The following is a 144179-nucleotide window of genomic DNA, read 5'->3' on the forward strand; positions in this document are numbered from 1 at the left end:
GATTGGCAGCAGCGCTGTGAAAGTGACGACAATGCTGGCGAGAACAACAGACACCAGAAGCCGTGGTAGCAACTTAGCGCTGGACCTAGGGAGGATGACTAAAACAAACCAAAGCTGGGGGACATGGGTTTGCTGAAACCGGACAACCCATTTAATTGTATTAGTGTCCTCCAATGTTGCATTGCATCTGCATAGACAATGATGACAGATCTTTCCCTCCAGCCTTGCCATATGTGGTGAACCCATTCCCAAAGGTCTCATAACGCCCCTGGTATATGATTATACTATGTGTACTTGCCATAAAAGCAGCCCTGTCCGATCCTCTTGGCAGCCCAACCTAAGTTGATGTGAGTCCCATGATATTCAGGGCTCCTAGTCTCTGAAACCATAGGTGGGTCACACTGAACTTCACTCCTATAAGGTGGGTATCATATATCTGAGCTGGGTGGCAATGAGTGGACTCCTTGGCTTAAGCTAGAGCTGTCTGATACCCGATTATCTCCATTATTCCCCCGGAATAGTCCACCAGTCACCAATATGGCACATAAAACCACTACGTTATCACAGTACACAATAGAAACAGATCTGTCGGTGAAATTCAGCAGAAAACTAGAAACATTGCTCGCTGGGCTGGACACAGGATCAGACTTGCTTTGACGTTCAGATTTATATTGTAACGACGCTGTAAAATTTATTGAGAAATCAACATAAACTCTTGCAATAAATCAAAAATCCTGTAGTTTTCATCTGACCCAGCATCAGCAGAGCAATAATGTGTCACAGTGGATATCTGGTCAGATAATGTATAAAATCTGTACGGTAATTACATATGTGCGGTGTAAATAACAGTTATGCTCATTTGGCAGCCTAACGGTTGCTCTTGAGGTTGGCACAGGCCACGGCCAAGTGGAAGAGCGGGTATTACTGCTGGTAAGAAAGGAGATCTGAGGTCCCTGAAGTATGAAGAACATGTAGTTTATTCTCAATGTGTTTCGAAATTCTGACTTTCTCTTTGACAAAGCAGAGATTACCACCATGCACCGGATGCACTCATGGAAAGGATGAGATCTAGAGAGTATAAGCAAGGTTTTTTATACACACCAACGCATTTTGGTGCCAAACCGATTCTCAAGCCGAATCGGTGCCGAAACGCGTTGGTGTGAATAATGAACCTTTCTTATTCTCTCCAGATCTCATCCTTTCCTTGAGCACAGCCTGTACATTGTGATAATCTCCACTTTGCCAAAAAAGGAAGTCAGATAGACTTTGAAACGCGTTGAGGATAAACAACATATCCTTCAACCTTCAAAGCTCCTTTCTTATCAGCAGCGCAGCAATACTCATACTTCCACTGTATATTCTGAAATCTATGTTGGAGATTCCAACCATTGGAGCTACAGCAGGTGGATCTGTCTCTGAGCTTCTGTAAGAGTTGAGCCTTCTCATAAGTCAGCCAGGAGGGAAGCTTACCGCACCACATAAATGCCTTATCTGGATAATGCCCCATATGCACTTTGTCCTTTTTAGACTTTCTATTCTGGGTAATCTAACGGTGGTCCCCCTAATGGCACAGTTGACTTGTAAGAAGGGTTGAGGGGGTTTTTCAGTTTCGGGAAACTCCTGTCTCCTGGCAAAACCAAGCTGTTTTTTTTACTCACCCTCCTCAGGTCCAGAATTGAGTCTCCAGTGCTGCTCTCAATGTCCTTTATTGTCCGCAGTGCTAACGTCATGTTGATAGTCATAAAGCCAATCATTGAGATCTGACTCATGCCATGAGCCACTGATTGGCTGTAGTGCTGTGTATGCAACGTCAGCGCAGTGGCCAAGTCTGAGCTTGAGTAAAGCACAGTTTGGTTTTGCCAGAGGACAGGGGTTTTGCCACAGGATAGTTTTTTGTTGAAATGGTTGTGTGGCCACTTGGTAGTCACCATACCCATGTGATGGAGACATTTAGACAATTTGAATGCTGGTATGAACACAACCAAGGGTGGTTGGAAGTAATTCCATGGAAATTTATGACTTTGTGGTATTGAGAACCCGAAGAGGAACTGGAAAGAACAATATCCAATTCCTGGTGCAACCATGCGTGGGGCAGTCTGTGGAAAAGGTTATAGGACAGGTATAGGCCGGCAGCCAATTCAGACCCAACTCATGAACCAGTGGAGTGTCACAATGTTCCCCCACCCTGGTAGAGCACCACACAAAAAGAGTTAACCATAGTTACAGTATGTGCTGTAGGCATATATTTACATACTTGCAAATCACCGTCTTCTTCTGATCTTAGCGCCATTAAGGTCCTTTTTTGCACCAAATGACTGCCACCTAGGCTAGTTGGATCACACAGTGTCTTCAGTCTGGACCAAAAAGTTGTTTCCAGTCCATCTTCTATTAACTACCACGTTCAACCACCACTTTTTAAAGGGGAACCCTAGACCACGACTGGTGTACACAATGCCTTGAGCAACACCTTCTATATTTAGTTCTATGCTCTTCTTTACAATAAGTAATGAGATTCGTATATGGCAGAAAAAGGCTATAGACCAAGGTTTCCATAAGAACAAGAGGTGTGTTTGTGCCATTGAGTGTTTGCAACCATCAAGCGTTTGTGCCACCTTCTGAAGCGGGTTGTCCAGGAATACACCATTGATGATCTGTCCTTAAGATAGGTCATCAATATCAGATTGGTAACCACAGGATCGTCAAACAGTGGCTAGCCTCCCACCAAAGTACACAGTGTATTTAGTACTGCAGCTCAGCCGAAATTAGTAGGAGCTGAGCAGTAGTATCAGAGAACAACACAGTGCACGGAGATTTGCTGTTTCGGCTCCCGCGACCAAGGGATCTAATAACAGCTGATTAGTGTCAGTGCCCACCGATCTGGTACAGATGGTCTCTCTTAAGGCGTAGTCAATATAATTGCAGAATCTAAATGTCACAGACAACAATGATGTGCACAAGAATACAAGCAAGAGTTGTTGCAAGAATTATTTTGCATTGGTGCTCCATCAAACCTACTGTGCCTCTCTGTGAGTTTGTAACCATTAAGTATCAATGCCTCCTTGTGAAGAAACTAGAGATTTTTGTTAACTATCAAATAGAGCTATGCTGTTCACAAACAATTCATCCAGATAAAAGCATACACTGCTCAAGCCTTCCAAGTATAATTGAATGGAGAGGATGAGATGGTCGTATCAGTAGCAGCTTAGAAGAGGAGCCACAAGGGAATATCAATTCAACAATCAATTGTTACACTACCCTACGGGAAGCCCATAATGGCTGGAAACTTGCTTGAAGATGACCACTTGAGGACTAAAGACCAACAGACCCTCTAATGGGTCATCGTACTGCACCTCTACAAATATTTTCAACCATTCACAAACATAGGTCGCCAATTTAATGATATTAACACCTATGGCCACAATCCATTTGTCAAAACCTATAAGCGCCATCAGGGTTGGACTGGCCCACCAGAGAACTAGAAAATCCGCCGGTGGGCCCTGGCTTCTCCTTTAGGAGAGTTCATAGTGCACACTTGCAGCTGCTATGGGGCTCTTGAGTGGGGGAGAAAGGTGGGCCCTCAGAATCAAATCCTCTGGTGGACCCAATGTTCTGACATTGAGCACCATCAATAGAGACACATTATAGAAAAAGCTGCAAGGCAACATATTAAAATAACAAATTAATTATTTACATCAGAAAAATATAAAAAGACTTCACAGCATTAGATAAAATAGCGAGACACAATATGGCAAAGGATCAGAAGACGTGGAAGATACAAATGGAAAAACACCTAAACGTACCCTGCATAATCACTACATACCCAAAAGGCATGTCAAATTAAAGGTATAAATATAGATATCATGGGTATAAATGATCATAGCCAAGGAAAATGAGCTGAAGTAGTGGGAATTCTGGCATGGAGCAGATCCCTATATAGAGAGAATATCATGGACACCAAAAACTCCACCTGCTAATCACACAAGTACAGTCTACATCATAAATAAAACCATAATGAAAGGGTATATTATCGGCTAAGGATCAAGAAGTAAAATAGCGCCGATGAAGGGAACCAAAAACCCTCCACTTCTTGATGTAGAGTGCCAATACAATGAATACCAGGCAAAAAAAAATCAAGATGGCAGATAATCACTTGGTTAATTGTTGTTTGCGAGAAATATATATAGAAAAATGGCCTTTGGCTCGATCTCAAGCCTTGGCAACATGATGGATGAATGATCTGTAGGAAGATCGATCTTGTGCAAGCCTAGATAGGTCCACCACACGGTCTTCTCCACCGTTATCTTGATTGTATCAAGCCATCAGGTTGCTGGTCTTCCTCTTCACCTTGTTCCTTCTATTCTTCTGACCATGATGTCCTTCTCCAGTGATTGCTCTCGTCGTATGATGTGTCCATAGTAGGCAAGTCGTAGCTTGGTGATGCTTGCTTCAAGTGACATGTCTGGCTTGATTTGTACCAAAATTGATTTGTTTGTTGTTTTTGCCATCCATGGTATTGATAACATCCTTCTCCAACACCACATCTTAAAGGCATCAATTGTTCTTCTGTCCCGTTTCCTTATCGTCCAGGTTTCGCATCTGTATGTTACTACTAAAAAGACCAAACTATGTACAAGCCATGTCTTCGTCGCCAATGAAATGTTCCTCGATTTGAAGATCTTGTCCAGTGACTTCATTTGTTGATTTGTTGGAAGATTTAATGTGAGAAAAAACAGTTTTTGCTGATGGATTATCCTCTTGGGTACTGGCAGTTCCAGTTGACAGATGCCTGTGACATTTACCTCTTTGTCCCTTCCATAATCTGACCCTGATTAGAAACGCTGTTAAGATATTAAAAAAAAGTTAAAATGATAGAACTACTGTACTATAATTGATGACATATTTCATGATGATAGAGGCCGTGATGACTTTGTAGTAAAATCAATCCCATATCATGTATGACTCCAAGAGTTGGCACTGACCAAACCTCAAACTCTTCTTAGCAATGTAAAGTTCAGTTAAAATTGAGCATGACCGACGAGAGTTGTTGGGTTGTACAATCATGGGGGATGGATCATACAAGACTTATAGTAAATCTAGAGGTCGAAACTTTTGTTGTGTGATGCCCACACTCTTGTGTTGAGGATCATACGGCTCAAGAACCATCTTGTAGCCTTACGAAAAAGCCATTACTCTACAGATTCTCCACACAGTTGTATTATGAAAATGACCCAAGAATAATAGTATGTGACTTCCTCATTGATTTATACACATAACGTGTGTTATTTCTCCATATCTCGTACTCATCTCTCTTCCAGCGGTTGAGATACGCCTGCCTGTGAGCGATCAGTATCGGTATGCAAGCTCTATATGCCCAACTACAACACGCAGGCAAGCCGAGACCTGCACAAATTCAGAACATTCCTCAACTATTACTATGATCTGTATTATTAGCACCAGGGGCAAGACTCTCCTGAATGCCTGTCCCTACGATCTAAACGCAATAGTAGATGAGAAAGGGTTGTCTGATAACATCTTGTAGAATGAGTGGAACAGGAGTGGAGGGTGTTGCTGCACTTATAACCCATATACTGCCCCCAGGGATATAAACATATCTTAAGAGCACACTAAAAATAGACAGGCCATAGGCATTTACTACCATAACTAATAACGTATCCATGTCTAGAAATGACAGCACAGCCATCTTTCTATGGAACTGAAGTATAATATGACAGCCCTATTTATCAGGGGCTCAACAAGTCAAGTGTACTCTGTCAACATCAAGAATTTTAATAGGTTAAATATGACTTCAGATTCACCTGTTTTAGTCTAAAAAGTAATTAAGAGTGTGAAATGTGCTCAGGGGACCCCATAGTGAAAACCAAAATGGGGCCCTTATTGTTGGTGTTGCAACGGGTGGCAGGACTGACACCATGTGATTCATTCTGCCCATACGCCATCTAATTGGCCCCATTAATGGAAGCATATATATATATATATATATATATATATATATATATATATATATATATCGGCAGGACAGTACAGTGGAAGCACCTCCCCTTGAGAAAGAAAAAGCGAAACGCGCGTCGGGGCAGTGGGGGGAATCCCTATACTATGTACCATGGGTAAGCGTTAGTATTTATAATGACTTACACCTATATTTCTAACTGTATTTGGGGCATGATTGTGGACAATGTATGAAATATACATACACTACTGTTCAAAAGTTTGGGGTCATTCAGAAATGTCATTATTTTTGAAAGAAAAGCACATTTTTTTTCAATGAAGCTAACATTAAATGAATCAGAAATACAGTCTATACATTGTTAATGCGGTAAATGACTATTCTAGCTGCAAACGTCTTGTTTTTATTGCAATATCTACATAGGTGTATAGAGGCCCATTTCCAACAACCACCACTCCAGCGTTTTAAGGGTACATTGTGTTTGCTAACTGCATAAGAAGGCTAATGGATGCTTAGAAAACCCTTGAAATCCCTTGCACAAGTATGTTAGCCCAGCTCAAAACGGTTTGGCTGATTTGAGAAGCTATAAAATTGACCTTCCTTTGAGCTAGTTGAGAATCTGGAGCATTACATTTGTTTGTTCTATGAAACTCTCAAAATGGCCAGAAAAAGAGAACTTTCATGTGAAACTCGACAGTCTATTCTTGTTCTTAGAATGAAGAAGGCTATTCCATGCGAGAAATTGCCAAGAAACTGAAGATTTCCTACAACGGTGTGTACTACTACCTTCAGAGGAGTGCACAAACAAGCTCTTAGAGAGTAGAAAGAGAAGTGGGAGGCCCCGCTGCACAACTGAGCAACAGGATAAGTACATTAGAGTCTCTAGTTTGCGAAATCGACGCCTCACAGCTCCTCAACTAGCAGCTTCATTAAATAGTACACGCAAAACGCCAATGTCAACGTCTACAGTGAAGAGGCGACTCCAGGATGCTGGCCTTCAGGGCAAAGTGGCAAAGAAAAAGCCATATCCGAGACTGGCTAATAAAAGGAAAAGATTAATATGGGCAAAAGAACACAGACATTGGACAGAGGAAGATTGGAAAAAAGTTTTATAGACAGACGAATCAAGGTTTGAGGTGTTAGGATCACACAGAAGAACATTTGTGAGACGCAGAACAACTTAAAAGTTGCTGGAAGAGTGCCTGACGCCATCTGTCAAGCCTGGTGGAGGTAATGTGATGGTCTGGGTTTGCTTTGGTGCTGGTAAAGTGGGAGATTTGTACCAGGTAAATGGGATTTTGAATAAGGAAGGCTATCACTCCATTTTGCAACGCCATGCCATACCCTGTGGACAGCGCTTGATTGGAGCTGATTTCATCCTACAACAGGACAATGACCCAAAGCACACCTCCAAATTATGCATGAACTATTTAAGGAAGAAGCAGGCAGCTGGTATTCTATCTGTAATGGAGTGGCCAGCGCAGTCACCAGATCTCAACCCCATTGAGCTGTTGTGGGAGCAGCTTGACCGAATGGTGCGCAAAAAGTGCCCATCAAGCCAATCCAACTTGTGGAGGGGCTTCAGGAAGCATGGGGGGAATTTCTCAAGATTACCTCAGCAAATTAACAGCTAGAATTCCAAAGGTCTGCAATGCTGGAATTGCTGCAAAGGGAGCATTCTGTGACGAAAGCAAAGTTTGAAGGAGAAAATTATTCTTTCTAATAAAAATCATTATTTCTAACCTTGTCAATGTCTGGACTAGATTTTCTAATCATTTTGCAACTCATTTGATACATAAAAGTATGAGTTTTCATGGAAAACACAAAATTGTCTGGGCGACCCCAAACTTTTGAACGGTAGTGTATATGTATTGATAGGATGATATATGGTGTGTCATATTGATGGCTTACACTCCATCTTTGTTACACACTCTGCATTCTTGAATTTGCCATACTCATACTATATTTATACCCATGGACTATATAATATATGTATAGACTCCCCCATCTTTTTTACACCTGTATGAAACCTCATCTTTATATGTCATGTATTTTTAAAGTATTTCTATTAATAAAATTTATTATGTTTTATCCCAATTAGTGGTTTATGGCTACTCCACGATTTGCTTCTTTGTTCTAGAAAATATCTGCATTCTTGTATGAGCTTCTTTGCTCTTCTCCCCCGTGATCAGATAGTGTTTGTAAATTGTGTCTGAACATGGTGTGGTCGATCGGCTCACTCAGCTGCTCGAGGAGGTAGTCGCAGGAACGCTTTCCATTTAACTTTTCAACTGGTTTATTAAAAACACACTGCATAAACCAGTGCAACATTAAGTAAAATAAACAATGCCCTTCTGGCATAACGGGAAAAGCAAAATAGCATACAGTACAGTCTGTGTGGCTGTGGGGATCGGCCTGCTCAGGGGAACAAAACAAGGTTCAGTTCTCTTTAACATGAGCACAGCTCTAGAGCTCTTATCTCTAGACAGACTGAACATTGAATGAGTCCAAAGGCTGTGTATTTACCTTCTGAACCACACCCTGGGATGGAGATATGGTGAACAGCCTCCCACCCACTTATCAGCTGTTCACAGAAACCCAGCCCTTTATATGGCCGATTAACCTCTCCCAGCACACAGTGTGCTGGAACACTTTTCCAGGTTCATATCACTGAAGCTAACATCCTCAGTGACACATATCTCCCTTTCTGTATTTTACCAGTGACCTTCTCACAATGGGAAAGAAGAAAAGCTCACACAGGAGCAGGAATATTTGCTAGACCTGCAGTACAAAACAGCTGCGGTAAGTGCATGAAAAAGGAGGTTGAAACAGCCCTTTCAGCATGGATTTTTGGAGGAGAGACAAAGTAATAGAGAGTGCAACCAAAGATTCATAACTTTGCAAAGATTGATCAATAATGGAATAAAGAAAAAAGTTTAGTTACTCTTTAAATCATTGTTTGCTAAGGTTGAACATGTGCAAGGCATCTAGAACTAATTTATGAAGGTACATGAAGCTAGCCCTACTAGGAGGCACTGTGTCTGGCCCTGTTATATAGACTGTGGGGGACCTTGTCGTGGCAGATGGGCACATACAAATTGGTCGATTTGTGTGTTAAGAACCTCAAATCTACAGGTACAGTCTATATGGCAGTGATTCATATATTCAATGATAATGTAGACCTTAGTACACTCGGAGTGCTGCTGCATTTGTTTGCAGCTTGGGACCTGTTCACATTTTGCCAGAGATCACCGGTCAGTTTTGTTTTTGCAGGTAGTGACTGCCTCTATACAAGAATGGCGCAAAAGTAAAGGCCTTTAGTTAATATAACATCAGTGGTAAATGGCCAGTGATGGAAAATCAAAGCAAAACTGGCTTAGTTGCCCATAGCCACCCGTCCTGGCACAGCTTTCAGTTTTAAAGAGCCAAATTTAAAACATGCTTAGAAAGTGTGACATAAGATGACATAAGACTTAGATGCAAGAAAAAGCTTTATGCGTGCTGGAATTTGCAAGAATGGAGTCTGTTGTGAGAGTACAGCGAGACCTTCAGAATAAATTCTGTAAATGTGCTCGGCGTAGAAACTGCATTGGGTGAAGCAATACAAAATCATTTGGTGTCTGTTATGGAGAAAGTCCGAGAACCGTAAAGACTTCAGAAGAGACGGGTGAACAGGATTCGAGCCGTGTAGTCCTAGAAAGTTGACCAGGCTACAGGGGCTACATACAGTACAGACCAAAAGTTTGGACACACCTTCTCATTTAAAGATTTTTCTGTATTTTCATGACTATGAAAATTGTACATTCACACTGAAGGCATCAAAACTATGAATTAACACATGTGGAATTAAATACTTAACAAAAAAGTGTGAAACAACTGAAAATATGTCTTATATTCTAAGTTCTTCAAAGTAGCCACCTTTTGCTTTGATGACTGCTTTGCACACTCTTGGCATTCTCTTGATGAGCTTCAAGAGGTAGTCACTGGAAATGGTCTTCCAACAATCTTGAAGGAGTTCCCAGAGATGCTTAGCACCTGTTGGCCCTTTTGCCTTCACTCTGCGGTCCAGCTCACCCCAAACCATCTCGATTGGGTTCAGGTCTGGTGACTGTGGAGGCCAGGTCATCTGGCGTAGCACCCCATCACTCTCCCTCTTGGTCAAATAGCCCTTACACAGCCTGGAGGTGTGTTTGGGGTCATTGTCCTGTTAAAAAATAAATGATGGTCCAACTAAACGCAAACCTGATGAAATAACATGCCGCTGCAAGATACTGTGGTAGCCATGCTGGTTCAGTATGCCTTCAATTTTGAATAAATCCCCAACAGTGTCACCAGCAAGGCACCCCCACACCATCACACCTCCTCCTCCATGCTTCACGGTGGGAACCAGGCATGTAGAGTCCATCCGTTCACCTTTTCTGCGTCGCACAAAGACACGGTGGTTGGAACCAAAGATCTCAAATTTGGACTCATCAGACCAAAGCACAGATTTCCACTGGTCTAATGTCCATTGCTTGTGTTCTTTAGCCCAAACAAGTCTCTTCTGCTTGTTGCCTGTCCTTAGCAGTGGTTTCCTTGCAGCTATTTTACCATGAAGGCCTGCTGCACAAAGTCTCCTCTTAACAGTTGTTGAAGAGATGTGTCTGCTGCTAGAACTCTGTGTGGCATTGACCTGGTCTTTAATCTGAGCTGCTGTTAACCTGAGATTTCTGAGGCTGGTGACTCGTATAAACTTATCCTCAGAAGCAGAGGTGACTCTTGGTCTTCCTTTCCTGACCTTCATTTATTAAAGTAATGATGGCCACTCGTTTTTCTTTACTTAGAATTTGGATTATGGCAAGAAAAAAGCAGCTAACAGTCTATTCAGTAGGACTATCAGCTGTGTATCCACCAGACTTCTGCACAACACAACTGATGGTCCCAACCCCATTTATAAGGCAAGAAATCCCACTTACTAAACCTGACAGGACACACCTGTGAAGTGAAAACCATTTCCGGTGACTACCTCTTGAAGCTCATCAAGAGAATGCCAAGAGTGTGCAAAGCAGTCATCAAAGCAAAAGGTGGCTACTTTGAAGAACCTAGAATATAATACATATTTTCAGTTGTTTCACACTTTTTTGTTAAGTATATAATTCCACATGTGTTAATTCATAGTTTTGATGCCTGCAGTGTGAATGTACAATTTTCAAAGTCATGAAAATACAGAAAAATCTTTAAATGAGGTGTGTCCAAACTTTTGGTCTGTACTGTACATCTTCAGGAGACAACCTTGACTTTTGCATTGGCTCACACGGCCGATTGGAAGAGGAAGAAGTCACTGATATGCCGGTGTTCAGGGACGAGGCTTCCTTTCAACTCAGTGGGAAGGTTAATCGCCACACCGTTAAAATTTGGGGCTCAGAAAAGCCATGTGTCCTTATCGAGAGTATGAGGGACTTACCCAAAGTTAACGTGTTCTGTGCAAGGAGCAGGTTCAAAGTCTATGGTCCCTTCTTTTGTGTCGAGAATACTTTTACCTCCGACCTGGACCTATTAAAGGGAGTCTGAATCACTGTTCAAACCAGGTCCAGGCGCTCGGTGCACTAAGGCGTGGCCAAACAGTTCAGAGCACTCTCTCATCTATTTGTTTTCTCTCTATATCCACCCCTCCTCTATTTTGATTGACAGCTCCAGCTTCATAGAGCCAGAGTAGGGCAGAAGTAGATGGAAAACAAGTAGGTGGGAAGGTTCACTGAACTGTTTGGCCACACCATGGTGGACCGAGCTCCAGTACTTGGTTTGAACAGTCATTCTGTGCTGAAACATTCAGTTGTATCAACTGCGCTGGAAACGAGTCACCAATGTTGCACTATATTTTTGCCCCATCCTTTTTGAATCCCTCTTTATTTGGCTGAGCATTCCTCCCTTCTGTCTAAGGCTAGGTTCACACATACACCGTAATCTCTGCTGATCACTGCATTAGGGTTTGCATCAGAGTTCCCATAAAACAGTATTCTGACGGAAACCCAAACAGAGTCTTAATATATTTTGGGATCAACAAAGTCACCCTGGACTCAGTTTAGTCTCCATCCTAGCGGACCACTCTTTTATGGAGTTTCTAGCGCCAGCTGGATGTATACAGGACTATGGGGAGTACATTATACTATATGGAGGCCTATGGGGAGTACATTATACTATATGGAGGACTATGGGGAGTACATTATACTATATGGAGGACTATGGGGAGTAAATTATACTACATGGAGGCCTATGGGGAGTACATTATACTATATGGAGGACTATGGGGAGTACATTATACTATATGGAGGTCTATGGGGAGTACATTATACTATATGGAGGCTATTTAGAGGGTCATCATACAGTGTGGGGATTACAGTGAGGGCCATCATACAGTGTGGGAGATAATGTGGGGTCTTTGTATAGTGTGGGGGCCATCATACAGTGTGGGAGATAATGTGGGGTCTTTGTATAGTGTGAGGGCCATCATACAGTGTGGGAGATAATGTGGGGCCATCATACAGTGTTGAAGCCATCAGTTTGGGGGCTACTAAGGTGTCAGTATACTGTGTGGAGGGTACAATACAGTGAGGGAGCATTATACTGTGTATAGGAGAGCATCATACTGTGTATAGGGGAGCTGTACATGGGGGGAGACTCAGGACATTATTAAATGTTAAGTGGGCACTTATTGTTATAGGGAAACTCAGGTTATTATGACTGTCAGAGGGGCACACAGAGGGCACTATTACTTTTTAGGGGGCAAAATGAGGGCACTGTTTTCTAGGGCACTTGCACACGGCATTACTATATTCTAGAGGTTTTTCTATCTAGAGGGCGCACAGCAGGTGCAAGATGAGGTGTTTGTGCGGGTTGGGAATCGGAAATGTGAGAAGTCATATGTGTCTCTGTTGTAATCTCTGCAGACAAGTCCTGGCTGGAGAAGTTGTCATGTTGGTCTGGGCCAGATGGAAAAGAAAGAAAGAACATCAGCTGTAAGTCACTATCTGTACTGTAATCTCTTATATGTTCTGCAGGACTGGTATATACCACTATATGGACACCGTATGGGGGTAATATCAGTGTTCGTCTTTGTATGGAGATTTTTTTTTAGTAACAGCCCGGTCATCTGCTGAGGTTCTCCTACATCCACTATTAGGGTGCGCCACCGTAGCTGTAATCAGGGTTAACTTGTTAGGGGCCCACTCAGAATTTTCGCCCCCCCCCCCCCCCCTCAAGCAAAACGCTAGCTACGCCTCTGGGTACAAGGGATCCAATGAAAATCAGTGATTAAGGAAGTAGCTAGCTTCTTCTCCAGGTTGGATAGCTGACAGCATGAGACATTACTGCTTGGAAACAATGCTAAGACAATGGTGAGTACCTGTAGCAGTATCAATTTTGATGCTGAGACATCAACCAGACATCAAATGCAAAATCTACAACTATCACGGACCTTGGTCCTCTCATATTGGCCAAAGGGCCCTATTATAACCCCCCCAAAAAAGCTTGAGAGCCCAGTGCGACTGTAATCTTAAAGAGTAATTGTTGTATTCATTTTTATTTCATAAAATAGTTTGCATGAAAACAGATCACTGGCCTTTTCTTACTGACAACACCTGTAATCTGACCAGTATACTGTAATAATGTTGTATATATTTGTTCCTCCAACTTACTCTGCAGCGCCGTACAATAACTTCTTACACAAGTTTATTCCGGTGCGGACTTCTAAGTAGGACCACCGCTCACAGCTAACTTATAGCCATAATTACCGGTTTCTCCCGTCTCGGGCACTTCTGTAGCATTACAGGAAAGCCCCCGTCTTCTATTTATTGCTTCCTCCAGGGACATTTGTGATCTCTCAGGTGCTTATTATCCTAATATTTATCATAGTAGGTTTGTGCCAGCTCAGACTTGGAGGTAGGAATGAAACATCACCGCGCTGGTTAACCCTTTCTATACCACTCGGAGCAACACTATTTGAAAATAAGATAATGAGGAATATACTTGTCCATTGGCAATTGACACGTACAGCCAAAGTCAAAAGCGGAGATATAGAGCGGCCTCAGGAGCTGAGCCCAAACCATTCCCCCTGAAGACACCCATGCCTGCGAAACGGTGCTCCTATGAAGACAAGCTTATGGCTGGTGTTCGTAGGAGACCGTGATTTTTACTATACACTACAATACAATAGTATTGTACTATATTATTATTATTATAGGCAATCAGATGATCCTGTCCCCTAAGGGCTCATTCAGACGTCCATGCAAATCGGTCAGATATGGAATACTGGAGGCAGCTTTCCTGACCTGAGCATCAAAGCCTCATAGAAATATATGGAGCAGTCATTCTTAGGTCGGGAGACCCTCAGGCAGTCCTTTTATTGTGGTCCGATATCGGCCCGATTTGTAAGGACGTCTGAATAAGTCCTAAGGGGACAAAAAAATAAAGTAAAAAAAAAACAAAAAAACTTGAATCACTCCGCTTTTACCCCATTAAAAATAAAGCTAATACAAAAGATAAATATGTGGTATCATCTTTTAAAATATAAAAGTAATCTGATTGATACACAAACCGTTAAAAAAAAATAATCTAAACAACGGAATTGCGATTTTTCCGTCTCTGCAACTCCAATAATAACATGCAATGAGAAGCAAAAAAATTATTGTATATACCCATAATGATGTCAATATAAATGCATCATCACCATTCAGAAAACAAGCTTTTACACAACTCAATTGACAGAAAAATAAAAAAAATGTTACAGGGCTCGGAAAAAGGCAAAGCAAAAAAAATAAATAAATTTTTATCATTATAAAAATGTCAAAACTGGACAAGTTTGGTATTGCTGTAATTGTACCGACATTATGATACATGTTACAAGGTCATTTTTAACACTCAATGAACACTCAAAAAATAAGACGGAATTTCATTTTTTCATAATTTTACTGCACTTAGAATTTTCTTCCCCCATTTTACAGTACAAAAATGAATGGTGTCATTAAAAACTGCAACCAGCAATCCAGAAGTGCAGTAACAACTGCAGACGGCACTGGATGCCGCTGCTGTCTGTGGCAGTCTGTATTCTGTTTATGGATGACTCAGGCTGTAGTCTGCGTCTGTAGGAGGTTTACAGGATTTTTTCTCAGTGACTTCCCTATTCTTTATTATCTAGATTTTCCAGTGGGAAAAAGATTGGTTCTGATAACAGAGATCTAATCTTTGCAGCAAAAAAACAAAAACAAAATGTCAAGTCATTTCTCATTATATGGTACCTAAAAATTCAGACACCACCCAACAGTTAAAAGGACCCCCATAAAGAGAGTTTTCTTACTTCTGGGGCAGAGCTATTTTCATTTAAAGGAGCATTCTGGTAATTTGTTTTTATTTTCCTGTGTGCTAGCTATCATGTATATGCAATTAGTGCAGTAACATACTCAAGTGTGCCACTTTCTCCCGTTTCCAGCTGTGCTTCCGTCCGCCACTTTCTCCCATTCCCAGCTGTGCTTCCATCCGCCACTTTCTCCCGTTTCTAGCTGTGCTTCCGTCCGCTTTCTCCAGTTTTCAGCCATGCTCCGGTCCGCTGCGGCACTACATCACATTTATGACCTGCCCAATCACACCGTGGTTTGCGTGTGGAGCGGAGGTCACTTTTTAAATGTTTTCAATGTAAGTCTATGGGAATTCAGAACAAAGCTCTCTGGCCACTTTCTGAGTCCCCATAGACTTACGCTGAGACTGTAACCAGCGCTCCACACAGTGATCCTGCAAGTTACATATGTGGTAACGTGATGTCTGAGTGGACCGGAGAAGGGTCAAGAATACACCAATTATAACTACATACATGATAGCTAGTACACAGTAAACTATGATAAAAAAATCACTGGGAGTGCTCCTTTGAACCTAACTGCACAAACAAAACTACAGTAAGTAGCAATTGGAACCTGATTCGCAGAGAACACAGGCCAGGAGTCAGGAGAGATTGCTGATGGCCGAAGGATTGAACAAACTATTATTCGGCTGACAGCCATCTTTTGTATAAGAGTCCCCTTAAAGGGAGTCTATCAATAGGATCAACCCTCCTAAGCAGTCTATACGGCCATGCAGGTCATAGGAAGCTGATTAAAATGAGACCTTGATAGCTGTGATCCGATGTCTTATTCAAGAGAAATCCACGCTTTTCTTAATATGCAAATGAGCCGTGAAGATCTATGGGAGGGACATAGATCTCCCTGAGAATCTGCCTCATCTTAAATCAAAGTGGGCGTTACCAGTGTGAAACTTGTAGATCAGGAGAGCAAACTGAGTCATTGCATGTCTCACACTGGTCACACCCCCTTTCATTTAAAACACCCCCTAGAGGGAGATTTTTGAGATCTCTGACCCGCCCATAGATCTTAACAGCTTATTTACATATTAAGAAATACGTGGATTTCTCTGTAATAAGACATCGGATCGCAGATATCAAGGTATCATTTTACTATTTTACTCAGCTCCCTATGACCTACGTGCCCATATAGAGGGTTTAGGGGGATTGATCCTACTGACAGATTCCCTTTAAACACATCCATAGATATTCCCGAGGACTAGACTGAGAGCGCATAGAGTAGATGTGTTTTCCTTGCTGTCCTCTTGACCTCATACATACCTGGTTAATTATAATTGCAGCATTTGTAATGTAAGGAGCAGGTGCCCGGCACCTCCACGAGGAGAATGACCTCTGGGAAAAGCAAGGTGTTCAGACAGACTCTATAAGTGACTTACAATTAGCTCCGTGAATGTCTTTCAAGTGAGCCAGACCTGTGCAGTTGATATTCCGGGGAGGGTAATGGGATTCATAATGGAGTAATGGCTGCCTTCCTATTTTTTTTTTGCATGCGAAAACTTGATGAAACAATAATTGTAAAAACACACACACATGGAACAAACACTGATGAAAATCGGATCAAGAACAGTGCTAACACCTTTTCTTGTGTGCGAGAAAAATCACTGACGTCTGAATGAGACTGTAGGAAGAGTGGAAATGTGGTGGCGAATATGATGGACTTTTACAAATGGAGTTCAGAATTGATTTTTGGGTTAATTTGGTTTTGATATTTAGTATTTATTACTACTATCTACTCCTCCTTGGTCAGACCTCATTTGGAATACTGTGTCCAGTTCTAGGCACCACAAAAGACATTGAAAAACTGGAGGAAGTTCAGAGAAGAGCTACCAGGATAGTGAGTGGACTGCAAACTATGTCCTACGAGGAACGGTTAAAGGATCTGGGAATGTTTAGCTTGCAAAAAAAGAGGAGACTTAATAGCCATCTACAAATATCTGAAGGGGTGTCACAGTGTACAGGGATCATCCTTATTCTCATTTGAACATGGAAACACGAGAAGCAATGGAATGAAACTGAAAGGGAGAAGATACAGATTAGATATTAGAAAAAACTTTTTGACAGTGAGGGTGATCAATGAGTGGAACAGGCGGCCACGAGAGGTGGTGAATTCTCCTTCAATGGAAGTCTTCAATCAGAGGCTGGACAGACATCAGTCTGAGATGGTTTAGTAACTCCTGTATTGAGCAGGGGGTTAGACACGATGACCCTGGCGGACCCCTCCAACTCTAACATTCTATGATTATGTATCCCCTTTGATTATTTTTAGTGTTAAGGGAGTCTTTGTGGTGGGTAAGAGGCGACTGCTCTCCAATGGACAAGTTAGAGGACAAGTCTGATTTTGAACATGCAATGTCTCCCGATGTGGTGTTCAGTTCAGGGTATGTTCACACGACTTTTTGTCATGCAGAGATGAAACGTCCGCTTCTCAAAACCACCTGAAAATGCCTTTGAGCGTTTTTCAACCACTTTGGGTTTCCAAAAATGCCAAGAGATTAAAGTAAGTGAGCAGACCATTCTTCAGGCATTTTTCGCTCTGAAGACCCTCTGTACTTTACAATACAAGTCTATGATAAGGCTCGAAAGATGCCCGGGAGTTTTTTTGAGAGTTTTCTCAATGTTTTTGCTTAAACAGATCTTTTTGGCAGCCGGAAAAACATGCTTTGTGCACATATCCTACGGGTTCTTCTCTGTTGGGAACATAGCCTTAGATTCTAGATTACTGTGAACTGATGACGTTTCCGAGACCATACTTTATTTCTCTCCAAAACTGTTTTTCTAAAATGTCTGGGAACTGAAAGGTTAATATCATGTGTTATATTCACCATGAACTCCCCGGGGATTATTTTTCTGGAGAGTCACACCTGATGACTTCAGCATTGTATAATTCATTTTTGCACACTAATCCAATAAATGAATCTAAAGTCGTGAATACCTGAACGAATGAACACAAAATTTATATTGTCTTATATGCATTTTTACACAAGTAGTACTCCTAGTACATCGGGGGTTTTGGGGATGGAGGACCTCATCAACATCTGAGAAGATTGTATAATATCTGAAGAGGTGACTCCGGAGTAAAGCAGAACTCGCTGTCATTTATTTTGTATCATAGTAAAGCTACGTGCACACGTCTTTAAGACACCAGCAGACGCACTGAGCTTTCCGACGCGAAGCCGTTTCAGAAAAAAGCTGGCGGCCTTTATCCTGACGTGGTCTTCTCTGGTGGTTTTGCAGCAGCTCCACCCCGGCATCTTTGCTACATCCGGTCAAGTAAAGAGAACGGACGGCTTCCAAACAAAGGCGCTCGAAGAATGAACATGGTACTTCCGGTACTTGGAACTATTTTCGGAACTCTTCCGCTTGTATGAAAGAACTTACCATGATTACAGACATTGAAGAATTGCTATTTATGCCACTATTTAAAAGGGTTGTCCAGGCTTGGGGTTCAAGTTTTCAATCACTTTTTTTTGTGACTGCAGAATTGTGAATCATCACAGCGTGCCCAGTATGCACTGTCAAGATTCTCAGGTGTCGGGAGCGGGCAGTCATGTAACCACAAGTATGTGATTTGCATACTTCCGGACAAATTTCAACTAGACGTGGCTGGCCGCGCACGTCTAGTCGGCATATGACCACATGTATCAAATCACATACTTGCAATCTTGTGCCCCCGGTCCCAGTGAATCTTGACAGCGTGATTCACAATTCTAGTCACAAAGATTGGACAACCCTTTTAACGCACAAATGAAGAATCACCTTTTGTGAACCTTAAATAAGGACATGACCACATTATTTATTAATAAATTAATGGAAGATTTCCTTGACTTTAAGCAGAAGTCTATGACAAGCATAAGCCTCGCAGAGCTTGGGTATCGCTGCAGATAATTGTAGCACTCGAATGTATAAAATGTCAACCTGACATGAGCCGTCTTATTACGCTGATCCACGTTTAGGTAATTATCATAAACACAGGACTCACTTTAAGGATTAAACGAGATGTAGTTCTGTTCTGCAGTTGTCCTCATTTCACACTGAAGGATGCTGTGACATCTTCTAAGAAATCGTGATTAGTAAAGAGCTAAATAGTGCAAATAAGGTAACCTGGCAGTAGGGAAAAAAAAAGTATTTGCCCCCTTCTGAGGTTTCCTATATTTGTTTTAATAGTTTCTGATCTTTAAACAAAATGTAAGAGAAGAAAATGTTTGTTTTTTTCCGCACTAACAAATAAGTACACCCTCTGAACATAATGGAAAAAAATCCTTACCAGGTCCTAAAATTAGGTAAATTCAACCTCAGATGAACAACAAATTGTAAGTTACACCATGTCATTACTTTTTTTTTACCAATCTCCAAGCCAAAATGCAAAAGCAGTGTGTGAAAAATTAAGTACACCCCATGAATCAATAACTTGTACAACCAACCTTAGCAGCAATAACTTTGAGCAATCATTTTCTATCTGAGTTTCTATCGCTCATCGTCCTGGAGGAATTTTGGTCAATTCTTCTTCACAACTTGGATTGCATTCTAGAACACTTCAGCCTACAGAGGAGTTCATAGGCGACTCATTGACAGCAAGGTGCCCAGGTCCTGTGGCTGCAAAACAAGGCCAAATCCTCACTCCTTCAACATTATGCTTGACAATTGGTATAAGGTGTGTGTTGATATGCGCTTTGGTTTAAAGCATTATGTCCAAACATCTCCATTTTGGTCTCAACTGTCCAATTCAACTGGGTTTGTTCAGATGCAACTTTGCAAAATTTAGTCGTGATGCCATGGTTTTTTTACTTTCTCCTGGCAACCCTTCCAAAAAAAAAATCCACGTTTGTTCAGTCTTTTTCTAATTATACTCATGAACTTGAACATTTACCATGCTCAGGCCTTTAGAGTCTGAGCTGTAGCTCTAGAGTTTTTTGAAAATTTCTCTGCGCATAACACGGTCTGACCATGGAGTGACTTTGCAGGGACATCCACTCCTGAGAAGATTAACTTGTGAATAATCCAAATTGTTTGGAAATGGCTTTCTAGCCATTCCCAGGTTAACGGGCAGCAACAATTGCTTTCATAAAGTCATTACTGAGGTCTTTCTTCCTTGGCATTGAGTTGACACATGCCTGAATGCTCCAGTCCAGCAAAAATGCCCAAACTTCTGCTTTTATAAAGGTGATCAAACTTGCTGATGAACAATCAATCAAAAGCATTCAATTAGCAGTACCCTGTTAATTCTTATGGAATCAGTAAAAGTGTGCTTAATTTTTCATACATTCCTTCTGTAATTTGGCCTATTCCAATCGTGACATAGGTAACTCTAGACTTTTCTTGTGAAACCAGATAACCCCTTTAAACACCGACCCTGGCTCCTCATGGGGACATCCTCACCCTTTCCAGTAACACCACCCGTCGGCCCACGTTTGGGAAGGGTTTACATAAACCCAGTCCCCTTTTGAGGCAGGAGTCTAAAGACATTTGGCAATTTTGCCACATAAGGAGGCAGAGTATAAAAGAATATGGAAAAACTTGGTATCAGGATTCGGTCTGCTTCCCTAGTCCTGTATCTAAATACCCTTACCAAGTTACATTGGCCTGTTCACACCCACTTGGCACCCAGAACAGTTTCAACACCGGACTATGGATAATACCTCCTTCTATACGGGGCGATAATTGGCTAAATGAGTATTCCAAGGAACACTCGTTCCCAATCATTGGCATGTTGCAGAAAAAGTGAAAACTCATTTATTGGTTAATCTTTAGTGCATCCTAAAAATATTATTGTTTTTGGAAGCATATCTCTTGTGTAAACTGGTATTGCCTGCCAAAAATTTTCAAACTGTATGGGGACTGAACGATCCTTTACTAAAAGCTCAGTCCCTTGCAGTTTGCATTGGTCCATGTCAAAGGGCCTTTACGCAAACACCAATGGACTTTTTTTTTTATTTTATTGGCGCGCCTGTAAATGTGCCTTTAGTTGTCATGAGTTGCCTAGAGTCCTATGAACATTAATTTAATTCTTTTGGACAGAACCAAAGAAAATTTCTCACTTCCCATAAATATGTAATTTTTTTAACCTGGTGTAAATGCCGCTCTTCTGATTCCGGCGTTGTTTTTCTTTTGTTTCTGCACCTCTCCGTTCCTGAGATACGTCCCTCTCGTCCCTGTATATAAATCTAGTCTTTTAGCCAACTAGGCAAGGTCCACATGAACACGCCCACTTGGCTAAATAGAGTAGCTTCATATTTAGGAAAGAAAAGGCAATATCTCAGGAATGGAGAGGCGTAGAAACAAAAGAAAAACATCACCGGATTCAGGAGAACAGCAGCATTTACATCAGGATAATTTTATGTAATTTCTAGAATACTCATTTGGTGCGTTGAAGGTTCAGTTTTTCTTTTTCAAAAACTGATGGGGCAAATCCCATTATGATCTGTCTTCTGTAGGCTTTAGAGAGATAGCCTTCTCCCAATCTCCACAAGGAATATATAAAGTAGCACATTTCACTCCAGGCCATTTCTCCTTACTGAAACTTGTCAATATAATCTGAGTTAGCAGATTGCACAATAAGAAGATGCCACCAAGTGGTGACTACTTGTATTACAAGTTTGATGTGACAAGATGTGGGCACCTAAATGATGACTGGTACCCGGGTGCCAGAAAGGGTATCAATACTATTCGGTCACAAGTAGGCATTAATGTACACTTTTCCTTCCTCATCTTTCCTTGTGACTTTGAAGATCCTGAAATGAGTGGTGAAAAATAACTTTGAAAAAAAATACCTGTTGCCTTTCTTGGTCAGGCATTGTGAGCCATATAAACATTTTTCCCCCAAAAACTGGTAATCTTACACCATTCATTTAGGAATATCTCAGAGAAAAAGAAAGATAAGCAATGATACTGAGTGATAATATCAGGGCATTTATCAGATATGTCCCCTTTAAGGCCAGAATGGGTGAGGAGTGAGGTCAGAAATGATGTTACATCTTTACTATGATGTCAGAGTATGAGGTCACAAAGGCTAGCAGCCCTATAAATGTAGTTTCAGGATCCAAATCTGACAGACATGACATTTCTGTCCAAGTCAGCCAATGCTGGAGGCATTATGTGTCTGTCACCATTTAGGTGCCGTAGTGGATGATGACGACATGCCTCGGCGGTGTCAACACTCTGTATTTTTTACGCCGTTATATAGCTTAATAGGATACAAAAACAACATTATCCCTTGAACACAATGTAGAAATACTAGAATCTCCTCGTTGTGACTGACCTCACGATTTCCCATTTCAGAGCATGGCAAATCAGGTCATTCAGGAAGTCATGGCATATTTGGACAGATACTATTCATCAGTTTTAAATCAGCTGCTTTCATCTTCTAAAAAGTTGAGTTCAACCAATTATTGATCCCTATATACAGGTTGTTAAAGTAGTACAGACTAAGAAAAACATGGCTACCTCCATCCAAAAACCACACCACACTTGTCCATGTTTGACTTTTTGTTTTGTTTTTTCCAGGATTTTTTTTTTTTCTCTGAAGTCAGAAACTCTAAAATCCTCCTCAAAAACGGCTTCAAACACTCTTGGAAAACTCTTCCAAATCATCTCTATGGCAATTCCACAAATATTTTTGAGATTTTTTTTTGTCCCTGAAGAGCTTTAGAAAAACTCCTACGATTTAAAAAAAAAGTTCATGTTTTCTTTGAAATCTGATGGAAACCTCTATAAATTAGGCCCAGTTGGATCAAAGGACAGGAAATAAAAAACCTCCTCCAAAACCTACCCAAATAATGGAAAGTTTCCTGAAACAGTTTTTGCTTGAAAATATGTAGTTTTTGATCAGTCTTAGGGTATTGTTCATGTATAGGGTTTGATCAGTTTTAGGGAATGTAGAGTTTGATTAGTTTTAGGATATGTTCACAGTTAGTCTTTTTGCTACGTTTTTGGAGAGGAAACTTTCCAAAATCCTCTTTAAAAACGTGGGAGTTTCCTTTCCAAAAACATTCATTGTGAACACACCCCTAGTCCAAATTGTGACCATTTGGTGCCTCTTCTAAGAAGCTGAAACCTCCTGATCTAATCAGACGATTGCGTACTTGTATGGAAATCAATATTTTGGCATTCTGTTTTAGATCGGCGGGATCATTTTGTCACCTAGTCACCCATTCTTCTTAGACGTGCATAGCCCCTGCTGTCTCCAGCCTCTTTCCGTTTTCCACTCTGTGGCTCTATCTGATGACATTGACTTCTGGCTTAAAGACAAATATAAATCCGCGTGGATTTTGCGTTACTGAACCAATTATCCCTTGATTGTTGTGATTTTTAGGATGTTGTCCACTGTAATGTAGGTTGTGTCTGGCGAGTGGATATGCATTCCACAGCACACGGCAGTGAGAACCGCCAGGACTAGTACAGACCTGCTCATTATTAATAGTTGTGCAGTATTCTCAGCAAACAACGCTGACCTCGGTCACAGGATTCCCCGAATGCAGTTACCAACAACAGCCCCTTTAAAAAAATTCTCCCTTTGAACCTCCAACTCATAAATATAGGGGGACAAGCCTCACCCTAAAAGTTAGCAAACGTTAAATAGCCTTGATTTACAGCACAACATAGTCCAACCCCCAGAGTAGGAATTGTTCCTTCTCCACAAACAGTGCCACTCTTAGTTTCAGGCTGTGCCAGGTATTGCAGCTAATCACCCTTCTACAGCTTAGCTGCGACAGAATATTATACATAGTCAGTGGCCGAACTATTAGAAAAAAAGATGCAAGTCCAAGAGATCCCAGTGGAAAAACCCACTTTCAAGATATGAAAAACTTTTAAGGGTACTTCTATTTTTTTTTCCTATGTAACAATTCTTATCTTGTTAAGACAGCAACTCTTACTTGGGGGGCTGTCTCCCCTCCGACTAGTAACCAGTCATCATCCATCCCTTCGCAGCAGGGTTAAAGCAAATCTCTCTCCAGGTTTTTGCCACCTAATTTGAAAGTAGTATAATGTAGGGGCAAAGACCCCGATTCCAGCGATGTGTCACTTACCGGGCTGCTTGCTATAGTTTTGATAAAATCCCTGTTTTATCAGCAGGAGATTGTCACCAGAGGTCTAGTAAACCTGCTGCTATGTAGTCCAGCCACGCCCCCAACACTGATTGGCGGCTTTCTGTAGACATAGGCAGAAAGCTGCCAATCAGTGGTATGGGCGGGGTTATACAGAGCTCAGCATTCAGAGAAAACAGTGATTTTATCAAAACTACAGTAAGCAGCCAAATAAGGGATACATCGCTGGAATCAGAGTCTCTGCCCCTATATCATGCTAGCAAAAACCTGGCACTGTAAGTTAAAGGGAATTTAACGGAAACCAAGAGGTAAACTGGACTGGGAGACAGTGGACGGTCTTCATGCTAGAACATTTTTCATAAGTAATCCCTATGGAGCAGAGAATAAGCAGCTTTTATTATTTTTTATTTATATCCTCAGATAACCCCCTTAACTAAGTCTATGGAGAAGATGTATGGGAACTGTGCCATTAGCCAATTTCCATGGCGTGGATGGTAATGGGTTAAACAAGCACCCTCGATTTGAGAGATACGTTTGGTGATGCGGCAGGTTGTTCGGACAGGTTTGGACAGTTGTGAGCTCTACCTGTACACAGCGCTCGCTGACGCCTCCCGATTATCAAACATCTCTACGAGCCCTGGGATCACACGCAATAGATATTTCAGAGATCAATCTTCCATTGCACTTGAAGTCACATGCAGTGATGTTGAACAAGGCGGCTCCCAAGCCTGGGGGAAGATAATTACTGAACAGCTCACAGAGCTGACGCTGCAGAACTTCCTTCTAACGGAAAACAGCAAGAAATTCTAGTTATATAATATCGTGTAAAGCCATTAACCCTTTAAGGGAGCATAAGTGATAAGTTACCTCCTCTCCATAGGACGCCCATTCTGGTAATCAATCGAGGTCCCAGCAATCATCTCCCATCCCATGAGTAGATGATCATATGTTATACTAGGAGTACTTCTTTAAAGCAGACCTATCACAAGGTCAAAAGTGTGCAATTTTTGCCCTTATTTTATTCCCGCTGTTCCCCTGAGTATTCATTTTTGTTTTTTTTATTAATCTGCCATACGGTTGTAGAGATATGGTCATTTTTAGTGTTAATTTTTACAGCCTTCAATGAGGGGGTGTGGCAAAGCAGTCTAAAGACACACCCAAGAGGATCTGTGAGCCCCCTTGAAAAATACATTACTTACCGGTAATGGGATTTTCCAGAACCCATGACAGCACCACCTGAGAGAGGATCTACCCATCAAAGTCAGGAAACCTACAGAATAAAAGGAGGAACCTCTCCACTTGCATCAGTGGTTTTCAGAGCATGAGAGGACAACCCTTTAGTAGTTTAAACATCTATCAACAAAATAATTTATTTTATTTTATTTTTTTTTACTGCGACACCACATGAGTCCAACACCCACAAGGAACTGAATATGACCCACCAATTTACCTGTGAAGGGAAGTAATTTAAGGGTGCTGTCTTGGGTTCTGGAAAATACCATTACCGGTAATTAAAGTCTTTTCTGATCACCCATGACAGCACCCTAGAGAGAGTAGAAGAGAACCCTTAAACCCTAGGGAGGAACCACTGCTTGCGAAAGTTCAGCAGAAGACCCCAAGATTAACCAATGGTGCTTGTAGAAGGTGCAAGGTGAGGACCATGCCATGGCCTTACATATCTGCTCAATGGAGACATTCACTCTTTCCACGCAAGGGGGTCGAAAGAGCCCTAATTGAATGAGCCGTCAAGCCCCATGGAACAGCCAGATCATTTGCACAGTAGGCCAACTCAATAGCTCCCCTAATCCATCCCACGAAGATCTTCTCTCTGGACAAATTCAAGGATGTAGATGCCTTCTCCAAGGACAGGAAACCACTGATGCGATTGGAAAAGCTCCTCCTTGGATTCTGTAGGTTTCCTGTCCTTGTAAGGTGGATCCGCTCTCTCTTTCTCTGGGGTGCTGTCATGTGTGAGGGGAAAAGACCAGATTCCAACCACTAGGAACCTTGTAGAACAAAGTGACACTAGAAAAACCATTGTGTGTCATCTTTATTTGGCTTTCTCTGGGTGGACAGATTGTTGACCATTTATAAAAAAGAAAAAAAAAAGCAGTGTGGTGCCTTCAGGAACCAAGAACACTTTCTTCTAGTAAATAGCAGCGGGTTGAGAAATGTGTTGCACTCCCGGACTTCTTCTTATACTACTTCGCTTTCTACAACAATGGATAGTAGATGATTTATCTAATTCTGAACACCACCTTGTTCACTGTTTGAGTCTTCAGAGTCTATGGGGGGGGGTCTTGGAGACACCAGAGCAATACTCACACTCCTTCTTGCTAATTCACAGACTTGGGGTTCAATTGTGGAGAGCCACCAAAAAGACTTTTCAATTCAAGGACACAGTAGCTAAGTCCCCCTTATGGCATAACAGTGCTCTTCCCAAATTGTTACATTCCCAAGATGCTCAGTTTTGGTCGAACTTAGGGGTCAAGACACTGGCTCAGGTATATATCCAGGGTGTTCTTCTTTCCTTTGATCAAGGTCAACAGCTCTCTCAAGTCCCATGACATGCTTTCATTAGGTATCTGCAACCAAGACATGCTCTACATACCCAGTTCCCAGACATTGGAAACTGTCTCATATCCTCATAGCCCGATTGGGATTCTAAGGAGCCAAGGACCCAAGGGGTTGATCTTTTTATACACCCAGTTACAAAGCAGGAGATGCTCCTCATCGCCCTTGCTGGTTGAGGTCAAATGGAGGACAATAATACCTTCCCTATCAGAGAAGGATTGGAGTGAGGCCTTGACCATCCCACAATATGTTTCACCGGCAATTAACAACAAGCTAGTCCAAATGTATTTAGTCCATCAATGCTACCTCACTCCTAGCAGGTTATATAAAAAGAGTAAATCCACCACTGCAGATTGCCATAGGTGTGGGGAAAAGTCGGCAGATTTTATAGCATTGCCCTCCTATTGCAGACTTTTGGAAAGAGGTCATACCTATCCTCATCGAGATCATACAGCTCCCTGTCCACCTCTGCTCTAAGGTGGGTTTATTAGGAATTCTTGATGAGGAGACCTTCTCACTCTTCTCGGAGAAACATTGTTTTTGGCTAGCAAGGCTATCGTCATGAGATGGATGGATAGAAGACCCTGATGAATGTAAATATGGGTAAATACTGCAGCTTTCTATAAGAGGGTGGTATATAAAAATGGAAAAATGGACATTGTCCTCAAAAATCTGATTAGGTATGGAAGCCTTGATTGGATTCCCCTTTAACTCACATTAGTCCCCAGACGATGAGGAGGATTCTCTCATAATAAATTATGTGATATTTGGTGTCTGACATGGGTGTTTTATGGTTTTGGTTAAGCTATTTTCTATCTGGAAATCATCAGATCAAATTACGTGGCAAGAAGAGCTTCTGCATTGTAGGAATTTTCCATAAAATCGACGAGAAGTGTTACGGATCCGGGTGGTGGAACCTCTGTGCTGCGGTGCAAGGAGGTGCCAGAGGGGTGTGACTGAGTATCTATTCGGTCCGACCAAGGTCGCACGGCGGCTCAGTCGACTCCGTGAACCAGGGAGGAATCGAGCAGAGGGACCAGGAGCCACTCTGGGACCGACCTTGTATGAGAGCAGGTGACTCCCATGGGTCAGAAGGGAGGAACTGACCGGTACAGGTGAGCACGGCAGGCAGGCTGACGGGTGGTCCGGGTAGACAAGCAGGCTGATTCGGCTGATAGCCAGATGGGTGCTCCGGGTAAGCAGGCAGGCGGGCACAACAGGTAACTGGCAGGTGCTTCCAGGTAAGCGGGCTGGCGGGCAAGGCAGGTAACAGGCAGGTGCTTCCAGGTAAGCAGGCTGGTGGGCACGGCAGGTAACAGGCAGGTGCTCCCAGGTAAGCAGGTGGGCAGCGCCCATGGACAGACTGGCGGACTGGAGTGTAGACAGACTGTCGGGCTGGAAAGTAGTCAGACTGGCGGACAGGACTGACTTGAAGAGGACCTGAGGGCTGAAGCAAAGTAAGTATCACAGAGCAACAACCTTGCACGGGCACCTCCATATTGGAGGAGGTGCCTTTTATAGGGAAAGTCCTCCGGCCATTGGCCGGGGACTTTTTAGGATGGCGGGCGCGGCCCATTTAAGAGGGAGGGAGCGTGCACACGCGCCCTAAGCACAGAGCCAAGGAAGCAAAGTGCACCAGCAGCAGCTGCAGGGAGGCCGGAAGACACCGGAGCAGGACCGCGGCGGTAAAGGGGACGGCGTCTCTGCCTAGCAGGAGGCAGAGACGCCGATGCTACAGGAAGCAGAATGGATTTTGGCATCTTACCAGTTTTACAAATTTGCAATGTTACCCAAGAGTGTAGTATGGTAGAGTACTAAGGCCGTGAAAGAGCCAAATTCATATGCAAGTGAGAAAACTAGACCTCCCACCTTCTGTATTATGCATGGAGTCTGGTGATATGAACAAAAGGTGAAAATGCTTTAGGCCGGTCTATTGGATAAAGTAGTGAAAGGAGGTTTTTCAATCGAGCAAAGCAACTTAAAAGCAAAGATACTATTTTAATGAAGTCATAGTAAAGTAACAAGGGTCTAAAAAAATATATCCAACGCGTTTCAAGTCTAGCTGACTTTTAATTTTAGATATATCTACGATTAAGAGGCAGCTAGACTTGAAATGTGTCAGATATCTTCTTCTATGCCCATGCTAATATTTTAATTAAGTCATAATAAAGTCCCCAGAAAGGGGTACCTTATTCTGGCAATATTGTGCGAGTACCTCACTTATTCAGGATCAATCACCAGTGGGTCCGCTGTTAAAAGGAACCCTCCAGATAAAACTTACGTTGTGGGGTGGCGGAACATATTAAAGTAAATAAGGAATTTGTATTTCTTTTTTTTTCCTTTTACTAAAATAATAACTGCAGTAAAGTTATTTTCAGATATTCACACACTTACCAATATAAAAAAAACACAAGCAGCACAATTAAATATTTGGCTAATTTATAAAATAGGGAATTGATAATTCACTACAGGTTTATGATCTCTCTTGTGGGATTTTCTCTTTGTTCATAGCATTATATCTTCTGCACTAAAAGCCTAGACAGAACATCTCAGTGTAATATACCGGGTCACAAGGCTAACCTTTCACACACACATTAAATAACAAAATTCCTAAATATGCGTCCTTCATAAGGAAATTCTGCACGTTCCGTCTATAGCAGCTTCGTCACATTGACTACAGATATACATATCACGGTTATTTAGGTTCCTGGTTCATATAAACCTAATTCTTCACAATCACTCATCACTATGTTGGCAGAAGAAGCAAATCCTAACAGTACATTTTTAAGGACTGACCAAAAGCTTCGAATACATTTTTTATACCATCTCATTATGGTAGACCCAGAATCACTGCACCACTAGTCCTTTTGATGGACCCAAAATCACTGCACCACTAGTCATTTTGATGGACCCAGAATCACTGCACCCCCTTGTCATTTTGGTGGACCCAGAATCACTGTACCACTAGTCATTTTGATCCACCCAGAATCACTGCACCCCTAGTCATTTTGATGGATCCAGAATCACTGCACCCTTGTAATTTTAATGGACCCAGAATCACTGCACCCCTAGTCATTTTGGTGGACCCAGAATCACTGCACCCCTAGTCATTTTGATGGACCCAGAATCACTGCACCCCTAGTCATTTTGGTGCACCCAGAATCACTGCACCCCTAGGCATTTTGGTCAACCCAGAACCACTACACCCCTAGGCATTTAGTTCACACAAAATCATTGCACCTCCTGTCATTTTAGTGCATCTAGAATCACAGCACCCTAGTTATTTTGGTGCACCCAGAATCTAGTCAGTGCACCCTAGTCATTGTGCTTTCTTTGGAAAATTACTTAAAGGATTTTGGGGTAATTTTTTTGGGGTTGGGTTAAGACTCCTACGGCCACTAAATGTACAATTTGCATCTACTGACATCTATTATTATACCAGTTGACCTCTGGTGGCAGTGTGTATAAGAAGCGTGGCTCTCTAGTGGTAAAAACTTGTTTAGCGACAACTTTCTAAGACAGTTGACGACGATCCCCGGTCTGGCAGCTATCCAAGTAGAGCCGCTGGAGCTCAGTGCCATGAACCCTGGGAAACAGCTGGGATGTCAGATCTCTGTGGGGTCCTCGGGGGCTGAAAGTTCTCCTACGAAAGGACCATATTATACTTTGTAACATCCCAGAGTCTGGTCTACTGCCGAGGTCTCAGATTCATCTACAGTAATCTACATTTAGTTTCCCATGTGGTTTATGGTGGCTATAAAGATGTTTGTAGTCTCTTTCTCCGCCCTCTGCATGGCTCGGACTTCTTACATGTGCTTTCAACTCGTGAACAGTTTTAGTCTGAATCCGTCTCCAGATCAGAAGATTCCTGTTGCTGTAACATCCTCTGTGCCGCCTCGTCCAAAGCCTCCAGTCTCCCATCGGATGTTACTCCCATCGGCTGGATGATTTGTTCTCTGTACACAAAAAAAAAAAATGACATAAGACATATTAGGCAATTTTTTGTTTTTATCCCAATTTTTCTAAGAGCCATAGCTCTTTTTATTGTTTTGTTGACATACCCATATAAAAACTTTTTTTTACGCAGGACAACATGTAGTTTTGAACACCACTATTCACTTTACCGAATAATATGCTGAAAAAAATAAAAAAATTCCAAGGGGGTGAAAGGAAAAAAAAAATTATAAAAAGGTATTCTGCCATTATGGGGTTTTTTTTGCAATGTGGTCAACAACTGCAGGTCAGCATGATTGTGTTGTATTTTTTTCCCGTATTTTACAGCTTTTAAATAATTCAGAGTTTTATAAAATAAATAAATAATAATAATAAAAAAATATCTATATATATAGTATGTATGTGTATATTTATCCAATTATGTACACCTGTAAATATAAATAAATATATATAAAAATATATATAAATAAATACATATACCTACATATATATATTTTTTTTATTGGTACAAAAAAAAATTAAAAACACAATTTTTTTTTATTTTTGGGGGGGGGAGGCTGGATGACCGGAAATTCCCCCCCCCCTCCTACAATTTTTACCTTATGGGTTAAAATCCCCACACCCATAATCTCATAGGTCAGCGACTGACAGGACTATCTAAATGGTTAAACAGGTGTGATTGGAGCTGGCTCCAATAGCTGCTGTATAACACAGCCGACACTGGCAATGTATGAACCTGGCTCAACATCTAAGCTCGCTGCATACACATGCATTCGATATCTACCATACATTTGATGTCAAAAAAAGATTTAAAAAAAAGGGGTCTTCCCACCACCTTTAGGATCCTAATCCATTTAGGGAACAAGGGGTCCTGCATCAGATACAAATGGAGCAACTTCAGGTCCAAAACAATGCTATGTGAAACACATTGCTGAGCAATGTAAGCAGCGGTTCTATAATTTGGCCACTGGGTGGCGCTATGACATCTAAGCATACAGCTAATAGGATATCTTGGGTCAATCAAGTATCCAGTATAGGAAATTTGAAGGAAAATCTAAGAGATTAGACATCAGAAAGGAAAAAAAATACACCATTTCTTAAACATCTTTCATTTTACAATGAATTATTATGACTTCAAGAGAACTAGATTATGACACCTAATACTAGCACAACTGTCCCCTCCCAGCACCACCGTCCAGTCCCCTCCCAGTACCATTAGTAAAAAAATAAAATTAATCTGTTGCATCAAGCATAAAGAAAAGAAAAAAAAACAGTAGTCAAAGTGATGGATTTCTCACCGAGATAATTTGTCAAACATGCTAACCAGCTTCATAGCCTCATACTCTTTCTGCTCCTCCGTCATCCCGTCCATAGGATTAGGCTGCTTCTCTTCTACACGTCCGGTCACAGGGTTAATGCTGCATAGAGGTTTTTAAAAGTAAAATTCCATTTTAATTGATAAGAAGAAGTATACAGCAAACTTTCCTATTAAATGAGGTGGGAGTTACTATAACAAAAATTAATTATGTGATCTCTGATCCTCACTGATTTGCAAAAATGATTAATCCTCTATGACACCACTAAAGCAGTATGAGGAAATCTGGACTTCCCCATTAACAAACATGACAAAGAATAATGACTTCCTTATTTAAATTTTACTGTGATTGCCCAATTCTTATCCTACATCCACTGCATATATACACTCCAAATCCTCAACAGTAATATTTCAACACCAACAAGGAGAAGTCGTGGAATGATGGAAATCACCGGATGGAGACGTCACTGATCTGCAAAATACACAGTAACATAGTTTTTAAGGTTGAAGGAAGACTAAGTCCATCTAGTTCAACCCATAGCCTAACATGTTGATCCAGAGGAAGGCAAAAAAAAAAACATGTGACAAACATTAAGCTCCACATTGGGGAAAAAATTAATGACGATATCTTATAAGAAATAAGCAACAAATCTTTCATTTAATAATTAAGAATTAATTTTTCACCACAACTTGCTAAATACCATTATCATCCTGTTATCTATCATGCTAGTGGTGTTCCATGGGCACTAAACATTAAGCATAATCCAGCACATCATAACACAATATATCCATGCACTGGGAACACCATCCCTTCAAGAAGCTCGTGCGAAACGCGCGTTAAGGGGGACATTTTCGTGTGGCTGACCACTCTTTATTTGGTAAATATGTTTTAAAAGAATTCTAAAGAACCTATGAGGATCTATGAGAACCTGTGTGAAGGGATGGTGTTCCCTGTGCATGGATATATTGTGTTATGATGTGCTGGATTATGCTTAATGTTTAGTGCCCATGCAACACCACTAGCATGATAGATAACAGGATGATTATGGTATTTAGCAAGTTGTGGTGAAAAATTAATTCTTAATTATTAAATCAAAGATTCGTTGCTTATTTCTTATAAGATATCGTCATTATATGGCGACAGTATAATACCATTTTAGCATTTTGCACCTTAAAGACTTGTTTACTATTTATCCTGTTTACGAATAAAGATGTAATTAATTGTTTGGTCATGCCACTTGATGCCCATTACTGCAATATTTCTATGCCTTTTTTAGTTTTATGTTGTTTTTAATTGTGAATGAAATAAAGAGTTGTTAATGTTTAAGAAAACTCTATTTGTGTTTATTGGTTTTCTTTTTCAGTTACAGTTTTGCCCAGTGTTTTACAATTAAGCATATAATTATACATTTTATTTCCTCTGCCCAAGTGCATTACCTTACATTTATCCCCATTAAAGCTCATTTGCCATTTATCAGCCCAAGCTTCTAGTTTACATAGATCCTCCTGTAATATAAAATTGTCCTCCTCTGTATTGATTACCCTGCAGAGTTTAGTGTCATCTGCAAATATTGAAATATTACTCTGTATGCCCCCTACAAGGTCATTAATAAATATGTTAAAAAGAAGGGGGCCCAATACTGACCCCTGTGGTACCCCACTGTTAACTGTGACCCAGTCTGAGTGTTTTCCATTAATAACCACCCTTTGTTTACTATCACTGAGCCAATTCTTCACCAACATACATATATTTTCCCCTATCCCCATTGTTCTTATTTTATGTATCAACCTTTTGTGTGGAACCGTATCAAAAGCTTTTGAAAAGTCCATATACACAACATCCACTGGATTTCCTTGGTCCAGTCCAGAACTTGCCTCCTCATAAAAACTGATCAGATTAGTTTGACAGGAACGGTCCCTCGTAAACCCATGTTGATATTGGGTCATGAGGTTATTCTTCTTCAGATACTCTAGTATAGCATCTCTTAGGAAACCCTCCAGGATTTTACCCACAGTAGAGGTTAAGCTTTACTGGCCTATAATTTCCAAGTTCAGATTTTGTCCCCTTTTTGAATATTGGCACCACATTTGCTATAAGCCAGTCCTGTGGTACAGACCCTGTTATTATGGCATCTTTAAAGATTAAAAATAATGGTCTATCTATGACATTACTTAATTCCTGCAGTACTCACGGGTGATTTTTAGACGACGCCGTACTTCCTGCTGGGTTAAGCAAGAAACATTTAATGGAGAATTTTTGTCATCACTAATCATGTTTTCCGTCACGCGATTTTCTTGTGTAAATATGGTTAAAAAAAATAATTTAGCATATTGGCTTTTTCCTCATCCACCATTTCACCCAGACTATTTTTAAGGGGGGGCAACACTATCATTTTTTAGTTTTTTACTTTTTATGTAGTTAAAGAATATTTTGGGGTTATTTTTACTTTCTCTGGCAATGATTCTCTCTGCCTCAATCTTTGCTGCCTTGATTTGGTTTTTACAGAATTTATTTAATTTTCTATATTTATTTAATGCCTCATCACTACCTACTTGCTTTAGTTCTCTAAATGATTTCTTTTTGTCACTTATTGCGCCCCTTACAGCTCTATTTAGCCATAGCGGTTTCCTTCTATTTGTCGCATGTTTATTCCCAGAGGGTATACATTGTGCACAGCTCCTATTCAGGATGCTAATAAATGTCTCCCATTTGCTTTGTGTAGCTTTATGTCTCAGGATAGTGTCCCAGTTTATTGCACTAAGATCATCTCTCAACCGTTGGAAATTTGCCTTCCTGAAGTTTAGTGTCCTTGTAACCCCTCTACTACACATCTTATTAAAGGTTACATGAAAACTTATTATTTTGTGATCACTATTACCCAAGTGACCCCGAACTCGTATATTTGATATGTGGTCTGGCATGTTGGTTAATATTAGGTCTAGCAGTGCCCCCCTTCTTGTTGGGTCCTGAACCAGTTGTGAAAGGTAATGGTCTCTCATAGTTTTCAAAAACCTGTTACCTTTGCTTGAACTACAGGTTTCAGTCCCCCAATGTATTTCAGGGTAGTTGAAGTCCCCCATAATATTGCTGCTTCATCTATTTGCTTTACGAGGATATTCTCCGCTGCTTGCATTATTTTTGGAGACTTATAACAAACCCCTATCAGTAATTTATTATTTTTCCCCCTCCCTTTATCTCCACCCACAGGGACTCTACATTTTCATTTGATTCACATATATCCTCCCGCAAGATGGGTTTTAAGGATGATTTTACATATAAACACACACCCCCACCCCTCGCTTGTTTGTACGGTCATTTCTGAACAGACTATAGCCCTGTAAATTAACTGTCCAGTCATGGCTCTCGTCCAGCCATGTCTCAGATATCCCTACCATGTAATAAGTATTTTCCAACAAAATAAATTCTAATTCCTCCATTTTGTTGGTGAGGCTTCTGGCATTAGTGTACATGCATTTTATGTATCTCTCTGTACCTCTATTCCTTCTTACTTTATTGACTGTTCTAACCCCACCCCCAATTTCTTTATTTGTGCCCAGGTCACTATCTGCACTATCTACCCCACCTATAAAATGAATACCCTCCCCCCCCAATCCCTAGTTTAAACACTCCTCCAACCTTCTAGCCATTTTCTCCCCCAGCACAGCTGCACCCTCCCCATTGAGGTGCAGCCGGTCCCTAGCGTAGAGTCTGTAGCCAACTGAGAAGTCGGCCCAGTTCTCCAGGAACCCAAATCTCTCCTTCCTACACCAGTTCTTGAGCCACTTATTTATCTCCCGAATCTCCCGTTGCCTCTCTGGCATGGCACGTGGTACAGGTAGTATTTCCGAGAATACCACCTTGGAGGTCCTTGCTTTTAGCTTGCATCCTAATTCCCTGAAATCATCTTTAAGGACCTTCCACCTACCTCTAACTTTGTCATTTATGCCAATGTGCACCATGACAGCTGGGTCCTCACCAGCCCCTCCCAGTAATCTGTCAACCCAATCAGCGATGTGCTGGACTCGAGCGCCAGGTAGACAGCACACTGTTCGACGATCCCTGTCTTTGTGACAGATTGCCCTATCTGTTCCCCTAATAATCCCCCACTACCAGCACCTGCCTGGCCTGCCCTGCTCTCCTATTTCCCCCCTTACTGGAGCTGACACTCCTCCGGCTTTCAGGGGACATGCCTTGCTGCAGCAGTGCTACCCCTGTACCGACATCCCCCTCATCTGCCAACTTTGCAAACTTATTGGGGTGTGCCAGATCAGGACTAGCCTCCCTGGCACTCTTCCCTCTACCCCACTTTCTAACTGTCACCCAGCTAGATGCCTCACTGTCCTACAGCTCCCTACTACCAACCTCCCCCACATCTACCCCAGTGAGCAGCTGCTCAGTGAGCAGCAGACTCCTTTCCATATTGTCAATGGATCTCAGTGTCGCCAGCTGCTCATTTAGATCCAGTATCTGGGCTTCCAAAAGCACAATGTGCACACATCTCACGCAGCAGTATGCAACCTCGACCGGCTGTTCAAGGATTGCATACATGTGGCAAGATGTACACTGGATAGCATTGCCAATAATGGAGCTCATTTCCTAATGGGGATTGCACTAGACAGAAATGTTAGTTAAAAATAAATGTAAAGAATTACTAAAATACAGTCAGCAATTCAGTCCAAAGTCCTCCCTTCCAAACTCCCTGAATCCAAGTCACTGAACAACAAGTCACACACTTACTTCTGTTTGCACTTATGCTCCGATCACACTTGCTAAGGAAAAAGATTTAAAGAGGTTTTTTTTTTTGATGATGATGAATGATGAAAATTGGATACAAAATTTGCAGAACATCTGAATTTATTCAGTCTGGTGTGTGAACCACGTACAGAAATCCCGTCACTTACAGCCTCAGCTGCCATCAGTGAAGTTATTAATGGTTGTCTGAGGAAGGTTCTGCCACTGAATCATCAAGATCCACTGCTGGCAGCTCCTGTGTAATCACCGAGCAATGACGTCCCAGATGTGCTCGATGGGAGACAAGTCTGGAGACGCTGCAGACATGGTAGAACGTTTAGGCCACGCAGGCTGATCACAGGAGCACCAGCAACATGAGGCCTGGAACGGTCATGTTGAAAAACGTTTTCTGGAACATTTTGGGGACCTGGAATGAAGACAAGAGGGGTCCGGCTACCGCATATTATGCCACCCCACACCGTAATCCCAGGAACATGACCAGTGTGACATTCCCTCGTGATCATGCTCCAAGGGCTGCAGCGTCTCTGGACTTGTTTCCCATTGAACACATCTGGGATGTCATTGGTCGGTGATTACACAGGAGCTGCCAGCAGCTGATCTTGATGATTTGCCCAAGTGCATTCAGCTGCAGAACCTTCTTCAGGCGACCATAATAACCTCACTAATATCAGCTGAGGCTTTAAGTGCCAGGATCTCTGCAGGTAGCTCAGACTCCAGATGTTTGCAATTTTTGTCTCCACTTTTTCATCATTTGCATATAAGTAACTTGTCTCCATCCTGTGATATCCATAATTGCAGGACTTTTCCTTCTTGGTGTTGTAATTTCAGTGTTGAGGAGTGTATAAATATATGAATAGCACCCCACTAAGAGCACATGATAAATGAGGAGAACACATACTTAGGTTTGGCTTCTCTGTATTCTTCGGTGTCTGTGTCTTCATCCTCAGAATATCGTCCTTCTCCACGACCACCCGCCAGCAATCCCCGGGCAGCAAGCAGGCCGGCAGCGTTACCGTATCCAGTGTATTTTACAAAACGAGATACTGTAGGACAAGAGGTAAAACAGATCATGTTTGCATCAAAAGTACAGAATACGGTATAGCAAGGAGAGACAAAACCCAGATGACAAGTCCAGCGCCAATTGTCGCAACAGCTCCAAGTTTTTCACTTCAATTCAAGAATTTTAAATGGGTTGTGAGTTTCAAAGACTATTCCCCGATAAGATCAGGGACACAAAAAAATGAACTGAGGAATTACTCAACCTCTCAGGATCCAGCATCACCTTTTGCTGCTGCTCCAATCTTTGTTTATTGGCTGCAACAGTGATGTCACCAAACAGCGCTGCAGTTAAATCACTGAGCTCAGTGGTCTTGCTGTGGTTGATGGAAAAAGACTATGGGGTATTATTTTTTGAAACAGGACAACCCCTTAATTATTTTTACAGTAATAATGCATTTACTTCCTGATTATCACAGAAGAAGGGGGAGAGCTTTACAGTCACAAAAATCTGAACTGGGCCGTGACATCACCCCAGCCCTTCCCCCCTCCTCGGCGTGACATCACCCCAGCCCTTCCCCCTCCTCGGCACGACATCACCCCAGCCCTTCCCCCTCCTCGGCACGACATCTCCCCAGCCCTTCCCCCTCCTCGGCGCGACATCTCCCCAGCCCTTCCCCCTCCTCGGCGCGACATCACCCCAGCCCTTCCCCCCTCCTCGGCGTGACATCACCCCAGCCCTTCCCCCCTCCTCGGCGTGACATCACCCCAGCCCTTCCTCCTCCTCAGTGACATGTCCCCAGCCCTTCCCCCCTCCTCGGTGTGACATGTCCCCAGCCCTTCCTCCTCCTCAGTGACATGTCCCCAGCCCTTCCTCCTCCTCAGTGACATGTCCCCAGCCCTTCCTCCTCCTCAGTGACATGTCCCCAGCCCTTCCTCCTCCTCAGTGACATGTCCCCAGCCCTTCCTCCTCCTCAGTGACATGTCCCCAGCCCTTCCTCCTCCTCAGTGACATGTCCCCAGCCCTTCCTCCTCCTCAGTGACATGTCCCCAGCCCTTCCTCCTCCTCAGTGACATGTCCCCAGCCCTTCCTCCTCCTCAGTGACATGTCCCCAGCCCTTCCTCCTCCTCAGTGACATGTCCCCAGCCCTTCCTCCTCCTCAGTGACATGTCCCCAGCCCTTCCTCCTCCTCAGTGACATGTCCCCAGCCCTTCCTCCTCCTCAGTGACATGTCCCCAGCCCTTCCTCCTCCTCAGTGACATGTCCCCAGCCCTTCCTCCTCCTCAGTGACATGTCCCCAGCCCTTCCTCCTCCTCAGTGACATGTCCCCAGCCCTTCCTCCTCCTCAGTGACATGTCCCCAGCCCTTCCTCCTCCTCAGTGACATGTCCCCAGCCCTTCCTCCTCCTCAGTGACATGTCCCCAGCCCTTCCTCCTCCTCAGTGACATGTCCCCAGCCCTTCCTCCTCCTCAGTGACATGTCCCCAGCCCTTCCTCCTCCTCAGTGACATGTCCCCAGCCCTTCCTCCTCCTCAGTGACATGTCCCCAGCCCTTCCTCCTCCTCAGTGACATGTCCCCAGCCCTTCCTCCTCCTCAGTGACATGTCCCCAGCCCTTCCTCCTCCTCAGTGACATGTCCCCAGCCCTTCCTCCTCCTCAGTGACATGTCCCCAGCCCTTCCTCCTCCTCAGTGACATGTCCCCAGCCCTTCCTCCTCCTCAGTGACATGTCCCCAGCCCTTCCTCCTCCTCAGTGACATGTCCCCAGCCCTTCCTCCTCCTCAGTGACATGTCCCCAGCCCTTCCTCCTCCTCAGTGACATGTCCCCAGCCCTTCCTCCTCCTCAGTGACATGTCCCCAGCCCTTCCTCCTCCTCAGTGACATGTCCCCAGCCCTTCCTCCTCCTCAGTGACATGTCCCCAGCCCTTCCTCCTCCTCAGTGACATGTCCCCAGCCCTTCCTCCTCCTCAGTGACATGTCCCCAGCCCTTCCTCCTCCTCAGTGACATGTCCCCAGCCCTTCCTCCTCCTCAGTGACATGTCCCCAGCCCTTCCTCCTCCTCAGTGACATGTCCCCAGCCCTTCCTCCTCCTCAGTGACATGTCCCCAGCCCTTCCTCCTCCTCAGTGACATGTCCCCAGCCCTTCCCCTCCTCAGTGACATCTCCCGAGCCCTTCCTCCTCCTCAGTGACATGTCCCCAGCCCTTCCTCCTCCTCAGTGACATGTCCCCAGCCCTTCCTCCTCCTCAGTGACATGTCCCCAGCCCTTCCTCCTCCTCAGAGACATGTCCCCAGCCCTTCCTCCTCCTCAGTGACATGTCCCCAGCCCTTCCTCCTCCTCAGTGACATGTCCCCAGCCCTTCCCCTCCTCAGTGACATCTCCCCAGCCTTTCCCCTCCTCAGTGACATCCCCAGCCCTTCCCCTCCTCAGTGACATCTCACCAGCCCTTCCCCTCCTTAGTGGCATCTCCCCAGCCCTTCCTCCTCCTCAGTGACATGTCCCCAGCCCTTCCTCCTCCTCAGTGACATGTCCCCAGCCCTTCCTCCTCCTCAGTGACATGTCCCCAGCCCTTCCTCCTCCTCAGTGACATGTCCCCAGCCCTTCCTCCTCCTCAGTGACATGTCCCCAGCCCTTCCTCCTCCTCAGTGACATGTCCCCAGCCCTTCCCCTCCTCAGTGACATCTCCCCAGCCTTTCCCCTCCTCAGTGACATCCCCAGCCCTTCCCCTCCTCAGTGACATCTCACCAGCCCTTCCCCTCCTTAGTGGCATCTCCCCAGCCCTTCCTCCTCCTCAGTGACATGTCCCCAGCCCTTCCTCCTCCTCAGTGACATCTCCCCAGCCCTTCCCCTCCTCAGTGACATCTCCCCAGCCTTTCCCCTCCTCAGTGACATCCCCAGCCCTTCCCCTCCTCAGTGACATCTCACCAGCCCTTCCCCTCCTTAGTGGCATCTCCCCAGCCCTTCCTCCTCCTCAGTGACATGTCCCCAGCCCTTCCTCCTCCTCAGTGACATCTCCCCAGCCCTTCCTCCTCCTCAGTGACATCTCCCCAGCCCTTCCCCTCCTCAGTGACATCTCCCCAGCCTTTCCCCTCCTCAGTGACATCCCCAGCCCTTCCCCTCCTCAGTGACATCCCCAGCCCTTCCCCTCCTCAGTGACATCCCCAGCCCTTCCCCTCCTTAGTGGCATCACCAGCTTCTCCCATCAGTGTGATTAGAATGTAACACTTTGGTCATTACAAGGAGGAAGGGTCTTCTGCTACTTACTCACCATTTTCTTTACAAAGGACAAAAAGGAATTCAGCGGCACAATGTTTTACATCTGTGTCCACATGGGTCATCAGACGGACTAGCTTATTGCGCAGGGTATTTCCAACTTCCGGGCGGTTCTTTACATCTCTCAGAGGAGGTAAGACCTGAAAGTCAGACAGACATTCTGGTAAGCAACTTTGTAAATATGAGGAACTTCTTGAATTCTGCTTTGTAAGAAAGTTTCCCTTAAAATTGGCTAACCAGTGGTCAATGTAGGGACCCAATGTGCTCAGCTGTAATCTCTGATCCAGCAAGTATTTAATTCCCCTGCAGTGCCTCCACTGGCGAAATAAAGAATTACACAATAAATATTATATTAATGTTTTTTTTAGTTAATGCATGAACCTGTTGGGTCCATCAGAAATGCTCATGCTACTAGATGATGGTCTTGAATGGTGACCTCCTTTATTAGGGTTTTTGAAAATGTCCTTTTTTTAATGAAACCCCTTAATTTGTTACAGGATTTCACTCAATCACATGGGAAGTTGTTCTGGTTGAGTGATGATGTTGGGGGAGCAGCCGGTTACGGTCTCACCTTAGCCCGGAGAAATTTTCGAGTCTCTCGATGGACTCGTGAACTTTCCGTAAGGAGGTTCAAAACAGGAGTCAGCGTCTCTCGTAATTTGTGACCCTACAGAGACAAAAATGCAAATTATTATAAGGAAGCGGATTAAAATTTGGAATATCCACTATGAAATTAAAGTCTGTCAAACCCGCCGATATCGACAGATGGTCTAATTAGTATCGAGGCCTTGAATCTATCCCCTGATAGATGATGTCGGGGGGAGATTAGAATTGCCCAGGTGGAATTTAAACACAAGACACTTTTGAAAGAGGCTTTCTCCTCGCTCGTCTTTGAAAACAGATTGCCCTGTGAAGCCGAACATTCAAATTTATGGGAGAAGTCAAAAAGGATAGCGGACAACTAACATACAGTCATGGCCAAACAATTTTGGTTCTCAAGTCCTCAGACAGTTCTCTTCTCCTCTTTCTGTTCTCCATGCTTAGTGTGGCACACACAGACACACAATGCAAACATTGAGTCAACTTTTCCCCTTATTATCTAATTTCAGGTGTGATTTTCATATTGCCCACACCTGTTACTTGCCACAGGTGAGTATGAACAAGCATTACATGCTTGAAACAACGTTGATGGCACCTTTCCAAAATTGTGGATAAACAATTTGGGAGTTTTGCGTGAAATTATGTCCAATTTGCCTTTTTTTCCCCCTCTCTTTTTTGCGTTGTTCCAATACACACAAAAGAAATAAACAAGTGTGTAACAAAACATGTGTAATTGCATTAATTTTCTGTGAGAAGTACTTCATTTTCTGTAACAATTTCAAAGATGTCAACACTTTTGGCCATGACCATTTGTGTATGACCACCTTATTAGGGGGGAGAGTAAAAAAAAAGAATGAAGGGGGAGAGTGAGATAGAGAAATATTTGACATACCCTGTCCAGCCTCCTATCTAGGAACTGCAGCAGGACCTCCACAGTGTCCATATTCATTCCCATGTACTCCACAGAGCCAAGCTCCACCTTAGGGGTCAGCAGAACATCCAGACACATGAGAGGCAGGTTCACCAGAAGATTCACCGTGTGCCTGTACAAGAATACAGAGGTTATGCTGCCGGGACTTATAGGAAGTCCTCCTGCTTCCTCCGCCCACCCAACAATGATTGACAGCTCTTACTAAACATTATTGTACATTTTTATGCCACTGGAAATTTTGTTGATATTTACGGCACCGGTGACAAATCTCTTTTTATAAAAGTCCGGAATCTTACCCATGGAATTCCTCCGTCCTGTCTTCTCCGTCACTTTGTCTGAGTAAGCAGTGCCTGAGAATGGCCGCCAGGTGGCGATAGAGAGCTGCATCTTCCTGCGATTGTCGGGAAAATAAATAAGAGAAAGATGAGAAAAAAATAAAAGTGAAAGAACAGTAAACTACTACCCGAAACATTCACGATCATATCTGTCAATGTTAGAAGTATTTGTTTTATGCATTATTTCTATCGTGTCCAATTTCCCTTTAAATCAAGGATAATAGCGAGGTTTGGAAAGGGCAGCAGAAGGATTAAATTTCTAAATAACACATCAGATCAGGGATCTGAATATTGGAACATGGCAGGTGAAATAATGGTCTGTAGGTTAGAACGAAGAAGAGGTGCAAAGTATAGTTATGAAATCTGCCGCCCTGCAATAATGAGATGACTCTGCAGACCCTGTCCCAATCTATACAGAAAAGCTGACAAGTGAGCTTGTGAAATAATGAAATGTTAGTCCAACATGTAACTATGGTGTGAACATTTCTAAGACATAGGGGATGTCTCATGACAGATATTTTGCCTTTTGCCATATTATTTAGAAGGGTTTGTCTTCCATTTTGGGGAAAAAGTGATCCCGTGACACCCATAAAAAAAAAAGCTCACTAGGGGGCAGTGCAGCCTGTGAAGCATAATCCGGCCCATTGCGGGTAAAGTAGAAGAATTCCTCTTTTTACACGACTTCCGAGAAAAGAAACAAAACTGAAAACCTAAGTGGGAGCAAATAGAAGCTTTAAAAAAAAAAAAAAAATGTTTCCATTTCTCTAGTCAGCTTGACAAAACAGTGGCAATTTTGACAAGTTTTTATTTTCCTCTACATTTTTTCTATTTTAGCCATTTTATTATAATATTAAGAAGGGATTTCTGAATTTGCATTGATTTTTTTTAGTGCACAGATTTGCTATGCGTAAAAATATAAAAATCAGCCTCATTTCACCCCCTTGCCGCATTTTTGACATGGTACATTGCACGACTATAGCACGTGACTGTTGAACCCAGTGATTGGCTGCAGCGGTCCACATGCTGTAGTTGTAACATCACCACTAAGTCAAAAACGACTGAGCAGGAAAGGGGTAAGTAAAGATGATTTTTTTTATTTTTTTTTACATAGAACAAGTCTGCACTAAAATAATTTCAATCTGGAAAACCCCTTTAAGTTGTGCTCTATTTTTTTGGCCATTTACTTCCAGACGAGCAGCAAAATAATTGCATCCAATCCTTCTACAGAACATAAGTCACAAAGTCCAGCTGCCCCATCTGTAACCTAAAGAGAAAGCATTCACAAGTGTTCACATTTCCTACAGCGCCTCCACAGGCAAAATAGAGAATTACAATTTACTCCTTAAAAAGTGGACCAGCCAGCAGCCCTAATAATTTAGCAAATAAATGCACTCTCAATAAATAGTAGTCCTGGAGCACTTTTAATTTTTAATTTATTTTTAAAGGCCTCTGCACAGTGCTGTTGCTCTGCTATTCCTCCTGAAAATGTATGACAGCTAAGTGTTACCAGTTGTGGGGGGTGTCCCTACACACTGACACTGTCCAATCAGTGCCAGACTGTGAGAAGGAGAACAGTTGTCAATTTGTTCAGACATTTCCAGGAGGAATAATAGAGGAGCAGCAAAAAAAAAAAATTACTAAGATAGGATGTACTCCCACTAGGATGCAACTCCTGACATGACTAATTGTGGAGAACCCCTTTAATTAATAACAGCCTTAATGAATGATCCTACAATATTTCCGCTGATACATTTTCCTCGGCTCCTTCGTAATGTTTATATTCGGCGCTGCGAGGCTCTCGTTAATAAGACCGATTATAGCGGTAATTAATGTAAATTGCTCTGAGTAATTTCCAGTTAATTAAGTTTGAGAAGTGGCAGAATCCAGAACTATCCGGGCAGGGAAGGGCCACTGCCAGAAACAGGTCATCTACCAACATCTCTTAAAGGGAATTTGTCAGTCCCCAAACTACTTATATGTGCGTGTAGCTTTCTCAAAGACAAGTTCAGAAATACCTTTACATGACCAGTCCGTTCCTTCTTTACTGACAAATGAGTGTTTGAATTAATATGCAAATGAGGTTGAAGTGCTATGGTAGATCTGAAGCCTCTGTCACTCCAGCTCTATTCCCCGCCCAGCGCCGCCGCCTTTGCCTGAAGTCACTCAGAATAGAAGCTGCCAGTCAAGCAGAAGGCAGAGGCGCTGGGCAGAGAATAGAGCTGGAGTGACAGAGGCTTCAGATCTACCATAGCACTTCAACCTCATTTGCATATTAATTCAAACACTCATTTGTCAGTAAAGAAGGAACGGACTGGTCATGTAAAGGTATTTCTGAACTTCAGCCTCATTTGCATATCAATTCAACAGCTGATATCTCAGAAACGGACCATGTAAAGTTTTTGTCAGACTACTCTTTGAAAGAGCTACAAGAGCATGCAATAGATAGAGATATATACAGTGGTGGCCAAAAGTATTGGCACCCCTGCAATTCTGTCAGATAATACTCCGTTTCTTCCTGAAAATGATTGCAATCACAAATTCTTTGGTATTATTCTCTTCATTTAATTTGCTTGCAAGGAAAAAACACAAAAGAGAATGAAGCAAAAAATCAAATCATTGATCATTTCACACAAAACTCCAAAAAAGGGCCAGACAAAAGTATTGGCACCCTCAGCCTAATACTTGGTTGCACAACCTTTAGCCAAAATAACTGCGAACAACCGCTTCCGGTAACCATCAATGAGTTTCTTACAATGCTCTGCTGGAATTGTAGACCATTCTTCTTTGGCAAACTGCTCCAGGTCCCTGATATTTGAAGGGTGCCTTCTCCAAACTGCCATTTTGAGATCTCTCCACAGGTGTTCTATGGGATTCAGGTCTGGACTCATTGCTGGCCACCTTAGAAGTCTCCAGTGCTTTCTCTCAAACCATTTTATAGTGCTTTTGGAAGTGTGTTTTGGGTCATTGTCCTGCTGGAAGACCCATGACCTCTGAGGGAGACCCAGCTTTCTCACACTGGGCCCTACATTATGCTGCAAAATTTGTTGGTAGTCTTCAGACTTCATAATGCCATGCACACGGTCAAGCAGTCCAGTGCCAGAGGCAGCAAAGCAACCCCAAAACATCAGGGAACCTCCGCCATGTTTGACTGTAGGGACCGTGTTCTTTTCTTTGAATGCCTCTTTTTTTTTCCTGTATACTCTATGTTGATGCGTTTTCCCAAAAAGCTCTACTTTTGTCTCATCTGACCAGAGAACATTCTTCCAAAACGTTTTAGGCTTTCTCAGGTAAGTTTTGGCAAACTCCAGCCTGGCTTTTTTATGTCTCGGGGTAAGAAGTGGGGTCTTCCTGGGTATCCTACCATACAGTCCCCTTTCATTCAGACGTCGACGGATAGTACGGGTTGACACTGTTGTACCCTCGGACTGCAGGGCAGCTTGAACTTGTTTGGATGTTAGTAAAGGTTCTTTATCCACCATCCGCACAATCTTGCATTGAAATCTCTCGTCAATTTTTCTTTTCCATCCACATCTAGGGAGGTTAGCCACAGTGCCATGGGCTTTAAACTTCTTGATGACACTGCGCACGGAAGACACAGGAACATTCAGGTCTTTGGAGATGGACTTGTAGCCTTGAGATTGCTCATGCTTCCTCACAATTTGGTTTCTCAAGTCCTCAGACAGTTCTTTGGTCTTCTTTCTTTTCTCCATGCTCAATGTGGTACACACAAGGACACAGGACAGAGGTTGAGTCAACTTTAATCCATGTTAACTGGCTGCAAGTGTGATTTAGTTATTACCAACACCTGTTAGGTGCCACAGGTAAGTTACAGGTGCTGTTAATTACACGAATTAGAGAAGCATCACATGATTTTTCAAAGGGTGCCAATACTTTTGTCCACCCCCTTTTTTAGGTTTGGTGTGGAATTGTATCCAATTTGGCTTTAGGACAATTCTTTTTGTGTTTTTTCATTGAAGACAAATTAAATGAAGATAATAATACCAAAGAATTTGTGATTGCAATCATTTTCAGGAAGAAACTGAGTATTATCTGACAGAATTGCAGGGGTGCCAATACTTTTGGCCAGCAATGTATATATATCTATCTATATATACACACACACACACACACACACACACACATTGGGGTGAGAAATCATGGCACAGTGATGTCACAGTATAGGGAATATATATTCTATATTATAAGAACAAAGGAATAGACACATAAAAACATCAACACTGTGACAACAGTAAAACAAATAAAACCCCACATATACTGATGTCACAGGCAGGTGTACTATAAATGAGGATCTGTCACCCGGTCCTGTTCCCTTCCCTGAGCATTCTGTTTTTTCTTCTAAAATCTACCATACGGTTCCAGAGATGATATCCTTTTTTATTAGTGCTATTTTTTATGGTTTTTAGCCAGAGGGTGTCGCTCACAGGATCCTCAGGGGTGTATCTTTGGGCTGCTCTGTGAGTACTGCCCCATTGGTAAAGATTAGAAAAAGTAGCAGTAATTAAAAAATCCTATATTTCTGGAACCCATAAATAATAGCGCTAAATAAAAAGGCCTATGTCTCTGGGACTATATGGCGGATTTAAAAAGAAACAAAAAACCAAAACACTCAGGGGAGTATGGAGAATAAAATAAGAACAAAAACTGGTTACTTTTGACTTGGTGACAGGTCTTCTAAGTAGAAGGCAAAAAGTAATGCTGCAAAGAAATTATGCACTTAGCAGGAATAACCATATGGCACCATAGTAAAATTAAAGGAGTTGTCCACTTTCTGGAAAGTGGGCCCCAAACTGTGTAAAATACCTAAAACAACCAACTCAACAGGTACTCTCCATCCCTGGGTTTAGTGCCGACTTTTCGCAGCCGCTCCGATACCAGTGTTTTGACTGCAGTGGTTGACGTCAAGTCAAGAGTGCGCGTCACCACCCCTCTAGCCATTCAGTGAGCCCTGCAGTATGTGCCACGGAGCTCAGTGACAGGCTAGAACGTTGTCGAGGCCAAAACAGCAACACCGGAGCAGTCGTTAAGAGCCAGCGCTGGTCACAGGGAAAGCCAAACCTGTTGAGTTTGTTATTTTACATACATAGCTTGGGACCCAATCTCCTGAAAGTGGACAACCCCTCTAAGTATGGGGCTGCATACAGTTCCACCAGCCCTTTCCATTGACCACTGTCATCACTAACTGCATGTACATGCAAATGGACCTCCATGGTTGCGAGACCCCATAACTGCTGCCCTTGCTGCTCCCCTGGAGTATGAGTGAACAAGCATGAGTGGCCCCCTATTAGGAATAGGGATCGGTAGTGGTCCCATTTGAAAAATACCTCTCACCTCATCGACTTCCCTGCGGCTGATATCAAAGGTGATATTAAAGAGAGTCTTTAGGATTTCCATCACCCTTTCAGTTTCTTCTTTGCCCAACGGTGTCGCTAAGCGATCCGTTACCACCTCGTAGATGTCGGACCATTTCAAGGCCAGGGTGCTTTCCAGTGCATCAGTCAGGAGACTGACACCTCTCAACTCTCGGGCGAGCTGTCTCCTCACATCCACCCTCAGAGCAGTGAGAAGGAAGAGCAAGCGAAGGTCGAAGAACTTGCTCTCATGAGATGACCTGGTCTCATTATAAAGCTTCAGCCGGCGAGCCAAGCCACACACCAGACGCAGCTCGGTGGCCACTTCTTGGGCCTCGACACTGTTGTACACGATATTACAGAGACCCTTCAGAGCTTCCACTGCGCTCTCGCTGTCAGGTATACGAGGCACCTCCATCTCCTCAGAGTAGTCCAGGCCGGCATATCTGGCCAAGATCTGCATTGCGGAACGGCTGGTGAAAGGGGCTAATCCATATTTGTCTCTGGATAGGATGCGGATGGTTTCCAGGCAGGCCATCTGGCAGGAAGGTTGCAGATCCCGCTCCAGGTACTTGATCACCACTTCTCCGAGTTTCTAAGGGCAAGAGAAGAAAAGAGCTTTCCATTAAAGTGAAGCCTCCAGGTACTTCTAAGGTTGGAGGCAGTTGTAATAAAAAGGGGCATTAGAACTACACTCAGTAGCTCGTGAGTGCAAAATTCCCAAACGGACCCTTAACTATGACAAGTCTTTAATATTATTGGTCTTCTCATGAGGGGGCAAATGGACATTTTGGGCCCCGTTGCAACTGTAACCTCTGTACCCACTGTAGTTATGCTCCTGACTACTACGGCTTTACATTTTAAAAGGGGTATTCCTAGAGTTGGTGTGAAACGATTCACCAAACCCAATCCATCTGTGGACACTGAACAAGAGCCGTCAGAACTGTCTCTGACCATCCGGGCATCCATAGTTCCTCTTTTGATTAGCTGGCCTTATCGTTGCAGTGGTCGCGCCAAGTCAGCTAATCAAAAGAAGAGCCGTGATTTTCATGACTCCAATCCATCGTCATGGCCAATGGACCAGGTGCTTCAAATCGATTCGCACCAACTCTATCAGTAGGACATGCCATCACTTTATGATCCACGGGGCTCTGACCCATAAAAGCTGGAGAATGATGGGACCACTGTGCTGGTGTGGTACTTCATCACCTAAGTTTACCCTGCAAAGCGGCACCCCACCAGACAACCAAGGAACTGAAGCGGGTACCTTTCCCGTGAATAAGGTGGTGCACCATAAGTGGACAAGATGCTGAGAAAGACTGTAGAGTGAAACAGCTGTGGCTCCATTATCAGAATCAGAGGTGGGACACCACCGATAATAAAGTGATAGCAAATCTTAGGCCCCTTGGGGTTGTTTACCCCCCCCAGCTATGGCACCCACGGACACAACTCTTATCCACTTTACAGTAGGACTTAACAAGAGGACCACCAATTTTGGGACTTTACTATAAATTATGGTATTCGCACGATTCGTTTTGGCAGAACCTGTATACAATCAACAGTTCATAGTTTTTCCACGTCTCACCTGTCGCAGTTTAAGATCATGATCCTCCGAATAATCCGAGTCATGGTCAGAGTTTGACTTGGGGACACCGTCCCGGAATCGCTTTGTCCTGAACTATGGGTATTAATGGGGGTGAAAATGAAGATGGAAAACAAAGGGGGATTCAGGCGAAAGGGCAGCAACACTAATGATCAGGTAGCAAGTCTAAAATGGAGCTCTAGTTCTACTACTAAACCCCATCATTTTACAGGCGTCTGGGAATTAGGATACAGAAGCACGAAAGACATCAACTAAGTGATCAACCGTAAAGGAAGTGGAAATTAACAGCAAAATAGTCACATGAAGGGTTAAGTGCATCTTACATTTTATGAAAAGAAACAAGAATTAAAGTTCTATTAAGGATTCTAGATATTCTCATACAATAGACTTCTAGCCACCGTTCTACTGAATTAATTGCCAAATTGTATGACTTAAATATGCAAAAATATAGATTTGCGTAAAGTATAAAAAGGGACAATTATGTGACTGATAGAAGAGCCATCTCATTCATATGAATATCTTAACCTCGGCATCTTTCCACTGCGTGATTTGAGAGTGGAGAACAATGAAGTAGGATGGAGTAGGGAGTCAGTCGTGATAATAGACCACAAACGCAACATACGAGTGTCAAACTATCATCTAGATATTTTTTTTCTGCATGCTAAAATAATTTTTTTCATTTCATTCAGACTCTTTAGCCATCTTAATGTCATCACAGACAAGATTACGATTATTAATAACACAGTATCTACCATTCACAATATGTGATGTCACAGCTCACCTCCTCCTCTACAATGACTGATAACTAGTGTTGAGCATTCCGATACTGTAATATCGGGTATCGGCCGATATTCGCGGTATCGGAATTCCGATACTTTTACAATATCGGATACCGGAATCGGAAGTTCCCATAATGCCTGCGCTCTGCAGTGTCTGTGAAGGATGACAAGTTGGATGGCAGCGCGATCCAGCCTGTCATCAGAATGCCATCCCAGCGGGGGAGAATTCTCCTGATTGTTTAAAAGCCGGCGGGCGGTATAAAGCCGCCGGCTTTTAAACAATCACACAGCCCCATACTGCTTCCCCGCAGCCTCCCACCCCGATCCTCCGCACCCCTCGCCACCTCCCATCCCGATCGTAAGTTAGGACCGGGCGGGGAGCGCAGCTCCAAGGAGCGGGGAGTGAAGGACCCGGGCGGGGAAGCCGGCAGTGAAAAGACTTCACCGCCGGCTTTCCCGTTCTGTGCTGCGCTTTCCCGCCGGTTATTTCAAATGAACAGCTGAGGTATCAGGTGATGCCGATCAGCTGTTCATTTGAAGTCGCCGCGTTGCCCTCAGAGGGTTCATGTGAGTTCATGCTTGACTGCATGAACTCACATGAACTTTCCCACAGCCGCACAGGTCAGCCTCACCTCCCAGACCCGTCATGATTAGTGTGTGTGCGGGGTGTGTGCGCGGGGTGTGTGCGCGGGGTGTGTGCGCGATGTTTGTGCGATGTGTGCGGGTGTGTGCGGTGTGTGTGCGTGCAGGCAGACATAGGCCGATGTGACACTACTACTCCCATCGGCCTATGTCTGTCCCCCGTCCACTCCTGCCAGCAGGATCAGCTCGATGGGAGCAGTAGTTCCCATCAGACTGATCCTGCTATTTAAATTGCCCTACTGTGTCCCCAATAAATGTTAAATACATGTCATTGGTGGCCAGTGGTTACCTAAAAGAAATTAGTTCATACATTACCTGTCCCCGCCGATCGCCACCTAAAATAAAGTAAAAAATAAAAAACTACACCTATACTCACCAAGACACCTAATTCCCCGAAGCCATCGATCTCCTGTAATAAAATATAAAATAATAAACCACAACCTTATCCTTGCCCCTCCGTAGTAGTCCACGAGTGTCCCACGAAGATCTCCAGTTCAGAGCAGCCACATAGAATGTGACCGCTCTGAACCGCTGCCGCCGCTAGAATGACGGGGCCGTAAGGGTTCACCGGAGTTCAGGCAGCGCTGCTCCGGTTAGCTCCTTACGGCCCTGCTGTATCGTGAGAAATTCCCACGGTACAGCAGTGCCGTAAAGGAGGTCTCCGGAGCTGCGCTGCCTGAATGCACTCCGGTGACCTCAGTCAGTGGCTCCCGCTGCCGGGAGCGGACGTGTTCCCGGCAGCGTGAGCTTACAGCAGCCATGCACAGCTGTCACCATCTCCAGATGTGACAGCTGTGCATGGGAGATCAGCGCAGGAACGTGGACAGGTAACTATTATTTTTAGTAAACTAAGAATTAAATAAAATTGTGTGTTTTATTTCAAATAAATTATTTTTTTCTGGGTGTAGTGTGTTTTTTCTTTTTAACACTTTGTAGGTTAGTAATGGGGGTGTCTTATAGACGCCCATCATTACTAACCTGGGCTTCATGGCAGCTGGCGCTGACATGAACCCCACCACTATTACCCCCTGCCACCGCACCAGGGCAGCGTGGAAGAGCGAGGCTAAGTGCCAGAGTTGGCGCATCCTATGGATGCGCCATTTCTGGGGCGGCTGACGACTGGTGTTTCTAGCCTGGGAGGGGGCCAATATTCATGGCACCCTTCCTGGGCTATTAATATCAGCCCCCAGCTGTCTGCCTAGCCTTTGCTAGCTATTAAAATAGGGGGGACCCCACGTCATTTTTTTGGGGGGGGTCCCCCATTTTAATAGCTAGTAAAGGCTAGGTATTCAGCTGGGGGCTGATATTAGTAGCCTGGGAAGCTCCGTGGGTTTTACCCCCTTCCCAGGCTTCAAACATCTGCCCCAGCCGTCTGCTTAACCTCCGCTAGAGACTAAAATTATGGGGGATCCCACATATAGTGCAAAGCCCCACGTCAATTTTTTTTTAATTATTTCAGGAAATTCATGAAATAATTAAAAAAAAAATTATGTGGGGCTTCGCCCTATATTTGTGTCCAGTCAGGTACAGCAGGCAGGAACGGGCTGCCCCCAACCACCAGCTGCCTATTTGTACCTAGCCGGACACAACAATATAGGGAAGCCCTGTTTTTCTTAATTATTCCATGAATTTCATGAAATAATTAAAAAAAAAAATACGTGGGGCTTCGCCCTATTTTTGTGTCCAGCCAGGTACAACAAGGCAGCTGGGGGCTGGAATCCGCAGCGCAGGGAGGCCCAAGCTTTCTGGGCCCCACCCGCTGCAAATTGCAGTCCGCAGCCGCCCCGGAAAATGGCGCGTTCATAGAAGCGCCATATTCTGGCGCTGTACCCAACTCATCCAGGGCCCTGGTGCGGTGGCTCACTGGGTAATAAAGGGGTTAAGGCCAGCTTGGCATTATCAGCTGGCCCTAAGCCCGAAATTCATGGGGTCACGCCAATATTAGACATGACCACCATGAATTTCTAGTAAAGTATTTAAAAAAAACACAAACACCCAGAAAAAAGTCCTTTAATTGAAATAAAGACACAATTCTTTATTGTTCTAAATTAAACCATACTTACAGTCACGCCCATTCCAGCTGAAGCCAACGATCTCCTGCAATAAAAGTAAAATAATAAAGCAACCTCATCCTTACCTTTCCATGGTTCCCAGGACAGCTTCAGCTCTGCTACATCGACATGACAGGCTGGACCGCAGCAGAACGCTGCCATCCAGCCTGTCATCCCGCAGACACTGAGAAGCGCAGGCATACTTCCACTCCTCAGTGTCTGGCTGTGACGGCATCCAGATGAGCCGACAATGAACTCGGCTCACCTCATGTACGTCACTGACAGCGTGGGAGAATTCTCCTGCACTCAGCGCTTCAGCGTGAGAATTTTCCCACGCTGTCAGTGACGTGCATGAGGTGCGCCGAGTTCATTGGACATGACCTCACCTCATGCACGTCACTGACAGCGTGGGAAAATTCTCACGCTGAAGTGCTGAGTGCAGGAGAATTTTCCCACGCTGTCAGTGACGTACATGAGGTGAGCTGAGTTCATTGGACATGACCTCACCTCATGCACGTCACTGACAGCGTGGGAAAATTCTCACGCTGAAGCGCTGAGTGCAGGAGAATTCTCCCACGCTGTCAGTGACGTACATGAGGTGAGCCGAGTTCATTGTCGGCTCATCTGGATGCCGTCACAGCCAGACACTGAGGAGTGGAAGTATGCCTGCGCTTCTCAGTGTCTGCGGGATGACAGGCTGGATGGCAGCGTTCTGCTGCGGTCCAGCCTGTCATCTCGATGTAGCAGAGCTGAAGCTGTCCTGGGAACCATGGAAAGGTAAGGATGAGGTTGCTTTATTATTTTACTTTTATTGCAGGAGATCGTTGGCTTCAGCTGGAATGGGCGTGACTGTAAGTATGGTTTAATTTAGAACAATAAAGAATTGTGTGTTTATTTCAATTAAAGGACTTTTTTCTGGGTGTTTGTGTTTTTCTTAAATACTTTACTAGAAATTCATGGTGGTCATGTCTAATATTGGCGTGACCCCATGAATTTCGGGCTTAGGGCCAGCTGATAATGCCAAGCTGGCCTTAACCCCTTTATTACCCAGTGAGCCACCGCACCAGGGCCCTGGATGAGTTGGGTACAGCGCCAGAAGATGGCGCTTCTATGAACGCGCCATTTTCCGGGGCGGCTGCGGACTGCAATTTGCAGCGGGTGGGGCCCAGAAAGCTTGGGCCTCCCTGCGCTGCAGATTCCAGCCCCCAGCTGCCTAGTTGTACCTGGCTGGACACAAAAATAGGGCGAAGCTCCACGTTTTTTTTTTTAAATTCATGAAATTCATGGAATAATTAAGAAAAAAAGGGCTTCCCTATATTGTTGTGTCCGGCTAGGTACAAATAGGCAGCTGGTGGTTGGGGGCAGCCCGTTCCTGCCTGCTGTACCTGACTGGACACAAATATAGGGCGAAGCCCCACGTCAATTTTTTTTAATTATTTCATGAATTTCCTGAAATGATTTAAAAAAAAATTGACGTGGGGCTTCGCACTATATTTGTGTCCAGCCAGGTACAGCAGGCAGGAACGGGCTGCCCCCAACCACCAGCTGCCTATTTGTACCTGGTTGGACACAACAATATAGGGAAGCCCTTTTTTTCTTAATTATTTCATGAATTTCATGAAATAATTTAAAAAAAAAAATACGTGAAGCTTCTCCCTATTTTTGTGTCCAGCCAGGTACAACTAGGCAGCTGGGGGATGGAATCTGCAGCGCAGGGAGGCCCAAGCTTTCTGCCCCCCCCCCCCCCCGCTGAAAATTGCAGTCCGCAGCCACCCCGGAAAATGGCGCGTTCATAGAAGCTGGATGCTGTACCTGGCTGGCATACAAAAATATGGCGAAGCCCACGTCAAAAGTTTTGGGAAAAATTAATTAAAAAATAAATAATAATTTAGGGACTGCATCTTTATTAACTCCTCAAATGTCATTTAGTGTTAAAATAAAGGATTTATTTTCAAAAAAATTGACGTGGGGCTTCGCCCTATATTTGTGTCCAGCCAGGTACAGCAGGCAGGAACAGGCTGCCCCCAACCACCAGCTGCCTATTTGTACCTGGTTGGACACAACAATATAGGGAAGCCCTTTTTTAAAAAAATTATTTCATGAAATAATTAAAAAAAAATTGACGTGGGGCTTCGCACTATATTTGTGTCCAGCCAGGTACAGCAGGCAGGAATGGGCTGCCCCCAACCACCAGCTGCCTATTTGTACCTGGTTGGACACAACAATATAGGGAAGCCCTTTTTTTCTTAATTATTCCATGAATTTCATGAAATAATTTAAAAAAAAAATGCGTGGGGCTTCGCCCTATATTTGTGCCCAGCCAGATACAACTAGGCAGCTGGGGGCTGGAATCCGCAGCGCAGGGAGACCCAAGCTTTCTGGGCCACCCCCGCTGCAAATTGCAGTCCGCAGCCGCCCCAGAAAATGGCGCGTTCATAGAAGCGCCATCTTCTGGCGCTGTACCCAACTCATCCAGGGCCCTGGTGCGGTGGCTCACTGGGTAATAAAGGGGTTAAGGCCAGCTTGGCATTATCAGCTGGCCCTAAGCCCGAAATTCATGGGGTCACGCCAATATTAGACATGACCACCATGAATTTCTAGTAAAGTATTTAAAAAAACACAACACCCAGAAAAAAGTCCTTTAATTGAAATAAACACACAATTCTTTATTGTTCTAAATTAAACCATACTTACCATCACGCCCATTCCAGCTGAAGCCAACGATCTCCTGCAATAAAAGTAAAATAATAAAGCAACATCATCCTTACCTTTCCATGGCTCCCACGACAGCTTCAGCTCTGCTACATCGAGATGACAGGCTGGACCGCAGCAGAACGCTGCCATCCATCCTGTCATCCCGCAGACACTGAGAAGCGCAGGCATACTTCCACTCCTCAGTGTCTGGCTGTGACGGCATCCAGATGAGCCGAGGTCATGTCCAATGAACTCAGCTCACCTCATGTACGTCACTGACAGCGTGGGAAAATTCTCCTGCACTCAGCACTTCAGCGTGAGAATTTTCCCACGCTGTCAGTGACGTGCATGAGGTGAGCTGAGTTCATTGGACATGAACTCGGCTCATCTGGATGACGTCACAGAGAGACACTGAGGAGCGCAAGCATGCCTGCGCTTCTCAGTGTCTGCGGGATGACAGGCTGGATGGCAGCGTTCTGCTGCGGTCCAGCCTGTCATCTCGATGTAGCAGAGCTGAAGCTGTCGTGGGAACCATGGAAAGGTAAGGATGAGGTTGCTTTATTATTTTACTTTTATTGCAGGAGATCGTTGGCGTCAGCTGGAATGGGCGTGATGGTAAGTATGGTTTAATTTAGAACAATAAAGAATTGTGTCTTTATTTCAATTAAAGGACTTTATTCTGGGTGTTTGTGTTTTCTTTTAACTTTGACTATGGGGTTAGTAATGGGGGGTGTCTTATAGACGCCTCTCCATTACTAACCTGGGCTTGATGTCAGCTGGCATTATAAGCTGACATCAACCCCAACCCTATTACCCCCTGCCACCGCACCAGGGCAGCGTGGAAGAGCGAGGTTAAGTGCCAGAATTGGCGCATCCTATGGATGCGCCATTTCTGGGGCGGCTGACGGCTGGTGTTTCTAGCCTGGGAGGGGGCCAATATTCATGGCACCCTTCCTGGGCTATTAATATCAGCCCCCAGCTGTCTGCCTAGCCTGTGCTAGCTATTAAATTAGGGGGGACCCCACGTTATTTTTTGGGGGGGGTTCCCCCATTTTAATAGCTAGTAAAGGCTAGGTATTCAGCTGGGGGCTGATATTAGTAGCCTGGGAAGCTCCGTGGGTATTACCCCCTTCCCAGGCTTCAAACATTTGCCCCAGCTGTCTGCTTAACCTCCGCTAGAGCCTAAAATTAAGGGGAACCCCAAGCCAATTTTTTTTTAAATAAATCCTTTATTTTAACACTAAATGACAAGTACAGTAATCAACACTGTCACTGTACTTCATATATATGTGACTGACATGTTTCTATCTATCTAATCTATGTGTGATTCTCTATTCTTTCTATTCTAAATTGTCGGGTACAGATGCTGAATTGCCGGCCGGCTTTCTTAAAGAGACGGTGCATGAAAACACTATTATTTTTTTAAATAAATCCTTTACACTAAATGACAAGTACAGTAAGCAACACTGTCACTGTACTTCATATATATGTGACTGACATGTTTCTATCTATCTAATCTATGTGTGATGCTCTATTCTTTCTGTTGTAAATTGTCGGGTACCGGTGTATGCCGCTGATGAATTGCCGGCTTTTCATGTCATTCTACATTATTCTTAGTTGTTTTACTTCATGTAGAATTAACCTACAAGGAAAGAAAGGGTTTATTTTCATTCCGATATTTGTGTCCCATTGACTTGCATTGGTTTCCGGTATCGGAATCGGCGATATCCGATACTTTTTGGGTATCGGCCCGATCCAATCCGATACGATATTTCCTGATATCGGAAGGTATCGCTCAACACTACTGATAACTAGTGTTGAGCGATACCTTCCGATATCAGGAAATATCGTATCGGATTGGATCGGGCCGATACCCAAAAAGTATCGGATATCGCCGATTCCGATACCGGAAACCAATGCAAGTCAATGGGACACAAATATCGGAATGAAAATAAACCCTTTCTTTCCTTGTAGGTTAATTCTACATGAAGTAAAACAACTAAGAATAATGTAGAATGACATGAAAAGCCGGCAATTCATCAGCGGCATTCACCGGTACCCGACAATTTACAACAGAAAGAATAGAGCTTCACACATAGATTAGGTAGATAGAACCATGTCAGTCACATATATATGAAGTACTGTGACAGTGTTGCTTACTGTACTTGTCATTTAGTGTAAAGGATTTATTTTAAAAAATATTAGTGTTTTCGTGCACCGTCTCTTTAAGAAAGGCGGCCGGCAATTCAGCATCTGTACCCGACAATTTATAATAGACAGAATAGAGCTTCACACATAGATTAGATAGATAGAAACATGTCAGTCACATATATATGAAGTACTGTGACAGTGTTGCTTACTGTACTTGTCATTTAGTGTAAAGGATTTATTTTAAAAAATATTAGTGTTTTCGTGCACCGTCTCTTTAAGAAAGCCGGCCGGCAATTCAGCATCTGTACCCGACAATTTATAACAGACAGAATAGAGCTTCACACATAGATTAGATAGATAGAAACATGTCAGTCACATATATATGAAGTACAGTAATAGTGTTGATTACTGTACTTGTCATTTAGTGTTAAAATAAAGGATTTATTTAAAAAAAAAATGGCGTGGGGTTCCCCTTAATTTTAGGCTCTAGCGGAGGTTAAGCAGACAGCTGGGGCAAATGTTTGAAGCCTGGGAAGGCGGTAATACCCACGGAGCTTCCCAGGCTACTAATATCAGCCCCCAGCTGAATACCTAGCCTTTACTAGCTATTAAAATGGGGGAACACCCCCAAAAAAATAACGTGGGGTCCCCCCTAATTTAATAGCTAGCACAGGCTAGGCAGACAGCTGGGGGCTGATATTAATAGCCCAGGAAGGGAGCCATGAATATTGGCCCCCTCCCAGGCTAGAAACACCAGCCGTCAGCCGCCCCAGAAATGGCGCATCCACAGGATGCGCCAATTCTGGCACTTAGCCTCGCTCTTCCCACTGCCCTGTAGCGGTGGCAGTGGGGTAATAGGGCTGGGGTTGATGTCAGCTTATAATGCCAGATGACATCAAGCCCAGGTTAGTAATGGAGAGGCGTCTATAAGACACCCCCATTACTAACCCCATAGTCAAAGTAAAAGAAAAACACAAACACCCAGAATAAAGTCCTTTAATTGAAATAAACACACAATTCTTTATTGTTTTAAATTAAACCATACTTACCATCACGCCCATTCCAGCTGAAGCCAACGATCTCCTGCAATAAAAGAAAAATAATAAAGCAACATCATCCTTACCTTTCAATGGTTCCCAGGACAGCTCCAGCTCTGCTACATCGAGATGACAGGCTGGACCGCAGCAGAACGCTGCCATCCAGCCTGTCATCCCGCAGACACTGAGAAGCGCAGGCATGCTTGCGCTCCTCAGTGTCTATCTGTGACGTCATCCAGATGAGCCGAGTTCATGTCCAATGAACTCAGCTCACCTCATGCACGTCACTGACAGCGTGGGAAAATTCTCCTGCACTCAGCGCTTCAGCGTGAGAATTCTCCCACGCTGTCAGTGACATACATGAGGTGAGGTCATGTCCAATGAACTCAGCTCACCTCATGCACGTCACTGACAGCGTGGGAAAATTCTCACGCTGAAGTGCTGAGTGCAGGAGAATTTTCCCACGCTGTCAGTGACGTACATGAGGTGAGCTGAGTTCATTGGACATGACCTCGGCTCATCTGGATGCCGTCACAGCCAGACACTGAGGAGTGGAAGTATGCCTGCGCTTCTCAGTGTCTGCGGGATGACAGGATGGATGGCAGCGTTCTGCTGCGGTCCAGCCTGTCATCTCGATGTAGCAGAGCTGAAGCTGTCGTGGGAGCCATGGAAAGGTAAGGATGAGGTTGCTTTATTATTTTACTTTTATTGCAGGAGATCGTTGGCTTCAGCTGGAATGGGCGTGATGGTAAGTATGGTTTAATTTAGAACAATAAAGGATTGTGTCTTTATTTCAATTAAAGGACTTTATTCTGGGTGTTGTGTTTTTTTAAATACTTTACTAGAAATTCATGGTGGTCATGTCTAATATTGGCGTGACCCCATGAATTTCGGGCTTAGGGCCAGCTGATAATGCCAAGCTGGCCTTAACCCCTTTATTACCCAGTGAGCCACCGCACCAGGGCCCTGGATGAGTTGGGTACAGCGCCAGAAGATGGCGCTTCTATGAACGCGCCATTTTCCGGGGTGGCTGCGGACTGCAATTTGCAGCGGGGGTGGCCCAGAAAGCTTGGGTCTCCCTGCGCTGCGGATTCCAGCCCCCAGCTGCATAGTTGTACCTGGCTGGGCACAAAAATAGGGCGAAGCCCCACGTCAATTTTCTTTAAATTATTTCATGAAATAATTAAAAAAAATTGACGTGGGGCTTCGCACTATATTTGTATCCAGCCAGGTACAGCAAGCAGGAACGGGCTGCCCCCAACCACCAGCTGACTATTTGTACCTGGCCGGACACAACAATATAGGGAAGGCCTTTTTTTCTTAATTATTTCATGAATTTCATGAAATAATTAAAAAAAAAAATACGTGGGGCTTCGCCCTATTTTTGTGTCCAGCCAGGTACAACTAGGCAGCTGGGGGCTGGAATCTGCAGCGCAGGGAGGCCCAAGCTTTCTGGGCCCCCCCCGCTGCAAATTGCAGTCCGCAGCCACCCCGGAAAATGGCGCGTTCATAGAAGCGCCATCTTCTGGCGCTGTACCCAACTCATCCAGGGCCCTGGTGCGGTGGCTCACTGGGTAATAAAGGGGTTAGGGCCAGCTTGGCATTATCAGCTGGCCCCAAGCCCAAAATTCATGGGGTCACGCCAGTATTAGACATGACCGCCATGAATTTCTAGTAAAGTATTTAAAAAAAACACAACACCCAGAATAAAGTCCTTTAATTGAAATAAACACACAATTCTTTATTGTTCTAAATTAAACTATACTTACCATCACGCCCATTCCAGCTGAAGCCAACGATCTCCTGCAATAAAAGAAAAATAATAAACCAACCTCATCCTTACCTTTCCATGGTTCCCACGACAGCTTCAGCTCTGCTACATCGAGATGACAGGCTGGACCGCAGCAGAACGCTGTCATCCAGCCTGTCATCCCGCAGACACTGAGAAGAGCAGGCATGCTTGCGCTCCTCAGTGTCTGGCTGTGACGGCATCCAGATGAGCCAAGGTCATGTCCAATGAACTCAGCTCACTTCATGTACGTCACGGACAGCGTGGGAAAATTCTCACGCTGAAGTGCTGAGTGCAGGAGAATTCTCCCACGCTGTCAGTGACGTGCATGAGGTGAGCTCATGTCCAATGAACTCAGCTCACCTCATGCACCTCACTGACAGCGTGGGAAAATTCTCCTGCACTCAGCGCTTCAGCGTGAGAATTCTCCCACGCTGTAAGTGACGTGCATGAGGTGAGCAGAGTTCATTGGACATGACCTCGGCTCATCTTTATGCCGTCACAGAGAGACAATGTGGAGCGCAAGCAAGCCTGCTCTTCTCAGTGTCTGCGGGATGACAGGCTGGATGGCGGCGTTCTGCTTCGGTCCAGCCTGTCATCTCGATGTAGCAGAGCTGAAGCTGTCGTGGGAACCATGGAAAGGTAAGGATGAGGTTGCTTTATTATTTTATTTTTATTACAGGAGATCGTTGGCTTCAGCTGGAATGGGCGTGACGGTAAGTATGGTTTAATTTAGAACAATAAAGAATTGTGTCTTTATTTCAATTAAAGGACTTTATTCTGGGTGTTTGTGTTTTTTTTAACTTTGACTATGGGGTTAGTAATGGGGGTGTCTTATAGACGCCTCTCCATTACTAACCTGGGCTTGATGTCAGCTGGCATTATAAGCTGACATCAACCCCAGCCCTATTACCCCCTGCCACCGCACCAGGGCAGCGTGGAAGAGCGAGGCTAAGTGCCAGAATTGGCGCATCCTATGAATGCGCCATTTCTGGGGCGGCTGACGGCTGGTGTTTCTAGCCTGGGAGGGGGCCAATATTCATGGCTCCCTTCCTGGGCTATTAATATCAGCCCCCAGCTGTCTGCCTAGCCTTTGCTAGCTATTAAATTAGGGGGGACTCCACGTCATTTTTTTTTAATAGCTAGTAAAGGCTATGTATTCAGCTGGGGGCTGATATTAGTAGCCTGGGAAGCTCCGTGGGTATTACCCCCTTCCCAGGCTTCAAACATCTGCCCCAGCTGTCTGCTTAACCTCCGCTAGAGACTAAAATTAAGGGGAACCCCACGCCAATTTTTTTAATAATAAATCCTTTATTTTAATACTAAATGACAAGTACAGTAACCAACACTATCACTGTACTTCATATATATGTGACTGACATGTTTCTATCTATCTAATCTATGTGTGAAGCTCTATTCTGTCTGTTATAAATTGTCGGGTACAGATGCTGAATTGCCGGCCGGCTTTCTTAAAGAGACGGTGCATGAAAACACTATTATTTTTTTTAATAAATCCTTTACACTAAATGACAAGTACAGTAAGCAACACTGTCACTGTACTTCATATATATGTGACTGACATGTTTCTATCTATCTAATCTATGTGTGATTCTCTATTCCTTCTATTCTAAATTGTTGGGTACAGATGCTGAATTGCCGGCCGGCTTTTTTAAAGAGACGGTGCATGAAAACACTATTATTTTTTTTGATAAATCCTTTACACTAAATGACAAGTACAGTAATCAACACTGTCACTGTACTTCATATATATGTGACTGACATGTTTCTATCTATCTAATCTATGTGTGATTCTCTATTCCTTCTATTCTAAATTGTCGGGTACCGCTGCTGAATTGCCGGCCGGCTTTTTTAAAGAGACGGTGCATGAAAACACTATTATTTTTTTTGATAAATCCTTTATGCTAAATGACAAGTACAGTAAGCAGCACTTTCACTGTACTTCGTATATATGTGGCTGACATGTTTATATCTATCTAATCTATGTGTGATTCTCTATTCTTTCGGTTCTAAATTGTCGGGTACCGGTGTATGCCGCTGCTGAATTGCCGGCTTTTCGTGTTTCACTGTGAGCACAGTTCCCATCGATTTGGGCAATCACTGTAATGCCACAACCACCATGGCTGTGGCATTACAGTGAGTGGCAGACAATCCCTGCATGATTGGTGCTCTAAATAGCACCAGACATGCAGGACACGCTTTTGGTGCACGAACAGTTATCGAACATAACCTCGAACAGCCGAATTTTTTGCAAATCGTTCGGGTTCGTCGAACAACTCGAACACCACCCAAAACAGCTCGAATTTGAGATTGGCGAACAGTTCTAGTCGAACACCGCTCATCTCTAGAGATTATTTCAAAAAGGAGCCAGAATGGAACACATCGCTACATGGGGGGGGGGGGGGTGAACACATATCTTTAAAGGACCTAGAACGCTACAAAGGCCCATACAACTGCTCAACATGAAGGTGGTGGCCCAAGTCCAAATTTTGTACCGGGGCCCATCGGATTCTAGTTATGCCACTGTTCACCTGATTATTAGATGCTCTGGGAGACAGATCCCCTCCAATCTGATAGTGGGCACTAAAAGTCTTGTGGCAATAGATAAAAGGTTTACAGCCACGTGTCCTGTACCTAATACACAATAAAGAGGAATTTCTACTCCCGGTGAGTTGAGTTATTGCATTCTTCTATTTTAATGTTTTAGTGCTTCTCTGATTTATATCTGTACTCAGTCAGTCCTATTTAGAGCACGCATTGCCTCTTGATGACCTGTGAAGAATGGTTCCTTATAAAGAGATAGAATAGATTTGACTTGGACCAAACCTTCAGCTGACGCGCATTTTGCATTGCCGATGGATACGACTCCTATCCTACCCAACCCAAGGCATAACTGTGACGACACCACTTTGTGATCACGGAGAACTCGGCATCAGCCAGAAGAAAAACAATCCATGTCTGTTCAATTTCATAAGTGGCAGTCTTGTCGCTGTGGGTTACAATGGCCTGACGTCTAGGCACGTCTGTATAATCATATCCAACACTGCCGTGGAATATTTCACTGTGGAAATATATCATGTGGTCAACACTAGAATATCATTATATGATGGCCATCAGGAATCAAGGAGTTTAGGAGGATGGAGGACACAGGAGTCACATTGGCTGAGGCTCAGGGAGGGAAAAAAGGCAAGGTGGCAGGGGGAGAGTAATGGGGAGTCACTGGGAGATAAGGTTGTGATGGGGGAAATCAAAGTGAGTGATAGGAGTCAATTAGAAGATAATAGGACCGGATGTGCAGAAAGTGTCAAGAGGAGAGGCAGGAGTGTGATGCAACCTGGCGGAGGAAAGGGAAGACATTAGGTGGCAGGACTTTGTAGAAGAAACATGTGGTAGGAAGGAACAGGACATAGGCTGGAGGGAGGTGGTGAAGGGGAATAGCCAGCCTGTCAGAGGATCATCCGGAGGACTAGGAATGGGATGCAAAGAGGAGCCACTGGGTAATGCGGCACGGGGTGGAACGCAAAGAGGAGCCACTGGGTAATGCGGCACGGGGGGAGGAAGCAAAAAAGGAGCCACTAGGCAATGGTGCACAGTAGTGGATAGCAAAGAGGAGCCACTAGGTAATGGGGCACGAGGGTGGAAAGCAAAGAGGAGCCACTAGGTAATGGGGCACGGAGGTGGAAAGCAAAGAGGAGTCACTAGGTAAGGGGCACGGAGGTGGAAAGCAAAGAGGAGCCACTAGGTAATGGGGCACGGAGGTGGAAAGCAAAGAGGAGCCACAAGGTAATGGGGCACGGGGGGGGGGGAGCAAAGAGGAGCCACTAGGTAATGGGGCACGGGGGGGGGGGAGCAAAGAGGAGCCACTAGGTAATGGGGCACGGAGGTGGAAAGCAAAGAGGAGCCACTAGGTAATGGGGCACGGAGGTGGAAAGCAAAGAGGAGCCACTAGGTAATGGGGCAAGGGTGTGGAATGCAAAGAGGAGCCATTAGGTAATGGGGTACGGAAGTGGAAAGTAAAGAGGAGCCACTAGGCAATGGGGCACGGGGGTGAAAAGCAAAGAGGAGCCACTAAATAACAGAGCACAGTGGTGAAAAGCAGAAGGGTGCCTCTAGGTAATGGAGCACAGGGGTAGGAACCAAGAGGAGCCACTAAGTAATGGGGCATGTGGATGAAAAGCAAAATGGATCTTCTACGTAATGGGGCACTTCTGTATTCCTAAAGACAGGAAATCTTAACCCCTTAGTGACCACTAAACATCTTTTTACTGACCTGCCATATAAGAGACTAGCATTCCCCGACAGGTGACAATCCTGTAACTGTCACCTGTACACTATAGCTGACAACTTGCTGCATCAGCCACTATCAATGTTGGCACCAACCATGGACGTTTAACCCCTTAGATTCTGCTATCAATAATGACTACAGCATCTAAATAGGTAACAGAGTGCGGGGGCTCCCTCTTTACCCTCACTGGTACCCTAAGATCTTGATTGTGTCGTCCTGACGCTTGCCTTGGCAGTTCATAGCCAAATAATGGCCTTAGAGTCTGCCGACTATAGCAGCCTGTTCAGAAATTATCAAAATTTAGGGGGTAAAAATAACCTTTTTCATTCTTGTCATGCCACTTTCCATTACTTCCTGAAAAGAACCAGAAGGGTTAATGAACTACCTGAAAGCAATTTTGAGGGGTGCAATTTTTAAATTTGTATGACTTGTGTGGTTTCCAACATATAGAACCCCCAAAGTCACTTCAAAACTGAACAGGTCCCTATAAAAATAATTTTTTAAAATTCCTTGAAAAAATGAAAAATTACTGCTACATTTTTAAACCTTCTAAAATGCTAACAAAATAAAACAACACTTTACAAATGGTGCTGATGTAAAGCAGACATGAGGGAAATATTATTTATTAATGTTTTTTGTGTGGTCTGACTATTGGGACTAAAAGGAATAATCATTCAAATTTTGAAAATTGCAATTTGTCAAATTTCTGATATTTTTATAAATAAACACAAAACATATTAACCGAAATTTACCATTATTATAAAGTATAATGCGTCACAAAAAAAAAAACAACTCAAAATCAAATGGGATACAGTGGGTACGGAAAGTATTCAGACCCCTTTAAATTTTTCACTCTGTTTCATTGCAGTCATTTGGTAAATTCTAAAAAGTTCATTTTTTTTCTCATTAAAGCACACTCTGCACCCCATCTTGACTGAAAAAAATACAGAAATGTAGAATTTTTTGCAAATTTATTGAAAAAAAGAAAAACTGAAATATCATATTGTGATAAGTATTCAGAGCCTTTGCTCAGTATTGAGTAGAAGTCCCATTTTGAGCTAGTACAGCCATGAGTCTTCTTGGGAATGATGCAACAAGTTTTTCACACCTGGATTTGGGGATCCTCTGCCATTCTTTCTTGCAGATCCTCTCCAGTTCCGTTAGGTTGGATGGTGAACGTTGGTGGACAGCCATTTTCAGGTCTCTCCAGAGATGCTCAATCGGGTTTAGGTCAGGGCTCTGACTGGGCCAGTCAAGAATGGTCACAGAGTTGTCCTGAAGCCACACCTTTGTTATTTTAGCTGTGTGCTTAGGGTCATTGTCTTGTTGGAAGGTGAACCTTCAGCCAAGTCTGAGGTCCAGAGTACTCTGGAAGAGGTTTTCATCCAGGATATCTCTGTACTTGGCCACATTCATGTTTCCTTCAATTGCAACCAGTCGTCCTGTCCCTGAAGCTGAAAAACACCCCCATAGCATGATGCTGCCACCACCATGTTTCATTGTTGGGATTGTATTTGGCAGGTGATGAGCAGTGCCTGGTTTTCTCCACACATAGAACTTTTTGGTGATAATTCTAAGCTGTATCTTCATCTCATCAGGCCAGAGAATCTTATTTCTCATAGTCTGAGAGTTCTTCATGTGTTTTTGAGCAAACTCTATGCAGGCTTTCATATGTCTTGCACTGAGGAGAGGCTTCCATTGGGCCACTCTGCCATAAGGCCAGTCTGGTGGAGGGCTGCAGTGATAGTTGGATTTGTGGAACTTTCTCCCATCTCCTTACTGCATCTCTGGAGCTCAGCCACAGTGATCTTGGGTTCTTCTTTACCTCTCTCACCAAGGCTCTTCTCCCATGATTGCTCAGTTTGGCTGGACGGTCAGGTCTAGGAAGACTTGTGGTGGTCCCAAACGTCTTCCATTTAAGGATTATGGAGGCCACTGAGCTCTTAGGAACCTTGAGTAATGCAGAAATTCTTTTGTAACCTTGGTCAGATCTGTGCCTTGGCACAATTCTGTCTCTGAGCTCCTTGGACAGTTCCTTTGAGCTCATGATTCTCATTTGGTCTGACATGCACTGTGAGGTCTTATATAGACAGGTGTGTGCCTTTCCAAATAAAGTCCTATCAGTTTAATTAAACACAGCTGGACTCTAATGAAGGAGTAGAACCATCTCAAGGAGGATCACAAGGAGATGGACAAAAAGTGACTTAAATATGAGTGTCTGAGCAAAGGGTCTCAATACTTATGACCATGTAATATTTCAGTTTTTCTTTTTTAATATATTTGCAAAAATTTCTACATTTCTGTTTTTTTCAGTCAAGATTGGGTGCAGCGTGTACTTTAATGAGAAAAAAAAATGAACTTTTTAGAATTTACCAAATGGCTGCAATGAAACAAAGAGTGAAAAATTTAAAGGGGTCTGAATACTTTCCGTACCCACTATATGTTGAAGCATTCCAGAGTTATTACTACATAAAGTGACCCTGCAAACCCAAAAGAAAAAAACTTCAAAAAAGGTCCAATGTGAATAAAGCAAAATTTTATTGAGACAATAATTGTGAACAACAATACAGTTGGTAAGAGAGGGGATAAAAACAAGCACCCTGTCTCCCTATTGGCCCCCGCTGACTTTTAAACTGGGACGCAACACAATAAAGCCACCCCCAGACAAAGGCTGGATGCAAAAACGCGCGTCGGGGAGGGGGACGCCATTGCAGAGCAGAAAATTCACCTTTTGGCTGTGAGTATTACATATATAATTATGACAAAACATTTAACAGTATGTCATACCATATGGATATATATTCTATCAAGCAGCATGCTCACTACTCACAGCTTTATGTCAGTGTAATCTAGGTGCCTAGGATTTTTCTGTCCCTTACCTGCTCATACTTCAACAGCAGGAATATGGTGTAAGTGTACCATAAAGCACTAGCACCATGCTATTTATTGTTTCATCCTATTTGCGTGGACACGCTAGGCACGTAGCACTTTATACACTTGGCTGCTTACCATCTTTTTACATTCCTGCTGAGGCCCCCTTTTTGTGCTTGTTTTTATCCCCTCTCTTACCAACTGTATTGTCCTTCACAATTATTGTCTCAATAAAAATTTTGCTTTATTCACATTGGACCTTTTTCGAGGTTTTTTTCTATTGGGTTTGCTATTTCATTCGATGGTCCATTTCCATATGTGTCCGTAATCGGGTTATCATTTGCAAGCGGTACACACACGTTCCTTTAATGATATATAAATGTACCCGCTCTTCTGCCTCTTGTTTACATATTTTCATAAAGTGACACTGGACAGATTTTAAAAAAATTGGTCCGGTCACTAAGGAGTTAATTATATCCTGGAAAATCCTTATATATTAGATATTCACTTGGTTCGGTAACCCACAGAATACAATGGGTGGATGAATTTGAATATTATCTTCTTCAATTTACAAAAACTAAAGTAATGTATCCCAATAAATTAATCTAACTATCAAATCAGAAAAATTGCACACATCCATATTACCATATTTGGGTCGCAATGTCCGACCATAGCGCAGGTGTCCTGACCTGAAGTACCAGCGTCATAGGAGATACAGCATGAGGTTGTTAGGTGGAGGTCAGGACACTCACGGATGCGGTGGATATTGTGGCCTGAACACAAACCATAATAAACTATGATTGCAGGAATGCATGCTTTAACCAATCATCCAGATGTGTCTTTGCAACCAATTTTTTTGTCCTAAGAAGCCAAAAAAAAGTCGACAAATGCACTCGAGTCGCATATTAGTGTGCATCACGTGCCAATCAGCCAGGTGTATGCCGCATCTAGTGCGCACAACGCTATGGGAATGTGCAGTCTACTCCTAGACAATAGCATTATGTTACCTCTTCCAGCTCCTCTTGCTGCCATTCAAAGAAAAGGGAAAAATAGAGGGGAGGTGGATAATATAACAATGTGACAATAGACGAAAGATGTGGCACAATGTACTCAACCCATAGCAACCGGGACAAAGGCAGACAGAACAAGTCATAAATATGGACACACTTACTGCCACATTTACAAGTGCACCAGTCTTCACATTAGTCACCCAGATCCATACTCAAGTCAGTGGAGAAAAAGGAGAGGAGGGTGCAACCAAAAAAAGGAGAATCTGGAAAGACGTGTATGATGTTAAGGTAACCTCCTGTACAAAAACATTCTCACCTTTCTCTGTTCCCTCTGCTCAGAATTGAAGAAGAAACATTGGGAATTCTGGAAAAAAAAAAGAAAAGACACATTAATTCACTAACACACCAAAAAAATTGTAATGGAATTTGAAGGAAAAAAAAAATAGTCCACTTTATCGTTGCACTGACTCACTATAGAATTGACAAAAAATAATAAACATTCTGCTGAAATTGTAATTATGGGAAATCCTGCAAATTTGGCATTTCCTATAAATAGTCTCATATCAGATTAGATGTCATCTGCCCGATAATCTCCGGCTTCACTCACTCGCACTCTACAGCACAAATATGTGCACAAATGCAGAGACATAATTTCAACAACAGCAGCAGCAGCAACAACAACAGCGGCGGAAACAACAACAACAGCAGCAGCGGCAACAACAACAACAGCGGCAACAACAACAACAACAGCAGCGGCAACAACAGCAGCGGCAACAACAGCAGCGGCAACAACAGCAGCGGCAACAACAGCAGCGGCAACAACAGCAGCGGCAACAACAGCAGCGGCAACAACAGCAGCGGCAACAACAGCAGCGGCAACAACAACAACAGCAGCGGCAACAACAACAGCAGCAACGTACCACTGGCATAATTCGGAAATCGAAATGTAAAAGAATCTCATTAAACCATTCCTACAGTGTTTTGGGGTGAAAAAGGTGGCAAAATTATTTATCACATATCCGCAGACTAGAGAATGGGAGTCCCAAAGTCCCCCCTGAGTTGACGGAGCAGTAATGAGCCTATGAAACTAAAACTCCACTGACATCTACGCAACCGGCGAAACGTCCCTCTCTGTCCTTTCCATAGAAGTAAACGGCAACTGCTCCAGTAACTACTATGGAACTGATAAAGGTAGCCGCTCCATTCACACAGGGGACTTTGGGACCCTCTGCAAACATAGGATATGTGATAAATGTATTTAGAGGGAAACCCCTTTAACAGAACAAAAGATAGATGTAGAATAGAGAGATAGATTGATTGGATATTCTTCATATTAAACTTATCACCGTTCCAAAAGTGATGCTCCTGATTATTCACGTTTTTTTGTTTGTTTGTTTGTTTGTTTTTTTAAATCCACCATATGGTTCCAGAGATGTGGACCTTTTTATTTAGCCCTGATTTTTTTCGTCTTTGCCAAGGGGGCGCGGCTTGCAGATTCTCTGTGGGCATGTCTTCAGGCTGCTCTGCATAATTATCTGGTGAGCAACTTTGTAAAGACCCTAAAAATTTGAATTAAAAAAAAAAAGGCCCATATCTCAAAAAAAAAAAAAATTCCTAGTGGAGCAGCGGGAATAAATTAAAGAATAAAAAGTGGACAGTTAAGACCTGGCGACAAGTCCTTTTTAGTTAGAAGAATTTATTAATTGGTTCTCCCTTCTCAATCTCCTGTTTCAGGTCTGGTGAATTTGACAATTATAATAAAGTACCATGCTGGGTGATGAAATATCAGACTTAGGTGGTTACAAAATACTTGTTATACTATTTGAATGGATTTTTAGAATTATTTATATAAAAAAAAAAAAAAACTTAGGTACCTCAGTTATATCCATCACGTTTGGGTTACTGACAGAAAGGATGGATATGGATTTTGGCAATAAAATGGCTCCTTAAAGGGTTATTCTCATCTTCATAAATGGGTCTTGTCGGATAGTGCTCGTAGTTACAAGCAATTTTGTAATTTACTGCTCATCAAAATTTTCAGCAGTTCTAGCGATATTAATACTTTTTTGTTTACAGCCTGTTACTTTGGAAACCGACCACCGCTGCTAGACAGCAGAACATGCGCAGTGCTGACAAGCTCTTTTCTATTGAACTTGTAAGAGTTGTTTTAAAGCCGGCCAGGATCGCTGGACTGTGCCGTTCTCTCCTAACCCCGACCAGCTTCAGCACAGCGCTTACAAGTTAGGTTGCAGCAGTGGTCGGTCTCCTAGGCAACGAAATGTAAATAAAAGAAAAGTGTTAATATCTCAAGAACGGCAGCAAATTTTAACAAGCAGTAAATTGCAAAAGTGTTTGTTTTTACAAGCTCTATCTATAAAGATGGGAATAATCCCTTCAACTCCTAACAATACTTCAGCATAAGAGGTTCCCCCCCCCCAACGTCGGTATAAGCAGTTTTTCCCACATACATGAAAAATAAATCTGTTTTTATTGTATAATGTTTGATATGAAAAAAAACAAAAAAACAAAACAAAACTGTGAACCTCTTGGCAGACAGCGGCTGCACATACACTTTTGACACTTTAGGGGGTTCAGTGGATAAAGGTGAACCCAACATAATCGTTCCCACTAATACAACTGTATCGAGGGACTAGTTTCTGCCATAGCAACATACTAGGCCTCATTTATTAAAACTGGCTGACCATAGCAACCAATCAGAGCACAGCTTTAATTTGTTCAACAGCGGAGGTGAAATGAAAGCCGAGCCGTGATTGGTTGCTATGGACAACAAAGATTTCTGTTTAAATTTTAATTAGAAGGGGTCATATATAGGAAAAAAAAAATCTGTCAAATTGTCAAAGTCTGACACTACAGAAACATTTGCATTGTGTGTGTTTAATTTGCATTTTCTAGTTTTGCCCTGACGAACATTTCTACAGGTGCAACCACAATTTGTGGCCCTTTTGAGTCAATCCCATAGACTGACAAGGAGGCTACTTTCACAGGAGCGTATTTTGTGTTTGGTTGCAAAACGGACGGCACTAGAACCAATGCCTTGTAAGGTTTTCCCACCTAATCTTATAGTCGCCTCTATGACGGAAAAAAAGAAATACCAACAGGATTTAGTGTCATCCATGTTTCGGGTGCGATTCCCCCATAGATAAAAAATAAAATAATATTTTTATTTATTATATTTTAAGTATGTCAGCTGCATGGCATCTGCTTTTTAACAGTCTGATTTGGCTATAATACGACCCCATCACTACTTGGGATTTCACAATCTTTATGTCCCACGACCAGTTTCGCCGTGCAGAAAGTTAGTGAAAAGGTAATACAAAAGCAACATCCAATATGGCCACACTTCTGCAAAAACAGCTGCCACATGAAAAGGAAATCCTTTGAAGACTAATTTATCTACAGGGTAGAAATCCTCCTTAAATCACAAACAGCACGACATAAAATGTCACTAAAGACAAAGCTTCCTCCTACGGCTGCTGTAAATATTTCATGATGTGGAATTGTTCACCACAAGGTTACATTCGACCCATTTTCAGCATCACAGAAACATTCTGCCATTACCGGAAAAAAAAAAATAGTCAAAGTTTTGCACACGGTTTACCCAGGAGAGTCTTAGGTTAGGATAACTGAGGCATGATTTCCATGGTGGGGGCACACGCATTGGTAGTGGAGATTTTCCAATGCATGTGTTATTGCTGTGCATTGCAAAAGGGTCAAACCTGCTGCGCTCCGCCGCAAAAAGGGTCAAACCTGCTGCGCCCCGCCGCAAAAAGGGGTGAAACCTGCTGAGCCCCGCCGCAAAAAGGGGTGAAACCTGCTGAGCCCCGCCGCAAAAAGGGGTGAAACCTGCTGAGCCCCGCCGCAAAAAAGGGGTGAAACCTGCTGAGCCCCGCCGCAAAAAAGGGGTGAAACCTGCTGAGCCCCGCCGCAAAAAAGGGGTGAAACCTGCTGAGCACCGCCGCAAAAAGGGGTGAAACCTGCTGAGCCCCGCCGCAAAAAGGGGTGAAACCTGCTGAGCCCCGCCGCAAAAAGGGGTGAAACCTGCTGAGCCCCGCCGCAAAAAGGGGTGAAACCTGCTGAGCACCGCCGCAAAAAGGGGTGAAACCTGCTGAGCACCGCCGCAAAAAGGGGTGAAACCTGCTGAGCACCGCCGCAAAAAGGGGTGAAACCTGCTGAGCACCGCCGCAAAAAGGGGTGAAACCTGCTGAGCACCGCCGCAAAAAGGGGTGAAACCTGCTGAGCACCGCCGCAAAAAGGGGTGAAACCTGCTGAGCACCGCCGCAAAAAGGGGTGAAACCTGCTGAGCACCGCCGCAAAAAGGGGTGAAACCTGCTGAGCACCGCCGCAAAAAGGGGTGAAACCTGCTGAGCACCGCCGCAAAAAGGGGTGAAACCTGCTGAGCACCGCCGCAAAAAGGGGTGAAACCTGCTAAGCACCGCCGCAAAAAGGGGTGAAACCTGCTGAGCACCGCCGCAAAAAGGGGTGAAACCTGCTGAGCCCCGTCGCAAAAAGGGTGAAACCTGCTCCATTTTCTGATTTTCACACATTTTTCTTTCTGCTACTTGAGTTCAGCTTCATGCGCAAGGATTGTGTTGTAGATTAAAATGGTTTTACGGTGCAAAACCTGCACTGAAAAATCTATGACTGTTCCACCAAATGTGAACATGGCCTTAAGTGTTAGTGAAAGCAGTGGTGTAACGCATTTACCGAAACACAATACAACAGATATTGTGAAAAAATGGCCGAACTAGCGTAAAAATACATAAAGCTATGTAAGCAATATCCCTGGTCCATGACTAATAATACCAACAAATATAGTAGAGAACAAGATGTATGACAGACACAAAAATACCTCTCTGGCCCATAATAATCACTTATGGCGGTTAAAATGTAATTGGTTGCTATGGGTAATAGATATTTTTATGTGCCTACAACTATTTGGAATAATAGGATTAAAAATGAGCGGTATCACCTGGCTTCTAAATTCTATGGGAGAGCAAAACTTCAGCCAGCAAGTGTGGCACCCCAGGGGTCTGGTTTTCCACAGTAACAGCAATGTTATGTCTGAGAGCAGGTGGGAGGTCTCTTGGTCAGGGATCCTATGCATGCCACACCTCCTGCCCAGTCCTGGGAGGGGAAGAACTTCCCCTATATAAACCTAGGGCTGAGGCAGGGTGAGTGAGTAGAGAAGAAGCAGAGAAAAGAAGCAAATATAGGAAGAAACAACAGGAGCTCTGTGGGAGCAGTGTTACAAGGAGTCAGGGGCTGGCAGCTGCAGAGCTCGCCCTGACTGAGAAGTTATCACCGGACCCGGAGTCCGAGGCTGTGGGGACTAACTCCTATCCAGCAGCAGAAACCGACCGGCAGGGGATTGCAGGTCCTCTGGCCCAGAAACCCGAAGGCCCCGAGTCACCGGCCATACGGGTGAGCACCACACGGTACACTCAGGGACGTGGGCTACTTATACCCGCCTCTAGCAAGGTAGCCAGAAGAGTATCGTTAGTTTGGGAGGCCTACAACTCCGCCTGGCCAGGGGAGATCCCATCTGCTCAAGGACTGACCAGGCCCCAATCGCTAGCCAGTACTCCGGGAGGGTCTATCTTTGTCACCAGTAAAGACCCTGAACTACACAGTACCGTCTCCGAGTGGTTCCTGCTACCCCCATCATCCACGTCGGCTGCCCTGAGGCCATACCCCTCCCGTTGGGGGTTATACTATCACGCTGCACAATCCTACCACCGGCCTCAGCGGTCTGCCCTGCAGCAGCAGCTCCTTAGCTGTACTCAATGGGTGGCGTAGTCATCCAACATCTACTGCTAATACAGCGCCACTTAGTCTGACTCCCTGGGCACGGACCGGATCACCGCCACGAGACTACAACCCTCAACAGATCCGGCTCCGGGTAAGCTCCCGCGTGCGCAACGCAGCGCGACACAAGCCCAGGGGCGCGTCAACTTTTGGCGTAGTCGGCAGGATTTCGTGTCCGCAACCACCGGGTACTGCGTGCCTGAAAAAGACTGTGAAAACTTACCCGTGGTGAAGATTCCCGCCATCCGGCGCCATCTTCCGCTTTCTTCCCGCCATCGGTGGAGTTTTCCCGCCATCCGGCGCCATCTTCGGCCTTCTTCCCGCCATCCGTGGAGTTTTCCCGCCATTGGACGCCATCTTGAGGACGCCGCGCGGGAAGAAGAGGGGCGTGGACTCCGAAAACGCGCGAGAACTGAAGCCCCGCCTCACGTCCGGACGTTGCGTAAGGTCCTGGAAGGAGCCCAGCAGACGCCGACGTCACAGGAGCGCGACGGAAGGTCCTCAACCCTGACGATCCACTGCGGAGCCGCGGCCTACGGAAGAGGATCATCGCAAGGTAGGCCACGGTCCACTAGGGGGGAGAAGGATGTCGGATACGGAGGAGAGCTTCACCGCTCCAACCCCCGCCAGCGCCACCGCTGTTGCGGTCATGCCTTTCACCATGCCCTATATCCCGGGGGCAGCCTGGCTACCCCAGTACTCAGGGGAGTCACATACCCTGCAGGACTTTAGAGAAAAACTGGATAGCCTCTTCCAGGTGTACCCCCTCACAGAAGAGCAAAAAGTAAGCATCCTGGTGGCCCAATTAACCGGGGCAGCCCAAAGGGAGGTAAAGTCCTGGCCACCTGGGGGGAGGACTGTCGCAGGGATACTAACCCGGCTGAGGGACACCTTTGATACCCGCACCTCAGCCGAGATCAAGCTTAGATTCTATGGGTGCAAACAGCGGGCACATGAGAGTATAAGGGACTATGCCCTGAACCTACAAGAGGCCCTGAGAGCCATTAAGCAGACCGACCCTGACGGCGTGGGAGACGAGGACAGGCTGTTAACTGAACAATTTATAGAGGGTTTATATTGCAATGCCCACCGAACCCAGTTGCGGGCAATGGCCTTACAGGACCCTCATCTGGGATTTGCACAGTTCAAGGACAGAGCCATCCGGGTGCTCCGAGAACCGGCACCAGGTGGTGTTGTGACCCACAGACGCCCCACTACCACCTACCACCAGGAGGCGGCGCCCTTGTCGGCAGGGCCTGTGGGAGCTGATGCGCAGGCTTTGAACAATGACTCGGCTCCAGACCTGCACCATCAGGTCCAAGAGCTAGCTAAAAGCGTTGCTGCACTAACCCAAACTGTGCAGTCTTTACAGGTTTCCACTCCAGGGAAGATCCAGCTGGCATCCGGACCGGAGGACATCCTGTGGCGTCGACCAAGGAGGACCCCACCGGCCAGAGGAAGACCCAGCGACCGATACAACGAGGACGGACGACCCATCTGCCGCCGCTGTAATCAACCCGGACATATGGCAAGGTACTGTCCTTTAAACTGGCACAACCTAGGGTAGAGGGCCAACCCCTAGGAAAAAGATCATCAGGCCCATCAAACTGGCGCGACAAATATGTGGGAGGACGTCCAGTCTTGCCTGTGGTACTGGATGGCATTCCTATGAGTGCCCTACTGGACACCGGGTCACAGGTCACCACCATCCCGTACGTGCTCTTCAAGCAGTACTGGAATGACTCGGATATTACCCGCTACCCTGACGACGACTTGAGTATCATCGCCAGCAATGGTCAGCCCGTGCCACAGATCGGATTTAAAGAGGTGACCATTAAAATTGGTAGAGTTGAACTGGCAGCACAGGGACTGATCATTGTAGACATTGACAAACACGAGAGTCACCCAAAGATAACTCTAGGAACTAATGTAATTGAAAATTGTCTTGCAGAGGTGATTTTCCTTTTACAGCAGGTTGCCAAGAACGCCAGCTCCGGCGAGCAGCGAGTGCTCCAAAATGAGATCCGGGCACTGATGCGACGGCAACAGGTGGAACTCTCCGGCGGTGAGATTGGTAGCGTGAGAATGTGTGACCCTTTCCCTATTGCCATGCCCCCAAAAAGTGAAATGATGATTTGGTGCCGGGCAGCTATTGGTCTGAGAGGTAGAGATTACCAGGCAATGGTAGAACCAGTTTACTCAGACAGTAGGCCCACCATCTTGACAGCACGGGGGGTGGTTAATGTACGCCATGGGAGGGTGCCCGTTCGCATAATCAATATCGGGAAGAGGGAAGTGTACCTGCCCCGGTATGCCACGCTAGCCAAATTATATACCATTAACCAAAATGCTATACAATCTGTGGAACCCTTGCCTCCATCTCACCCGGAGGAAGGTAACGGCTCTAAGAAAACAATGGAGGACTGGTGTCAGCAACTACATTTGGGTACTGATTCCACTCCCTCACATCAGAAACAAGGAGTCTATCGGGTGGTTCAAGAGTACGAGAGAGTGTTTAGTAAACACCCGTTAGACTTCGGGCGAGTCAAGGGGGTAGAACACCACATCCCCACGGGAGACCATCCTCCCATAAAAGAGAGGTATCGACCCGTACCCCCTGCACACTACCAACACGCCAAGGGGATGCTTAGAGACATGAAGGAGGCTGGGGTGATCAGGGATAGCTGTAGCCCCTGGGCAGCTCCACTAGTCTTAGTCAAAAAGAAAGACAACACCATGAGGATGTGTGTAGATTACCGGAAAATCAACCGTATCACACACAAGGATGCGTACCCCTTACCAAGGATAGAGGAGTCTTTGGCTGCTTTAAGATCTGCTAACTTCTTCTCTACCTTGGATCTCACTAGTGGGTACTGGCAGGTTCCTGTAGCAGAGGCGGACCGGGAGAAGACCGCATTCACCACCCCGATGGGACTTAGCGAGTTTACCTGCATGCCGTTCGGACTCTGCAACGCATCAGGAACCTTCCAACGATTAATGGAGTGCTGTCTGGGCCATAGAAACTTCGAGACGGTCCTGTTGTACCTGGACGATGTCATCGTATATTCTAAGACTTATGAGGACCACCTGAAACACCTGGCGGAAGTGTTCGAAGCTCTGGCAAGCTACGGCCTAAAGGTGAAACCCTCCAAGTGTCACCTCCTGAAACCAAAGGTGCAGTACCTGGGACACGTGGTGAGCGCTGACGGAGTGGCTCCCGACCCTGATAAGATCACCGCAATTAAGGAATGGCCAAGTCACTCCAGTGTAAAGGAAGTGCGGCAGTTCCTCGGGTTGGTAGGCTACTACCGCAGGTTCATCCCCGGTTTCACCAAAAAGGCAGCTCCTATGCAGGACCTCCTGATAGGCCAGTCCCGGAAGGCCAAGAACCAGAAGCCGCCCTTCAGATGGGAGAAGTTGGAAGAGGAGTCCTTCCGCCAGCTGAAGATGGCCCTCACGGGGGATGAAATCCTGGCGTACCCGGATTACAGCCAGCCCTTTATCCTCTACACCGACGCAAGTAACATCGGGCTAGGAGCCGTGCTGTCCCAGATCCAGCAGGGGAAAGAACGAGTAATCGCTTACGTCAGCCGAAAACTGCGACCCACCGAGAGAAACCCTGAGAATTACAGCTCATTTAAGCTAGAGTTCCTGGCAGTGGTGTGGGCAGTCACCGAACGCTTTAAGCACTACCTCGCTTCTTCCCGGTTCGTCGTGTACACGGATAACAACCCGTTGACACACCTGGACACAGCAAGACTCGGTGCCCTAGAGCAGAGATGGATGGCCCGTCTGTCCAACTACGAGTTCACAATCAAATACCGGGCAGGACGCTCCAATACCAACGCGGACGCCCTGTCCAGGATGCCAAACCTACCGGACGTAGGAGAAGATCCAGAGGGACTGGAAGAAGTCGAACTCCCTGCGTTCCACCGGCATGGGACTATCCAGTATTCCCACCGGGTAAGGAGTAAGCAAGCCGCTACGTTTAACCCCTTGCCTCACTACAACTGGGAGGAAACGCAAGACAGTGACCCTGCCGTCCGACTGGTGAAGGAGATGCTGACTCGGCCAGAGGCTCGCCTTGACCCAGACGCTCCGGAGGAAGCCAAGCAACTGTGGGCTGAGAAGAGTCGACTGTTCCTTTATAAGGGGAAGTTGTGCCGCAGAATGGTTAACTCCCGGACGCATGAACTAATCTGGCAAGTAGTGGTGCCACGAAGAGACGCAGCCATGGTGATGGAGGCATACCACGACGGGGCTGGACACTTCGGATGGAAGAAGCTGGAGTTCCTGCTGCGCGAGCGGTTCCACTGGGTAGGCATGAGGGGAACCATCGAGAGGTGGTGCAGAGACTGTGGCCCGTGCAACCTAAGAAGGAAGGACCGTGCCAGCCAGAAGACTCCCCTGCAGTCCATCGTCACCCGGCAGCCGTTGGAACTGGTAGCCTTGGATCATGTAAAACTGACCCCAAGCAGAAGTGGCTACGTCTACGCACTAACCATCGTGGATCACTACTCCCGGTTCTTGGTTGTCGTCCCCGTCAAGGACTTAACAGCTCGAACAGCAGCGAGAGCCTTCCAGCAGCATTCCTGCCGTCCACACGGGTACCCGGACCAAGTGTTGACAGACCAGGGACCTGCCTTTGAAGCGGAGGTCTTCCAAGAATTCTGCACTCTGTATGGCTGCCGGAAGATAAGGACGACACCCTATCATCCGCAAACTAATGGACTTTGTGAGAAAATGAACCAGGTGGTAATGGATCTTCTGAAAACGTTGCCCCTGGAAGAACGCAGTCTGTGGCCTGAGAAGCTGCCCGATCTGGTGGACCTATACAACCACATCCCGGTAGGTTCCACCAACTGTACCCCGGCTTACCTAATGAGGGCGAGACCTGGTAAGTTACCTGTTGACCTGGAAATGGGAGTCCTGACACCTGAGGACACTTCACCAGAAGCAGACTGGGACACAGAGAGGCAGCAGCAGTACCGGAGAGTACAGGAGAGCGTGGAGCGAAGTCTCTGTCAGGCTAGGGAAAGACAAGAGAAAACTTACAACCAGTATGCTCCCGCTGTTCCCCTGGTACCCGGAGAGCAGGTCTTGAAGAGAAAAAGACGGCTCCACAAGTTGGACGACCAGTGGGAGAAGGACCCGTACACCGTACTGCCCTCAAGCCACGACAACCCAAAGGTCTGTACCATCAGTAAAGACGGAGGGGAAACCACAACCATTGTATCCCGGGATCACCTGAAGAAGTGTCCCGAACAGCTACGGAACCCTGAAGAGGAACAAGAAGACCCTCGACCCGTAGAGGAAAGGGAAGACATGGTTAATACTGTGCTCGGAGACTTCCCTCGGTCTTGGACTCAAGTCAATGGTGCAGTTGTGGTACCCGTACTCACCTTCCTCCAACCAGCATCCCAAGCACCTACGGAGCAACAGGTAGAGCTGGAAGAACAGCCGGTCCAGGAGGCAGAAGACTCCACACAAGCAGACCAGGAGGATCAACCCTCTGCTTGCAGTGAGCCTGCCATATCCCTAGTGAGCCAAAGGGCCCGTAGACCGCTGCCCAGTTTACCCTTAACAGCTCCTACACCCTGTAGTTCAGGGCCAGACAGTCAGCTCCGTAGGTCCACTAGGGCCACTAGGGGCCAGTTACCCGCACGTTGGAGGATTTGAAGTGTATAAATTGTTTTATTTGTGGTTACCTGTTTATTGTTGCTTGTGTATAATTATGTGTTTCTAGTTATTTTTAGGAGTCCTTGGTGGATTTACCGGGAATCCTTTGTACATAGTTGGAGCGTAACCCAGGACGGACTAAAGACTGTTAAGGACTCGGGGCAGGACAGACCCCTACCTGGTTACGTCTCCCTGTTTTGGTGAAATGGACACCTTGCTTTCTTCAAAGACTGCACCCGGTTACGGACATGCCGTGACCACCTTTATGTGTTTCCTTATTGTTATTGTTATATCTTGTTATGTTTTTCTAAAATATGTTTAGTCCCGGAGTACTAAATTTCACTAGGGGGGAATGTGGCACCCCAGGGGTCTGGTTTTCCACAGTAACAGCAATGTTATGTCTGAGAGCAGGTGGGAGGTCTCTTGGTCAGGGATCCTATGCATGCCACACCTCCTGCCCAGTCCTGGGAGGGGAAGAACTTCCCCTATATAAACCTAGGGCTGAGGCAGGGTGAGTGAGTAGAGAAGAAGCAGAGAAAAGAAGCAAATATAGGAAGAAACAACAGGAGCTCTGTGGGAGCAGTGTTACAAGGAGTCAGGGGCTGGCAGCTGCAGAGCTCGCCCTGACTGAGAAGTTATCACCGGACCCGGAGTCCGAGGCTGTGGGGACTAACTCCTATCCAGCAGCAGAAACCAACCGGCAGGGGATTGCAGGTCCTCTGGCCCAGAAACCCGAAGGCCCCGAGTCACCGGCCATACGGGTGAGCACCACACGGTACACTCAGGGACGTGGGCTACTTATACCCGCCTCTAGCAAGGTAGCCAGAAGAGTATCGTTAGTTTGGGAGGCCTACAACTCCGCCTGGCCAGGGGAGATCCCATCTGCTCAAGGACTGACCAGGCCCCAATCGCTAGCCAGTACTCCGGGAGGGTCTATCTTTGTCACCAGTAAAGACCCTGAACTACACAGTACCGTCTCCGAGTGGTTCCTGCTACCCCCATCATCCACGTCGGCTGCCCTGAGGCCATACCCCTCCCGTTGGGGGTTATACTATCACGCTGCACAATCCTACCACCGGCCTCAGCGGTCTGCCCTGCAGCAGCAGCTCCTTAGCTGTACTCAACGGGTGGCGTAGTCATCCAACATCTACTGCTAATACAGCGCCACTTAGTCTGACTCCCTGGGCACGGACCGGATCACCGCCACGAGACTACAACCCTCAACAGATCCGGCTCCGGGTAAGCTCCCGCGTGCGCAACGCAGCGCGACACAGGCCCAGGGGCGCGTCACAAGCATCGCCTGTTCTTGGAGCAGTGCAGAGATGCAGCAAGTACCCACCCATCGGCCAGTAAGGTAAGTGAGAAAAGCAGCTGCTTGCTACCTAGTCATCTCGTTCTCTGCTGCTAGTCCCTATGCAGAGAGCAGCAGTGGAGATGAGTTTGTGATTTGCTGTTGTGCTCTGCATAGGCATCAACAAAGACTATAGAGCATGAGCAAGACAGTATTGAATCATGTGCACTGCACTCTTGCTCTCTGCCTCTCCTCTCACTTGTAATTTTGTGAGAGGAGAAAACAGGGACCTGTTGGGACAGCTGCCCTAAATTTTCACAAAACATCCCCTGGGCCATCGGCCACAACAAGGTGACCAGGGTGGGGGCCATCGGCCACAACAAGGTGACCAGGGTGGGGGCCATCGGCCACAACAAGGTGACCAGGGTGGGGGCCATCGGTCACAACAAGGTGACCAGGGTGGGGGCCATCGGCCACAACAAGGTGACCAGGGTGGGGGCCATCTGCCATATGCACGGCCCATAGGCCCATATAACCAGCCGAGTTTGAGACCCCTGGGTTAGAGGGTGCAAAATGCAAGCCTTAGCCCAGGTGCTGCTAACCCAAAATACACTACGGTGGAGAATACCAGTGTGCACTAAAACATACATGTCAGGAGACTTATGGATACAGTATAGAAGGCTGCATCCACATTCCCCTCTAGTATCCAGGGTGGTGAGCCTTTACAGATAGTGGCTTTCCCTCTATAGGACTTGGCTTGCTAATGCATTACATGGCCAATTGTGAACCCATTGGCTTTTTACCAGAACGTCATTGGGAGTTGTCCAAACCAGATGCAAATCTATTTGTAGCTATCTAAATTTATCAAGGGTACAAAACAATATAATATCTTCCAGATAATAAATCTGACGTGCTAAACAGCAAAAAAAATCCCACATGGAATTTTATAAAAGCAAAAAACTGTGTATAGCCGAATCGAATGCACTTGTAAAGGCCGGGAATTCCTTATCCATCTCAATAGGCAAAGTGACCTGGAAATGTCTCATGTGATGGACTACGAAGACCCCAGTGGGAATTCTCCACTTGGACGGCACCATCAGCTCTGAGCATCATCCAATCACATTCTCTCCACCCACACGGTTTCTCTCTACGCCTAATTAACGTGGCGCACGGTACCAGTTCTCACGCTGGTCACATCCACATTAATCACACAGCAGAAAACCCATTAAAAAAGTGTAGGGTGCCTAGACGTGAATGATAAATGACTCTACTGGGGAAAAATATCTATTATTATTGCAACCTATTATTTTACAGTGGAACAAGGTTGTAAAAATCAGATCAATACTGAAGGTTAAACAAGGAGTGGCGGTACACTGCCATCCAGGAAACCAATAAATTTAGTGCCAAGGAAGGGAGCGGATCACGTGTGGGGTCGATAGCCGAATAGTGTGCACACCTATCTCCGCCAGTCCTATAAATGTTGACCAGAGCAGCACTGTACATGTATGACTGCTATTCAAATAGGGGTCCCCTCCATTGTTGTGCAGAATGGGGTCTCAGCAGTGGAACAACCAATATAGACGTGATCTATCCTAGAAACACCCCTTTAACCCTGCCGAGAAATCACCAGTGTTCCCAAATGTCAGCTTCCTGATTCCGTTTCCTTTAAATATTTGGGCTAAAAGTATCCGACTAGTTTAAATGCTCAGTAGTATTGGGTTTTCTCCAAAATAATAAGACGACTTTTTTTCTTCCTTCCAAGAAACAGCGCCACCCCTGTCAATAGGTATTGCCTGGTATTACAGCTTGTCCCTATTGAAGTGCATAACATCCGATGGATAAAAGCAGACCCTTTTGGCTATTCTTAAGTAACCCCATTATATCCTATTAAGCAATTACCAAGTTATCCTATTTAGCAAGGGTCGCTTCATCGGGGGAACATCCGCATAGCAAAATGTCCTATCACCCAATTAATACAAAATTTACTACTTGCCACATTACTCATGGCTCGTTATAATGATATAATGAGCACACCCCATGGAGGGCAAGTACAGTTATTTTGCAGAATAAAGGGTATTTTTAGGACAAAATGGAGAAGGAAAAAAAAAGCTTCATGTACTGTAGATGGGATTTGCATGCAATCCCTCCACCCCCAGATCTAGGGTTAGAAGCAGGCAATCCTCTGCTAAGTGCTTGCCACCTCCTCCTTGCATCCAGACATGATCCTTATTACTACCCTGGTACATGCCTTACCTCCTTATTATACTCCAGCAGTGCTTTCTGCACCAGCTCCTGCTCTCCAGTCTCCAGCTTGTCTAGGATGTGATCCAGATCCATGGCTGGGAGGGCAGAGTGTGTGCCTGCTGCTTGCCCTGTGTTTGCAGGAAGTGGACCAGGCTTTGCTTCTCTTCCTTCTGCTCAGCACTGACACAGTGACGTCACGCCAGGCGGGGATTGCCTGGGAGCTGAGCTGTCAATCATCCCTGCAGCTCACAACATCGCTGTGCAGCTTCCTGCATCACTATGGAGCAAATCCAATAATCTGTGTACGAGCCTCATATCTGTGTCATTCATTGCATGCACTGGCAATTGTGCTGACATTCTGCTTTAACATGGATTAGAAAAAAATACCTTAGCCTCCAGCAGCTAAAAAAAAAAAAAAGTGCACCTCCACCCCCAGCAGAAAAAAAAATTCTCTGTTGAAACTTACAAAGAGCATACAGTCAGGTTGGCTGTCTCAGTTGACCCCTTTAATGCCTCACTTGCTGCTAATATTTACTATGCTCACATATTTTAGCTTAGTGTCTGCCCACAGGTTTTCTTTTAAGTGTTTGCCAGCCACTAATGCCTCTTTGTTGTGTGTCCCTGATGTCCCTAAGTGCCATTCAGTGCCAAATGGTCCCCTTTTTTTATCTGGGTCTAAAAACCCCTTTAGTGCCTTCCCCTAAATAACAGTTTCATTGTCTATCCCACATGTCCCTTTTCATTGTTTACCCCATTTTTTATTTCTTTTATTTTACTCACTTATATAGCGCCATTAATTTCCAAAGCGCTTTACAGACATTATCATCACTGTCCCCATTGGGGCTCACAATCTACATTTCCTATCTGTATGTCTTTGGAGTGTGGGGGGAAACCGGAGAAAACTCACACAAACACAGGGAGAACATACAAGCCCCTTGCAGACTTGGTCCTTGGTGGGACCCCAGTGCTGCAAAGCTACAGCGCTATCAACTGAGCCACCGTGCTGCTCCCCATATGCCCCCCTTTCATTTTTTACCCAATACGCCTTCACTGATTGTGTGCCACATATGCCACCTTTCATTGTTTACCCAAATACCCCCTTTCAACATATACCCCATATAGCCCTTTACGCCATATGCCTCCATTGATTGTATACCCTATATTCCCTATTTCATTATATTATACCCCTTATGCTCCATTTGTTTACCCCATATGCTCCCTTTCTTTATCAACCCGATATACCCCCTTTCATTGTTTACCCCATATGCTCCCTTTTATTGTTTACCCTATAGAATACCCATATGCCCCTTTCCTTGTTTACCCCATATGCCTCATATGGGGTAGATAATGAAAGGGGACAGATGGGGTAAACAATGAAAGGAGGCATATCGGGTAGATAATGAAAGGGGGCATATGGGGTAGATAATGAAAGGGGCATATGGGGTAGATAATGAAAGGGGCATATGGGGTAAACAATGAAAGGGGCATATCGGGTAGATAATGAAAGGGGGTATATGGGGTAGATAATGAAAGGGGCATATGGGGTAAACAATTAAAGGGGCATATGGGGTAGATAATGAAAGGGGGCACACGGGGTATTCTACAGAAGTGGGCATATTGGCTAAACAATAAAAGTGGGCATATGAAGTATTCTACAGAAATTTTACACCATATACCCCATTATTGTCTGCCCCCAGTGCCCTATTCAATATCTGCCTCTAGATCAGGGGTCTCAAACTCGGCTGGGTATATGGGCCGCACACGGAAAAAAAATTAATTTGGGGGGCCTCATTCTTTGCATGACAAAGTGACATTTTTAGCGTTACCATATTTTTCTATACACCTTTTGAACTGGTCCTCATCTTGTACTGCTCCATCCTGGTCCTCATCTTGTAGTAATGCCGAATCCTGGTCCCCTTCTTGTAGTAATGCCCCATCCTGGTCCCCTTCTTGTAGTAATGCCCCATCCTGGTCCCCTTTTTGTAGTAATGCTCCATCCTGGTCCCCTTCTTGTAGTAATGCCCCATCCTGGTCCCCTTCTTGTAGTAATACTCCATCCTGGTCCCCTTCTTGTAGTAATGCTCCATCCTGGTCCGCTTCTTGTAGTAATGCCCCATCCTGGTCCCCTTCTTGTAGTAATGCCCCATCCTGTCCCCTTCTTGTAGTAATGCCCCATCCTGTCCCCTTCTTGTAGTAATGCCCCATCCTGTCCCCTTCTTGTAGTAATGCCCCATCCTGTCCCCTTCTTGTAGTAATGCCCCATCCTGGTCCCCATATTGTAGTAATGCCCCATCCTGTCCCCTTGTAGTAATGCCCCATCCTAGTCCTCATCTTGTAGTAATGTCCCATCCTGGTCCTCATCTTGTAGTAATGCCCCATCCTGGTCCTCATCTTGTAGTAACGTCCCATCCTGGTCCTCATCTTGTAGTAATGTCCCATCCTGGTCCTCATCTTGTAGTAATGTGACACCCCAGGGGTCTGGTTGCCACAGTGATAGAGATATTACGTCTGAGAGCAGGTGGGAGGTCTCTTGGTCAGGGATCCTATGCATGCCACACCTCCTGCCCAGTCCTGGGAGGGGAAGAACTTCCCCTATATAAACCTAGGGCTGAGGCAGGGTTAGTGAGTAGAGAAGAAGTAGAGACAGAGAAGCAGATATAGGAAAAGAACATCAGGAGCTCTGTGGGAGCAGTGCTACAAGGAGTCAGGGGCTGGCAGCTGCAGAGCTCGCCCTGACTGAGAAGTTATCACCGGACCCGGAGTCCGAGGCTGTGGGGACTAACTCCTATCCAGCAGCAGAAACCGACCGGCAGGGGATTGCAGGTCCTCTGGCCCAGAAACCCGAAGGCACGGTCACACGCGTGGGACCAGCACCGCCGTCGTGGAGCGGAAGCTACTAGAAGGCCCCGAGTCACCGGCCATACGGGTGAGCACCACACGGTACACTCAGGGACGTGGGCTACTTATACCCGCCTCTAGCAAGGTAGCCAGAAGAGTATCATTAGTTTGGGAGGCCTACAACTCCGCCTGGCCAGGGGAGATCCCATCTGCTCAAGGACTGACCAGGCCCCAATCGCTAGCCAGTACTCCGGGAGGGTCTATCTTTGTCACCAGTAAAGACCCTGAACTACACCGTACCGTCTCCGAGTGGTTCCTGCTACCCCCATCATCCACGTCGGCTGCCCTGAGGCCATACCCCTCCCGTTGGGGGTTATACTATCACGCTGCACAATCCTACCACCGGCCTCTGCGGTCTGCCCTGCAGCAGCAGCTCCTCAGCTGTACTCAACGGGTGGCGTAGTCGTCCAACATCTACCGCTAATACAGCGCCACTTAGTCTGACTCCCTGGGCACGGACCGGATCCCCGCCACGAGACTACAACCCTCAAGAGATCCGGCTCCGGGTAAGCTCCCGCGTGCGCAACGCAGCGCTACACAGGCCCAGGGGCGCGTCAGTAATGTCCCATCCTGGTCCTCATCTTGTAGTAATGTCCCATCCTGGTCTTCATGTTGTAGTAATTCACCATCCTGGTCCTCATCTTGTAGTAATGTGTCCCATCCTGGTCCTCATCTTGTAGTAATGTGTCCCATCCTGGTCCTCATCTTGTAGTAATGCCCCATCCAGGTCCCCACATTGTCGTAACGTCCCCCATCCAGGTCCCCATCTTATCGTAACGTCCCCCATCCAGGTCCCCATATTGCAGATATGTCCCCATCCAGGTCCCCATATTGCAGCTATGTCCCCATCCAGGTCCCCATATTGTGGATATGTCTCCTGTGCCGTTCTTCACATACACATAACAGAGAAAAAAAAAAGATTCTTCTCACCTGTTCTCCGTTCCCTCTGCGTCCTTTCTGCACATGCGGCCCGCAGGCACCATGGACCCCTTGACGATTGCGACCCAGTCCAGGAGCCGCGGACATCAGCGGCCTGCAGCTGACATCTGCGCATGGCAGTGACGTCATAAGGCGCTGCGCTGGGACGCAGATGTCAGCTGCTGGCCTCTGATAGGCCGGTGGCTGGCATTGGTATTGCTGTGTGCAGAGAGTCGGTCTCTGAGTGGCAATACACTGAACTAAAGCGCTGATGTCCACGGCTCCTGGACTGGGTCGCGATCATCAAGGGGTCTATGGTGCCTGCGGGCCGCATGAAGCAGCCGAAGGGGCCGCATGTGGCCCGCGGGCCGCGTGTTTGAGACCCCTGCTCTAGATTCTACAGCAGTGTACAGACCAAGTGTTTACCCCATGTATATCTTCATTGCTCGCTGCTATTGTCCCCTTCATGGTCTTCCACCTAAGTTCCCTTCAGTATCTACTTACATGTTCTTTAATATCTGCCGCTAAGAAAATGTTTTATGGCAACGTCTCAAGAAAAAATTATCAACACCTCTTTAAATAATGTGCAAAGTATTGTATGTCTTCAGAGACAAAATTTGAAAGAATCAAATAATCATTGTATAGAATTACCAGATGTCCCAATAGTCCCGCAAACAGAAGAGAAAGAGGCAGGATTTAGCAAATTCCTGCCCAATAGGGGATATTTTGGGGAAGTTTCTGGGGCCAGGGTTTAAATGTCCTGAATTCTCCAAGGTGGCTCTTTAGCATTTGCACCCATGTACCTCTTCATAATCTGCCTGACATTGCCCTAAACTTTTACTTCCACCTAAGTGAAATGTTGCTGCAATTTTCCCTTTGATTTAAAAAATTTAGCAATTTTTTGTTTAATGATCTAATCGAATGTGCCCATGGTCCCATCATATTGTGCTTGTATTGAAGATAGATAATCCCCTGAGTGTGACTTTAAAGTGCCCATCATCCGCAGCTGGGCAGGCACCTATAACACGAGCTGGCACTGACAGCAATGCTGCTGTACTATAAATAATAATGCTGCCATGAGTGCGGAGGTTTTATTTAGAGCAACGGGAGATAACATGTAGGATGGAGCAAATGTCAGTGTTTTATTGGAAGAAATATGCAAAGTATTTCTGAATCTAAAATATGTAATATACAAGTCTATGTATCATGCAGTGAGGCTGGGGTTCCCTGGGGATATGATTCTTCCATCTGTTCCGATCTTTATTATCATTGCACACAGGATATACCGGTGTTCTGTCGGGATTTCCTTGGGACTTCTATAGGGGTTCCCCACATTGTCTGGGCCAGAGGTCGCAATAAGCTAATTTCTTTTCACATTAGAGTTAATAACAGTGGCTGAGGTCATTGGGGCAGTCAGGCTATGAGCGTCTGCGCTGGTGACACCTAATGCTACTCAATGCCCAACTCTGACAATAAAGCACTGGTGCAAATGAATGACAAGCACCATGGCATGACTTGGATCATGTTAACCGTTCGAAATGCTTAGGCTGTGTACTTAACTTCATGATGTTACTCTGTTAAAACATGTTTTTACTCTACATTCAATAGAGAAGATTTTATACTTTATCCGTTAGGCTTGACGAAAGATACATATTTGGATTCTCATTAAACAAATATCCTGAATCTTCAGCATTTTCTTAAGTAGTTCCTTGAGGTCAGAGACTTCCAGGAGAGTGAGACTTGCATACTAGCCTTTTTTTAGAGTGTATATTTAGATGCATTATCCAAAGTAGGGTTGGATCATTGTGCTGCATGTTTGTACAATATCACACTTCAGAGGTCTTAACAATCCACAGTTTCTAGGAACTACAGGAAACATGCTACAAACTGAGCTGCTGACTATGAAAACACCACAATTATAGATGCTCCCACTGTAACACATGTAGTCCTACACACTGTGTATATCTGGGGTTTAATGTTCTTAAATTCCACACTTCAGAGTTCTTGGCCTTCTGCATTCTACTTTAGCAGTTGGAAACATGCTACAAACTGAGCTGCTGACTATGAGATCACCACAGTTATAAAAGCTCCTACTGTCACCAGCTGAAACACATGGAATCCTCCACACTACGTATATCTGGGGTGTGATTTTCTAAAATGCCACACTTCATAGGTCTTGACACCGTGCAGTCTCCTTCAGCAAGTGGAAGCGTGCTACATACTGAGCTGCTGACTATGAGAACACCACAATTATAGAAGTTCCCACTGTCACTGGCTGTAACACATGGAATCCTCCACACTGTGTATATTTGAGGTTTGATGTTCTTAAATGCCACACTTCAGAGGTCTTGGCACTCTGCAGTCTCCTTCAGCAGGAGGAAACATGCTACAACTGAGCTGCTGACTATAATAACACAACAATTATAGATGCTCCCACTGACACCGGCTATGACACATGGAATCCTCCACACTGTGTACATCTGGGGTTCGATGTTCTTAAATGCCACACTTCAGAGGTCTTGGCACTCTGCAGTCTCCTTCAGCATGTGGAAATATGCTACAAACTGACCTGCTGACTATGAGAACATCACAATTATAAAAGTTCCCACTGTCACTGGCTGTAACACATGGAGTCCTCCACACTGTGTATATCTGGGGTTTGATGTTCTTAAATGCCACACTTCAGAGGTCTTGGCACTCTGCAGTTTCCTTCAGCAACTGGAAACATGCTACAAACTGAGCTGCTGACTATGAGAACACCACAATTATAGAAGTTCCCACTGTCACTGGCTGTAATACATGGAGTCCTCCACACTGTGTGTATTTGGGGTTTGATGTTCTTAAATGGCACACTTCAGAGGTCTTGGCCCTCTGCAGTCTCCTTCAGCACTTGGAAACGTGCTAATCCCCGTATGTAGCTCCCTATATACAGCATGAGGCCGCACGGCGCTCCTCAGATACAGCATGAGGCCGTATGGCGCTCTCCAGGTACAGCATGAGGCCGCATGTAGCTCCCTAGATACAGCATGAAGCCGCACGGCGCTCTCCAGATACAGTATGAGACCGCACGTAGCTCTCCAGATACAGCATGAGGCTGCACATAGCTCCCCAGATACAGTATGAGGCCGCACGTAGCTCTCCAGATACAACATGAGGCTGCACATAGCTCCCCAGATACAGCAAGAGGCCGCACATTGCTCCCCAGATACAGCATGAGGCCGCACGGCGCTCCCCAGATACAGCAAGAGGCCGCACGTAGCTCTCCAGATACAACATGAGGCTGCACATAGCTCCCCAGATACAGCATGAGGCCACACGGCGCTCCCCAGATACAGCATGAGGCCGCATGGCGCTCCCCAGATACAGCATGAGGCCGCACGGTGCTCCTCAGATACAGCATGAGGCCACACGTAGCTCTCCAGACCCAGCATGAGGCCGCACGGCTCTCCTCAGATACAGCATGAGGCTGCATGGTGCTCTCCATATACAGCATGAGGCCGCACGTAGCTCCTCAGATACAGCATGAGGCAGCACGGCGCTCTCCAGATACAGTATGAGGCCGCATGTAGCTCTCCAGATACAGCAAGAGGCCGCACATAGCTTCCCAGATACAGCATGAGGCCGCACGGCGCTCCCCAGATACAGTGTAGCACCCTGAGGACTCGGCTGCTACAGGGGTATTGCACCTCAAACCAGAGGTGTGGTATTCCACTCCCGGGTAAGGATGGAGGGTGGAACTGAGCTCGGTAGGCTGCATGCACTACATACATCCCATTTCCGGGGGACAGAACTACGGTACTCCCACCAGTTTATGTGCAGGTACGACAGCGTCTGTCCCTGGCTGGAGTGGGAGGGGGGTGGAAGATCCCAGTAGTGTAGGGGCAGATAGGGGGAGTAGTCTGGGTAAATGTAGGAGCTCATTGGGTGCTGGTCACCTGAGCTCACACATAGAGGGAGTATATAAGGTGGGCACCATCTTAGGACAGAGTCAGTCAGTCAGTCTGTGAGTCAGCAGTAACTCCAGGAGAGGAGAAGGAAGAGGGACCCAGAGGCGCAGGACGAGAGGGGACCCCAAGAAACCCAGAATAAGGACAAAAGGGTGAAGGGTCGGCAAAAGGGTACCGGATCCCAAGCTGGCGGAGGCCAAAGCAAACCTTAGCCAGGAACCGGAGGTCGTGGGCAAGATTTGCCACGACCCTCACCAAATCCACCAGAATGGCACACCGAGCATAGGGTCAGGGAAGCCAGAGAAGGTTCAACCACCAAGAGACCCGAGGGAGCCGGACATAGGTGGATCCCTGGTGAGAACGGCCAGAGAGAGAGAAGAAGGGAGCTCAGGACCATACTCAGGAATTGCCCGGGAGTTGACCGAGTCCCGCACCTGGTGGACGCAGCACGGCTTGGGTGGTCACTGCTGTACAGAGTGACCCGAGCAACACCAGTGAGTAAAATCCCTGAAACTGCATTTCATGCCTCTGAGTCTCCTTGCTGCACCTTCACAACCACCATCCTCCACGTCTGACCCCCTGAGGCTATACCCCTCCCGTTGGGGGTTATACTACCACAGCTGCACACACACCACCAGCCTCAGCGGACCATCCTGCAGCGGCGGCCTTTTGACCACAAATCAACGGGTGGCGTAGTCGACACGAAGAACATCTGCAAGGACTGCCGCACACTGAGTTTGACACCCTGGGCACGGACCGGGTCACAGCCACTCGGAGACTACAACCCCCATCTGATCCAGCTCCGGGTATCCCTAACAACATGGCCCAGGGGGCGCGTCAACAGCATGAAGCTACACATAGCTACCCGGATACAGCATGAGGCCGCACGTAGCTCTCCAGATACAGCATAAGGCTGCACGTAGCTCTCCAGATACAGCATGAGGCTGCACATAGCTCGCCAGATACAGCATGAGGCTGCACATAGCTCGCCAGATACAGCATGAGGCCGCACATAGCTCCCCAGGTACAGCATGAGGCCGCACGTAGCTCTCCAGATACAGCATGAGGCCGCACATAGCTCCCTATATACAGTATGAGGCCGAACGCAGTCACGCACACATGCAGTCACGCACACACGCAGTCACGCACACACGCTGTCAGACACCAGCAGGTATGCACACCCACGGTCATGCACATGCAGTCACGCACATACGCACATGCAGTCATGTATACTCATGCAGACTTGCACGTATAACACAAAAACTTATACAGACATATACAAAGGCACATACAGGCATAAACATATTTAAAACACAAAAATACATATAAACAGACATATCACACATACATAGATAACACAATGCACACACACACGGCACTCACCATCTCACTGTCGGCTCCCGTCGTCCAGTTCCTCTCCGGTGCAAAAGTGCAGGGCGCACTGTGTGACGTCACGTTAGCGGACACGGCCACACACAGGGCCGTGTCTCCTAGCTTTGACGCGGCCGGGCCAGTACACAAGTAAGATTACAGGTGCAGTGCCGGACTGGCCGAAGAAGAAGCTGAGTCCTTGCACAGGTGCTGGGGGAGTGGCCCGGGGGCCCTCCGGCCCAGCCCACCCCTGCCTGCTGGGATATGTGCGTCGCATTGGTGCCGCACACATTATAATGAGGGCAATCTGGCCATGAGCCCCCCAGAGCCATGGGCCCAGGGCGGTAGCCCAGATTGCCCTCATTATAATCTGCCTATGAACGTGTGCTTGTACTAGGAAATCCTTCAGTTTTTGTGGCAAAACTGCTTGGAAAAAAAACGTGACAAAAACGCAACGTGTGCACATACCCTAATGCTGGACTTTTGTAGGTGGTCTAGAATTTTAATTTGAAAATGTTGGTATGTATGATGGAACGCTCCAATGCATGCTATATGATAGAAGTATTATTCCCCAGAAGCGCCATATGACGGTACTATGTGTGCAGCCATGTACATGGACCCGGATACAAACATAATTATCCTTAATGACCTCACTCTATGAAACATGTAAGTAATTGTAAAATTGCATTTTTTTTTTAATTAATGTTCATCAGAGTTTCGGTTCGGGGCCTATTTTGGTGCATTTTACCCATTTTTGATTGTGAAATCATTGTAGATAATCATCAGTGTAGTTCATATTGATATGATCCCAGGGGAAATCTCAGTTTATAATGAGCTGGTACACATAACGCTCCTATACCGCCCTACGCTGGCCGCAGTTGGCTGGGTTCCTAGGGAAACACTCTGTTGCCACAGAAACAGAACAGCTGGAAATATTTTCTGACGCGGTGCGGATTCTGTATGTGGAATACAGCGAGTGCATGTCCTGAACACATGCTACCGAGCTGCAAACACAGACTCACGCCATGTTCCAAGGGAGACGCAATAACACATTGTGCCGCCACGTACCGTCCCAATATGAAGCACAGACGTAGCAGTACTACATTTTATTGCTATGTTAAACAGTTTTTCTTAACATTTCATGGCTTCCATTTACTAACCATAAGTCGTATAGTGCTGCAGAATAAATCTATCCATTCACATTTCCATTTGTTCTGGTCGTCATACATTTATATGCAAATGACATATGTTCTAATAGCGGCTTTGCCACAACTTGGCAAATTAAGATAAATTTACTTATTTTTTTCCTTTAATTTTATATCTTTTTCAATACAAATTTAAAGGAAATCTGTCAGTAGGATCAACACTTGGCCATATTTTTTTCATTTCAGAAAATCCCTTTAAAGGGCATCTGTCATTAGGATCTACCTTCCTAAGCCGTCTATATGAGCATGTAGGTCATATGAAGCTGAATAAAATGATACCTTGATATCTGTGATTTGATATCTTATTCCTGAGAAATTCACATTTTTCTTAATATGTAAATGAGCTGTTAGGATCTATGGACCTGAGATAGATCTCCCCGAGAATCTGCCTCCAGAGCTTATTTTAAATGAAAGGGGGAGTTATCAGTGTGAGACATGTATTGACTGATAGTCTGCTCTCCTAATCTACATGACTCACACTGGCAATGCCAACTTTCTGTTAGGAATCGTGGTTCTGTGATCCCACCTGGGAATAGAGCAGGTCCGGTGCTACTCTGTTCTGATCGCAAGAGCCACCATTGTCCTGACCCTGGAGGCGGAGCTACTACGCATCCATGGAGACTGTCCCAATGTTACGGAGCATCACGTTCTGGTGTTGTAGGAAGTGTGAGGACGAGGGACACCATGTCTCTTACTGATTTCTCTGGTTGCCAGGCAACGCAGGACGCTGCAGTGTCTGACACTATGCAGTGGTGGGATGTTGTCCATTCTGCTGTTTAAACTAGCAGGGAGTGGTTGTCTGAAGATGATTGGGACAGGAATTTAATCCTGCTCCCTGCTCAGTCCTTTGCTGTTTATTGCAGTTCCATGTGCTGTGATGGTGAGTGGTGCCAGCAGTAGTGTTGCTATCTTTTCAGTGTTTTTTTCATTTTCTCTTCTGGTTACACTTCCTGGGGTTCTAGCAGAGGTACTCACCTGGTTCTTGACTAGGCACCAGCCGCGTCACCAGACGCCAGCTGTCCAGCAACAGTGGGCCTGGGAAGGGTTCTGCCAAAGTCTCCCTTCCATTTACTGGGAGCTGGGTGAAGAGTATTCCCGGCCCTCAACGGCTCACCTAGCTGGGCAGCTTGTGCCAAGTGCGTCTGTGGCTGCGCCTTTGCTGATTTAGTGCCAGTCTTGTCTGGTCCCACTGCAAAGCGCATAACACTTTAATTTACAATAAACCCTGGAAGCAGATTCTCAGGGAGATCTTTGTCCGGACCATAGATCTTAACAGCTCCTTTACATATTGAGAAAAATGTGGATTTCTCTGGAATAAGACATTGGATTGCGGATACCATGATATCATTTTATTCTGCTTCCTATGACCTACATGCTGAGATAGACCGCTTAGGAGGATTGATCCTACTGACAGATTCCCTTTAAGTCCCCAATTGAATAGGGCATACATTACAAAAAGATTGGTAAATATCAGTTAAATAGGTCAAGGTAATATTATAGGATTTCTGAAGCTACGGGCAGAGGGAGATATGGAGGAGAATGTCATTAATCCTTTCATTAATTTAATTTTTGGAAGACCCATGTCTTCTGCTTTACTCACCCTCCCGTGGTCCGGCAATGAGTCTTCACCGCTGCTCCCAGTGTCTGTTATTTTCTGCAGCGCTGATGTGTAGTTGACAGTAGCCAATAACTGAGCCAATATGTTTTTCGGTTTAATTTTGTAAATGTTAGAACCTTGCTCTTAGGTTTTTTCCTTTGCTGGTCACATGACCTTGTTGGCCTATTTAATCCTGCTCCGCCCTTCTGGCTTTGCTGGACTTCATTGTATAACTACTTTCTAGCTAGCCTGTGCTCTGTATCTAACTCTGTTAGTTTGCTTGGTCTACGGACCTCTATGTTCTATATATTTTGTTTGTTCGTCTGTCTGCTACTATTTCTGTTAGGAGGTGTCCCATTTTCCTCCCAGTCCTTAGTACTTGTAGGGATTCCTTCCCCACATCTATAGGTCTCCGTACAGACTAGCTTAGGACTTTAGCAGGTCTGATCGCAGGATCAGGTTCCCTGTTACATCGTAGGGATTCAGCTGAGTTCTATCGTAGGGACAGATCTCCTCTCTTTCCTTAGCTCTGGTAGCAGAACATAACAGTAAGTCCAGCCTGCAAATTCTCTAAGGAAAGATTTTTCTGTTCCATCATGGTGTCGGTTCAGGATTTGGCTCATCGCCTGCAGGGACTCTCTCTGGAGGTGGCCGAGCTCCGTCAGCACGTGAGTAACTGTCCTGGAGCACATTTCTTGGAGCCTAAGGTATGTTTGCCGGATTTATTTTTTGGTGAACACCGAGAATTTTTTTCATTTAAAAATGCTTGCTTATTGTATTTTCGTTTGAGACCCAAGTCCTCTGGGGATGAATCCCAGCGCATAGGGTTCATAATGTCACTTTTGCGCAAAGAGCCTCAGGAGTGGGCCTTTTCTTTGCAACCTAGTGATACATGCTTCAGATCAGTGGATAGTTTTTTTTCTGCTTTGGGACTATTATATGATGATCCTGACCGTGTCGCATCAGCTGAGACTGAGTTGAGACGTTTGAAACAGGGATCAGGTAATGTGGAAAAATATTGTACTCATTTCCGTCGTTGGTCTACTCAAACAGGGTGGAACGATTCTGCTCTGAAAAGTCTATTTCTTGCTGGGCTCAATGAAAGGGTTAAAGACCTGCTAATTGCTTATCCTACACCTGAAGATTTGCAACAGGCTATGCAATTAGCTATACGGGTGGATAGGAGACTGCGTGCAAGGGTTAATGAGAGCAAATCCTCTGCTATGTCAGTTTCTGGTTATGAGAATGTGTGTACTAATAGTGGTGAACCGATGGAGATTGGATCGGTGGCACCTCGCTCTCAAGAAAAAGACCGTAGATTTTCTGAAGGCTTCTGTTTCTATTGCGGAAAATCTGGTCATTTGATTAAAGGCTGTGAGCTTCGTATGAAGAAAGAAAAAAAAATGGTCAGTCATGCCCGTATTGCATGTTTAAATTCCAAGGGTGTATTTTTAGCTGCTTCCACGATTGCTCAGGAAAAATTAATGGAATTTCGGGTGTTTGTTGATTGCGGGTCTACTCTGAATGTAATTGATGGGGGATTCTTGGAAAGACTCAATTTAAAACCCGAACCTTTATCATCCCCCATTGCTGTGGTTTCTGTGGATGGTTCCCCTTTGAAGAATATTACTCTCAAGGTCTGTGAATTTCCTCTCACTATTAATGGTGTTCACCATGAGAAATTGGATTTGGTAGTTTTGAATAACTTGCCTTCTCCAGTAATATTGGGATTGCCCTGGTTAAAATTTCACAATCCTGTACTGGATTGGTCTACCAGTGAAATTAAATCCTGGAGCCATAAATGTTATGACAAGTGTTGTAACGGGCGTATTGCAGCTTTGGATAGGGGAGAATTGCCTGTTCCTATTCAGGATTTTTGGAGAGTTTTTTCTGAGAAGGAATCGCAGGTTTTGCCTCCCCATAGAGACTATGATTGTTCTATTGAATTTGTCCCTGGAGCGACTCTTCCTAAAAGTAGTTTATTTAACCTTACTATTCCTGAGAGGAAGGCTTTGGAGGAATACATACAGACAAGTTTGGCCGCCGGTCACATTAGGCCTTCTAAGTCTCCTGTGGCGGTTGGATTTTTTTTTGTAAAAAAAAAGGACGGCGGTTTACGTCCTTGTCTGGATTTTCGTGAGATTAACAAAATTACTGTACGCAATCCTTACCCACTGCCATTGATTCCTGATCTGTTTAACCAGTTAATGGGGGCCAAGTGGTTCTCTAAAATTGACCTTAAGGGGGCATACAATCTGTTGCGCATGAAGGAGGGTGACGAATGGAAGACTGCTTTTAACACTCCTGTGGGTCATTTTGAGAATCTGGTTATGCCTTTTGGTCTTACTAATGCTCCTGCATTTTTTCAGAATCTTATCAATGACATCCTTAGACCTTTGATCGGCAAAAATGTGGTTGTGTATTTGGATGACATTTTGATTTATTCGCCGGATCTGGAGTCTCATTGGCGGAGCGTACGTGAGGTATTACAGTTATTAATGGACAATTCGCTTTTTGCTAAGCTGGAGAAATGTGAGTTCGCTGTACAGAGAATTAGTTTTTTGGGTTACATTATCTCCAGCGATGGTTTTGAGATGGACCCGGTGAAAGTTCAAGCTGTACAGGAATGGCCTAGGCCTATTGGTTTGAAATCGATACAGAGGTTTTTAGGTTTCGCCAATTATTACAGAAAATTCATAAAAAAATTTTCTAGTATTGTCAAACCTCTGACCGATCTCACCAGGAAAGGTGCTGATGCGGTTCAGTGGTCTTCTGAGGCCATTGAAGCTTTTGTGTATCTCAAGGAGAGGTTCACCTCTGCTCCCATCCTTATGCAGCCTGATGTGACTAAGCCGTTTTTGGTTGAGGTTGATGCTTCCTCTGTGGGGGTTGGCGCAGTATTGTCTCAGGATAACGGGGATGGATTACATCCCTGTGCCTTTTTTTCAAAAAAATTTTCGGAGACTGAACTGAATTACGATATTGGTAATCGGGAATTGCTGGCTATTAAACTCGCATTTGAACACTGGCGCCACTTCTTGGAAGGTGCGGAATTTCCCGTTCAGGTTCTTACGGATCATAAAAATCTGATATATCTTGATGCTGCCAAGCGCCTGAATGCGTCAGGCTAGGTGGGCACTGTTTTTCTCGCGGTTTAATTTCTCCGTTACTTACATCCCTGGTACTAAGAATGTTAAGGCGGATGCCTTGTCTCACAGTTTTTCTCCCATAGTCGGTGCTGAGAAAGAGGAGAACATTTTACAAGAAGGTGTTGTGATAGCTGCTTTGGACTCCGTTTTGGAAGATGAGATTCTTAAAGCACAGGAGAATGCCCCATCTAACACTCCTCATGGGAGGTTGTTTGTGCCTGGGACCTTTAGGAGAGATTTGTTTGTTGAGTGTCACGAGTCTCGGTTGGCAGGTCATCCCGGAATCTCTGAGACCAAGAGACTGGTGGGTCGCAGTTTTTGGTGGCCTGGATGGCAGAAGGAGGTCATTAAGTGGGTGCGTCAATGTACTATATGTGCTAGATCTAAGTCCTCACATACTCCTGCTGCGGGGTTGCTTTGTCCTTTGGAGGTTCCCAGTGCTCCTTGGACACATTTGGCTATGGACTTTATAACTGACCTTCCCCCCTCTGAGGGTTTTACTGTTATCTGGGTGGTCGTGGACCGTTTTAGCAAGATGTGTCACTTGGTTCCCTTCGTCAAACTGCCCTGCGCTAAAACTCTCGCTAAGGCCTTTGTCAAGGAAATTGTCAGACTTCATGGCGTTCCTACTGACATTGTTTCTGATAGGGGTCCTCAGTTCGTGGCTCGTTTTTGGCGTGCCTTTTGTGACAGGTTGGGAGTTCATTTGTCGTTCTCGTCCGGATATCATCCTGAATCTAATGGCCAGACAGAAAGGAAAAACCAGGATGTTGAGCAGTTCTTGCGTTGTTTTGTGGCAGACAATCAAGAGGGGTGGTCTGAGTTTCTGCCACTTGCTGAATTTGCTCTGAACAATCATACATCTTCTTCTGCTGGTTGTTCGCCTTTTCTTTGTTGTTCTGGGAGACATCCGTCGTTTGGGTCGTTCTCCAAGTTGGGATCTGCCGTGCCTGAGGAGGAGAATTTTTCCGGTGATTTGGAGAGAGTTTGGACGGATGTGCGTAGTAATCTTCAGGAGGCCAACAGAAAATCTAAAGACTACTTTGATAGGAAACGACAGGAGGTTTTGTTCGCTGTTGGTGACATGGTTTGGTTGTCCTCTAGGAATCTGCGGTTGAGGATTCCTTCTAAGAAATTGGGTCCCAAGTTTGTAGGGCCCTTTAAGGTGCTTCAGGTTGTCAACCAATCTGCTGTTAGGTAGGAGGTTCCTACCTCCTGGAGAATTAATCCGGTATTTCATGTCTCTCTGTTAAAAAAAGCTGTTGTGTCGGATGGTGACGCCTCTGCCTCTGTTCCTCCGGTGGTGGAGGACGGGGAATATGAAATTTCTCGCATCCTTAACTCTAGACGGTATAGAGGTAGTTTGCAGTATCTTGTGGCCTGGAAAGGTTTCGGACCCGAGGATAACTCTTGGGTGAGGTCAGATGATGTTTCCGCGTCCAGACTTATCAGAGCGTTTCACAGGAGATTTCCTGATAAGCCTGGTCCTAGGGGATCCGGAGGATCCTCTTAGAAGGGGGGGTACTGTTAGAACCTTGCTCTTAGGTTTTTTCCTTTGCTGGTCACATGACCTTGTTGGCCTATTTAATCCTGCTCCGCCCTTCTGGCTTTGCTGGACTTCATTGTATAACTACTTTCTAGCTAGCCTGTGCTCTGTATCTAACTCTGTTAGTTTGCTTGGTCTACGGACCTCTATGTTCTATATATTTTGTTTGTTCGTCTGTCTGCTACTATTTCTGTTAGGAGGTGTCCCATTTTCCTCCCAGTCCTTAGTACTTGTAGGGATTCCTTCCCCACATCTATAGGTCTCCGTACAGACTAGCTTAGGACTTTAGCAGGTCTGATCGCAGGATCAGGTTCCCTGTTACATCGTAGGGATTCAGCTGAGTTCTATCGTAGGGACAGATCTCCTCTCTTTCCTTAGCTCTGGTAGCAGAACATAACAGTAAATTGGGGTCTGATTAATTTAAGGGGGCTGGTCGAGTTTTCGATTTTAGCAGGTTCATCTGCGTGTCTGATTTGTTTTAGGAGATTGGTCGAGATTAAATTTTAGGGGCCTGTTTGGGGTCTGATTACTTTTAGGGAACTAGTCTTGTATCTAAATTAATGGGTCTAAAATAATTAGTGAGGTCTGATAAATTCTTGATGTAATTAGTTTTGATAAATGTTAACGTAAGTGTTCAGCCTGAACCTTCGCCAGATTTTAGCAGCCCCTTTATAAATCAAATCAAGGACCCCTAATATAGACACATCATGAAAAATAAAGGCAGCCGGGATCATGGTTTATTATTCTTAGATTTTATTTAAATAGACCAAGCAATGAAGCACATGACAATGATTTCCAGAGACAATCCTTCCTTTACCAATCATTAAAAAATAAAACCGCATGTGGCGTTTTCCCTTAAAGGGCTCCTGTCACCGCGTAATTGTCACTTTGAAGAATGATATTTTTTTTTTATGTGTTGAATAAAATCAATAAATTTGTTGGTGTATTAGGAATTTTTCGTAGTTTCTGATATAGGTGATGAAGGTTGAAGCACTCTCACAATGCTCAGCGATGATCGCTAGAAGAACCTCTTTATTATTCTATAGAAGCTTGAGCGCTCCCCTCTTTTCCTTTAATCCATGCCTATCCATCCATGAATACGTGGCAGCGGATGAACAATATATGGCACATCTCCTTAGCAGAGTGTTGCTGGTGTCCATTGTTGAGACATAACGTTGCTGGGGTAGAAACATCTAAACTTTTCAATCCTTAATTGGCCGCGGGAGCATGTCGATGAATGTGGACTATGATTGCGGTATGTCGCCTCTAATAGATTTTCCATAAATTATATTAGCTAATATTGAAAAGGTTTAATAATCCTGTAAAGAAGAAAAATAAAAATAGATTAATATATCTAAATAATAATCATTTTATCCTTTTCATTGCTTAGAGAACTATGCCTTAGGGCCTTCCATATTTTTCATAGGGTGTGACCGCAACTGAAAAGTCTACAAAGAGTAGTATTCATTGCTAGTCTCAGAGCATGCATGTGGGCTGTCATGTGGGTGTTCTTACCTCATTGTTAGAGCGGCGTCTACTCGTTGTGTAGTAGTTAAGTTAGGCATAGGGAGCTGATTTTAGAGTAAAGCTGGCCATAAAGGTTAACAATCCAACCATGAAGAATTAGATAGACTAGAATGGGGCCAATAAATTTAATTTCCTACATTTTTGTCACCAGATTAGATCTTACAACACGATTAAAGAGGACCTATCACTTTCCATAAATATGTATTTTCTTTACTCCCTGTAAATGCCGCTGTTTTCCTGAATCCGGCTGTGTTTTTCTTTCATTCCTACGCCTCTCTGTTCCTGAGATATGACCCTCTATTTCCTGTATGCAAGTCTAATCGTTTTGTAGCCAAATGAGCTGTGAAAGTGTCTTCTTCAAGAACCACACCCACCCAAGTTGACCTTCTTCAAGGACCTCGCCCACCCAAGGCTAGAGTTTTATACAGGGAAGATGGGGGCCATATCTCAGGAATGGAGAGGAGCAGGAAAGAAAGAAAGGCATCACCGGATTTAGGAAAACGGTAGAATTTACAACTGGTTAAAAAAAATTACATATTTATGACCAATAATTATTTAGTCAAAGCCAACCATCCACAGACAGCTGTTTTAGGGTTCTTGCTAAGTCTCTGTGAGTGTCTTCTTCAAGGACCACACCCACCCAAGTTGACCTTCTTCAAGGACCTCGCCCACCCAAGGCTAGAGTTTTATACAGGGAAGATGGGGGCCATATCTCAGGAATGGAGAGGAACAGGAAAGAAAGAAAGACATCACCGGATTCAGGAAAATGGTAGAATTTACAGCTGGTTAAAAAAATTACATATTTATGGCCAATAATTATTTAGTCAAAGCCAATCATCCACAGACAGCTGATTTAGGGTTCTTGCTCCTGTCCCTCATCAAAGTACTGGTTGAGAGAGCTTAGCTAGAGGTCTAGGGGTCTTGTTGCTCTTTTTGGAGACCGCCAGTTTTTGCAATGCTTGGAGAGTGACGTATAGGTTTGCTACCTCCAATAGGAGGAGCAAGAGAGACAGCTTCCTTCCTCTTGAAGAAGAGCTAATCTGCATACCCTTTTCCCAGGTAGCATTGCCTGGCCTATAAATCTCCCTAAGCCAGTTTGTGGTCTTCACTACCCCTAGACTTTTCCACAATCTCTATAATGGGTGTAGATAGTTTGGGGTTCCAAGGTCTGGATTGAAAAAGCTGTGCAGTAAAGAACATTAATGAGCATTAATGAATTTTCTAGTCCACTATAGTCGCATCAATAAATTAAAGAGCTTTCTGGAATCTCAAATGAAAAAGACAATTTATAGAGATTATTATAGGGCACAATTATTTTAACACTCCACCATATGGAACAAATATGAAGGAAGGAGAATATCTATATCTGCCAGGAATTGCTTTAATATAGTCTGTAAATCACATGTTGTGTTCATTATTCCGGTCCTTGCCCATCAGCACTGCAGACGCAAGTTATCCCAACATCCTGCCCTCCCCATGCCTACTCTTAATCCCACTAGCTTATGGTACAGACTGCAGAAGACACGTGTCCGAACTACAAGGGGTGGGGGCGGTTGATGCCTACCAGATTATCGCCTTATATCATTATCTGCTTCCTTGACATACCGTTACAGAATAATCTTATTATTTGCTGTGTAAAGGGGTATTTTTCTAGGGCAAGAGAGATGGTCACCATAAATGAAAGCGCAGGCAGATGACTGGCTCTTGTTCATTTGTTATTGTTATTTGCCTGGGGCAGAGATGACCCCAGCGAGTCCCCATATGACCACAAGAACGATGCTGAGGCATGCACACGGATTCAACCTGACACTTGGAGTTTACAATGTAGAACGCTGCAGTTTTCAATAGGCGATATAACTACCCTCTGATATTCCCCCCAAAAAATATATATATATGGGCTAAGTCATATGGCAAGGAAAGTTATTATGGAATGATTACTACAAATATTACACAATATTTTATTTTATTGATCCTACAGTCTCTAAAAGTAACCCCCAATAAAGTATGAGTCAGTCATAGGTGTCACTAAGATATCCGGGACTTTATGAAAAAACTAAATATGGTGCCTGTTGTGCCCGGCGCCAGAGTGGTCAGTCCTGCCGGGGATTCAGCTAATTCTGCTGACGTCACGTCGACAGAGCGGTTTCTTTTCCGCCCTGCTCTGTCGACAAGGCGCGGCTTCCAACGTCTTTCTGATTGACAGTTGGCTTTCCCAGTTAGGCAGTGGGAATCTGGCTGTCAATCAGAATGATGTCGAAGTCTCGCCCCGTTAACAGAGCGGAGCGGAAAAGAAGCTGCCCCTCTGTCAACGTGACGTCAGCACAGGCAGTTGAATCGCTGGAAGGAGCGGTCTGTGCCGGCGATGAATGGCGCCAGGCACAACAGGCAGGTAGTGTCACGGGTGTGTCGGGTGTAATAGATAGTCGTTCTGGATCTGGCTGTAGAAGGTCAGTGCACTTTGCATTACAGATGCCTTCTTAATCCTTCTTCCTTTAGGACCCAGCAGCGATCTCCCTCCTGCTGCTGATTGACACACCCTTGCCTGGGAGTTAAAAACGCTCAGTTTGCTCCAGTGATACATCTATGTACCTTTATGCTGGCTTGGCGCACTAGCAGTTGGCTAGCTTCTTCTCTGGTGCCTTTGGAGGACAGTTGGCATTACTCCTCTGGTGTCTGCTCAAGCTATGTTTAACTCCTTTGTTTGTCTACCGTATTGTCTTTAGTTTATAGTGGGGCCAGACCAGTTCCCACCCCTCCCCCTCTAGGGCCAAGCTCTAAGGACATCCAGGGCTTAGGTTCCTGCTCGGTAGTAGGTGTGGAACCTGTATAGGGAGGTAGGGTAGGCAGGGCGATATTAGATCTGCCTAGGGGGTCTCCACTCCCCCTTTCCCTAGTGTTTGGGCTTCCTCCCCCTCTTCCCTTTGTGTTGCACTTAGTCTTTCCCACACCTTGCGTGACAGGTAGATAGCAACTACCTGTCTGTTAGTACTTAGACACATTTTTTGTTTTACACGAAGTCCCGGATTCCCTAAACTGTTTGTGCAACAGATGCCTCCTAGATGCCCACTAGGATACCCCATTAAAGGAGTTATCCCAAAAATTTTAACTTTTCCCTTATACTTATAACTTGCTGATTGCTTTGGGTTCAATCGCGATTCTGGGAAGAAGGCTCCGGAATTTCAAGAATAGGAGACACTAAGTGGGAATTCTCAGCTTGTCAATGGGACTACTGGAAACACTGGGTCCCTAAAAATTGCCAAAAACAGGGTCTCTGTTCCCTTTATCTGGAAGACAATGGCTAGGAGAAATTGACAAAACAGGGAACCAATGGGCTTTTATGGTCTTCTGAAGGCCCCCAAAACTGCCATGTTGGCCCTCCCGTGAAACCCAGCCTGTGGATGAACTTCATAGGAGAATGTAATTTTTGTTATATACTGCAGTATGTTTTTGTATTGCAGTATATAAGTCTAGGCGATCAAACGATTACAAATTCAAGTCCCCTAAGGGGACTAAAAAAATAAAATGCTTTACAAAATATAAAAAAATCTAAAAGTTTTAATCCTCCTTTTTACGCCTTAAAAATCAATTAGAATAAACATATTTGGTATCACTGTGTCCAAAATTATTTTAACTATACTTTAAACGGCAAAAAAAGAAAAAAAGAGTTGAAACACAAGGATGGCAGATTTTTTTTCAGTTGCTGCTCTAGCCACAAAAATTCTATAAAAATAGATCAAAACATCGTATGTTCACTAAAAATCAGTAATCTAATAATAGGAATAAATGAATTTCATTGAATGTGTCGGGTTCGGTTACCTGGGTCCGGCGTTGCTGTTGTGATGGATATGGTGCCCTGTACAGAAGATCCAAGATTGCGGAGCACAGCTGGCCATCTGTTACATCATTAGGACTCTTATCTTCTAATCTGCTGCAGGAAGAAAACATTTACATAATTAATGTGCAAAATAGATTGCAAACTGGACAGACCCTGTACTGTGATCCTGTACTGCAAAATCCTGCACAGGAATATCCATAAGGGAAACTTACAGTATAGTACAGTATGAACCCTCTTGCAATGGACAAGTGGAAGGGTGTCAGCTAGATAGTATATAGCTGGACAGTATTCTTTTTTGCCTTGCATCAGCACAATTTGTTAGTTTCCCATTTTTTTAGTATCTGTTTTACCAAATCCACCCCCCCCCCCAAAAAAAAAAAAATAATTTAACAATCCTAACAATCCTGTAAAGGAGACTTAAAGACAAACTTTTATCATCAACTAAAAAAACTCCCCATACTCAAATCCGAAATCGGCACCATACCAGCGTCGTTGGCACTGTGTCTCCCAACAGTAACATGACATCATTATATCATGACCACTGCAGCCAATCATTATCACTAATCGGCTGCAGCCTTCATTATTTTATTAGAGCAAACATCTCTGTTGTCGGGACAGATATGTCACACCTTAGACACCAGTGGCGCCCAATGGAAACCATTGACTAGTAATGGAGTCTATTGGGTTGAGCGGAAGTTCAATCAACTCTGTTTCGATGGAGCTTTTTCAGGAGTTTCACATTATAACAGGATATTGTTTACCTTGATTCCGATGCCATTCTGTAAGTCAATCCAGAAAGAGCTGGAGAATCAGCCCGTAGGTTCAGATTTGTAGACTCCGGTTGGTAACTGTTCTCTTCAACGTCTCTGATGGTACAATAGATGTTCAACTGCGTTATGTGTGAAATAACAATAATCATAGCAAAACGAAGACAGCAAAGAACTGGATGCTCTGATTGTCCATAGTTTATAAAGAGTGACTCTGTATTTCCAAAGGTACTGTAATAGAAGTTTTAATTGGGTTTTTACGCTTAACACTTTCATGCCAGGTCTGTAAGATCAGTGATCCCGTTAGATCAGTTAGAGCAGTGATTATATGCAATCAGTTAGAGCAGTGATTTGATTTGATCAGATAAAGCAGTGATTCTGTTAGATCAGTTAGAGCAGTGATTATATGCGATCAGTTAGAGCAGTGATTCTGTTACATCAGTTAGAGCAGTGATTATATGCGATCAGTTAGAGCAGTGATTCTGTTACATCAGTTAGAGCAGTGATTGTATTTGATCAGTTAGAGCAGTGATTGTGTTTGATCCGTTAGTGCAATGATTCTGTTAATCAGTTAGAGCAGTGATCGTATTCGATCAATAAGAGCAGTGATTGTATTCATTCATTTAGAGCAGTGATTGTATTTGATCAGTTAGAGCAGTGATTTTATTTGATCAGTTAGAGCAGTGATTATGTTAATCAGTTAGAGCAGTGATTGTATTCGATCTGTAAGAGCAGTGATTGTATTCAATCAGTTAGAGCAGTGATTTTATTTGATCAGTTAGAGCAGTGATTCTATTAATCAGTTAGAGCAGTGATTGTATTCGATCAATAAGAGCAGTGATTGTATTCATTCAGTTAGAGCAGTGATTGTATTTGATCAGTTAGAGCAGTGATTGTATTTGATCAGTTAGAGCAGTGATTTTATTTGATCAGTTAGAGCAGTGATTCTGTTAATCACTTAGAGCAGTGATTGTATTTGATCAGTTAGAGCAGTGATTGTATTTGATCAGTTAGAGCAGTGATTTTATTTGATCAGTTAGAGCAGTGATGCTGTTAATCAGTTAGAGCAGTGATTGTATTCGATCAATAAGAGCAGTGATTGTGTTCATTCAGTTAGAGCAATGATTGTATTCGATCAGTAAGGGCAGTGATTGTATTCAATCAGTTAGAGCAGTGATTGTATTTGATCAGTTAGAGCAGTGATTTTATTCAATAAGTTAGAGCAGTGATTGTATTCGATCAGTAAGAGCAGTGATTGTATTCATTCAGTTTGAGCAGTGATTGTATTTGATCAGTTAGAGCAGTGATTGTATTTGATCAGTTAGAGCAGTGATTGTATTCGATCAGTAAGAGCAGTGATTGTATTCAATCAGTTAGAGCAGTGATTGTATTTGATCAGTTAGAGCAGTGATTTTATTTGATCAGTTAAAGCAGTGATTTTATTCAATAAGTTAGAGCAGTGATTCAGTTAGATCAGTTAGAGCAGTGATTTTATTCAATAAGTTAGAGCAGTGATTCTGTTAGATCAGTTAGAGCAGTGATGGAGTTTTCCTACAACATCAAGCATTCATTCACTTATGCCAGACTGAACACCATTTTTATGAAGCCCCTGCGCCACTTTTTTTATAACATGTGCGAATGTGTCGAAAAAAATGGAAGACACGAGTTGTACTGAAAGCTATTAATTTATGAACATTTACTAGGAAATCTGGCGAAAACTGGACTGAGACTTGTTGATAAGGCTCCCCCAAAGGGACTCTTATCAAAACTATCTGCCTGATTCCTTATTGCATTTGTGCCTTTTCTGTCTAGTTTTCATTGGTGTTTTCTTTCTGTTTTTCATTTGTGCCTTTTTTAAAGCCTATAACATATATTTTTTTTGTTCCTCATTGTTGTTGGGAATTGGGGTTTCCAGATGTTTTCAGTTGATTCATCAATTGTGATTTTTTTAAAAAATTCCAGTACTCCTGGAATTTTTGCTTAATTTTATGCCATTTTAGAGGAACATTTATTTATTTTTTTATTTCTAGAGCACCAAAATATTACGCGGAACTTTACAATTCAGAACATGCGACTTTTTGCTTTTTCTGTTATAGGCAGAAATAGAAAGCATTTTTTTAAAAAAAAAGCCAAGCGCAGCGCTCGGCAGCCCCATAGGTAATGGATGGAGTATCAGATGAGCATGTGAACTTCCCTATTGTGCCGATCGGTGTGGATCAACTATTCAACAAGTTATCGCCTAACCTGGGGATAGGCGATAACTTGTTTTCACTGGACAACCCCTTTAAGTTCAAGTGAATTTTTTACATATGGCATACATTGGGGCGTTATGCGGTAGCATACCTATTTTTGGCAATGCTATTCAATACAGAGGGAGACCATGAAAAAAACGTATACTGCCTGGTGTTCCATTTATTTAATGGTAGAGCCAATAGATGGCATTTACCGCTGCAAATTATTATTAGCTTTTAATGTGTAGAGTTCATCTATTCCATGTGGGGCCATTTATTCAGCAACTTTCTGTAATCACTACCCCATGCAGTGCCCCTATTACCAACATAATATGAAAATATTTCCGTGGGTGGTGTATATGTATAATTAAAACAGAGCATTTATAACTCTAGGGAGACGTCGTCAGCTGCATAACCAAATGATGTAAATAAATTATAAGTCCTTAATAGGCTGTAAAGCTTCTCAATAGAAACAGAAGGAAGGCGGCAGGGGATATTTAGAGCTTCCGGATAACCTGTACTGAAAGGCATAGAAGCTGAAAACCATAGAATAATAGAGTACGAATCTCCACTTTACTAGATATGGAGAGCAAATCCCCTTTAAGATTCTGTTATCTATTATAACATGAGTGAGTGATGATGTATGACTTTGCAAAAATTGCAAATTTTGCTTGCAATGCCATGCCGAACCTCACGGTGCGCTGTTAAGGAGAAAGCATCTCCCAGCAGGTTGGAGAACTAATCACTTTTATTCAGATTTATGAATGACTCTAAGAGAAGAGTCAAATGGCTATATAACTCGGACTAGGATCGCAACGCAATGCTCAGACTGGCCGTCAGCTCTCCAAACCCTAGCGTAACAGCATGTATCTCTATGCAACTGTTACGCTCGGGTCGGCAGAGCCGACAGCCAGTCCAAGCATTGCATTGCGATCCTATCCAAAGTTACACAGCCATCTGACTCTTCCGGGGAGTTTTTTGGAGACATGTCCATCTTCTATACATTCACATGTCGGTGATTTTTCGAGGACCGAAAAGTCATACATAGAAAATTTGGACGTTTGAGTGAGCCATTTAGCTGAGCAAGGAACTTATAGATGGTGTTGGGATTTCCCACATATGATTACAGACTATCCATTGGGGGCACTGCTTCTCCTTTTTATTTTTTTAGTTTCTACTTTTTTTATTCAAATCACGAATCCAAACTCTAAAATTCTAATTAATGGACCCAGGAAGAAAGGAAAATCTGGACAGTGCGCAGATCCCAACTGTGGGTCATCCAAGTGCCATATGTTTTTTACTGTTTAATGTTTTTTTGGGGGGTTGCATAGGAAAAACAGATGCAACTATTATATCTCAATAACACTCGTTAAAAAAGATAAAAAGGATAAAATGTCATATCTGTCTTAAAAAATGGAGGCAATTAAACCAGTGTGGACAGAGCCTTAGCCACACACCGACATCAGTCACATAATAGCACAAGTGAGTGTGTCTGTCACTTACCTTTTTCCTGCTATAGCAGAATTTATGATTTTTCGGATTGCTGCCGATCCTCTGGCCCGACTAAATTCACTTGTGAACATGCCATCTACGTGCCTCCTGGTCCTGTGTGCAGACACAAAATAACCTTAATAAGTATAAGATATAACTCTAGAATCGACGCTACACCGCAGCAAGTAAGTTGTAAAAAGTCCAAATGGTTCCCAGCTTTTTGCAACTTGCTTGCAGAACCTTGCGGGATACAATGCAAGCCCATTCACTTGCATAAACATATAAAGCGATGTAGCAATGATCTTTGTCCTTGAGAATGTTTTTCAGCCAAAGTCATCATGTAGACCCATTGTGTTCAGGAGTTGTCACATGACCCCAAAACCTTTATATCAAAAAGAAAACAGACCCTTTTTTTAGAAAGTGGATATCCAGTTCCAAGCTAAAATATTATTGAAATCGTTTTCTTTACACTTAGTGTTAATAATTTACTATATAGTACTTTGCACTCTCCATGCTTTACAGTGCATCACTAATATGCTAATACCTCCTGAGCATATACACCCAACAATGGGCTCAGACATTATATGCAATCTAAATCTGTTTTGCATTCACTTACCTGCCAGATAGTGAAGAGGAACATGATAATTGCAGGAAGAACACGAGAACCATCAATGCTTTGAACACCATTGTTACAGGCATGATTCTAGGGAGAGATAGGGGAATATTTCAAGCAAAATTCCGGGGTACAAAGACGCAAGAATTGTAAATAAATCCATGAAATCTTTTGAAGAAAGGGGTAACCCCTCCAAGCCAATGTGCAAAGGTGTACTATTTTACATATGGTACTTGCTGCCCCCATTTGGGTGTTAGTGCTGTTCATTGGGTGCTGCTATACCCACAGTCCCCCGCTATCAGTGCCCCATGGTGCTATAGGTAATTAAGCATGGACCAGACCTGTCCATCAGGCTCCTCCAATTGAAAAACACCCTGATTTAAAATTCATTTGTTGTCTTTACATTACTTTTGCACTGCCGATTTTGCACCAAAAGCTATCAATATGGTGCACAATGTTTGATAATTTGGCACAAATGCAAAGATACTTTTTTTTTCTTTGCTTTATTTTTTTTTCAGTAAATTGCCACAAAAGCCCCTTTAATGAACCATAAAATGTTATATGTTAGTCTTCTACTATGCAAAAAAAAAAAATTGTCATATTTTGGACTCGGCTAGATTAGTCCCCTACAATTGCGCCAAAATTTTGGAGACATTTTTAAAAGTATCAAATGATATAAATTAGTCAAATTCATCATCTGATACTTTATCATCTAGGATGATAAAGTATCAGATGATAAATTAGTCAAAAACATCTGGACAATCAAAGCCAGATCGACATGGTCAAGAATAGCTAAAAAATTACAGGTACTTAATTTGGCCCAAAATACAACCCCAAAGCTTTTAGCCAAAAAGAAATAATTGTAAAATATAAATTTCGGATGTGATTATTACCGGTGAGGAAAGTTTCACCTGTGGTTATAATCAGCATATACTGTATTGTGCATGGCTCCTATATGGTGGGACTTGGCCATATTGTCCCCTTTCTCTCTGGCATAAAGTAAAAATGAGACGAAGGGTAGAGAAGCCGTACTTACTTTTCGGGAGATGAAGGACTATTTCTCAGATGCTTCACTGCTTGTCTTGGATGAGGATAACAGGAAAGACACAACAGACATTTCTCTATTTATACAGTTTGTGGACATGATTGGTGCATGATTGGGGATGGTGCCGTATTTCATGGTGCCACATGTTCCCCACCTCCGGGATTAGTCACTAGTGCTATGATTGCGCCATTACATTATAATTAAGCATTAATAGAATATACTGTCTGAGCAGATAAGGTGCGTGAGCGAAATGTAGGGCGCCAGTCAATACAGTAATAGTGATGTGGTCACCCACTTAATTTCTCTATTTTCTCCACCCTCTGTAAACATAGCTATCTAAAAGGAGGTGAGGAGGGGGTGTTTGCTCAATCAATTCACATACTCTGCCTTAATGGTCTGTTATCAGGAATACAGGATGCCTAAGCCCCCGAGCCGAGGAGTGACTTATAAGATATGAGAAATTTTATGGCGAAAGCCAGTCCCTTTTGATGATTATAATTGCAATTATATTGAGAAAAAAATGGAGGAAAAAGCAGGTTAAAGTCAAAGGAATAAACCAGTCCGTAAAAAATAGATTGCTGTAGTGAATTTTGCAAAATGTATTAAAAAGAGCATGCCTAGTATTCAATTTGGAAATTTTAAATTGTCCTACAAAAAAGAAAAAAAAAATTAATAATAAATAGATTATGAATTTTGCAAGATATATTAAAAAGTTATTAAATTCAGGACGTTTTAGACTGCCCTGCAAAACATAAAATAAAAAAAAATAAAAAATAAATAAATAATAATAAAAAATACATAATTTATGAATTTTGCAATGTTTATAAAAAAAAAAAGCTATTAAATTTGGGACATTTTAGACTGTCCTACAAAAATGTAAATAAAAAATAAATAATAATAAACAAAAGTAAATGCATAAATTATGAATTTTGCAAGATTTATGAAAAACTTATTACATTTGGGACATTTTTGACTGTCCTACACAAAAAAAGAAAAGAATAAAAAAGAAATAAATAATGAATTTTGCAATATTTATTAAAAAGTTATTACATTCAGGATGTTTTAGATTGCCCTGCAAAAAAAAAATGAAAATAAAAAAAATAAATAATAATAAACAAAAGTAAATGCATAATTTATGAATTTTGCAAGATTTATGAAAAAGTTATTAAAATTCAGTACATTTTAGACTGTCCTACACAAAAAAAAAAGAAAAGAATAAAAAAGAAATAAATAATGAATTTTGAAATATTTATTAAAAAGTTATTAAATTCAGGATGTTTTAGACTGCTCTGCAAAAAAATAAAAAAATAAATATTAAATAAATACTACTACTACTACTAATAATAATAATAAAACACATCATTTGATAATTTTGCAAAATTTATTTAAAATTGTTTAAATTTGGGAAATATTTATTAAAAAGTTATTAAGCTCAAGACATTTTACACTGCCCTGCAAAAAAATAAAATAAATAATAAAAAATACATCATTTATGAATTTTGCAAGGTTTATTAAAAAGTTATTAAATTTGGGACTTTTTAGACTGTACTAGAAAGAAAAACAAAGAATAAAAAAAAATAATAATACATTTTTCAAGATTTATTTAAAAGTTATTAAGCTCAAGACATTTTAGACTGCCCTGCAAAAAAATAAAATAAATAATAAAAAATACATCATTTATGAATTTTGCAAGGTTTATTAAAAAGTTATTAAATTCGGGACGTTTAAGACTGTCCTAAACTCAGAAACTTTACGTGACGTGATGCAAAAAGTAAAGTTATTTTTTTTGCGCAAATTCCAACGTAAATTTTTTTTTTATAAAAAGACTCAGTTTACCAAATCTGATAAAACTATTCATAAATATTAATATATTTTTTTCTGTTGCTTTCGCTTCTATTGAAGTGACCCTAGAGCCGTTTATTCAAAACAACAATGTCAGGCTACATGTTGCTCATGTTGTGAGCAACCTGCTTGGCCCAAACCTGCTCTCATGGCTGCAGCGTCTCCGGACTTGTCTCCACACATCTGGGACGTTATTGGTCGGTGACTGCACAGGAGCTGCCAGCAGAGGATCTTGATGATTTACACAAGTGCATTCAGTGGCAGAACCTTCCTCAGACGACCATTAATATGATGTTTCTTGGGTTGGGCAGATGACTATACCATTTTAAGGATTAATTAATGCTCTCTTGTCTCAGAAAAAGTACCTTGTAGGGTGAGATTTGCAGACCTCTGTGCAATCATGACCCCGTATGTCTTGAGAACTCACATAATCATTATTGATTGCATCCGACAGTCTTAGATCATCGTGGGTTATAAATAATTTCCGTCTGACTTTTCTCCTAACATTGTGATAGGCCTTAAGGATATGTATAGACTGAGGGGCACCACTAATTTCCAGAATAAGAGGTCTCAATAGAGAGCTCAGTCCCCTTTGATTAGGGAATGTTTTATGGTTTCATAGTTTTTAAGGTTGAAGGTAGACGCAAGTCCATCGAGTTCAAACTTTAGCTTAACATAGCGATCCAGAAGAAGGCAAAAACCCCAAGGGGAAGATGTTGATATCCCCATATTAGTGGAAAAACTCCTTCCGGGCTTCACCTATGGCAATCAGACTAGTTACATAGATCAACGTCCAATCACAGAATTTAGTACCCATAACCTGTAATAGTATATTTTTTTCAAGAAAGTCAACCAGGCACTCCTTTAACTTTTGTATTGAATTTATTGAATTAACCATTACAACATCATGTGGCAGAGACCTCCATAATCCATGATCATTCTATGATCTCACTGCTCTTATAGTAAAGAATCCATAAGCTCACTGCTCTTACAGTAAATACATAAACTCACTGCTCTTACAGTAAATAATCCAGAAACTCACTGCTCTTACAGTAAAGAATCCATAAACTCACTGCTCTTACAGTAAATAATCCAGAAACTCACTGCTCTTACAGTAAAGAATCCATAAACTCACTGCTCTTACAGTAAAGATTCCATAAACTCATTGCCCTTACAGTAAAGAATCCATAAACTCACTGCTCTTACAGTAAGAAATCCATAGTCTCACTACTCTTACAGTAAAGAATGCATAAACTCACTGCTCTTCCATTAAAGAATCCATAATCTCACTACTCTTACTGTAAAAAATCCATAGTCTCACTGATCTTACAGTAAATAATCCATAAGATCACTGCTCTTACAGTAAAGAATCCATAAACTCACTGCTCTTACATTAAAGAATCCATAATCTCACTACTCTTACAGTAAAAAATCCATAGTCTCACTGTTCTTACAGTAAATAATCCATAAACTCACTGCTCTTACAGTAAAGAATCCATAAACTCACTGCTCTTACAGTAAGGAATCCATAGTCTCACTGTTCTTACATTAAAGAATCCATAAGCTCACTGGCCCTACAGTAAGGAATCCATAAACTGATTGGTCTTACAGTAAATAATCGATAAGCGCACTGCTCTTCCATTAAAGAATCCATAGTCTCACTGCTCTTACAGTAAAAAAATCCATAAACTCACTGCTCTTACAGTAAATAGTCCATAAGCGCACTGCTCTTACAGTAAAGAATCCATAAACTCACTGCTCTTACAGTAAAGAATCCATAGTCTCACTGCTCTTACAGTAAAAAAATCCATAAACTCACTGCTCTTACAGTAAATAATCCATAAGCGCACTGCTCTTACAGTAAAGAATCCATAAACTCACAGCTCTTACAGTAAAGAATCCATAGTCTCACTGTTCTTACAGTAAAGAATCCATAAACTCACTGCTCTTACAGTAAACATTCCATAAACTCACGGCTCTTCGAATAATCCATAGTCTTACTGCTCTTACAGTAAAGAATCCATAGTCTCACTGCTCTTGCAGTAGAGAATCCATAAGCTCACTATTACAGTAGAGAATCCATAGTCTCACTGCTCGCACAGTAAAGAATCACCATCTGTGATTTTGATTAAACCTTCTTTCCTATAGACATATAGGATGCCCCCTTGTCATTGTTGCAGGCCTAGGTGTAAATAGATCATTAAAAAGATCTCTGCATTGTCCCATCACATATTTTTACATTGTAATAAGATTGCCCCTACGCCTCCCCATTTTATGCCTACCTACAAAGATATATTTTTAAGGCACATGTGAAATAGTGTATGTTAAATCCTGATTGTCCGGGCAGCGCATTCTAGAGACCTGGTGCAGCAAAAGAAAATTCTTAGAGATGCGGGAGCAGATAAAATTCAACATGCCCAATCCTTATTTTCCCTGATTTAACCTGTTAAGGTAAAAGTCAAGAAACCCAATACACATAGGGGAGTTAGTAGCTCCCGCCGAAATCGGTTTGGCCAACTTTGTTTCGTATGTGTATCAGCCTATATGAATTCATGCACCTGAGGAATTTCAAAGAAATGTACTGTGTCAGAATAATTATCCAATCACTTTAGGATTCTAGTTCAGCCTGAATTGGATAATTGTATCCTTTGATGAGGTTCTGTCATCTATTATTATACGCAGGGAGGTATAAAATCCGGCAATGTGCGCTCCGTGCTTGTCCTCATTTTAATTGCATATCAGTCTGGGGAGCTTACATTGATTTATCTGCAAAATATCCCTGCAAGTGTGCTGAGGATACGATTATGTATTATACGGCTCAGGACTGGAGAGATGACAGATTAATGAATGTTCTTCATTATCAGAAGGTAATATATGAATATGAATAAACCTGGGGGCTGTCTAAAGCGATGTGGACCCTTGAGCAACAGAGCCACAGTGAAGCCCCTCATTGATCACTAAAACGAAGGGGCTTTATTATACTTTCTTCAGTCTCGGAGGAGAGCAGCGCTTGGCTTTTGCCCCTTCATTTAAGCCATCAGTAGGATGTCCAGACACTCTGACACCAATGATCAAAACTTCTGCATTTTTTTCCCGAATATCCAGATATTTAGGATCAGAAAAATTACCATTTTAAAAATTAGTACATCTTTATTAGATAATGCAGACTCATTGAAAACACCCAAATAACACCACAAAACTATACATATAAAGAAGTGTAATAAGAGGCTCCTGTTAAACACCAGTCCCAGGTCTGGGCTTTGCTTTCCTTACCCCGATCCACTAAACTCTGTTGTGCTCCACTTCGGGCTTTGCAGATGGACTGATGTGATCCCATTTGCCTGGGCCAATATAAGGCTCACTAACATACACACCTGTGTCTTGGTATTAAGACTTTAGTTTGTCTAGGATCTCCTGGACAAATCCTGTCTGCCTGCAACTTCCAGTACCTCTGCTATCTGCCTGTGGCTTCCAGTCCCTTAGTTACCTGTCTGGTCTCCTGGACGTCTCCTGTCTGCCTGCAGCTTCCAGTACCTCTGCTATCTGCCTGCGGCTTCCAGTCTCTCAGTTACCTGTCTGGTCTCCTGGATGTCTCCTTTCTGCCTGCAGCTTCCAGTCCCTCGGTTACCTGTCTGTGGTCTCCTGGACATTTCCTGTCGGCCTACAGCTTCCAGTACCTCTGCTATCTGTCTGCAGCTTCCAGTATCTCTGCTACCCATTTCCTGCATGCCTCACATGCCTACTGCACCGCCGCCCATGACAAGTGTACCCACCTGGACCTTGGGCTTGGAGAATCCACCTCACGACGTGATCCTAACAACTCCCTCCAAAAAACAATAGGGTAGGAAGGGGAGAGGGCACCTACAGTATCCCTGTAGCCCCTACCTGAACCGGGGAGGTTGGCATCCTAAATCTGCATAATGGAGATGACCTGCAGATTATTTGAAGTTTGCATCAATATATAAAGGCTAAAGAGTAAAACCTGATGTTACGCAACTGTCCCGGCTAGGTTAGGCTTCGCTCCCTTCCCCTATGGCCACCATCTTTTGCTGTGCTCCACATTGGGTTTTGCAAGTTACCCTCAGTAACCTCGTTATGTCTCTTAAGACCTAGTTGGACACACCCCTGAGTCTTAGTATTGAGACTCATGTGTTCAGCTGTTGTTTGGAGTGATCCACCATCTGTTCACACTGTGCATTCAACTTTGCAAAACTCCTGTGCTCCTGCATACATTCAATCCTGCTGGTTAACCATGTGCTTACCAAATCATAAAAAATGTTATTGGACAATGCTCATATTGTGTATTCACGCTTGCAAAACTCCTGTGGTTCCTCTGCCTTCCTCTGCATGTTGCTGTTTCCCTCTTCATCTGCCCTCCTAGTTCTGTGGTTTCAGTGTGTCTGAGTCCTCACTCCTTCAACGCCCTATGTCCGTGTGTCCATCCTGACCTGTGGCTTAGTGAATCCGCCTCATCAGGTGAGCCTGACACCTAGGAATCCTTTAGTCTATGCTCCTCAGTTAAGCCCAATCGCTGCATCCTTAAAAGTCCTATCTAAAAAAATATTAAATTATTAACCCGATCAGTAAACGGCATAAAGAGAAAAAAAAATAGAAACGCCCGACTGAGGTCTTTGGGTCACCGCAATACCACGAAAAAGTGCAAAAGAAAAGTTTTCATCTACCCCAAATTGGTATCACTACAACCATCAGCTTGCCACCCAAAAAAACAAGACCTCACACAGCTCCATCAACAGAAAAATGCAAATGTTATGGGCCTTGGAAAATAGCGATGTAAAGTGAAATTGCCAATTTTTCAAAAATTTTGTCAAAGAACTATAATAATAATAATAATTTTTATTTATATAGCGCCAACATATTCCGCAGCACTTTACAATTAAGCGGGGACATGTACAAACAATAAATTCAATACAAGGTGAGACAGTTTTAACAGTTACATCAGGAGTAAGGTCCCTGCTCGCAAGCTTACATTCTACAAGGAAATGGGGGGACACAATAGGTGGAAAGTGCTTGTTATTTCAGGTCTGGCAATTATAATAAGTCGAGATTATCATATAAAGCTGTATGATCCGGTCATCAGCCCGTATGTTTAAGTGCAATACTCAATTACCGAGTGCAGTTATCGTGTGCATGGAGGGTGTAGAGACAGATGAACAGTAGGGAGCAGATTCTGAATAGTATTTAGGAGGGAACAGGGGAAAGTTAGTTTACTGGGTATTTGAGGTGGTAGGCTTGTTTAAAAAATGGGTTTTTAAAGCGCGCTTGAAGACATCGGGGCTAGGCATCAATCGGATCGTCTGGTGTAGAGCATTCCAGAGAACTGGCGCAGCACGAGAGAAGTCTTGGAGACGGAGGTGCAAGGTTCGGATTATGGGGGATGTTAGGCTTAGGTCATTTGTGGAACGGAGGGCACGTGTAGGACGATAGACTGAGATGAGAGAGGAGATATAAGGTGGTGCAGAACTGTGGAGAGCTTTGTGGGTGAGAGCAATGAGTTTATATTGGACCCTGTAGCGAATGGGTAACCAGTGTAATGACTGGCACAAGGTGGAGGCATCGATGAAGTGGCTGGACAGAAATACGACCCTGGCTGCCGCATTCAGGACAGATTGGAGAGGGGAAATTTTGGTAAGAGGGAGACTGATCAGAAGAGAGTTGCAGTAGTCCAGACGAGAGTGAATAAGAGCGACAGTAAGAGTTTTAGCAGTTTCAAAAGTGAGAAAAGATCGGATTCTGGAGATGTTTTTAAGATGAAGGTGACAAGAGCGAGTGAGTGATCGGATATAGGGAGTAAAGGAAAGGTTAGTGTCGAATATGACCCCAAGGCAGCGGGCGTGCTGCTTGGGAGTTATGGTTGAACCCTCCAAGGTAATTTCGATGTTAGGTAGAGTTAGGTTAGTAGAGGGGGGAAACACAAGAAGTTCAGTTTTGGAGAGATTCAGTTTAAGATAGAGGGAGGACATGATGTTAGACACAGCAGGCAAACAATCCTTGGTATTTTGTATTAGAGTAGGCGTGATGTCAGGGGAAGAAGTGTATAATTGGGTGTCGTCAGCATAGAAATGATACTGGAACCCAAATCTGCTGATTGTTTGTCCAATAGGGGCAGTATATAGAGAGAAGAGGAGGGGGCCTAGGACTGAGCCCTGCGGAACCCCGATAGTAAGGGGACGAGGAGAGGAAGAGAAGCCGGCAAAAGATACAGTGAAGGAGCGGTCAGAGAGGTAGGAGGAGAACCAGGAGAGAACGGTTTCCTTGAGGCCTAGAGAGCGGAGCATAGTGAGAAGGAGCTGGTGATCCACAGTGTCAAATGCTGCAGAGAGATCCAGGAGAATCAGCAGGGAGCAGTGGATTTGGCTGTTAGTAGATCGTTAGAGACTTTAGTGAGGGCAGTTTCAGTGGAGTGTGAGGAGCGGAAACCAGATTGTAGAGGGTCGAGGAGAGAGTTATCTGAGAGATAGCGGATTAGACGGGAGTGGACCAAGCGTTCCAGGAGTTTAGAGATGAAAGGAAGGTTATAGACAGGTCTGTAGTTAGCAGCGCAGTTCTGGTCCAGGGATGACTTTTTAAGTAAAGGGGTTATGATGGCATGTTTAAATGAGGAGGGAAACTATACATGTTTGCCATTGCTTTAATGGTACTGATCTGGAGAATCATGTTTCCATGTCATTTTACTTTACTATAAATGGCGTAAAAACAAACAAAAAAAAAAATCAGTTGCACAATTTTAACAATTTTTTTTCTTTTTTTCCAATATAACATACTTCAACCTACTCAGATCAATGATCACTCAAGATACAGCGACAACACCGGAAGTCAATAGGAGAATAGCTATGGGAAAATCAACAATGAAGTCACTGGACCAGGTCTTCAAATCGAGGAACATTTCACTGGTGAAGAAGACATGGTTCGTACATAGTCTGTTTTTTTTCTGTGGTAACATATGGATATGAAACCTGGACGATAAAGATACAAGACAGGAGAAGAATCGACGCCTTTGAAATGTGGTGCTGGAGACGGGTGTTATCAATACAATGGATGGAAATGAGAACAAGCAAAGCTATTTTGGAACATAACAAGCCAGACATGTCACTCAAAGCAAGGATCACCAAGCTACAACTTGCCTACTTTGGACACATCATGCGAAGAAGGAGAAGGACATCATGGTTGGAAGAATAGAAGAAACAAGACGAAGAGGAAGACCAGCAACCCGATGGCGTGATACAATCAAGATAACGGTGGCGAAGACCTATCTAGGCTTACACAAGATCGATGTTCCTACAGAGCATTCATCCATTAAGTCGTCATGGCTCGAGAGTGAGATGAAGGGCAGTAATAATAATAATAATAAAAAATTTCCAATACATAGAATAGTATCACTCAGAACTACAACAAACAAGCCCTCAAGTGTCTATGTGGACATAAACATAAAAAAGTTATGGATCTTGGAAGAAGGGGAGGAAAAAATGAAACAGAAAATCACCCAGGAGGAAGGGGTTATACTGGACTTTTGGGCAATGCTGAAACCACCATTGCCGGTGTCCTTTTTTGTTTTCAGAACTGAAGGTAAATGTGGCGGAATATCATAATGATATACAGTATCTGCTGTAACAACATGTTATTATGTTGTAGATTCTTCTCCGAATTCAGTCGCCCACATTTTATGACTTCAATTTTTTTTTATTTGTCCAAAAAGAAAAATTGTATCAGGCGGATTAATGTTTGCAGATCTAAAGCTTCTTATCTGTTCAAACATGTTCAGCAAAGAGACGCAGGCAGGAAGTCAAAGGCCAGAGAGGGTCCTGATATCGATAGGTTAATGGGAATTTAAAAAGGTTGTCTCAGAGATGTTAATTAAAAAATGTTTACCCAGCCGCCGCGCTAAATATCAGGCCGAGCCGCATTGTGTACTCATGTATCGCCAGAGCTTATCCCGTAAGATTTGATGAGGAGGAACAAATATTTTACAAACTTTTTTTTTTTCCCGCTCTGGAGATTTAGGTAACTGCATGTGACGCGCCCCTGGGCCTGTGTCGCGCTGCGTTGCGCACGCGGGAGCTTACCCGGAGCCGGATCTCTTGAGGGTTGTAGTCTCGTGGCGGTGACCCGGTCCGTGCCCAGGGAGTCAAACTGGACGGCAGTAGATGTAGTACGACTACGCCACCCGTTGAATGCAGCTTATGGAGCTGCCGCTGCAGGACAGTCCGCTGAGGCCGGTGGATGGATGGTGCAGCGGGGATGGTATAACCCCCAACGGGAGGGGTATGGCCTCAGGGCAGCCGAAGTGGATGATGGGGGTAGCAGGAACCACTCAGAGACGGTGCGGTGTAATTCAGGGTCTTTACTGGTAACAACGATAGACCCTCCCGGAGTACTTGCTAGCGAACGGGGCCTGGTCAGTCCTTGAGCAGATGGGATCTCCCCTGGCCAGGCGGAGTTGTAGGCCTCCCAAACTGACTGTACTCTTCTGGCTACCTTGCTAGAAGCGGATATAAGTAGCCCACGTCCCTGAGTGTACCGTGTGGTGCTCACCCGTATGGCCGGTGACTCGGGGCCTTCTAATGGCTTCCGCTCCACGATGGCGGTGCTGGTCCCACACGTGTGACCGTGCCTTCGGGCTTCTTGGCCAGAGGACCTGAAATCCCCTGCCTGACGGATTCTGCTGCTGGGTAGGAATTAGTCCCCACAGCCTCGGACTCCGGGTCCGGTAAGAAATCTTCTCAGTCAGGGCGAGCTCTGCAGCTGCCAGCCCCTGACTCGTAGTAGTATTGCTCCCACTGAGCTTCTGCTGTTTCTTCCTATGCTGCTTCTTGTCTCTACTCTCCTTGACTGCTCACCCTGCTTCAGCCCCGGGTTTATATAGGGGAAGTTCTTCCCCTCCCAAGACTGGGCAGGAGGTGTGGCATGCACAGGATCCCTGACCAAAGGACCTCCCACCTGCTCTCAGACATAATATCTCTATCACTGTGGCAACCAGACCCCTGGGGTGTCACACATGCATAGCAATTCCAGAATGCTATAAGTAGGAGCTACAGTATATGCAAAAATTTGACGTTCCCTATAGGTGTTCGAGAATTTATTTTTATGGTAGTGATATTTACACCGTTCCCATTTCGGACTTTAGATAAAAGTATATACCCGTGGTATTGCATGCACAGTCCATAACCCTCAGAGGCCCGCTCTGTCATAGGATCATAGCATGTTAGAATTGGAGGGACCTCCAGGGTCATCATGTCCAACCCCCTGCTCAATACAGGTTTCACTAAACCATCTCAGACAGATGTCTGTCCAGCCTCTGTTTGAAGACTTCCATTGAAGGGGAACTCACCACCTCTCATGGCCGCCTGTTCCACTAATTGATCAACTTCACTGTCAAAAGTTTTTTTCTACTATATAATCTGTATCTTCTCCCTTTCAGTTTCATCGCATTGCTTCTTGTGTTTCCTTGTGCAAATGAGAATAAGGATGATCCCTCTACACTATGACATCCCTTCAGATATTTGTAGACGGCTATTAAGTCTCCTCTCAGTCTTCTTTTTTGGAAGCTAAACATTCCCAGATCCTTTAACCGTTCTCGTAGGACATAGTTTGCAGTCCGCTCACTATCCTGGTAGCTCTTCTCTGAACTTGCTCCAGGTGTTCAATGTCTTTTTTTTTTTAAATGTGCCCAGAACTGGACACTATTCCAGATGAGGTCTGACCAACGAGGAGTAGAGGGGGATAAATACTTCATGTGATCTAGACTCTATGCTTCTCTTAATATGGGTGGCACGGTGGCGCAGTGGTTAGCATTGCAGCGCTTGGGTCCTCGGTTCAAATCCCACCAAGGACAACATCTGCAAGGAGTTTGTATGTTCTCCCCGTGTTTGCGTGGGTTTCCTCCGGGTTCTCCGGTTTCCTCCCACACTCCAAAGACATACTGATAGGGAATGTATATTGTGAGCCCCAATGGGGACAGCGACGATGATGTATGTAAAGCACTGCGGAATATGTTAGCGCTATATAAAAATAAAGATTATTATTATTATTATTATTATTAATACATCCCAGAACTATATTTTCCTTTTTTGCTGCTGCATCACACTGTTGACTCATGTGCAGTCTGTGATCTATTCGTATACACAAGTCTTTTTCACATGTGCTGTTGCTTAGTTCTATTCCTCCCATTCTGTAGATGTGATCTTTGTTTTATTGGCTTGTTTTTTTTTTTTTTTTTATCATGTCTGCTCTTGAGCCATACATGCCTCTGTTTAAAAGGATCATGTTTCAGATTCCAGAATGCAAAGGAAGGGGGCAGGGCCGGCGTCACCACCCGGCGCACCCGGGCAAGTGCCGGGGCCTTGGACAGAATGGGGGGCCCACTCATCTGGGTTGCTTGCTAATCTATCACTATGTGTCATGTGTGTGAGATGCGCTGCGGTACTTTCCGCAGCATCCTTGGTTACCGCCGGCCGGCAGATCCTCTTCTGGACAGCGGGGGGCCTGCACTCACCTCGGTTGCTATGTGAGCGCTGCCCGCCGCGTCCTGGGTTACCGCCGGCAGGCAGATGCATCCTTAGCTTCCTCTCTCCTCCGGCTATTGAGTGCTCGGCGCTGCAGACATCCAGCCAGATGGTGGCAGTGCTGTGCACCATCTATTCTTACCTGCACTGCCTTCTGACTGGGTCCCTCCACCGAGCTCGTGCTCCTCTGAAACCAAGAGCCAGCCACAGCCAGCACACACTGCCACCGACCGCAGGTAACTCTCTCTGTGCACGTCTTACTCTTATCACTGTCTTTCTATCTATAGATACATGATGTCACAGTGATAGTCACACGCATAATCATGGATCTATAATCTATAAGTAGAAAGACATAACTTCACTATACTATATATCTATCTAAGCACAGCAGCACACACACTGCTACTAAGCACAGCAGCACACACACTGCTACTAAGCACAGCAGCACACACACTGCTACTAAGCACAGCAGCACACACACTGCTACTAAGCACAGCAGCATACACACTGCTACTAAGCACAGCAGCACACACACTGCTACTAAGCACAGCAGCACACACACTGCTACTAAGCACAGCAGCACACACACTGCTACTAAGCACAGCAGCACACACACTACTACTAAGCATAGCAGCACACACACTGCTACTAAGCACAGCAGCACACACACTGCTACTAAGCACAGCAGCACACACAATACTACTAAGCACAGCAGCACACACAATACTACTAAGCACAGCAGCACACACAATACTACTAAGCACAGCAGCACACACACTACTACTAAGCACAGCAGCACACACACTACTACTAAGCACAGCAGCACACACACTACTACTAAGCACAGCAGCACACACACTACTACTAAGCACAGCAGCACACACACTACTACTAAGCACAGCAGCACACACACTACTACTAAGCACAGCAGCACACACACTGCTACTAAGCACAGCAGCACACACACACTGCTACTAAGCACAGCAGCACACACACTGCTACTAAGCACAGCAGCACACACACTACTACTAAGCACAGCAGCACACACACTACTACTAAGCACAGCAGCACACACACTACTACTAAGCACAGCAGCACACACACTACTACTACTAAGCACAGCAGCACACACACTGCTACTAAGCACAGCAGCACACACAATACTACTAAGCACAGCAGCACACACACTACTACTAAGCACAGCAGCACACACACTACTACTAAGCACAGCAGCACACACACTACTACTAAGCACAGCAGCACACACACTGCTACTAAGCACAGCAGCACACACAATACTACTAAGCACAGCAGCACACACAATACTACTAAGCACAGCAGCACACACAATACTACTAAGCACAGCAGCACACACACTACTACTAAGCACAGCAGCACACACACTACTACTAAGCACAGCAGCACACACAATACTACTAAGCACAGCAGCACACACACTACTACTAAGCACAGCAGCACACACACTGCTACTAAGCACAGCAGCACACACACTGCTACTAAGCACAGCAGCACACACACTGCTACTAAGCACAGCAGCACACACACTGCTACTAAGCACAGCAGCACACACACTACTACTAAGCACAGCAGCACACACACTACTACTAAGCACAGCAGCACACACACTACTACTAAGCACAGCAGCACACACACTACTACTAAGCACAGCAGCACACACACTACTACTAAGCACAGTAGCACACACACTACTACTAAGCACAGCAGCACACACACTACTACTAAGCACAGCAGCACACACAATACTACTAAGCACAGCAGCACACACAATACTACTAAGCACAGCAGCACACACACTACTACTAAGCACAGCAGCACACACAATACTACTAAGCACAGCAGCACACACAATACTACTAAGCACAGCAGCACACACACTACTACTAAGCACAGCAGCACACACAATACTACTAAGCACAGCAGCACACACACTACTACTAAGCACAGCAGCACACACACTACTACTAAGCACAGCAGCACACACACTACTACTAAGCACAGCAGCACACACAATTCTACTAAGCACAGCAGCACACACAATACTACTAAGCACAGCAGCACACACACTACTACTAAGCACAGCAGCACACACAATACTACTAAGCACAGCAGCACACACAATACTACTAAGCACAGCAGCACACACACTACTACTAAGCACAGCAGCACACACACTACTACTAAGCACAGCAGCACACACAATACTACTAAGCACAGCAGCACACACACTACTACTAAGCACAGCAGCACACACACTACTACTAAGCACAGCAGCACACACACTACTACTAAGCACAGCAGCACACACACTACTACTAAGCACAGCAGCACACACAATACTACTAAGCACAGCAGCACACACAATTCTACTAAGCACAGCAGCACACACAATACTACTAAGCACAGCAGCACACACAATTCTACTAAGCACAGCAGCACACACAATTCTACTAAGCACAGCACTGTCTGCAGTATCTGAGGAAATCCTGTCTGACTGTGTGGAATAGCAGAGAAGGAAGGGGCAGCAGGCAGGGCAGGGGTGGGCATGCCGCATGATGACCTTCATCTCTGACTGACTGACCTTCATCTCTTAAAGTAATGATGGCCACTCGTTTTTCTTTACTTAGCTGCTTTTTTCTTGTCATAATACAAATTCTAACAGTCTATTCAGTAGGACTATCAGCTGTATATCCACCAGTCTTCTGCACAACACAACTGATGGTCCCAACTCCATTTATAAGGCAAGAAATCCCACTTATTAAACCTGACAGGGCACAGCTGTGAAGTGAAAACCATTTCCGGTGACTACCTCTTGAAGCTCATCAAGAGAATGCCAAGAGTGTGCAAAGCAGTCATCAAAGCAAAAGGTGGTACTTTGAAGAACCTAGAATATAAGACATATTTTCAGTTGTTTCACACTTTTTTGTTAAGTATATAATTCCACATGTGTTAATTCATAGTTTTGATGCCTTCAGTGTGAATGTACAATTTTCATAGTCATGAAAATACAGAAAAAATTTTAAATGAGAAGGTGTGTCCAAACTTTTGGTCTGTACTGTATATGTATATATATATATATATATATATATATATTTCTCTGCGGAATCTGTGCATCATGAATCATGGTATGTGTTAAAGGGGCCCACTGAGACTCTTTCGCCCAGGGCCCACAAAAACCTGGAGCCGGCCCTGGAAGGGGGTCTCGTTATCATGCCTGATAGACCACGCGCTTTCCATGCCTCATTTGCTGCCTCCTAAATGAGCATTTGGGCATCTCAGCTTTGTCTAAAGATGAAGAATCCTGGCGCAATCCACAGTAAACCTTTTAGGGCTCATTCAGACGTCCAATTTTCACATATGAGGACTATCAGTGGTTTTCACGGATAGCACTCGTACCTGTGATAGTCTATGGGGCCATTCACATGTCTGTGATTTTTCAAGGACCGCTCGATCTGTGAAAAATCACAGAGACATGTCCGATTTTGATCAAAATCGGCAATTAAAGACAATGGGTCCGTGAAAAAAATCGGAAGATATCTGAGTGCGTCCGATTTTCATGGACTGTCGGATTGAAGAAGGTGGGGAAACTTTTTTTTTTTCTTATTTCTCCATGTACGAGAAAAACGGATAATACTCGGACCACACTCTGATCAAAGTCTGATCAAAGTAATCAGTCTGTTTTTTTTCGTAACTGGAAAAATCAGACATGTGAATGAGTTTTTCGCCACGTTCACACGTTCAGTATTTGGTCAGTATTTCACATCAGTATTTGTAAGCCAAAACCAGGAGTGGGTGATAAATGCAGAAATGGTGCACAAGTTTCTATTATACTTTCCTCTGATTGTTCCTCTCCTGGTTTTGGGTTACAAATACTGAGGTAATACTGACCAAATACTGAACATGTGAACGTGGCCTTAAGAAGAAGTGCTGCATAGAGGAAGGTTTTGGGAGGTCTGTGCTGTACTTGGGAGATTTACCAACTGTCACTAGGTTTTTCCACCTAATCTGAGAGCAGCATAATGTAGAGACAGAGACCCTGATTCCAGCAATGTGTTACTTACTGGGCTTCTTGCTGTAGTTTTGATAAAATTACAGTTTTATCAGCAGGAGATTATCACTAGAGGACTAGTAAATCTGCTGCCAAGTAGTCCAACCACACCCCCATCAATGATTGGCAGCTTTCTGGCTATGCACAGTGTACTCAGAAAGCAGCCAATCAGTGGTGTGGGCGGGGTTATACACAGCTCAGCAGATCTGCTGTAAAATTTTATCAAAACCACAGCAAGCAGCCCAGTAAGTGATACATCATTGGAATTAGGGTCTCTCTCTCTACATTATGCTGCTTTCAGATAAAGTGAAAAAAACCTGGTAACAGATTCCCTTTAAGTGTTGCCAAACTGAAAATACAAAAAAAACAGAATATAGGCAACAGTGAAGCTGAACTTGGGTAAAATGTAAAAAAAAGTGCAAAACGTATCCGACCACATTTCCCAGGTGTATTTTCAAGGGACAGTCCATAGTTTCAGCAAATCAGTCTCAGTCTTGTGCTACTTCCGCCTAGCATCTGTTTTCAGAGAGATATCTCGGTTTTTATGGTTTTGCCCTTCAGTGATTTTCCGAACCATTTCATTTCAGAATATAGTTATTCATTGTCACTGCAGATTGTGGCTTCTGTACTGTCAGCAAAGACGTGTCAAGGCACCAGGACACATAGAAGTGGTTTGCTGTTGAAACAATAGAGTACACCCCAGACATTTTTTGGGCTCCATATGCCTTGGAGGGAAGGATTTTACCAGCACAGTTTTTATTGTTCTTTACAGTCCAAATATTTTGTTGTCTTCTATCTAATAAAGGGGAGAAACGAGAACCCAAGGGCCCCATTGCGAAACACAAATAGGGGTCCCGCCATGGCCTTCTTCAATAGCAAGTGTACAATGTGAAAATTATCTGAATAGTTTATTGTTTTATTATCTGTGCCATGTACAGTATCTTTCCCTAATGCACAGAGATAATGCACACAGTGATGTCACAGTACAGGCACGAATGCACACAGTTATGTTATGGTACAGGTACTAATGCACACAGTGATGTCACAGTACAGGCATGAATGCACACAGTTATGTTATGGTACACGTACTATGGAACATAGTGATGTCACAGTACAGGCATCAATGCACACAGTGATGTCACATTACAGGGATAATAAACACAGTGATGTCACAGTACAGGGATAATACACACAGTGATGTCATGCTACAGGTACTAATGCACACAGTGATGTCACAGTACAGGCATGAATGCACACAGTGATGTCATCGTACAGGTACTAATGCACACAGTGATGTCACTGTACAAGCATGAATGCACACAGTGATGTCACAGTACAGGTCGTAATGCACACAGTGATGTCATGGTACAGGTACTAATGCACACAGTGATGTCACAGTATAGGCATGAATGCACACAGTGATGTCATGGTACAGGTACTATTGCACACAGTGATGTCACAGTACAGGCACGATTGCAAACAACGATGTCACATTAAATGCACTAATGAACATAGTTATATCACAGTACAGGCATTAATGTACAGTGATGTCACAATAAAGGCATGAATGCACACAATGATGTCACAGTACTGGCATTAATGCATAGTGATGTCACAGTATAGGCACTAATGCACACAGCAATGTGATAGTACAAGCACTAATGCACACAGTGATGTCACAGTACAGGCAGTAATGTACAAAGTGATGCTCACTAAACAGCTTCGACAAGCGTCCAGGGTTGCGGAGCGGCGTTGGAAGAAAACACATTCTCAAGATGACTTCACTACATTCAAACAATAGAAGAGAACTTCGAGAAAACCGTAGCAAAATCATGTGAAAAGAGACCATATTATTTTATGCTACTATAGGGACTATTCTATAGACCAACCGCTCTATACGCTATAAAAAATGAGCGATACTAGGTCATCAATAAGTGAAAAAATATAAATCCCTTTATTATTATCATGATTACAAACAGGTAGAATAAAGTGCATCAGACAAATAAATAAAAACAACACCTAAGGTGCTCATAGTGGCAGGTACTGGATTAGTATATTTAAATGTTAAATATAGGAACATGCAATGGGTATACACAATACACAGTGCAAAATATGGTAAATCACATGCTATCCATGGGCTATATGGCTATATATCATCGGTTTACATAACTTGTGTTATACCATATAACCATAGCAGTATCACCATTGCATTATATTACCTCAATCACTTAGAATCCAAACCCACCACGTAGTGCACCTCCCCCTAATATAATGCAAAACAGGCCTACTTCACAACCCTCATATCTTCCCTATCCTACAACCCCAAACAGCTATTCAACACTTTTAACTCCCTCCTACGCCCTCCACTGCCCCCCCCAACCTCCCTCATCACTGCTGAGGAGTTTGCCACACACTTCAAAAACAAGATTGACCAAACACGGCAAGTCTTTGCTGTCGGACTACCACAACCCCTTTGTTTTCCATCCCATTCCCCTACCCCCATATCCCTTCCCAACATCACGGAAAGAGACCTTACTCGTCTCCTCTCCAAATCACACCTCACCACATGTGCACTCGACCCCATCCCATCCCACCTCCTCCCCAACCTCACCCCAACACTCATCCCATCCCTAACCCATCTCTTTAACCTATCACTATCTTCTGGTACTTTCCCCGCTGCCTTCAAACATGCCACAATCATGCCCATCCTCAAAAAGCCATCCCTAGACCCAACCGCCCTGTCCAGCTAACGCCCCATATCGCTGCTCCCATTTTCCTCCAAACTCCTTGAGCAACACGTTCACGCTGAACTTTCCTCCCACTTTTCATCTAACTCTCTCTTCGACAACCGACAATCCGGCTTCCGCCCCCACCATTCCACCGAAACTGCACTGACCAAAATCACCAATGACTTACTTACAGCCAAAACTAACAGACAATTCTCTGTACTCCTTGTTCTTGACCTGTCCTCTGCTTTCGATACAGTTGACCACTGCCTCCTACAAGAGATCTTCTCTTCCTTTGGTGTCAAAGACCTTGCGCTATCTTGGATCTCCTCATACCTTTCTGACCGCACATTTAGCGTCTCCCACTCCCACACTACCTCCTCACCCCGCCCCCTCTCTGTTGGAGTCCCTCAAGGCTCTGTCCTAGGACCTCTACTCTTCTCAATCTATACCCTTGGCCTGGGACACCTCATAAAATCCCATGGCTTCCAGTACCATCTGTACGCTGATGACACCCAGATCTACCTCTCTGGCCCAGATGTCTCCTCTCTGCTGTCCAAAATCCCACCATGTCTAGCAGCCATATCCTCCTTCTTCTCCTCCCGCTACCTCAAGCTCAATGTGGACAAAACTAAACTCATTATCTTTCCCCCATCTTGCATATCTTTCCCACCCAATCTTTCTATCACAATAAATGACATCACTCTTTCCACTGTACCGACAATCCGCTGCCTCAAAGTAACCCTTGACTCTTGACTCTGCCCTGTCCTTCAAACCCCACATCCAAGCTCTCGCCATCTCCTGTCGCCTCCAACTCAAAAATATTTCCAGAATCCGTCCTTTCCTCAACCCTCAATCTACTAAACTGCTTGGGCATGTGACGCCCCCCCTGGGCCGTGGGGTACTCGGTGCCGGGCCGGTCGTTGCTAGGGGTGATGTCACAGTGACAGTGACCCGGTCTGTGACCCAGGGCGGTCAGTAAAAAGGGGATTTTATAGTTTTTTATATTTAATGTATAAAGCCTGTGGTATGCGGCTAACGGGAGCCGCCGCTGCGGAACAGGTCCTCTGGAGCTGATGTTAGTGCAGCAAAGCTGGTGTGGCTCTCCACAGGTAGAGCTTAGATCCAGGGCAGTGTAGATGTTATAGGTGATGCTGGGCGTTGTTGTGCAGGGGGTGATGGCGCAGACAATAATCACAGAGACAGTGGGGTGCAGTCTTCCGAGTTTACTCACAGTTGTTAAGTTCCTCAGGTTCCTTACTACAACCTACCACGTCGTGCTGCTTTCACCAGGCAGGGGTTCAGCAATCCATCAGGTAATTTAAGAGTGCCTGACGGGACCCCTTTCTATGTGCCTTCCTCAGTCGTCTTCCTGCGCTGGCACTCGCCCTTCTGCCCTGCGCCTCACAATCAGTGTCCCAATCCGGTAGCCTCGGGTCTTGTCGGGCGACCTGCAGTCCCCTGGACTCTCTGTGGCCACCTTCTCGGCGATATAATTGTGGTTGTGACCACTGCACCTTGAAAGTACAGCAGCCTCCGGTTCCTAGCTGAGCCTTGTAGTTCTCCACTAGTTTAGGGGCCGGTCCCCTCTGCGGCTCGATCCCTCCACCGCCTGGCAGATTCAGGCGTACGGGTGGCCTCCAGCACTGCCCGTACCCCTAGGATCCATTTTGTTCCTGGAGCCCTTCTCCTGCTCCCTCTCCTCTCTCCTCTCCTTCTCCTGGGTCTCTCACTAGGCCCGCCTCCCGAGCAGAGCTCCTGCAGAGCCTCTGCTCCTTTCACTTCTCCTACTCTGACTGATCTGATCTTTCAAGATGGTTCCCTCTTTTATATCACTCCCTCACAATTGCTCCCCTGATCTACGTCCTCCACCCACACCCGCTACATGGTTCCCCCACACTAGGTTCCCCTCCACTCCAGCCAGGGACCAGGGACTGTGCTCTCCCATAGGAGCAATCTCGCCCTGCCCTACTGAAGTGGACGTGTTGGATGCAGGTGTTAGGGTCCCGGGCAGCACTCTATCCTTACCTGAGAGTGGGATACCACACCTCTGGGTGAGATGCAGTAGCTCTGTGGCGACTGTACCCGCAGGGGCGCCACACATGCCCTCATCATCTCCCGCCTCGACTACTGCAACATCCTCCTCTGTGGCCTCCCTGCTAACACTCTCGAACCCCTCCAGTCCATCCTCAACTCTGCTGCACGACTTGTTCATCTCTCGCCTCGCTACTCCTTTGCTACCCCCCTTTGCAAAGCCCTTCACTGGCTCCCATTTCCCCAGCGTATCCAGTTCAAACTACTAACACTGACCTACAAAGCCATCCATAACTTCTCTCCTCCATATGACGCGCCCCCTGGGCCATATTCTTTAGTGGGAATATCCGGAGCCGGATCAGATGGGGGTTGTAGTCTTCCGAGTGGCTGTGACCCGGTCCGTGCCCAGGGTGTCAAACTCAGTTGTATGTGGCAGTCCTACAGATGTTAATAAGTTCTTAATGTCGACTACGCCACCCGTTGTATTGCGGTCACTATGGCCGCCGCTGCAGCAGGGTCCGCTGAGGCTGATGGTGTAGGTGCAGCTTGTGATGGTATAACCCCCAACGGGTGGGGTATAGCCTCAGGGGGTCAGGTGCAGAGGATGGGGGTTGTGGTGGTGCAGCATAGATGTTAAAGGAAGACAGAGTCGGGTTATGCAGTTAAGGGTATTTACTCACTGCTGATGTTCCGGTCACTCCAGCTTCAAGTGACCTCCCGAGCCGTGCTGCATCCACCAGGTCCTGGATCCAGCCAACCCCCAAGCAAGTCCGGAGCGTGACCCTGAGCTCTCCTTCTGTCCTTTCTCTGGCCGTCCCCACTAGTGATCCACCCAGGTCCAGCTCCCTCGGGCCTTCTGTTGGGACACCCTTGGCCTTGGGTTCCCTGACCCTCCACGTGGTATGCCTTCGGGGTGGATGTGGTGGGTGGCCGTGGCAGACGCTGCCCACGGCCTCCGGTCTCTGGCTGGGGTGTGTTTTTGCCCCCACCAGCTTGGGTTCCGGTACCCTGATGCCGACTCTTCACCCGTGGATTGGATTTGGGTTCTTAGAGTCCTTTCTTCTGTTTCCCCCTCTGGGTCTCTCCTTCTTCTCCTCTCTCACTCTCTGGGGCTGCTCTGCTCCTCTTCCTCTGACTTCTCTGCAAAGGCTGACAGACTGACTGATCCTGTTCTTTGATGGTGCCCACCTTATATACACCCTCTATGTGTGAGCTCAGGTGACCAGCACCCAATGAGCTCCTATCTTTACCCAGGCTGCTCCCCCTATCTGCCCCTACACTACTTGGGATGTACCACCCCCCTCCCACTCCAGCCAGGAACAGACTCGGTCGTACCTGCACATTTCTAAGTGGGAGTACCGTCGGTCTGCTCCTCGGAAATGGGATGTATGTAGTGCATGCAGCCTACCGAGCTCAGGTCCACACTCCATCCTTACCCGGGAGTGGAATATCACACCTCTGGGTTGAGGTGCAATACCCCTGTAGCAGCCGAACCCTCAGGGTGCTACATTCCCCCCTGGTAAATCACAGCACGTCCTCGGGCTGTAAGACATAACACCAAAACATACAAATTTTTGCATAACATATAAAACATATAAAACAATATATATATATATATCAATATAAAACATTCTCGTCGCCTCTGGCTCCTCCTCCGGTCACTGTGCAACGTGTGACCGGGTAAAGTGCGACAGTCTCTCTGGAAAACTGGTTTTCCTATAAAACCGGTAGGGGGCGCTTTAGGACGCGCAACTATTTACAGGGATAGTGGCCGCTCTCAGTCCTCGGTCAGTGGGATTTAGGGAAATCCGGGTAAACAGTTCACACATGCTGGTCCCAACGGGGACTATATTAGCAACAACAGTTTCAGTTTACGGTTTCAGTTTACGGTTTCAGTTTACGGTTTCAGTTTACGGTTTCAGATTACGGTGCCCCGACGGGCAACTATATACAGCTTCTGCTTCGCTGTCCTTAGCGACGGCGTCCTCCTGCTCTTGCTTTATGGTTACCTTTAGCTTCAGACCCGTCCGGGTCCTCTTGCTCTTCCTCCTCACACCGCAGCTCTTCCTCCGTCAGGCGATGCACATGGAGGGCGTAGGGACCTTTGGCACACTTGTGCCGGGTGAAGGTGACCTCGTCCCCGATGTAAAGGTCACGACCTCTGTGTCCCTCCGGTAGGTGGGACTCAACGTCTCTCCTGGTTACGAAGACGTCGCCTACGGTGTGGTGGTCTCGGATGAAGCCCCACCCATGCTGCAGGTTAAACTTTATCACAGTCCCGGTGGTGCGGGGACTATGCGCTGCACGGGGGTCTCTCCTGGCCCGGCTCTTCTGCTCCGCGCTCCTTATTTGAGCTTGCTGTTCCCGGACCCGCCTCTCTCTCCGCTCCCTCTCAAAGTCCTCGAGCTGTTGGCGGCAGCACTCAGCACGCTCCGCTGCAGCTGCCCGAGTCTCTTGAGTGAACCCCATAAGATCTTCTCCGGTGGGGTCCCACTCAAACTGCGCTTCCGCTAGCGGGGGCGAGATCCTCTTTACGGGCTTTGGAGCCGGGATCAGGGGTTCATCCAGGGGTCTCTCTCTCCGGAGTCGGGGATGGTGGAACTCCGGTGGCCATATAAATGGCTGCCCATCCGGGCACGTATGCTGGGCGTACAGGTCCTCTCCCAGATGCGGCACTCTTGGTCTTATGGGCGCGGTGGTGTTAGCGCCCGGGTTGCCCGGGCCTTGCGGCCAGGCCTGGGGTATATGGAAGGTAAAGGGCACCGTAAGGACGGCGGCGCCCTGGGCTACTTGGCCCTGCGACCAGGCCGGGGGCTCCGCGGAGGTAGGGGGCGCTGTTGGTATTGCGGCGCCCGGGGGTACTAGGCCTTGCGACCAGGCTGGTGGTACTTCCTGCTTGGTCACGCTCGGGGTCGAGGCGTGTGACGTCACAGGGGTCGCGGCTCCCGTTTGAGGCCTAGTCTGCGGCGGTGACGTTGCAGCGACGGGCACGGCAGGATAGACTTCGGGCTCTGCGACGGGGAGCTGGGGCAGGTACGCGGTTTCCCGGTTTGGGGTATAGACGTCCCCTTTACCTGCCTCCACTCGTTCGGCTCCCTTCTCGGCGCCGTCTCCGGCCTTCAATCCTCCCGCGCCATCCTCAGAGGCGGTCTGTTTCCTCGTCTCGGGTGGCGTGCTCCGCTGACAGGTCTCGGTCTGCTGGGCCATCTCACGGCTCCACTCCGCCAACGTCTCTCGCTGCACCCGGGCCATCCTCCTTGCGAGGCCCTCCAGAGCGGTCTGTGCACACTCCCGGTCTCGGGGGAGCTGTGCTAGGACCTCCACTAGGCCTAGTGGGGTCGTTACTTCCAGCAGGCTCCTGACCAACGGGTCGGTGCTGCTCTGCTCTCCTTCTGTTGTCTCCAGCAGGCTCCTGGCCAGCGGGCCGGTGCTGCTCTGCTCTCCCTCCTCGGTTTCTAGCAGGCTCCTGGCCAACGGGCCGGTGCTGCTCTGCTTTCTCGCCATCTCCGGGTAAGCTCCTCCGACACTCTTCTCCAGGCTTCTTGCCTCCGGGTGCGCTCGCTCTAGACTGCTCCAGGCGGCACCCATCTTTGTTCTCTCCTTTCGTCTCCTCCCACCTCGAGGGCGGTCCCGGGGCCACTTGGTGACTGTCAGCTCCAGGGGCAGTTCTTTCACGCTGACAGACACCTCTAGCATCACAGTCTCTGTTGGTGGGGGCGGTTTCCACTTTTGGCGCCATTTTCGGTCCTGGCCCACGATGGGAGGTGGCCTCCTGCCACCCTCTGGCACGCCCATAATGGCGTCCGCTCTTCCAAGGCGGGAAACCTTTGGAAATGGCGGGAATCGCTTCCCAGTGGCGGGAAACTCTGCAGATGGCGGGAAAACGCTGTTAATGGCGGACAACCGGCAGGAATCGACTGGTGATGGGGTCCGATGGCGGGGACCCTCCGGAACCGGCAGGAGACTTCTTTTTGAGGTAAACTTGCACTTTTCTTCAGGCACGCAGTACCCGGTTGTTGTGGGCACGTAATCCTGCCGACTACGCCAAAGTTGACGCGCCCCCTGGGCCATATTCTTTAGTGGGAATATCCGGAGCCGGATCAGATGGGGGTTGTAGTCTTCCGAGTGGCTGTGACCCGGTCCGTGCCCAGGGTGTCAAACTCAGTTGTATGTGGCAGTCCTACAGATGTTAATAAGTTCTTAATGTCGACTACGCCACCCGTTGTATTGCGGTCACTATGGCCGCCGCTGCAGCAGGGTCCGCTGAGGCTGATGGTGTAGGTGCAGCTTGTGATGGTATAACCCCCAACGGGTGGGGTATAGCCTCAGGGGGTCAGGTGCAGAGGATGGGGGTTGTGGTGGTGCAGCATAGATGTTAAAGGAAGACAGAGTCGGGTTATGCAGTTAAGGGTATTTACTCACTGCTGATGTTCCGGTCACTCCAGCTTCAAGTGACCTCCCGAGCCGTGCTGCATCCACCAGGTCCTGGATCCAGCCAACCCCCAAGCAAGTCCGGAGCGTGACCCTGAGCTCTCCTTCTGTCCTTTCTCTGGCCGTCCCCACTAGTGATCCACCCAGGTCCAGCTCCCTCGGGCCTTCTGTTGGGACACCCTTGGCCTTGGGTTCCCTGACCCTCCACGTGGTATGCCTTCGGGGTGGATGTGGTGGGTGGCCGTGGCAGACGCTGCCCACGGCCTCCGGTCTCTGGCTGGGGTGTGTTTTTGCCCCCACCAGCTTGGGTTCCGGTACCCTGATGCCGACTCTTCACCCGTGGATTGGATTTGGGTTCTTAGAGTCCTTTCTTCTGTTTCCCCCTCTGGGTCTCTCCTTCTTCTCCTCTCTCACTCTCTGGGGCTGCTCTGCTCCTCTTCCTCTGACTTCTCTGCAAAGGCTGACAGACTGACTGACCCTGTTCTTTGATGGTGCCCACCTTATATACACCCTCTATGTGTGAGCTCAGGTGACCAGCACCCAATGAGCTCCTATCTTTACCCAGGCTGCTCCCCCTATCTGCCCCTACACTACTTGGGATGTACCACCCCCCTCCCACTCCAGCCAGGAACAGACTCGGTCGTACCTGCACATTTCTAAGTGGGAGTACCGTCGGTCTGCTCCTCGGAAATGGGATGTATGTAGTGCATGCAGCCTACCGAGCTCAGGTCCACACTCCATCCTTACCCGGGAGTGGAATATCACACCTCTGGGTTGAGGTGCAATACCCCTGTAGCAGCCGAACCCTCAGGGTGCTACACATATATCTCTGAGCTTATCTCCCGATACATTCCCTTACGTAATCTCCGGTCCTCCCAAGACCTCCTTCTCTCCTCCACACTTATTCGTTCTTCACCCAATCGCCTCCAAGATTTCTCCCGAATATCCCCCATCCTATGGAATTCTTTGCCTCAACACGTCTGATTATCCACCAGACCTGGATCCTTCAGACGGAACCTGAAAACCCATCTCTTCAAACAAGCTTACAGCCTGCCATGACCTTGCTTCCTGCCACCCCCAACAACACCGGAGCTACTGCAACCCCTCAACCTACTGTCTCCTTCCCCGTTCCTGCAGAATGTAAGCCCGCAAGGACAGGGTCCTCTTCCCTCTGTACCAGTCTATCATTGTTAGTTTGTTTACTGTAAGTGATATCTGTATTTGGTATGTAACCCTCCTTATGTACAGCACCATGGAATCAATGGCACCATACAAATAATAATAATAATAATAATAATGTCACAGTATAGGCACTATTGCACAGTGTTTTCACTATACAGGCACTAATGCACACAGTGATGTAATAGTACAAACACCAGTGCACACAGTAATGTAATAGTACAAACACCAGTGCACACATTGATGTAATAGTACAAACACCAGTGCACACAGTGATGTAATAGTACACACACCAGTGCACACAGTGATGTAATAGTACAAACACATGTGCACACAATGATGTAATAGTACAAACACCAGTGCACACAGTGATGTAATTGTTATGATCTGCAACATGCACTAAGGAAAGATAAGGGAAAACTGTTCCTACAGTAAAACTAAGCTGAATCCCTACGATGTAGCAGGCTGTCTGTTCCTAGCGAACAGACCCGCCTTAGTCCTCGGCTAGTCTGAACGAAGACCTATAGCATAAGGGGAGGGGTCCCTAAAAGAATCAAGGACTGGGACAAAAATGGGACACCTCCTAAACAAAGAAGTTGTTGCAGAACACAAAAAGACAGACACAAAAGTACTAGAGGTCCAAGAAGGACAAAACGAACTGACAGGGAAAGGCACAGAAGCACCTGGCTAGAGAAAGTCAAACACTGAAGTCCAGCACAGCCAAAAGGGCGGAGCTGGAATATAAAGGCAGATGGTCACGTGACCGCAAAACACAAGATGGAAAAAACAAACAGGAGGGTTCTAACAGTACCCCCTCTTTTATGAGGATCCTCCGGATCCTCCAGGCCCAGGCCTATCCGGAAACGTCTTGTGGAAAGCTTTAACAAGCCTAGGAGCAGAGACATCATCCGTCCTTACCCAGGAGTTGTCTTCGGGACCGAAACCCTTCCAGGAGACAAGATACTGTAATCTCCCGCTGTGCCATCTAGAATTCAAGATACAAGAAATTTCATATTCGCCGTCTTCCACCACAGGAGGAACTGTGACAGTGGCATCCCTATCTGATATGTGTCACCCTGGCCTGGATGCCACAAGTGTAATAAAGCTGTGTCTGAGAGCAAGGGGGAGGTTCTCTAGTCAGGGGAACATTAGCATGCAGTACCTCCTGTCTCAGGCCAGTAGGGGGAGCAGGCTGCCCCTATAAAAGCTGGTGCTGGGGGCAGGGTTAGGGAGAACTGGACGACCTGTCTCAGGACTGAGACTTGTCCCAGAGCAGAGCAGGGACAGAAAGTTGTATTGCACCTAAGAGGAAGTGTGGCAGGAGGAGAGCCACAAGCCAGAGACAAGAGGTGAAGTGAGCCTGTCTTGGCAGATAAAGGACTTAATTTACCAGACTTTGGTGTCTGAGGCTGGGAGGATTCCACATCCTACAGCAGATAACCAGTCCGCAGGGGACTGTATATTCCTTGGCCTAAGAAGCCTGGAGGCTCTGCCACAACAGAAGGGACCAGCACAGCCGTACCAGGCCGGGAGCAGAAAGGAACCCACGTCGCAGGCCATACAGGCGAGAGTACACGGAAAGCTCGGAAACGTGGGCTGTTACCCTATAAGGAGGAGATAGCCAGAAGGAGCACAGAAAGCACGGTAGGCCTACACCCTCACCCTGACCAGGGCCAATTTCCCCATTGCTCTCAGACATCCAGGTCCCCTCCTAGCCGGGACTGTTTGTGGGTCAGTTTACCTGTTCTAGTAAAGACCCTGGACTGCAACCTGTCGTCTGTGTGCTCCTTGCTCCTCCAGCACTATCAGCACTGGGACTCTCACCACCATCACTCCCACCATCCACTACACTGCCCTGGGGCCGCACTCTTCCCGTGGGGAGTCACACCATCCCAGCTGCATACATCATCAGCCCCAGCAGTCTGCCTTGCAGCGGCGGTTCCTAATGACCGCAAATCCACGGGTGGCGTAGTCGGACATAACCAACAGCACATAACGGACTACCACTGGCCTGACCACCCTGAGCCATGGAACCGGGTTGCCACTACTACTCCCATCGTTCCCCTACTGCCCGGATCCGAGTGCCCCACGGCCCAGGGGGCGAGTCAGCTTTGGCGTAGTCGGCAGGATAGTAACCAACCCGCCACAAATGGGTATTGCGTGCCTGAAAAAAGACTGTACACGTACCTGAAGAAGAGGTTTCCCGCCATCCGGAGCCGTTTCCCGCCATTTTCAGCCGTCTCCCGCCATTTTCAGCCGTCTCCCGCCATCTTCTGTCGGTTCCCGCCATCTTCAGCCGTTTTCCCGCCATCGGACGCCATCTTCAGGACGCCGCGTGGGAAGAAGAGGGGCGTGGACACCCAAACCGCGCGAGACCTGAAGCTCCGCCCCACGCACTGACGCTGCGCAAGGTCCAGGAAGGGAGAGAGATCGACGCTGACGTCACCTCGTCCGGAGCAGCATCAGCGGAGACGCGGCCTACAGAAGAGGATCGTCGGAAGGTAGGCCGCGCTTAACTAGGGGGGAGGAAGATGTCGAACACAGAGGCGCCCGCTACCACCAGCGCAGCTGCAGCAGCGGTGATGCCCTTTTCCCTGCCCTACATCCCTGGAGCGGCCTGGCTGCCTAAGTACTCAGGGGAGCCCCATGCCCTGACTGATTTTAAGGAAAGGCTGTACAGTTTGTTCCAAGTTTACCCCCTGACAGAGGAACAGAAGGTCAGCATACTGACGGAGCAGTTAACTGGCGCAGCCCAGCGGGAGGTAAAGTCGTGGCCCGCTGAGGAGAAAAGGACTGTGAAGGACATTCTGGCCCGGCTGCGAGGTACCTTTGATACCCGTACCTCAGCAGAAATTAAAATGCGGTTCTATGGATGTAAGCAGCGGGCACAGGACAGCATCAGAGACTATGCCGTAAATTTGCAGGAAGCCTTGAGGGCCATCAAACAAACTGACCCTGGCAGCGTGCAGGAAACGGACAAGCTGCTAACAGAACAATTCATAGAAGGTCTGCTGTCTAGCGCCCACAGGGCCCAACTGCGCCTCATGTTCTTTCAGAACCCTGATCTGACCTTTGCCCAATTTAAGGACAGGGCCATAAGGGTGCTCCGTGAACCCGCAACGAGTGGCGCTATAAACCCCCGGCGCCCTGCTCTCACCTACCACCAGGAGGCGGCGCCCTCCCCTATGGACTCCGTGGGGGCTGATGCACAGGCCCTGAACCAAGCCCCGTCGAAAGATCTGCATCACCAAGTCCAGGAGCTGACCAGGAGCGTCGCGGCGTTGACCAGGACCGTCCAGGCGTTACAAGTGGACCCGTCAAGACCCATCGAGTTGGCTTCAAGTCCGGAGGATGTCCCGTGGCGTCGGCAGAGGAGGATCCCGTCGTTCCGAGGGAGGCCCACAGACCGCTACGCAGAGGATGGACAGCCCATTTGCCGTCGATGCAACCAGCCCCGACATCCAGGTACTGTAATTTAAACGGGTCCAACCTGGGGCAGAGGGCCGACCCCCAGGCATAAGATCACCAGGCCCTTATAATTGGCGTGATAGGTACGTTGGGGGGCGCCCGGTTTTACCCGTGGTGCTGGACGGTATCCCCATGAGCGCCTTGCTGGATACTGGGTCGCAAGTAACCACTATCCCTTATGTACTTTTTAAGCTGTATTGGACTGATGCTGACATCACACGGTATCCGGACAGTAACTTGAGCATCATCGCCAGTAATGGCTTACCCGTGCCGCAGATGGGGTTCAAGGAGATGACCATTAAAATTGGTAAAGTTGAACTACCGGCACAGGGAGTAATTATTGTGGACATTGACCGTCGTGAGAGTCACCCTAAAATAACTGTGGGTACTAACGTGATTGAAAATTGTCTTTCAGAGGTAATTGTAATTCTACAACAGGTGGCGGTAAATGCTAGTTCCAGCCAACAGAGAGTCCTCAACAAGGAGATAAAAGCCCTGATGAGACGGCAGCAGGTAGAAATGTCTGGTGGTGAAATCGGTAGCGTAAGACTGAGTGACCCATTCCCCATTTCCATGCCTCCCAAAAGTGAAATGATGATCTGGTGTCGGACTGCAATCGGGTTGAGAGGTAGAGACTACCAAGCCATGGTAGAACCCGTGTACTCAGACAGCAGGCCCACCATTTTGACAGCCCGGGGGGTGGTTGATGTCCGTCATGGGAGGGTGCCCGTTCGCATTCTCAGCATTGGGGAGAGGGAGGTACACTTACCCAGGTACGCTACACTTGCCAAACTGTTTGTTGTCGAACACAAAGCTATCAGGGCTCGTGGAGCCTTTGCCTCCATCTCCACAGGCGGAGGGTAATGGCTCCCAGAAACAAAAGGAGGACTGGTGCCAGAAACTCCATGTGGGTGCTGACTCCACTCCCCTGCACCAAAAACAAGGAGTCTACCGGGTGGTACAGGAGTACGAGAGAGTCTTTAGTAAGCACCCGCTAGACTTCGGCAGAGTAAAAGGGATAGAACACCATATCCCCACAGGGAGCCACCCACCAATAAAAGAGAGACACAGGCCTGTACCCCCTGCACATTATCAGAACGCCAAGGGTATGCTGTGGGAAATGAAAGAGGCTGGGGTCATTAGCGATAGCTGTAGCCCCTGGGCAGCCCCCCTGGTTCTGGTAAAAAAGAAAGACGGCACCATGAGAATGTGCGTGGACTATAGACAAATCAACCGTATCACCCACAAAGACGCATATCCGCTGCCTAGAATAGAGGAGTCTTTAGCCGCAC

General features: G+C 45.1%; 1 protein-coding gene across 2 annotated transcripts; it reads right to left on the bottom strand.

Moving 5' to 3' along the window:
- Nucleotides 1-29387: 29387 nt before the first annotated feature.
- Nucleotides 29388-84659, bottom strand: RIC8A (RIC8 guanine nucleotide exchange factor A). 2 transcript variants are annotated; one of them, XM_073655969.1, is made up of 11 exons: nucleotides 84470-84659; nucleotides 69737-69784; nucleotides 50076-50168; nucleotides 48471-49085; nucleotides 43083-43177; nucleotides 42748-42898; nucleotides 41827-41922; nucleotides 41251-41395; nucleotides 37886-38030; nucleotides 32218-32337; nucleotides 29388-30921 (listed from the first exon to the last, which is right to left on the bottom strand). In XM_073655969.1, exons 1-11 carry the CDS (start codon nucleotides 84551-84553, stop codon nucleotides 30801-30803), a joined length of 1713 nt encoding a protein of 570 aa, XP_073512070.1. In that variant the 5' UTR covers nucleotides 84554-84659; the 3' UTR covers nucleotides 29388-30800. The 2 variants fall into 2 exon arrangements, with proteins under 2 accessions (XP_073512070.1, XP_073512071.1); XM_073655970.1 differs by lacking the exon at nucleotides 50076-50168 and having other exon boundaries at nucleotides 84470-84658.
- Between the last annotated feature and the right edge of the window lie 59520 nt (nucleotides 84660-144179).

This window comes from Phyllobates terribilis, unplaced genomic scaffold (genome assembly GCF_046119375.1).
Source record: "Phyllobates terribilis strain yellow unplaced genomic scaffold, ASM4611937v1 Scaffold_12__6_contigs__length_324123572, whole genome shotgun sequence".
NCBI lineage: Eukaryota > Metazoa > Chordata > Amphibia > Anura > Dendrobatidae > Phyllobates > Phyllobates terribilis.

Coding starts and splice junctions, on each gene's coding strand:
- RIC8A (XM_073655969.1), bottom strand. CDS start 84,553: ATGGATCTGGATCACATCCTAGACAAGCTGGAGACTGGAGAGCAGGAG. Junction 41,923..42,747: donor TAGATAGGAGGCTGGACAGG/GTATGTCAAATA, acceptor TTGTCTCTGTAG/GGTCACAAATTACGAGAGAC. Junction 30,922..32,217: donor ATGTTTGACAAATTATCTCG/GTGAGAAATCCA, acceptor TTTTGTGTACAG/AGAACAAATCATCCAGCCGA.